The sequence below is a fragment of the Oncorhynchus gorbuscha genome, linkage group LG13 (assembly GCF_021184085.1).
Source record: "Oncorhynchus gorbuscha isolate QuinsamMale2020 ecotype Even-year linkage group LG13, OgorEven_v1.0, whole genome shotgun sequence".
Classification (NCBI taxonomy): domain Eukaryota; kingdom Metazoa; phylum Chordata; class Actinopteri; order Salmoniformes; family Salmonidae; genus Oncorhynchus; species Oncorhynchus gorbuscha.
Genome location: NC_060185.1, coordinates 102,027,841 through 102,162,247, shown reverse-complemented (window position 1 = coordinate 102,162,247; position 134,407 = coordinate 102,027,841). Strand labels below are relative to the sequence as shown.

General features: G+C 44.6%; 1 protein-coding gene across 1 annotated transcript; it reads left to right on the top strand.

The window, feature by feature from the left end:
• Positions 1-20,943: 20,943 nt before the first annotated feature.
• Positions 20,944-106,843, top strand: cysltr1 (cysteinyl leukotriene receptor 1). Its single transcript, XM_046296773.1, has 6 exons — positions 20,944-21,071; positions 21,173-21,238; positions 21,846-21,952; positions 75,672-75,762; positions 105,191-105,376; positions 105,616-106,843. The coding sequence occupies exons 4-6, from the start codon at positions 75,682-75,684 to the stop codon at positions 106,381-106,383; spliced, it is 1,035 nt and encodes a 344-aa protein (XP_046152729.1). The 5' UTR covers positions 20,944-21,071; positions 21,173-21,238; positions 21,846-21,952; positions 75,672-75,681; the 3' UTR covers positions 106,384-106,843.
• The last annotated feature ends 27,564 nt before the right edge of the window (positions 106,844-134,407 follow it).

Here is a 134,407-nt window from a genome sequence, read left to right as displayed (position 1 = left end):
CACGGACCTTTATCCATGGGGGACCCTACTACATCCGTGTACCTGGTGATTGAAAACGTACACCTGGGAACCCAAAATTACATTAGCGGTGTTCCACAAATTCATGCCCGCTATGGAGCACCCTAACGCGGACCTTTATCCATGGGGGACCCTATACATCCGTGTACCTGGTGATTGAAAACGTGCACCTGGGAACCCGAAAATTAAAATACTCTCCTAAATGCACTTTTCGGTCATTCTCATATTAATGCCCACTCTGGCAACACCCTAGCACGGCCCTCTATCCGTGGGGGCCCTCCCTGAGTGCTTTATGGACACTTTGTGACATTTCGGTGGATTAGGATCTACCTCTGTGTGCCTGGTGATTGAAAACGTGCACCTGGGAACCCGAAAATTAAAAATATGGTCCTAAATGCACCTGCCGGTGTTCCTGACATGCATGCCCGCTATAGGAGCACCCTACTACGGCCCTCTAGCCGTGGGGGCCCTCCCTGAGTGATTTATGGACACTTTGTGACAATCTCATTTCAAGTAGTCACCTCGCAAGGTGTTTGAAGGTAAGGCCTCATTTGAACTAAAATTAAAATATGGTCCTAAATGCACCTGCCGGTGTTCCACAAATTCATGCCCGCTATGGAGCACCCTAACACGGACCTTTATCCATGGGGGACCCTATACATCCGTGTACCTGGTGATTGAAAACGTGCACCTGGGAACCCGAAAATTAAAATATTCTCCTAAATGCACTTACCGGTCATTCTCATATTAATGCCCACTTTGGAGACTGATAGATGGTACAGTTGGCGACATCTAGTGAATTTTAAAAAGTAGTACAGATTCATTCTGGGAAGTAATATTACTATGATTATATGGATGAATCTAAAAGATGTTGGAAAATTTACTAAGTCCAAACTTTTCTAAAATAAATCTATGTTTTATGTGCAACTGGTGATTGAAAATAGGCACCTGGTAACCCAAAATGAAACACATTTTTAATCATTTTAATGCATAATGACACAAATACAAGGGTGAATTTCAAACAAATATGCTTTATTTAATCAGTTAATCATGGATTTATTTGACCCTCAATCAGTGTCCGGGCCCGGCTGGCATTTTGGGGCAAATTATGGTACCGGTAGTAACGTGACTGCTTTTCCAGAGAGTGACACATATGGTCAGCAACAGTTCCCCGGTCTGTAACTGAGCCTTGGTTAAAGTTCGACGTGGCAACACTGCGTCGAATTGTACCGAAGGTCACTTTCCTTCCAATGCCAAACTCTGCAAAGATTTTCCCCACATACTCACACAGATTAGCGTAGGGTTGACCACAGGATGTGAAAAAGAACAGTTCTGTGTCTGAGGTCATTCCACTCAGATGAGGCCTGATTTGATGGAATCGTTGAAGCCAAGTGTATTCCTCCTGACATAGAACAATTCGGCACTCCCCGAAGCTATAGTTAGTTTTGTGGGAAGCTACACACATCTGATAACCCCCACCTTCCGGGGTTACTTCACTGAAATCACTCACACTAAATAGTGTGACTGGGGATCGTCGAGTGCCATTAAATATTGCCAACCGGCTGGCCATGAGAGCTGCAAACCTACGCCTGTCAGAGCATGTGGCACGTTCCTCCAGCCTACTTAGAACTGAAGGAATGGCTTGATTGCTTAGCTCAACAAAGCGTTTTAACTCCGCAGCGCTGAGCACCTCGTCCCTGCAGCGTTGGCGGAATTTTGACCTATACGTTGCCTGGCTCTGCCGTGAGTCCCTGTCCATCTTCGCCAAGCAGAGTAACATCTTTCGAATTGCAGCGACCTTAGCTTGCATACCATCTGGCCGGAACTGAATAAGATAATTGAGGAAACTTCTAACATTGGCTCGGTACATTTTTAACGTGGATGGTGCCAAACCACGGCTGTCACATTAAGCATACCAATCAGACACACGTCTGTAGTTATCCAGAAAACACAGTCCTTCATCGGACTTGCCCTCCGACATAATGTGGAGGAATTGCCGTACTCGGGACATACTGGTGCGACTATTGTCAATTCGTTTAACTGAAGGTTGTACACCCACAATATAGTTTTCATACTCGTTCAAAATGGCATTACTCCAAACCTGAATTCGGGACGGCACACCGCCGTCTTCATCACTCTCGCTATCAGTGAAAGTCGCCACGACGCAGCCTTGCTCCCTCTGTTCCGAGCACAGTTCAATATCCACTTGACTGGTTGGCTGCACCGCCGTCGAAGAACCTGCCGTCTGATCACACTCGTCCACCAGCTGCTGCTCCACGGACAAACACTGCAAAATCACTGGGTCCTCCGGCCGCGGTTGAAGCACTGATTCGGCCTGCTGTCTCTCAGTAGAAATCCGGCTAAATTGCATAGCATTCGTCCAATCCATAGTACCAAACTTAAGTGCATGTACAGACTTCAAATGTCGATCTAGCCGCACTATATTCTGTTTACAACAAAGTCCACAGTCGCGTCTTGGTCTGGTACTCATAGCTTCTCTCTCCTGCCTTCCTCCGTGTCTCTTTGTTTGCTGCACCTAACCCTAACCCTAACCCCTAACCCTAACCCTAACCCTAACCCTCCGACATAATGTGGAGGAATTGCCGTACTCGGGACATACTGGTGCGACTATTGTCAATTCGTTTAACTGAAGGTTGTACACCCACAATATAGTTTTCATACTCGTTCAAAATGGCATTACTCCAAACCTGAATTCGGGACGGCACACTGCCGTCTTCATCACTCTCGCTATCAGCGAAAGTCGCCACGACGCAGCCTTGCTCCCTCGGTTCCGAGCACAGTTCAATATCCACTTGACTGGTTGGCTGCACCGCCGTCGAAGAACCTGCCGTCTGATCACACTCGTCCACCAGCTGCTGCTCCACGGACAAACACTGCAAAATCACTGGGTCCTCCGGCCGCGGTTGAAGCACTGATTCGGCCTGCTGTCTCTCAGTAGAAATCCGGCTAAATTGCATAGCATTCGTCCAATCCATAGTACCAAACTTAAGTGCATGTACAGACTTCAAATGTCGATCTAGCCGCACTATATTCTGTTTACAACAAAGTCCACAGTCGCGTCTTGGTCTGGTACTCATAGCTTCTCTCTCCTGCCTTCCTCTGTGTCTCTTTGTTTGCTGCACCTAACCCTAACCCTAACCCTAACCCTGACCCTGACCCTAACCCCTAACCCTAACCCTCTAACCCTAACCCTAAAAACCTTTCCTAAACCTAACCCTAACCCTCTAAACCTTAACCCTATCCCTAACCCTAACCCTAACCCTAACCCCTAACCCTAACCCCTAACCCTAACCCTCTAACCCTAACCCCTAACCCTAACCCTAACCCTACAGACCAGCTGGATTCGACTAGACATGGGTTGATTTGGAATTAGGATCCTGGAAGGGAATAACTCCCAATCATACACATGATTGAAAACATCCAGGACCAAAGACCAACGAACACTGAAGTGAATACATAGACAACGTGGAGCTAAAAAAGAAGGATCCGACAGAGAGTAAACTCCTAGGTTGCACTATGCTTTCCACTTCCGTCGACACAGTGGACCTTGACATCATGACCATACCACTCGACATGGACACATGGCAACCAACCGAGGACCGGAACTGCATAAGGTACGCAACTCAAGGGTTTTGCCTGATCCTAAGTTGAGATGACAGACTTATCTAAACCTAACCTTAACCATTCTGAAAAACTATACCTAACCCTAAACCTAACCCTAACCTTAACCATTTAAAAAAAAAAAAAAAAAAAAAAAAAAACCTTACCTAAACCTAACCCTAACCCTCTAAACCTTAACCCTAACCCTAACCCCAACCCTAACCCCAACCCTAACCCCAACCCTAACCCCAACCCTAACCCTAACCCTGAACAGGGCTCAATGAGCCCCAGCTGTGGGCCAATATGGGACTAATTGGACGGGGAAGGAGAATTTGACCATAAAGCTCACCTCGTGGTCTCTTTACTTGTGAAAGGTTGTGTGGCCTAATCGGTAGTGCACTTGACTCACAATCGGACGGTCAGTGTTCGAGACCCGCCTGGGTAATCAATTTTGGTTTTCACAGGGGCCTGGTAACCCAAAATAGACCCATAGGCCAGAAAGCAACTGGCCTGGCCTGGGACAAAAGCCACTGCCCTGGCCTGGTACCTACATATCCCTAGCCGGGTTACATGTCTTTATCTGGGCATCAGAGGATACAAACAGGCCTCAAGGCCTTATTTGACCTAACCGGGTTACATGACTTTATCTGGGCATGAGAGGACACATAAGGGCATAAAAGTCAAAACTCTCTCTCATGGGATGAAGGGACAGACAGGCCTAAAGGCCTTACATCCCTACCCGGGTTACATGCCACCTTCTGGGCATCAGAGGACACAAACAGGCCTCAAGGCCTTATTTGACCTAACCGGGTTACATGACTTTATCTGGGCATGAGAGGACACAAAAGGGCATAAAAGTCAAAACTCTCATGGGATGAAGGGACAGACAGGCCTAAAGGCCTTACATCCCTACCCAGGTTACATGCATCTATCTGGGCATCAGAGGACACAAACAGGTCTAAAGGGCAGGCCTCTCTCTCATGGGCAGGCCTCTCTCTCATGGGATGGCCTTATAGCCCTACCCGGGTTACATGCCTTCATATGGTTATGAGAGGACACACACAGCTTGCCCACTCTCTCTCTGGGCCTATGGACTCTGGACTTACTTAATAGCTGGGATAGAGCACCTGCCCAGGACAAGGCTCAATATCCTCCCACCACCAAGCTGGGAAACATGGATCATAAGTCAGGACAAATCGGGTGCCGAAGGGCTGGTCAAACCCACTAAATCGGTTGCCGGTGGAAAATGTCCAAAGTACCATGGTTCCGAAGGGCTCACATCCCTCAAATGTGTCAGTTACTCATTTTCTATTCGGGCTGAACAGTTTGACACCACCCCCGTCTCTCTAGGACATGGAAGTCTTCTTGTCAAAAACCAGGTTTATGATTTCGCGACGGTACCTGTCTGGTCGACCCGCCACTGAGTGTGTCACAACGGGCAGGCCAATTTTGTGACATAAGCCCGGAACCTCCAGGGCTTTTGTGTGCCCCGCAATTGAGGGTCAAATTCAGGACACCAAAACGTGAATAAATCAAAAGGTTTTTTTGCACGAAAGGGCACATATAGACGAGCATTTCCATTGAATTAAAACCGTTTTTGTATAAAACTTTTTAATAGGAAATCGTGTTTTAAGTTTTGGGAAAAAAAGTGCATGTTACAGGGAACATAAGTGTCTGTGGATGCTAAATGTTTTTTACATGCTCTACTTGTTGCCCATCACGGGAGAGGGTTTGAGACTACATTTGGGACCTCTAGCCCTTTGGGAAGTATTTTTAATCATTTTCTGAAAATTACAGAACTTGGTCGAAAAAATGACAGTGTCCACTTTTCACAGCCGTGCACCTGGTGATTGAAAATAGGCACCTGGTAACCTAAAAGTTCAAATACGGTCCTAAATGCACTTACCGGTGTTCCAGATATCCATGCCCACTCTGTGAACACCCTACTACGGCCCTCTATCCATGGGGGCCCTTCCTGAGTGATTTATGGACACTTTAAAATGTGTTGGTGGATGCAGATGAGGATATACATCCGTGCACCTAGTGATTGAAAATAGGCACCTGGGAACCCAAAAATTTAAGTATGGTTCTAAATACATTTACCAGGCATTCTAATATTAAATCCCACTTTGGAGCCCCACTACTGGGGAAAATTCACAAGAGGTAGCCAAAATGTACATCTTTTTTAGAATCCTCCATAGATTGTACCTTTGGCGACCTCTAGTGAATTGTCCCCAGTGGTGGGCTTCATTGTGGGCAGTAATATTAGGAGGATTCTATGGAGGATTCTAAAATACAGTGCCTTGCGAAAGTATTCGGCCCCCTTGAACTTTACGACCTTTTGCCACATTTCAGGCTTCAAACATAAAGATATAAAACTGTATTTTTTTGTGAAGAATCAACAACAAGTGGGACACAATCAGGAAGTGGAACGACATTTATTGGATATTTCAAACTTTTTTAACAAATCAAAAACGGAAAAATTGGGCGTGCAAAATTATTCAGCCCCCTTAAGTTAATACTTTGTAGCGATTACAGCTGTAAGTCGCTTGGGGTATGTCTCTATCAGTTTTGCACAACGAGAGACCTGCAGCGTTGGCGGAATTTTGCCCTATGCCTTGACTGGCTCTGCCGCGAGTCCCTGTCCATCTTCGCCAAGCAGAGCAACATCTTTCGAATTCCAACGACCTTAGCTTGCATAGCATTTGGCCGGAACTGAATAAGATAATTCAGGAAACCTCTAACATCGGCTCGGTACATTTTTAACGTGGATGGTGCCAAACCACAGTCATCACATTGACCATACCACTCAGACACACGTCTGTAGTTATCCAGAAAACACAGTCCTTCATCGGCCTTGCCCTCCGACATAATGCGGAGGAATTCCCGTACTCGGGACATACTGGTGCGACTATTGTCAATTTGTTTAACTGAAGGGTGTATACCCACAATATAGTATTCATATTGAGTCAAAATTGCATTACTCCAAACCTCAATTCTGGACGGCACGCCGCCGTCTTCATCACTCTCGCTCTCCGTGGAAGTCGCCACGACGCAGCCTTGCTCCCTCGGTTCCGAGCACAGTTCACTACCGACCTGACTGGTTGGCTGCACCGCCGCCGACGCACCTGCCGTCTGATCACCCTCGTCCACCAGCTGCTGCTCACCCTCGTCCACCAGCTGCTGCTCCACGGACAACTCACTTTCAAAACACTGCAAAATCACAGGGTCCTCCGGCCGCGGTTCAACACCGTTGTCAGACTGCATATACTGCCCTGATTTGGGCTGCTGTCTCTCAGTCGAAAACCGGCTGAATTGCATAGCATTCGTCCATTCCATAGTACCGGACTTAAGTGCATGTACAGACTTGAAATGTCGGTCTAGCTGCACGATATTCTGTTTACAACAAAGCCCACAGTCACATCTTATTATTATTATTATTATTATTATTATTATTACATCTTGGCCTGCTGCTCATAGCTTCTCTCTCCTGCCTTCCTCCGTGTCTCTTTGTTTGCTCCACCAAACAACCTAACCCTAACCCCTAACCCTAACCACAACCCTAACCCCAAAGCCTAACCCCAAACCCTAACCCTAACCCCCTAACCCCCTAACCCTAATCCCCCTAACCCTAACCCTGAGTGGAGTGCACTCCCTCCCTTCCCCCTCCGGTGTCCACATGTCAGAGATGGAAGTGGATCAACAGACTCAAAAGTAGAACCCTAACCCCTAACCCTAACCCCTAACCCACCTAACCCTAACTGGAGTGCACCCCCTCCCTTCCCCCCTCCGGTTTCCACGTGTCAGAGATGGAAGTGGATCAACCCACTCAGAACTAGAAACCTAACCCTAAACCTGATGTCGGCTATAGACAGTCATATCCTGATGTCGGCTGTAGACAGTCATATCCTGATGTCGGCTGTAGACAGTCATATCCTGATGTCTGCTGTAGACAGTCATATCCTGATGTCGGCTATAGACAGTCATATCCTGATGTCGGCTGTAGACAGTCATATCCTGATGTCGGCTGTAGACAGTCATATCCTGATGTCGGCTGTAGACAGTCATATCCTGATGTCGGCTGTAGACAGTCATATCCTGATGTCGGCTATAGACAGTCATATCCTGATGTCGGCTATAGACAGTCATATCCTGATGTCGGCTATAGACAGTCATATCCTGATGTCGGCTGTAGACAGTCATATCCTGATGTCAGCTGTAGACAGTCATATCCTGATGTCGGCTGTAGACAGTCATATCCTGATGTCGGCTGTAGACAGTCATATCCTGATGTCGGCTGTAGACAGTCATATCCTGATGTCGGCTGTAGACAGTCATATCCTGATGTCGGCTGTAGACAGTCATATCCTGATGTCGGCTATAGACAGTCATATCCTGATGTCGGCTATAGACAGTCATATCCTGATGTCGGCTGTAGACAGTCATATCCTGATGTCGGCTGTAGACAGTCATATCCTGATGTCGGCTGTAGACAGTCATATCCTGATGTCGGCTGTAGACAGTCATATCCTGATGTCGGCTGTAGACAGTCATATCCTGATGTCGGCTGTAGACAGTCATATCCTGATGTCGGCTGTAGACAGTCATATCCTGATGTCGGCTGTAGACAGTCATATCCTGATGTCGGCTGTAGACAGTCATATCCTGATGTCGGCTGTAGACAGTCATATCCTGATGTCGGCTGTAGACAGTCATATCCTGATGTCGGCTGTAGACAGTCATATCCTGATGTCGGCTATAGACAGTCATATCCTGATGTCGGCTATAGACAGTCATATCCTGATGTCGGCTATAGACAGTCATATCCTGCTGTCGGCTATAGACAGTCATATCCTGCTGTCGGCTATATACAGTCATATCCTGCTGTCGGCTATAGACAGTCATATCCTGCTGTTGTCTATATACGGTAAATCTTACGGTTTTCTTCTGTCGAAAGAAAGGAGGATCAAAATGCAGAGTGGTTATCTTTATACATCATTAATAAAGATGATAACTTACAATTATAAAAACAATAAACGTGAAAACTAAAACAGCCCTATCTAATTTTTTTTTATTTATAAAAAATAATTTATTATCTTCAATACCATTCATCCTTTACAACTCATAATTTTCATACATACTCAAATAATGGTATTTTAATTAAACTAATTTAAATAAACATAAACCCCAAACAAAACCTCAGGGGAGCATCTTCCCTCCCCGTCACCCTACAAAATACCTTTCCCTATCTCCCCGTCCCTCATCTATCCCCTTACAAATCTAAATGACACCCAGCCCTAAACACCGTCCCTCTCCCTACACCTCTCTCCAACCTGGCCCACCTCAATACAAAATCCCCCCTTACCAAACCTAACAACACCCGTGCCCTAGCCCATACTACCCCGGCAAAGGTACAGTCCCAAAAGACATGACGCACTGTCTCCTCCCTGCCACAAGAGGATCTTGGACAGGTGGGGGATTGCACCAAACTATACTGGTACAGGATGGAACGTACCGGCAAGCACTTATGGAGGCTCAACCAATTCAGGTCCTTGAGCCTGTTGTCCAGACCCCGCGCCTGCACTCCCTCCCAGACCACTTCCGAGATGCCCACTACAGGCGCCGGACTCCCTGCCTTTCTGACCTCCTCGTACAGGTGCATGTGATCTAAACCTACTCGGGCAACTTCAACCTCAGGGTGCGCACGCAGCCACTTGGCCGCATGACCAAAGTGCCACGGCAGCTGTTCTGCCGAGGACCCGTGTTAGACCACACCATTACGCTTCTCGCCTGATACGAGAAGAACACCCGCAGGAGGTAACCGGACGGGTGTATCACTGGATGAGCAAGCTCCGTTAACAAGAAAGAAACAAAAAAGCTTGAGGGGGAAATGTGGTACCCCCCTGCCTCCCTCCCCGATGGGACAGATCATGCGTGCCCTGGCGACCCACTCGCACCTGCCACTCCACATAAACTGAAACACAAGCCTCACTAGAGGCCTCCTCAGACAAGCAAGCAATGGGTAGATGTACGCCAAATACAAAAGAGACGGCAACACATCCACCTTTAGGACCAGGACTTTGCCCATAAAAGACAAATACCTAGCTTTCCACATTGCTAGCTTCCTCTGTACCACTGCGATACGCATGTTCCAGTTTAGCGTCGCTGAGCCGGAGGTCTCAAAATGGGGTTAGGGTTAGGGTTAGGCCCACACCTCTTCGTCCTTAACATATGGGTTGTAAATGTTGACAGTTACAACCCTACAGTTGTTCTTCGCCAGGCTTGTTATTTCATAGTGTCTCATCGGCCTCTCACCTCCCACTGCTCTTGCCCTTCTCAGGATATCATCGTGTTTCTCCTCTGTATATAGTGCCACGTCGTATGCTCCCTCCAACGAGTTGCCTTGGAAACAAAACACGTCCTTCACCGTCAGCTTTAGAATCCCCATCAATATTATCCTTCCAAAAGTTTCCCGTCCTAAAGGCTCCAACTCCTTTTCCTTCCAAGCAAACCGAATCGTGTTGGCCAGCCCAATCCCAGGGACCGACCGTGTTGATGTATTTAGCACCATCTCCGCAAGGAGAATGGCGCTCGTTCTCTTCTCTTCCAAAACAAGGAAAAAAGAAAAACCAAAGTGACTGAGCCTATCTTGTGACAACAACCACAGAGACAGGAACAATCACCCATGAAACACTCAAAGAATATGGCTGCCTAAATATGGTTCCCAATCAAAGACAACGATAAACACCTGCCTCTGATTGAGAACAACTCTAGGCAACCATAGACTTTCCTAGACAACTCCACTAACCACAATCCCATAACCTACAAAAAAACCCTAGACAAAACACACCACATAAAAACCCGTCACACTCTGGCCTGACCAAAATAATAAAGAAAACACAAAATACTAAGGCCAGGGTGTGACAGTAATATTGTGATGTTGTCTATATACAGTCATATGCTGCTGTCTATTTACAGTCATATTCTGCTGTCTATATACAGTCATATTCTGCTGTCTATATACAGTCATATTCTGCTGTTGTGTGTCTATATACAGTCATATTCTGCTGTTGACTTTAGACAGTAATGTTTTTGACTCATTAATATTCTGCTGTTATCTTTAGACTCATTAATAGAGCTCTATCCTAACAAGGAGTGATGGGGAGGACGGACCAGAGAGCTAATATAATAATAATAATATATGCCATTTAGCAGACGCTTTTATCCAAAGCGACTTACAGTCATGTGTGCATATATTCTACGTATGGGTGGTCCCGGGGATCGAACCCACTACCCTGGCGTTACAAGCGCCATGCTCTACCAACTGAGCTACAGCTCTATCCTAACATGGTGTGATTTTTAGGAGAGACCAGAGAGCTACAGCTCTATCCTAACATGGTGTGATTTTTAGGAGAGACCAGAGAGCTACAACTCTCTCCTAACAGGCAGTGATGGGGAGGAAAGACCAGAGAGCTACAGCTTTATTCATGCAAGCAGTGATGGGGAGGAGAGACCAGAAAGCTACAGCTCTATTCATGCAGGGAGTGATGGGGAGGACAGACTAGAAAGCTCCGAGATCTACTGGAATGACAACAAAGATTTTCAGGAGAATCATAATGACTTCCAGTAAACAATGCTCTTTAGTGACCAGATGGTCTGGTCTGAACATGAAGAAAAAGAGGCGTGGACTGGCATTCAATTGATAGCACAAAGACATTTTCCCTGACGTTCGTGGAGATTGCATTCACGATAAACATTGTGGAGGTCAGCTCAATCAGCTATTACCTTTTAATGTCAAGCACGCTATAACATATTGAACTAACGCAAATCATACTGAATCCTAGAAGAGGCTTGGTCATACTCAGTGGTAAAGTGGTAGATAAACAATGTCATAAAGAGATGGGGCAACACTAAACCATAGAATTGGGAGTCAAACTCATTACCACACACTTCAACCGTCTATCAGATCCCCATAACCATGGCAGATTCTTAAATGGGTTTGCTCACGTCCTCCGTCGTCCATCCTCCACTCCTTTTGAAAAAGGTCAAAGGTAACCGAGGAGAAGTAGGGAGGAGAGGAAATGTGGATGAAATTAGAATCTCCTCTCGTGCATCATCATGTTAATTACATTTACAAAGATGGCATCCCAAAATAAATGTATAAAGTCAAAAGAAATGTAGCTAGACATGAACTGTGCTAGACATGATCACCATAAAAAGATTAGCCTATTGTTTTAATAGGTAGGTACACTACCGTTCAAAAGTTTGGGGTCACTTAGAAATGTCCTTGTTTTTGAAAGAATTTAAAAAATATATTATCCATTAAAATAACATCAAATTGATCAGAAATACAGTGTAGACATTGTTAATGTTGTAAATAACTATTGTAGCTGGAAATGGCAGATGTATTATGGAATATCTATATAGACGTACAGAGGCCCATTATCAGAAACCATCACTCATCTCTTCCAATATTAGTTGTGTTAGCTAATCCAAGTTTATCATTTTAAAATGCTAACTGATCATTAGAAAACCTTTTTGCAATTATGTTAGCACAGCTGAAAACTGTTGTTCTGATTAAAGAAGCAATAAAACTGTCCTTCTTTATACTAGTTGAGTATCTGCAGCATTTGTGGGGTCGACAGGTTCAAAATGGCAAGAAACAAATAACTTTCTTCTGAAACATTAGTGTTTAGTTTGAGAAACAGATGCCTCACAAGCCCTCAACTGGCAGCATCATTAAATAATACCCAACAAAACACTAGTCTTAACGTCAAAAGCAAAGAGGCGTCTCCGGGATGCTGACCTTCTAGGCAGAGTTGTAAAGAATGAGATATGTCTGACTGGCCCAATTTTTTTTTTAGATGGACAAAAGAACACCGACACTGGGCAGAGGAACTCTGCCTAGAAGGCCAGCATACCGGAGTCGCCTCTTCACTGTTGACTTTGAGACTGGTGTTTTGAGCATACTATTTAATGAAGCTGCCAGTTGAGGACTTGTGAGGTGTCTGTTTCTGAAACTAGACACTAATGTACTTGTCCTCTTGCTCAGATGTGCACCAGGGCCTCCCATTCCTCTTTCTATTCTGGTTAAAGCCAGTTTGTGCGGTTCTGTGAAGGGAGTAGTACACAGCGTTGTACGACATCTTCACTTTCTTGGCAATTTCTCGCATGGAATAGCCTTCATTTCTCAGAACAAAAATAGACTGAGTTTTCAGCTGTGCTAACATAATTGCAAAACAGTTTCCTAATGATCAATTAGCCTTTTAAAATTATCAACTTGGATTAGCTAACACATCATGACATTGGAACATAGGAGTGATGGTTGCTGATAATGAGCATCTGTACACCTATGTAGATATTACATAGATAAAACATGTACAATAGTCATTTACAACATTAACAATATCTACACTGTATTTCTGATCAATTTGATGTTATTATTATGGACAAAAACAAGGACATTTCTACATGACCCCAAACTTTTGAACGGTAGTGTACATGCTTTTCTTTTCCAAGTACACAACAGTTGATTCAAAGGGGTTTTTCAAAAACTCTTACGTGAAGGACTCAGCTAGGATACTGATATGCTTCCTTAGCGGGAGGAGGTGAGAACACTCCTCGATTCGCCTACTAACTAATTGAATCTCTCCTCAACCATTTGACCACATTTCTGGGTCAGGTAGGAGAGAGGAGAGGACGTACTTTTGTAAAATTGAGAATCTCCCCATTGCTGCCACTAGAGATCCACTGAGACCTATAACCACACACTGTCTTCCGATGGAGTAAACCACTTATACACTAATCATGTTTGTATAATAATGCTCATTACTGTAATGTTGCTGTTGGTCCTGGGTGCCAGTCAGCCTGAGTGTTAAGGCTCTCTGTCCCTACCTCCCCCTCCCTGGGATGTATAACTGTATAACAGTTGTCTCTCTGTAAGACTGAGTTGTAACTGAATTATCACTTTCCACAACAGAAAACTGGTTTCTCATTTCCTCTGTATCTGCTACTCCATGACCTAACATCCTCTAAGTACTGTAGCCAACACACAGCAACTCATTAAGAGGAAATGTCCTTCTAACCACTTGAATCCCAGCCCAGGTCAGAAGGTTGTGTTGTACCCGGACCAGGTCAGAAGCTAAGTAGGATAAATACCGGCTGAGCAGAACACCATGTCAACAACCTTACTGTGCTGCAAAGGGCAAAAACTGCCAATCGGTTGTAATGTCCTGTTGGTATTTAGTTTCCTGACATAAAAACAAGCCAGACAATCAGAATAAAACATGTATCTTTGACTGGACAGATTTCGCAGTTAAATATTTTATGTATTTACTGCATTGCCTTTGTAGAGTAGTTAAGTTAAGTGGAGTACATACAGGGCAACATGCCAAAGACCTACTCATGAGAACACAATATGAGGTTATGTCCCATATCTGATCTGGATGTTTGAGTGTTCTCACCCCTCTGCCAAATGTGGTGCCAGTGGAGCTACCAGGAGGTAATGTGGTGCTACCAGGGGTAATGTGGCGCTACCAGGAGGTAATATGGTGCTACCAGGGGTTATGTGGTACTACCAGGGGGCAATGTGGTGCTACCAGGGTGTAACGTGGCGCTACCAGGGGGTAATGTTGTGCCAGTGGTGCTACCAAATCAAATCAAATTTTATTTGTCACATACACATGGTTAGCAGATGTTAATGCGAGTGTAGCGAAATGCTTGTGCTTCTAGTTCCGACAATGCAGTGATAACCAACAAGTAATTTAACTAACAATTCCAAAACTACTGTCTTATACACAGTGTAAGGGGATAAAGAATATGTACATAAGGATATATGAATGAGTGATGGTACAGAGCAGCATACAGTAGATGGTATCGAGTACAGTATATACATGTGAGATGAGTATGTAGACAAAGTAAACAAAGTGGCATAGTTAAGTGGCTAGTGATACATGTATTACATAAGGATGCAGTCGATGATGTAGAGTACAGTATATACGTATGCATATGAGATGAATAATGTAGGGTAAGTACATTATATAAGGTAGCATTGTTTAAAGTGGCTAGTGATATATTTACATCATTTCCCATCAATTCCCATTATTAATGTGGCTGGAGTTGGGTCAGTGTCAATGACAGTGTGTTGGCAGCAGCCACTCAATGTTAGTGGTGGCTGTTTAACAGTCTGATGGCCTTGAGATAGAAGCTGTTTTTCAGTCTCTCGGTCCCAGCTTTGATGCACCTGTACTGACCTCGCCTTCTGGATGATAGCGGGGTGAACAGGCAGTGGTTCGGGTGGTTTAGGTCCTTGATGATCTTTATGGCCTTCCTGTAACATTGGGTGGTGTAGGTGTCCTGGAGGGCAGGTAGTTTGCCCCCGGTGATGCGTTGTGCAGACCTCACTACCCTCTGGAGAGCCTTACGGTTGAGGGCGGAGCAGTTGCCGTACCAGGCGGTGATACAGCCCGCCAGGATGCTCTCGATTGTGCATCTGTAGAAGTTTGTGAGTGCTTTTGGTGACAAGCCGAATTTCTTCAGCCTCCTGAGGTTGAAGAGGCGCTGCTGCGCCTTCTTCACGACGCTGTCAGTGTGAGTGGACCAATTCAGTTTGTCTGTGATGTGTATGCCGAGGAACTTAAAACTTGCTACCCTCTCCACTACTGTTCCATCGATGTGGATAGGGGGGTGTTCCCTCTGCTGTTTCCTGAAGTCCACAATCATCTCCTTAGTTTTGTTGACGTTGAGTGTGAGGTTATTTTCCTGACACCACACTCCGAGGGCCCTCACCTCCTCTCTGTAGGCCGTCTCGTCGTTGTTGGTAATCAAGCCTACCACTGTTGTGTGGGGGTAAACTGGTGCTACCAGGGGGTAATGTTGTGCCAGTGGTGCTACCAGGAGGTAATGTGGTGTCAGTGAGGCTACCAGGAGGTAATGTAGCGCTACCAGGAGGATATATCGTGCCAGTGGCGCTACAAGGAGGTAATGTGGAGCTACTAGGAGGTAATGTGGAGCTATCAGGAGGTAATGTGGTGCCAGTGGAGCTACCAGGAGGTAATGTGGTGCTAGTGGAGCTACCAGGAGGTAATGTGGTGCCAGTGGAGCTACCAGGAGGTAATGTGGTGCTAGTGGAGCTACCAGGAGGTAATGTGGTGCCAGTGGAGCTACCAGGAGGTAATGTGGTGCCAGTGGAGCTACCAGGAGGTAATGTGGTGCCAGTGGAGCTACAAGGAGGTAATGTGGTGCTACCAGGGGTAATGTGGGGCTACCAGGAGGTAATGTGGTGCCAGTGGAGCTACCAGGAGGTAATGTGGTGCTAGTGGAGCTACCAGGAGGTAATGTGGTGCCAGTGGAGCTACCAGGAGGTAATGTGGTGCCAGTGGAGCTACCAGGAGGTAATGTGGTGCCAGTGGAGTTACCAGGGGGTAATGTGGTGCCAGTGGAGCTACCAGGAGGTAATGTGGTGCCAGTGGAGTTACCAGGGGGTAATGTGGTGCCAGTGGAGCTACCAGGAGGTAATGTGGTAGCAGGAGGTAATGTGGTGGCAGGACGTAATGTGGTGGTATGAGGTAATGTGGTGGCAGGAGATGTGGTGGAAGGAGGTAATGTGGTGGCAGGAGGTAATGTGGTGGCAGGACGTAATGTGGTGGCATGAGGTAATGTGGTGGCAGGAGATGTGGTGGAAGGAGGTAATGTGGTGGCAGGAGATGTGGTGGCAGGACGTAATGTGGTGGCAGGAGATGTGGTGGAAGGAGGTAATGTGGTGGCAGGAGGTAATGTGGTGGCATGAGGTAATGTGGTGGCAGGAGGTTTATGTGGTGGCAGGAGGTAATGTGGTGGAAGGAGGTAATGTGGTGGCAGGAGATGTGGTGGAAGGAGGTAATGTGGTGGCAGGAGGTAATGTGGTGGCATGAGGTAATGTGGTGGCAGGAGGTTTATGTGGTGGCAGGAGGTAATGTGGTGGCAGGAGATGTGGTGGAAGGAGGTAATGTGGTGGCAGGAGGTAATGTGGTGGCAGGAGATGTGGTGGCAGGAGGAGATGTGGTGCCAGTGAAGCTACCAGTGGGTAATATGATGGAAATGGAGCTACCAGGGGGTAATGTGGTGCCAGCTGAGTGACGAGGAGGTAATGTGGTGGCAGGAGGGGATGTGGTGCCTGTGGAATGGGTTAGTAATGAAGTGGCAGTTGATCTACCAGGGGAGTAATGTGGTGACATGAGGTGATATTCTGGCAGGAGGTGAAGTGGTGCCATTGGAGCTACCAAGGGGTAATGTGGTGCCAATGGAGCTACCAGGATTTAGATTGGTGCCAGTGGATCTACCAGGAGGTGATGTGGTAGCAGGAGGGGATGTGGTGGCAGGAGTTATAGTGTTGTGCCAGTGTAGCTACCAGGGGGCAATGTGGTAGCAGTTGAGCTACCATGAGGTAATGTGGTAGCAGTGGAGTTACCAGGAGGTAATGTGGTAGCAGTAGAGCTACCATGAGGTAATGTGGTAGCAGTGAAGCTACCAGGGGTAATGTGGTAGCAGTGGAGCTACCAGGGGTAATGTGGTAGCAGTGGAGCTACCAGGAGGTAATGTGGTAGCAGTGGAACTACCAGGAGGTAATGTGGTGGCAGGAGGTGATGTGGTTACAGGAGGTGTGGTGGCAGGATGTGTTGTGGAGGCAGTGTAGCTACCAGGGGTAATGTGGTGGCAGGAGGAGATGTGGTGGCAGGAGGTGATGTGGTGGCAGGAGGTAATGTGGTGGCAGGAGGTGATGTGGTGGCAGGAGGTAATGTGGTGGCAGGAGGTAATGTGGTGGCAGGAGGTAATGTGGTGGCAGGAGGTAATGTGGTGGCAGGAGGTGATGTGGTGGCAGGAGGTAATGTGGTGGCAGGAGGTAATGTGGTGGCAGGAGGTAATGTGGTGGCAGGAGGTGATGTGGTGGCAGGAGGTAATGTGGTGGCAGGAGGAGATGTGGTGGCAGGAGGTAATGTGGTGGCAGGAGGTAATGTGGTGGCAGGAGGAGATGTGGTGGCAGGAGGTAATGTGGTGGCAGGAGGAGATGTGGTGCCAGTGAAGCTACCAGTGGGTAATATGATGGAAATGGAGCTACCAGGGGGTAATGTGGTGCCAGCTGAGTGACAAGGAGGTAATGTGGTGGCAGAAGGTGAAGTGGTGCCATTGGAGCTACCAAGGGGTAATGTGGTGCCAATGGAGCTACCAGGGTTTAGATTGGTGCCAGTGGATCTACCAGGAGGTGATGTGGTGGCAGGAGGGGATGTGGTGGCAGGAGTTATAGTGCTGTGCCAGTGTAGCTACCAGGGGTAATGTGGTAGCAGTAGAGCTACCATGAGGTAATGTGGTAGCAGTGGAGTTACCAGGAGGTAATGTGGTAGCAGTAGAGCTACCATGAGGTAATGTGGTAGCAGTGAAGCTACAAGGGGGTAATGTGGTAGCAGTGGAACTACCAGGAGGTAATGTGGTGGCAGGAGGTGATGTGGTTACAGGAGGTGTGGTGGCAGGATGTGTTGTGGTGGCAGTGTAGCTACCAGGGGTAATGTGGTGGCAGGAGGTGATGTGGTGGCAGCAGGTAATGTGGTGGCAGGAGATGTGGTGGCAGGAGGAGATGTGGTGGCAGGAGATGTGGTGGCAGGAGGTAATGTGGTGGCAGGAGGTAATGTGGTGGCAGGAGGTGATGTGGTGGCAGGAGGTAATGTGGTGGCAGGAGGTGATGTGGTGGCAGGAGGTAATGTGGTGGCAGGAGGTGATGTGGTGGCAGGAGATGTGGTGGCAGGAGGTAATGTGGTGGCAGGAGGTGATGTGGTGGCAGGAGATGTGGTGGCAGGTGGTATAGTGTTGAGCCAGTGTAGCTACAAGGGGGTAATGTGGTGCCAGTAGAGTTACCAGGGGGTAATGTGGTGCCAGTAGAGTTACCAGGGGGTAATGTGGTGCCAGTGGAGTTACCAGGGGGTAATGTGGTGCCAGTAGAGTTACCAGGGGTGGGTGCCAGTGTCAGTGTCAGTAGAGTTACCAGTGGGTGGTGTGGTGCCAGTGGAGTTACCAGGGTGTACGTGGTGCCAGTAGAGTTACCAGTAGAGTTACCAGGGGGTGATGTGGTGCCAGTAGAGTTACCAGGGGGTGATGTGGTGGCAGTGGAGCTGAGAACACACCTGAGACCTGTTAAAACCAGTTAAGGATAGGCAGAATACTGCCCCCTTTGGAGGAATTGCGTGCCCATAGTAAACTGAAAAAAAATCTGTCCAGAATTGCTATTATATGCATATAATAATTATTTGATAGAAAACACTCTGAAGCTTCTAAAACCGTTTGAATTATGTCTGTAAGTATAGCAGAACTCACAGGGCAGGCAATCTCCCAAACTATTTTTGGGAACCTCAAACTTGGGGCAACTTTGATGTCATTGCTCCCACCCTCCCCAACCAGCTATGGATCTGGAGACACTTTCTATGTCTTCCACTAGAAGTCCTCATACAGTACAGCATTTAATTGTGCAAATCCCGCGTGTTTTGAGCCTTTGGTAGGCAAAAGACTGAGTGTCGTGAGAAAATTCAAGGTTACGGGAGCGCGCTTCTTGGAGACACGTTCCTTTGTTCCAGATAGCCTGCCAAGAAGCACGTTCGTCCGAGAGATTAGATAATAGTTTTGTACGTTTAGAACATCCTAAAGCTTGATTCTGCACTTAGTTTGACCAGTTTAGTCGACATATAATATGTAATTTAAGATTTGATGCGCAACTGTTCGTGACCAGAAGTAATTTTTGGTCGTATTTCAGCTGGAACTTGCAGCATATGCTAATACAAAGACACACGAATTGAAACCAAACAATGTTTTGGGTAAGTATGACTTCTTCCACTACATTATGATCGAAGACCATCAAAGGTAAGGGAATATGTATGTAGATAATTTTGTGTTTCTGTTGACTCCAACATAGCGGAGAAATATTGCTTATGTCTGAGCGCCGTCTCAGATTATTGAAAAATGAACGATTTCTGTAACGTTAAAAAGAAATGTGACAAAGCGATTGCATTAAGAAGCATTGTATCTTTCTAACTATATGTAGAACATGTATATTTAGTCAAAGTTTATGATGTGTATTGCTGTTATCTGGCGGAGTTATATATAATTTCTCCGGACATTTTTTTTTAGCATTTTCTGAACATGGCGTCAATGTAAACGGTGATTTATGGATATAAATAGCATATTATTGAAAAAAACATAAATGTACTGTGTAACATGTCCTATTACTGTCATCTGAAGGTTAGTGAATTATTTTTCTTTTAATCCTGCGTTTGTGATTGCATCTTTTGTTCGACAAAATGGCTACATATCGCCTGTGTCTTTGGTGGTGGTTTGACATAAATATGTGCTATGTTTTCGCGGTAAAACATTTTAGAAATCTGACTCGCTGGGTAGATGAACAAGGTGTTTATCTTTCATTTGAGCTATTGGACTTGTTAATGTGTGGAGGTTAAATATTTTTAAGAATATTTTTGCATTCTGTGTGCCATCTTTTGAGTTGAGCGTGGGGGAGGCCTTGGGGAACCTGGTAGCGTGAACAAGTTAACTACCATAACTAATGCTTAGGATTTTTCTGAGTGGGCAGATGCAGTTTCGAGTTTCATGGATGACGTCGGTTCAATAGACAGACAGACAGACCAGACCAGACCAGACCAGACTGAAGAAACGGGTTAATCTGGCTTAATACATATGGTGTGAAGAAACTGACTGGCTGACTGGCTGCTTAACAGACTGACTGACTTTGACTGGCTGGCTGGCTTCTTTACTGACAGACTGGCTGACTGGATAACTGGCTGCTTGAATGGCTGACTGGCTGACTGACTGGCTGCTTGACTGGTTGACAGGCTGGCAAAGGGAGGGAGGGGACATCCATAAAGATCTTTACAGTAAATTGATGATGCCCTCACACACTGGACATCTTGTCTTTTCATTCTTCTCTAGAAGTGGGTTTTGCAGGAGATTATTGACATGGGATTATCTGCTATAATAACAGATGCTGAGGTCATCATCAATTTACTGTAAAGAACTTTATTGATGTTACTGTGTGGTCTCCCTCCCTCCGACAGGCATCATCACTCAACATTATTACAACAAAAACACAGAGAGTCCGAGAAAACGTGTGAGAGCGAAAGAGTGTGTGTGTGTGAGAGAGAGAGAGAGAGAGAGAGAGAGAGAGAGAGAGAGAGAGAGAGAGAGAGAGAGAGAGAGAGAGAGAGAGAGAGAGAGAGAGAGAGAGAGAGAGAGAGAGAGAGAGACAGTGAGACAGTGAGACAGTGAGACAGTGAGACAGTGGGAGAGGGAGAGGGAGAGGGAGAGGGAGGAGTCTGAGTGTATCCCACAGCAGCAGTACTCAGAGGCTGAAGCAGAGCAGCAGGTTCTGTCATCTATCAGGCAATATTCTGCAGGTTACGGTAAGAAACTCTCTGTCTATATGAACAAACCTCTGTATACGGAATGGAATTAAATGAGTTACTTCATATTTACCATTGATTGAGCTGCCCTTCTTGAACAGGGCTCCCTTGTGGTCCTGCTGACTTCAATAGGAAACCCTTAAACACAACTTCTTCATCAGCAGCAGGTAAAGTGTCTGAGCAGCGATCAGATCATTGTAGGTCTATTCAAGGCCATAAATGTGTCAACATCTAGAGAGCAATGCTTACTGGTTCACACACAGTGTTAGTAAACAGATAGGTTTGTATAAACAGGTGTTCGTGTGGGCTACATGTGTGCGATAAGAAAGGGAAGATGTGTGAGTCTGACCTGGGACAGACAGACAGACAGACAGACAGACAGACAAGTATTGGTATCGTACATAGGTGTGAAGGGCCACAGTTCAGCATTATAGACAGACAGTAAAAGTATGTTCAACATTGTTCAACATATGATAGTAAAATGACACGTTGCCGCACTGCTGTATAACCACCAATTAGATATCAACAGGGTTATGCTCTCTGCTGTAAAACCACCAATCAGATATCATCATCTGAACACATCTTTGTTATGCGTCCGTCTGTCCGTCTGTCTTATCCTCCCTTATTCTGCTGAACCTCTCTCTCTCAGCCTCTCTTATCCTCCCTTATTCTGCTGAACCTCTCTCTTTCTCTCTTCTCTCTCTCTCTCTCTCTCTCTTTCAGCCTCTCTTATCCTCCCTTATTCTGCTGAACCTCTCTCTTTCTCTCTCTCAGCCTCCCTTATCCTGCTGGCCCTCTCAAACTGGACCTCTCTTGAGGAGGGAGAAGAACCATCTTCATTATTGTTTTGAAAATATAAATCTCTTGTACAATCGGGAAAGGTAGGTCATTGTTCAGGCCATAATGTTCCCTACATAATGATACAAAGCATGACATGTTATCCTTGAAATTGAGATAAGTTATTCACAAAAGGGAAAATACACAGGGAGAGAAGATGTGTATTGGGTACGGTCTGCCAAATGCTAGGCATTTGGAATTGGCCTGGTCTTTCATCAGCACACGTCCATACACTAGAGAGCAGAACCCTGCTGATATCTGATTGGTGGTTTTACAGCAGAGAGCAAAACTCTGTTATCAGAGAGCTGGAGCTGAACTCAGACCAATCAGCAGTTTCTGCATCCATTTTTTCCATTTTTCTGCATCCATTTTTGGACATAAAAATTAATGATACTGTATATTCCCTTTGATTCTTGAAGAATATAACTTATAAGTGCCTCATGAGCTTAGTTCTACAATCGTACCTCATCAAAACCCAAAATATTAGCTTGTTTTACTCCAATGTTTATAAACAAAAGCAAATGTAAACACATCTATATAGCCTTAAGATATTGTTAAACCTATACTGTTGATATCATGGTCAGTCCTTGCATCCATACCTGTGTCTTTGAATTTGATAGTGGTTCCATTTCTCCAGGCCCATCCCCCTGCTTTTTACTGAAACAGTGTTGGGGAGACGGCTTTGTTATTGTTTCAACTAATGATTGGCGCTTTAAGAATGTTACGGAGAATTGTTAGCTTTGCTAGTAAGGTGCTAGGGGTCAAGCAGTCAGGTCTGGAGGTCATTAATGAAGGCGCTAGGGGTCAAGCAGTCAGGTCTGGAGGTAATTTATGATAGAAAAAGCCCAAAAGGTATTGATGGAACCAAGACATTCTCTTTACCAGGAGTTGGAGCTACTCCCTGTAGAGGAACATTCCAGGCTACCAGAGCAGAAAATTAATAACATTAACATTGAAGTTAAACGACCAGGAGGACCAGTGTTCTGGAATTACAACTAACATTGTAGTTAAACTTCCAGGAGGAACAGTGTTCTGGACTACAGCTAACATTGCAGTTAAACTACCAGTGTTCTGGACTACAGCTAACATTATAGTTAAATTACCAGGAGGAACAGTGTTCTGGACTACAGCTAACATTGCAGTTAAACTACCAGTGTTTTGGCCTACAGCTAACATTATAGTTAAATTACCAGGAGGAACAGTGTTCTGGCCTACAGCTAACATTGTAGTTAAACTACCAGGAGGACCAGTGTTCTGGACTACAGCTAAAATTGTAGTTAAACTACCAGTGTTCTGGACTACAGCTAACATTGTAGTTAAACTACCGGGAGGACCAGTGTTCTGGACTACAGCTAACATTGTAGTTAAACTACCAGTAGGAACAGTGTTCTGGACTACAGCTAACATTGTAGATAAACTACAAGTAGGAACAGTGTTCTGGACTACAGCTAACATTGTAGTTAAACTACCAGGAGGACCAGTGTTCTGGACTACAGCTAACATTGTAGATACACTACCAGGAGGACCAGTGTTCTGGACTACAGCTAACATTGTAGTTAGACTACCAGTAGGAACAGTGTTCTGGACTACAGCTAACATTGTAGATAAACTACCAGTGTTCTGGACTACAGCTAACATTGTAGTTAAACTACCAGTGTTCTGGACTACAGCAAACATTGTAGTTAAACTACCAGGAGGACCAGTGTTCTGGACTACAGCTAACATTGTAGTTAAACTACCAGTGTTCTGGACTACAGCTAACATTGTAGATAAACTACAAGTAGGAACAGTGTTCTTGACTACAGCTAATATTGTAGTTAAACTTTCAGTAGGACCAGTGTTCTTGACTACAGCTAACATTGTAGTTAAACTACCAGTAGGACCAGTGTCCTGGACTACAGCTAACATTGTAGTTAATCTACCAGGAGGACCAGTGTTCTGGCCTACAGCTAACCTTGTAGTTAAACTACCAGGAGGACCAGTGGTCTGGCCTCCAGCTAACATTGTAGTTAATCTACCAGTAGGAACAGTGTTCTGGACTACAGCTAACATTGTAGTTAAACTACCAGGAGGACCAGTGTACTGGCCTACAGCTAACATTGTAGTTAAACTACCGGGAGGACCAGTGTTCTGGACTACAGCTAACATTGTAGTTAAACTACCAGTAGGAACAGTGTTCTGGACTACAGCTAACATTGTAGATAAACTACAAGTAGGAACAGTGTTCTGGACTACAGCTAACATTGTAGATAAACTACAAGTAGGAACAGTGTTCTGGACTACAGCTAACATTGTAGTTAAACTACCAGTGTTCTGGACTACAGCTAACATTGTAGTTAAACTACCAGGAGTACCAGTGTTCTGGACTACAGCTAACATAGTAGTGAAACTACCAGTGTTCTGGACTACAGCTAACATTGTAGTTAAACTACCAGGACGACCAGTGTTTTGGACTACAGCTAACATTGTAGTTAAACTACCAGGAGGACCAGTGTTCTGGACTACAGCTAACATTGTAGTTAAACTACCAGTGTTCTGGACTACAGCTAACATTGTAGTTAAACTACCAGGAGGACCAGTGTTCTGGACTACAGCTAACATTGTAGTTAAACTACCAGGAGGACCAGTGTTCTGGACTACAGCTAACATTGTAGATAAACTACCAGGAGGACCAGTGTCCTGGTCTACAGCTAACATTGTAGTTAAACTACCAGTGTTCTGGACTACAGCTAACATTGTAGTTAAACTACCAGGAGGACCAGTGTTCTGGACTACAGCTAACATTGTAGTTAAACTACCAGTAGGAACAGTGTTCTGGACTACAGCTAACATTGTAGATAAACTACAAGTAGGAACAGTGTTCTGGACTACAGCTAACATTGTAGATAAACTACCAGTAGGACCAGTGTCCTGGACTACAGCTAACATTGTAGTGAAACTACCAGTGTTCTGGACTACAGCTAACATTGTAGTTAAACTACCAGTGTTCTGGACTACAGCTAACATTGTAGTTAAACTACCAGGAGGACCAGTGTTCTGGACTACAGCTAACATTGTAGTTAAACTACCAGGAGGCCCAGTGTTCTGGACTACAGCTAACATTGTAGTTAAACTACCAGGAGGACCAGTGTTCTGGACTACAGCTAACATTGTAGTTAAACTACCAGGAGGAACAGTGTTCTGGCCTACAGCTAACATTGTAGGTAAACTACAAGTAGGAACAGTGTTCTGGACTACAGCTAACATTGTAGTTAAGCTACCAGGAGGACCAGTGTTCTGGACTACAGCTAACATTGTAGTTAAACTACCAGTGTTCTGGACTACAGCTAACATAGTAGTTAAACTACCAGTGTTCTGGACTACAGCTAACATTGTAGTTAAACTACCAGGAGGACCAGTGTTCTGGACTACAGCTAACATTGTAGTTAAACTACCAGTGTTCTGGACTACAGCTAACATTGAAGTGAAACTACCAGTGTTTTGGACTACAGCTAACATTGTAGTTAAACTACCAGGAGGACCAGTGTTCTGGACTACAGCTAACATTGTAGTTAAACTACCAGTGTTCTGGACTACAACTAACATTGTAGTTAAACTACCAGTGTTCTGGACTACAGCTAACATTGTAGTTAAACTACCAGGAGGACCATTGTTCTGGACTACAGCTAACATTGTAGTTAAACTACCAGTGTTCTGGCCTACAGCTGAACATTGTAGTTAAACTACCAGGAGGACCAGTGTTTTAACCTACAGCTAACATTGTAGTTAAACTACCAGTGTTCTGGACTACAGCTAACATTGTAGTTAAACTACCAGGAGGACCAGTGATCTGGACTACAGCTAACATTGTAGTTAAACTACAAGTGTTCTGGACTACAGCTAACATTGTAGTTAACCTACCAGTGTTCTGGACTACAGCTAACATTGTAGTTAAACTACCAGGAGGACCAGTGTTCTGGGCTACAGCTAACATTGTAGTTAAACTACCAGGAGGACCAGTGTTCTGGAGTACACCTAACATTGTAGTTAAACTTCCAGGAGGACCAGTGTTCTGGACTACAGCTAACATTGTAGATAAACTACCAGTGTCTGGACTACAGCTAACATTGTAGTTAAACTTCCAGGAGGACCAGTGTTCTGGACTACAGCTAACATTGTAGTTAAACTACCAGTGGTCTGGACTACAGCTAACATTGTACATAAACTACAAGTAGGAACAGTGTTCTGGACTACAGCTAACATTGTAGTTAAACTACCAGTAGGAACAGTGTTCTGGACTACAGCTAACATTGTAGATAAACTACAAGTAGGAACAGTGTTCTGGACTACAGCTAACATTGTAGATAAACTACCAGTAGGACCAGTGTCCTGGACTACAGCTAACATTGTAGTGAAACTACCAGTGTTCTGGACTACAGCTAACATTGTAGTTAAACTACCAGTGTTCTGGACTACAGCTAACATTGTAGTTAAACTACCAGGAGGACCAGTGTTCTGGACTACAGCTAACATTGTAGTTAAACTACCAGTGTTCTGGACTACAGCTAACATTGAAGTGAAACTACCAGTGTTCTGGACTACAGCTATCAATGTAGATAAACTACCAGGAGGACCAGTGTTCTGGACTACAGCTAACATTGTAGTTAAACTACCAGTGTTCTGGACTACGGCTAACATTGTAGTTAAACTACCAGTGTTCTGGACTACAGCCAACATTGTAGTTAACCTACCAGGAGGACCAGTGTTCTGGACTACAGCTAACATTGTAGTTAAACTACCAGGAGGACCAGTGTTCTGGACTACAGCTAACATTGTAGTTAAACTACCAGTGTTCTGGACTACAGTGAACATTGTAGTTAAACTACCAGGAGGACCAGTGTTTTAACCTACAGCTAACATTGTAGTTAAACGACCAGGAGGACCAGTGTTCTGGACTACAGCTAACATTGTAGTTAAACTACCAGTGTTCTGGACTACAGCTAACATTGTAGTTAAACTACCAGTGTTCTGGACTACATCTAACATTGTAGTTAAACTACCAGGAGGACCAATGTTCTGGACTACAGCTAACATTGTAGTTAAACTACCAGGAGGACCAGTGTTCTGGAGTACACCTAACATTGTAGTTAAAATTCCAGGAGGACCAGTGATCTGGACTACAGCTAACATTGTAGTTAAACTACCAGTGTTCTGGACTACAGCTAACATTGTAGTTAACCTACCAGTGTTCTGGACTACAGCTAACATTGTAGTTAAACTACCAGGAGGACCAGTGTTCTGGACTACAGCTAACATTGTAGTTAAACTACCAGGAGGACCAGTGTTCTGGACTACAGCTAACATTGTAGTTAAACTACCAAGAGGAACAGTGTTCTGGCCTACAGCTAACATTGTAGGTAAACTACAGGTAAGAACAGTGTTCTGGACTACAGCTAACATTGTAGTTAAACTACCAGGAGGACCAGTGTTCTGGACTACAGCTAACATTGTAGTTAAACTACCAGTGTTCTGGACTACAGCTAACATTGTAGTTAAACTACCAGTGTTTTGGACTACAGCTAACATTGTAGTTAAACTACCAGGAGGACCAGTGTTCTGGACTACAGCTAACATTGTAGTTAAACTACCAGTGTTCTGGACTACAGCTAACATTGTAGTTAAACTACCAGTGTTCTGGACTACAGCTAACATTGTAGTTAAACTACCAGTGTTCTGGACTAAAGCTAACATTTTAGTTAAACTACCAGGAGGACCAGTGTTCTGGACTACAGCTAACATTGTAGTTAAACTACCAGGAGGACCATTGTTCTGGACTACAGCTAACATTGTAGTTAAACTACCAGTGTTCTGGCCTACAGCGAACATTGTAGTTAAACTACCAGGAGGACCAGTGATCTGGACTACAGCTAACATTGTAGTTAAACTACCAGTGTTCTGGACTACAGCTAACATTGTAGTTAACCTACCAGTGTTCTGGACTACAGCTAACATTGTAGTTAAACTACCAGGAGGACCAGTGTTCTGGACTACAGCTAACATTGTAGTTAAACTACCAGGAGGACCAGTGTTCTGGAGTACACCTAACAGTTAAACTTCCAGGAGGACCAGTGTTCTGGACTACAGCTAACATTGTAGATAAACTACCAGTGTTCTGGACTACAGCTAACATTGTAGTTAAACTTCCAGGAGGACCAGTGTTCTGGACTACAGCTAACATTGTAGTTAAACTACCAGTGGTCTGGACTACAGCTAACATTGTAGTTAAACTACCAGTGTTCTGGACTACAGCTAACATTGTAGGTAAACTACCAGGAGGACCAGTGTCCTGGTCTACAGCTAACATTGTAGATAAACTACCAGTGTTCTGGACTACAGCTAACATTGTAGTTAAACTACCAGTGTTCTGGACTACAGCTAACATTGTAGTTAAACGACCAGGAGGACCAGTGTTCTGGACTACAGCTAACATTGTAGATAAACTACCAGTGTTCTGGACTACAGCTAACATTGTAGTTAAACTACCAGTGTTCTGGACTACATCTAACATTGTAGTTAAACTACCAGGAGGACCAATGTTCTGGACTACAGCTAACATTGTAGTTAAACTACCAGGAGGACCAGTGTTCTGGAGTACACCTAACATTGTAGTTAAAATTCCAGGAGGACCAGTGATCTGGACTACAGCTAACATTGTAGTTAAACTACCAGTGTTCTGGACTACAGCTAACATTGTAGTTAACCTACCAGTGTTCTGGACTACAGCTAACATTGTAGTTAAACTACCAGGAGGACCAGTGTTCTGGACTACAGCTAACATTGTAGTTAAACTACCAGGAGGACCAGTGTTCTGGACTACAGCTAACATTGTAGTTAAACTACCAGGAGGAACAGTGTTCTGGCCTACAGCTAACATTGTAGGTAAACTACAGGTAAGAACAGTGTTCTGGACTACAGCTAACATTGTAGTTAAACTACCAGGAGGACCAGTGTTCTGGACTACAGCTAACATTGTAGTTAAACTACCAGTGTTCTGGACTACACCTAACATTGTAGTTAAACTACCAGTGTTTTGGACTACAGCTAACATTGTAGTTAAACTACCAGGAGGACCAGTGTTCTGGACTACAGCTAACATTGTAGTTAAACTACCAGTGTTCTGGACTACAGCTAACATTGTAGTTAAACTACCAGTGTTCTGGACTACAGCTAACATTGTAGTTAAACTACCAGTGTTCTGGACTAAAGCTAACATTTTAGTTAAACTACCAGGAGGACCAGTGTTCTGGACTACAGCTAACATTGTAGTTAAACTACCAGGAGGACCATTGTTCTGGACTACAGCTAACATTGTAGTTAAACTACCAGTGTTCTGGCCTACAGCGAACATTGTAGTTAAACTACCAGGAGGACCAGTGTTTTAACGTACAGCTAACATTGTAGTTAAACTACCAGTGTTCTGGACTACAGCTAACATTGTAGTTAAACTACCAGGAGGACCAGTGATCTGGACTACAGCTAACATTGTAGTTAAACTACCAGTGTTCTGGACTACAGCTAACATTGTAGTTAACCTACCAGTGTTCTGGACTACAGCTAACATTGTAGTTAAACTACCAGGAGGAACAGTGTTCTGGACTACAGCTAACATTGTAGTTAAACTACCAGGAGGACCAGTGTTCTGGAGTACACCTAACATTGTAGTTAAACTTCCAGGAGGACCAGTGTTCTGGACTACAGCTAACATTGTAGATAAACTACCAGTGTTCTGGACTACAGCTAACATTGTAGTTAAACTTCCAGGAGGACCAGTGTTCTGGACTACAGCTAACATTGTAGTTAAACTACCAGTGGTCTGGACTACAGCTAACATTGTAGTTAAACTACCAGTGTTCTGGACTACAGCTAACATTGTAGGTAAACTACCAGGAGGACCAGTGTCCTGGTCTACAGCTAACATTGTAGTTAAACTACCAGTGTTCTGGACTACAGCTAACATTGTAGTTAAACTACCAGGAGGAACAGTGTTCTGGACTACAGCTAACATTGTAGTTAAACTACCAGTGTTCTGGACTACAGCTAACATTGTAGTTAAACTACCAGGAGGACCAGTGTTCTTGACTACAGCTAACATTGTAGTTAAACTACCAGGAGGACCAGTGTTCTGGCCTCCAGCTAACATTGTAGTTAAACTACCAGTGTTCTGGCCTCCAGATAACATTGTGGTTAAACTACCAGTGTTCTGGACTACAGCTAACATTGTAGGTAAACTACCAGGAGGACCAGTGTTCTGGACTACAGATAACATTGTAGATAAACTACAAGTAGGAACAGTGTTCTGGACTACAGCTAACATTGTAGTTAAACTACCAGTAGGAACAGTGTTCTGGACTACAGCTAACATTGTAGATAAACTACAAGTAGGAACAGTGTTCTGGACTACAGCTAACATTGTAGATAAACTACCAGTAGGACCAGTGTCCTGGACTACAGCTAACCTTGTAGTGAAACTACCAGTGTTCTGGACTACAGCTAACATTGTAGTTAAACTACCAGTGTTCTGGACTACAGCTAACATTGTAGTTAAACTACCAGGAGGACCAGTGTTCTGGACTACAGCTAACATTGTAGTTAAACTACCAGGAGGCCCAGTGTTCTGGACTACAGCTAACATTGTAGTTAAACTACCAGGAGGACCAGTGTTCTGGACTACAGCTAACATTGTAGTTAAACTACCAGGAGGAACAGTGTTCTGGCCTACAGCTAACATTGTAGGTAAACTACAAGTAGGAACAGTGTTCTGGACTACAGCTAACATTGTAGTTAAGCTACCAGGAGGACCAGTGTCCTGGACTACAGCTAACATTGTAGTTAAACTACCAGTGTTCTGGACTACAGCTAACATAGTAGTTAAACTACCAGTGTTCTGGACTACAGCTAACATTGTAGTTAAACTACCAGGAGGACCAGTGTTCTGGACTACAGCTAACATTGTAGTTAAACTACCAGTGTTCTGGACTACAGCTAACATTGAAGTGAAACTACCAGTGTTTTGGACTACAGCTAACATTGTAGTTAAACTACCAGGAGGACCAGTGTTCTGGACTACAGCTAACATTGTAGTTAAACTACCAGTGTTCTGGACTACAGCTAACATTGTAGTTAAACTACCAGTGTTCTGGACTACAGCTAACATTGTAGTTAAACTACCAGGAGGACCATTGTTCTGGACTACAGCTAACATTGTAGTTAAACTACCAGTGTTCTGGCCTACAGCGAACATTGTAGTTAAACTACCAGGAGGACCAGTGTTTTAACCTACAGCTAACATTGTAGTTAAACTACCAGTGTTCTGGACTACAGCTAACATTGTAGTTAAACTACCAGGAGGACCAGTGATCTGGACTACAGCTAACATTGTAGTTAAACTACAAGTGTTCTGGACTACAGCTAACATTGTAGTTAACCTACCAGTGTTCTGGACTACAGCTAACATTGTAGTTAAACTACCAGGAGGACCAGTGTTCTGGGCTACAGCTAACATTGTAGTTAAACTACCAGGAGGACCAGTGTTCTGGAGTACACCTAACATTGTAGTTAAACTTCCAGGAGGACCAGTGTTCTGGACTACAGCTAACATTGTAGATAAACTACCAGTGTCTGGACTACAGCTAACATTGTAGTTAAACTTCCAGGAGGACCAGTGTTCTGGACTACAGCTAACATTGTAGTTAAACTACCAGTGGTCTGGACTACAGCTAACATTGTACATAAACTACAAGTAGGAACAGTGTTCTGGACTACAGCTAACATTGTAGTTAAACTACCAGTAGGAACAGTGTTCTGGACTACAGCTAACATTGTAGATAAACTACAAGTAGGAACAGTGTTCTGGACTACAGCTAACATTGTAGATAAACTACCAGTAGGACCAGTGTCCTGGACTACAGCTAACATTGTAGTGAAACTACCAGTGTTCTGGACTACAGCTAACATTGTAGTTAAACTACCAGTGTTCTGGACTACAGCTAACATTGTAGTTAAACTACCAGGAGGACCAGTGTTCTGGACTACAGCTAACATTGTAGTTAAACTACCAGTGTTCTGGACTACAGCTAACATTGAAGTGAAACTACCAGTGTTCTGGACTACAGCTATCAATGTAGATAAACTACCAGGAGGACCAGTGTTCTGGACTACAGCTAACATTGTAGTTAAACTACCAGTGTTCTGGACTACGGCTAACATTGTAGTTAAACTACCAGTGTTCTGGACTACAGCCAACATTGTAGTTAACCTACCAGGAGGACCAGTGTTCTGGACTACAGCTAACATTGTAGTTAAACTACCAGGAGGACCAGTGTTCTGGACTACAGCTAACATTGTAGTTAAACTACCAGTGTTCTGGCCTACAGTGAACATTGTAGTTAAACTACCAGGAGGACCAGTGTTTTAACCTACAGCTAACATTGTAGTTAAACGACCAGGAGGACCAGTGTTCTGGACTACAGCTAACATTGTAGTTAAACTACCAGTGTTCTGGACTACAGCTAACATTGTAGTTAAACTACCAGTGTTCTGGACTACATCTAACATTGTAGTTAAACTACCAGGAGGACCAATGTTCTGGACTACAGCTAACATTGTAGTTAAACTACCAGGAGGACCAGTGTTCTGGAGTACACCTAACATTGTAGTTAAAATTCCAGGAGGACCAGTGATCTGGACTACAGCTAACATTGTAGTTAAACTACCAGTGTTCTGGACTACAGCTAACATTGTAGTTAACCTACCAGTGTTCTGGACTACAGCTAACATTGTAGTTAAACTACCAGGAGGACCAGTGTTCTGGACTACAGCTAACATTGTAGTTAAACTACCAGGAGGACCAGTGTTCTGGACTACAGCTAACATTGTAGTTAAACTACCAAGAGGAACAGTGTTCTGGCCTACAGCTAACATTGTAGGTAAACTACAGGTAAGAACAGTGTTCTGGACTACAGCTAACATTGTAGTTAAACTACCAGGAGGACCAGTGTTCTGGACTACAGCTAACATTGTAGTTAAACTACCAGTGTTCTGGACTACAGCTAACATTGTAGTTAAACTACCAGTGTTCTGGACTACAGCTAACATTGTAGTTAAACTACCAGTGTTCTGGACTAAAGCTAACATTTTAGTTAAACTACCAGGAGGACCAGTGTTCTGGACTACAGCTAACATTGTAGTTAAACTACCAGGAGGACCAGTGTTCTGGACTACAGCTAACATTGTAGTTAAACTACCAGTGTTCTGGCCTACAGCGAACATTGTAGTTAAACTACCAGGAGGACCAGTGTTTTAACGTACAGCTAACATTGTAGTTAAACTACCAGTGTTCTGGACTACAGCTAACATTGTAGTTAAACTACCAGGAGGACCAGTGATCTGGACTACAGCTAACATTGTAGTTAAACTACCAGTGTTCTGGACTACAGCTAACATTGTAGTTAACCTACCAGTGTTCTGGACTACAGCTAACATTGTAGTTAAACTACCAGGAGGACCAGTGTTCTGGACTACAGCTAACATTGTAGTTAAACTACCAGGAGGACCAGTGTTCTGGAGTACACCTAACATTGTAGTTAAACTTCCAGGAGGACCAGTGTTCTGGACTACAGCTAACATTGTAGATAAACTACCAGTGTTCTGGACTACAGCTAACATTGTAGTTAAACTTCCAGGAGGACCAGTGTTCTGGACTACAGCTAACATTGTAGTTAAACTACCAGTGGTCTGGACTACAGCTAACATTGTAGTTAAACTACCAGTGTTCTGGACTACAGCTAACATTGTAGGTAAACTACCAGGAGGACCAGTGTCCTGGTCTACAGCTAACATTGTAGATAAACTACCAGTGTTCTGGACTACAGCTAACATTGTAGTTAAACTACCAGTGTTCTGGACTACAGCTAACATTGTAGTTAAACGACCAGGAGGACCAGTGTTCTGGACTACAGCTAACATTGTAGATAAACTACCAGTGTTCTGGACTACAGCTAACATTGTAGTTAAACTACCAGTGTTCTGGACTACATCTAACATTGTAGTTAAACTACCAGGAGGACCAATGTTCTGGACTACAGCTAACATTGTAGTTAAACTACCAGGAGGACCAGTGTTCTGGAGTACACCTAACATTGTAGTTAAAATTCCAGGAGGACCAGTGATCTGGACTACAGCTAACATTGTAGTTAAACTACCAGTGTTCTGGACTACAGCTAACATTGTAGTTAACCTACCAGTGTTCTGGACTACAGCTAACATTGTAGTTAAACTACCAGGAGGACCAGTGTTCTGGACTACAGCTAACATTGTAGTTAAACTACCAGGAGGACCAGTGTTCTGGACTACAGCTAACATTGTAGTTAAACTACCAGGAGGAACAGTGTTCTGGCCTACAGCTAACATTGTAGGTAAACTACAGGTAAGAACAGTGTTCTGGACTACAGCTAACATTGTAGTTAAACTACCAGGAGGACCAGTGTTCTGGACTACAGCTAACATTGTAGTTAAACTACCAGTGTTCTGGACTACACCTAACATTGTAGTTAAACTACCAGTGTTTTGGACTACAGCTAACATTGTAGTTAAACTACCAGGAGGACCAGTGTTCTGGACTACAGCTAACATTGTAGTTAAACTACCAGTGTTCTGGACTACAGCTAACATTGTAGTTAAACTACCAGTGTTCTGGACTACAGCTAACATTGTAGTTAACCTACCAGTGTTCTGGACTACAGCTAACATTGTAGTTAAACTACCAGGAGGACCAGTGTTCTGGACTACAGCTAACATTGTAGTTAAACTACCAGGAGGACCAGTGTTCTGGAGTACACCTAACATTGTAGTTAAACTTCCAGGAGGACCAGTGTTCTGGACTACAGCTAACATTGTAGATAAACTACCAGTGTTCTGGACTACAGCTAACATTGTAGTTAAACTTCCAGGAGGACCAGTGTTCTGGACTACAGCTAACATTGTAGTTAAACTACCAGTGGTCTGGACTACAGCTAACATTGTAGTTAAACTACCAGTGTTCTGGACTACAGCTAACATTGTAGTTAAACTACCAGGAGGAACAGTGTTCCAGCCTACAGCTAACATTGTAGGTCAACTACAAGTAGGAACAGTGTTCTGGACTACAGCTAACATTGTAGTTAAACTACCAGGAGGACCAGTGTTCTGGACTACAGCTAACATTGTAGTGAAACTACCAGTGTTCTGGACTACAGCTAACATTGTAGTTAAACTACCAGTGTTCTGGACTACAGCTAACATTGTAGTTAAACTACCAGTGTTCTGGACTACAGCTAACATTGTAGGTAAACTACCAGGAGGACCAGTGTTCTGGCCTCCAGCTAACATTGTAGTTAAACTACCAGTGTTCTGGCCTCCAGATAACATTGTGGTTAAACTACCAGTGTTCTGGACTACAGCTAACATTGTAGGTAAACTACCAGGAGGACCAGTGTTCTGGACTACAGATAACATTGTAGATAAACTACAAGTAGGAACAGTGTTCTGGACTACAGCTAACATTGTAGGTAAACTACCAGGAGGACCAGTGTTCTGGACTACAGATAACATTGTAGATAAACTACAAGTAGGAACAGTGTTCTGGACTACAGCTAACATTGTAGTTAAACTACCAGTGTTCTGGACTACAGCTAACATTGTAGTTAAACTACCAGGAGGACCAGTGTTCTGGACTACAGATAACATTGTAGATAAACTACAAGTAGGAACAGTGTTCTGGACTACAGCTAACATTGTAGTTAACCTACCAGTGTTCTGGACTACAGCTAACATTGTAGTTAAACTACCAGGAGGACCAGTGTTCTGGACTACAGCTAACATTGTAGTTAAACTACCAGGAGGACCAGTGTTCTGGACTACAGCTAACATTGTAGTTAAACTACCAGGAGGAACAGTGTTCTGGCCTACAGCTAACATTGTAGGTAAACTACAAGTAGGAACAGTGTTCTGGACTACAGCTAACATTGTAGTTAAACTACCAGGAGGACCAGTGTTCTGGACTACAGCTAACATTGTAGTTAAACTACCAGTGTTCTGGACTACAGCTAACATAGTAGTTAACTACCAGTGTTCTGGACTACAGCTAACATTGTAGTTAAACTACCAGGAGGACCAGTGTTCTGGACTACAGCTAACATTGTAGTTAAACTACCAGTGTTCTGGACTACAGCTAACATTGTAGTTAAACTACCAGTGTTCTGGACTACAGCTAACATTGTAGTTAACCTACCAGTGTTCTGGACTACAGCTAACATTGTAGTTAAACTACCAGGAGGACCAGTGTTCTGGACTACAGCTAACATTGTAGTTAAACTACCAGGAGGACCAGTGTTCTGGAGTACACCTAACATTGTAGTTAAACTTCCAGGAGGACCAGTGTTCTGGACTACAGCTAACATTGTAGATAAACTACCAGTGTTCTGGACTACAGCTAACATTGTAGTTAAACTTCCAGGAGGACCAGTGTTCTGGACTACAGCTAACATTGTAGTTAAACTACCAGTGGTCTGGACTACAGCTAACATTGTAGTTAAACTACCAGTGTTCTGGACTACAGCTAACATTGTAGTTAAACTACCAGGAGGAACAGTGTTCCAGCCTACAGCTAACATTGTAGGTCAACTACAAGTAGGAACAGTGTTCTGGACTACAGCTAACATTGTAGTTAAACTACCAGGAGGACCAGTGTTCTGGACTACAGCTAACATTGTAGTGAAACTACCAGTGTTCTGGACTACAGCTAACATTGTAGTTAAACTACCAGTGTTCTGGACTACAGCTAACATTGTAGTTAAACTACCAGGAGGACCAGTGTTCTGGACTACAGCTAACATTGTAGTTAAACTACCAGTGTTCTGGACTACAGCTAACATTGTAGTTAAACTACCAGTGTTCTGGACTACAGCTAACATTGTAGTTAAACTACCAGTGTTCTGGACTACAGCCAACATTGTAGTTAAACTACCAGGAGGACCAGTGTTCTGGACTACAGCTAACATTGTAGTTAAACTACCAGGAGGACCAGTGTTCTGGACTACAGCTAACATTGTAGTTAAACTACCAGTGTTCTGGCCTACAGTGAACATTGTAGTTAAACTACCAGGAGGACCAGTGTTTTAACCTACAGCTAACATTGTAGTTAAACTACCAGGAGGACCAGTGTTCTGGACTACAGCTAACATTGTAGATAAACTACCAGTGTTCTGGACTACAGCTAACATTGTAGTTAAACTTCCAGGAGGACCAGTGTTCTGGACTACAGCTAACATTGTAGTTAAACTACCAGTGGTCTGGACTACAGCTAACATTGTAGTTAACCTACCAGTGTTCTGGACTACAGCTAACATTGTAGTTAAACTACCAGGAGGACCAGTGTTCTGGAGTACACCTAACATTGTAGTTAAAATTCCAGGAGGACCAGTGATCTGGACTACAGCTAACATTGTAGTTAAACTACCAGTGTTCTGGACTACAGCTAACATTGTAGTTAACCTACCAGTGTTCTGGACTACAGCTAACATTGTAGTTAAACTACCAGGAGGACCAGTGTTCTGGACTACAGCTAACATTGTAGTTAAACTACCAGGAGGACCAGTGTTCTGGACTACAGCTAACATTGTAGTTAAACTACCAGGAGGAACAGTGTTCTGGCCTACAGCTAACATTGTAGGTAAACTACAAGTAGGAACAGTGTTCTGGTCTACAGCTAACATTGTAGTTAAACTACCAGGAGGACCAGTGTTCTGGACTACAGCTAACATTGTAGTTAAACTACCAGTGTTCTGGACTACAGCTAACATAGTAGTTAAACTACCAGGAGGACCAGTGTTCTGGACTACAGCTAACATTGTAGTTAAACTACCAGTGTTCTGGACTACAGCTAACATTGTAGTTAAACTACCAGTGTTTTGGACTACAGCTAACATTGTAGTTAAACTACCAGGAGGACCAGTGTTCTGGACTACAGCTAACATTGTAGTTAAACTACCAGTGTTCTGGACTACAGCTAACATTGTAGTTAAACTACCAGTGTTCTGGACTACAGCTAACATTGTAGTTAAACTACCAGTGTTCTGGACTAAAGCTAACATTTTAGTTAAACTACCAGGAGGACCAGTGTTCTGGACTACAGCTAACATTGTAGTTAAACTACCAGGAGGACCATTGTTCTGGACTACAGCTAACATTGTAGTTAAACTACCAGTGTTCTGGCCTACAGCGAACATTGTAGTTAAACTACCAGGAAGACCAGTGTTTTAACCTACAGCTAACATTGTAGTTAAACTACCAGTGTTCTGGACTACAGCTAAAATTGTAGTTAAACTACCAGGAGGACCAGTGATCTGGACTACAGCTAACATTGTAGTTAAACTACCAGTGTTCTGGACTACAGCTAACATTGTAGTTAACCTACCAGTGTTCTGGACTACAGCTAACATTGTAGTTAAACTACCAGGAGGACCAGTGTTCTGGACTACAGCTAACATTGTAGTTAAACTACCAGGAGGACCAGTGTTCTGGACTACAGCTAACATTGTAGTTAAACTACCAGTGTTCTGGACTACAGCTAACATTGTAGTTAACCTACCAGTGTTCTGGACTACAGCTAACATTGTAGTTAAACTACCAGGAGGACCAGTGTTCTGGACTACAGCTAACATTGTAGTTAAACTACCAGGAGGACCAGTGTTCTGGACTACAGCTAACATTGTAGTTAAACTACCAGGAGGACCAGTGTTCTGGACTACAGCTAACATTGTAGTTAAACTACCAGTGTTCTGGCCTACAGTGAACATTGTAGTTAAACTACCAGGAGGACCAGTGTTTTAACCTACAGCTAACATTGTAGTTAAACTACCAGGAGGACCAGTGTTCTGGACTACAGCTAACATTGTAGATAAACTACCAGTGTTCTGTACTACAGCTAACATTGTAGTTAAACTTCCAGGAGGACCAGTGTTCTGGACTACAGCTAACATTGTAGTTAAACTACCAGTGGTCTGGACTACAGCTAACATTGTAGTTAACCTACCAGTGTTCTGGACTACAGCTAACATTGTAGTTAAACTACCAGTGTTCTGGACTACAGCTAACATTGTAGTTAAACTACCAGGAGGACCAGTGTTCTGGAGTACACCTAACATTGTAGTTAAAATTCCAGGAGGACCAGTGATCTGGACTACAGCTAACATTGTAGTTAAACTACCAGTGTTCTGGACTACAGCTAACATTGTAGTTAACCTACCAGTGTTCTGGACTACAGCTAACATTGTAGTTAAACTACCAGGAGGACCAGTGTTCTGGACTACAGCTAACATTGTAGTTAAACTACCAGGAGGACCAGTGTTCTGGACTACAGCTAACATTGTAGTTAAACTACCAGGAGGAACAGTGTTCTGGCCTACAGCTAACATTGTAGGTAAACTACAAGTAGGAACAGTGTTCTGGTCTACAGCTAACATTGTAGTTAAACTACCAGGAGGACCAGTGTTCTGGACTACAGCTAACATTGTAGTTAAACTACCAGTGTTCTGGACTACAGCTAACATAGTAGTTAAACTACCAGGAGGACCAGTGTTCTGGACTACAGCTAACATTGTAGTTAAACTACCAGTGTTCTGGACTACAGCTAACATTGTAGTTAAACTACCAGTGGTCTGGACTACAGCTAACATTGTAGTTAACCTACCAGTGTTCTGGACTACAGCTAACATTGTAGTTAAACTACCAGTGTTCTGGACTACAGCTAACATTGTAGTTAAACTACCAGGAGGACCAGTGTTCTGGAGTACACCTAACATTGTAGTTAAAATTCCAGGAGGACCAGTGATCTGGACTACAGCTAACATTGTAGTTAAACTACCAGTGTTCTGGACTACAGCTAACATTGTAGTTAACCTACCAGTGTTCTGGACTACAGCTAACATTGTAGTTAAACTACCAGGAGGACCAGTGTTCTGGACTACAGCTAACATTGTAGTTAAACTACCAGGAGGACCAGTGTTCTGGACTACAGCTAACATTGTAGTTAAACTACCAGGAGGAACAGTGTTCTGGCCTACAGCTAACATTGTAGGTAAACTACAAGTAGGAACAGTGTTCTGGTCTACAGCTAACATTGTAGTTAAACTACCAGGAGGACCAGTGTTCTGGACTACAGCTAACATTGTAGTTAAACTACCAGTGTTCTGGACTACAGCTAACATAGTAGTTAAACTACCAGGAGGACCAGTGTTCTGGACTACAGCTAACATTGTAGTTAAACTACCAGTGTTCTGGACTACAGCTAACATTGTAGTTAAACTACCAGTGTTTTGGACTACAGCTAACATTGTAGTTAAACTACCAGGAGGACCAGTGTTCTGGACTACAGCTAACATTGTAGTTAAACTACCACTGTTCTGGACTACAGCTAACATTGTAGTTAAACTACCAGTGTTCTGGCCTACAGTGAACATTGTAGTTAAACTACCAGGAGGACCAGTGTTTTAACCTACAGCTAACATTGTAGTTAAACTACCAGGAGGACCAGTGTTCTGGACTACAGCTAACATTGTAGATAAACTACCAGTGTTCTGTACTACAGCTAACATTGTAGTTAAACTTCCAGGAGGACCAGTGTTCTGGACTACAGCTAACATTGTAGTTAAACTACCAGTGGTCTGGACTACAGCTAACATTGTAGTTAACCTACCAGTGTTCTGGACTACAGCTAACATTGTAGTTAAACTACCAGTGTTCTGGACTACAGCTAACATTGTAGTTAAACTACCAGGAGGACCAGTGTTCTGGAGTACACCTAACATTGTAGTTAAAATTCCAGGAGGACCAGTGATCTGGACTACAGCTAACATTGTAGTTAAACTACCAGTGTTCTGGACTACAGCTAACATTGTAGTTAACCTACCAGTGTTCTGGACTACAGCTAACATTGTAGTTAAACTACCAGGAGGACCAGTGTTCTGGACTACAGCTAACATTGTAGTTAAACTACCAGGAGGACCAGTGTTCTGGACTACAGCTAACATTGTAGTTAAACTACCAGGAGGAACAGTGTTCTGGCCTACAGCTAACATTGTAGGTAAACTACAAGTAGGAACAGTGTTCTGGTCTACAGCTAACATTGTAGTTAAACTACCAGGAGGACCAGTGTTCTGGACTACAGCTAACATTGTAGTTAAACTACCAGTGTTCTGGACTACAGCTAACATAGTAGTTAAACTACCAGGAGGACCAGTGTTCTGGACTACAGCTAACATTGTAGTTAAACTACCAGTGTTCTGGACTACAGCTAACATTGTAGTTAAACTACCAGGAGGACCAGTGTTCTGGACTACAGCTAACATTGTAGTTAAACTACCAGGAGGAACAGTGTTCTGGCCTACAGCTAACATTGTAGGTAAACTACAAGTAGGAACAGTGTTCTGGTCTACAGCTAACATTGTAGTTAAACTACCAGGAGGACCAGTGTTCTGGACTACAGCTAACATTGTAGTTAAACTACCAGTGTTCTGGACTACAGCTAACATAGTAGTTAAACTACCAGGAGGACCAGTGTTCTGGACTACAGCTAACATTGTAGTTAAACTACCAGTGTTCTGGACTACAGCTAACATTGTAGTTAAACTACCAGTGTTTTGGACTACAGCTAACATTGTAGTTAAACTACCAGGAGGACCAGTGTTCTGGACTACAGCTAACATTGTAGTTAAACTACCAGTGTTCTGGACTACAGCTAACATTGTAGTTAAACTACCAGTGTTCTGGACTACAGCTAACATTGTAGTTAAACTACCAGTGTTCTGGACTAAAGCTAACATTTTAGTTAAACTACCAGGAGGACCAGTGTTCTGGACTACAGCTAACATTGTAGTTAAACTACCAGGAGGACCATTGTTCTGGACTACAGCTAACATTGTAGTTAAACTACCAGTGTTCTGGCCTACAGCGAACATTGTAGTTAAACTACCAGGAAGACCAGTGTTTTAACCTACAGCTAACATTGTAGTTAAACTACCAGTGTTCTGGACTACAGCTAAAATTGTAGTTAAACTACCAGGAGGACCAGTGATCTGGACTACAGCTAACATTGTAGTTAAACTACCAGTGTTCTGGACTACAGCTAACATTGTAGTTAAACTACCAGGAGGACCAGTGTTCTGGACTACAGCTAACATTGTAGTTAAACTACCAGGAGGACCAGTGTTCTGGACTACAGCTAACATTGTAGTTAAACTACCAGGAGGACCAGTGTTCTGGACTACAGCTAACATTGTAGTTAAACTACCAGTGTTCTGGCCTACAGTGAACATTGTAGTTAAACTACCAGGAGGACCAGTGTTTTAACCTACAGCTAACATTGTAGTTAAACTACCAGGAGGACCAGTGTTCTGGACTACAGCTAACATTGTAGATAAACTACCAGTGTTCTGTACTACAGCTAACATTGTAGTTAAACTTCCAGGAGGACCAGTGTTCTGGACTACAGCTAACATTGTAGTTAAACTACCAGTGGTCTGGACTACAGCTAACATTGTAGTTAACCTACCAGTGTTCTGGACTACAGCTAACATTGTAGTTAAACTACCAGTGTTCTGGACTACAGCTAACATTGTAGTTAAACTACCAGGAGGACCAGTGTTCTGGAGTACACCTAACATTGTAGTTAAAATTCCAGGAGGACCAGTGATCTGGACTACAGCTAACATTGTAGTTAAACTACCAGTGTTCTGGACTACAGCTAACATTGTAGTTAACCTACCAGTGTTCTGGACTACAGCTAACATTGTAGTTAAACTACCAGGAGGACCAGTGTTCTGGACTACAGCTAACATTGTAGTTAAACTACCAGGAGGACCAGTGTTCTGGACTACAGCTAACATTGTAGTTAAACTACCAGGAGGAACAGTGTTCTGGCCTACAGCTAACATTGTAGGTAAACTACAAGTAGGAACAGTGTTCTGGTCTACAGCTAACATTGTAGTTAAACTACCAGGAGGACCAGTGTTCTGGACTACAGCTAACATTGTAGTTAAACTACCAGTGTTCTGGACTACAGCTAACATAGTAGTTAAACTACCAGGAGGACCAGTGTTCTGGACTACAGCTAACATTGTAGTTAAACTACCAGTGTTCTGGACTACAGCTAACATTGTAGTTAAACTACCAGTGGTCTGGACTACAGCTAACATTGTAGTTAACCTACCAGTGTTCTGGACTACAGCTAACATTGTAGTTAAACTACCAGTGTTCTGGACTACAGCTAACATTGTAGTTAAACTACCAGGAGGACCAGTGTTCTGGAGTACACCTAACATTGTAGTTAAAATTCCAGGAGGACCAGTGATCTGGACTACAGCTAACATTGTAGTTAAACTACCAGTGTTCTGGACTACAGCTAACATTGTAGTTAACCTACCAGTGTTCTGGACTACAGCTAACATTGTAGTTAAACTACCAGGAGGACCAGTGTTCTGGACTACAGCTAACATTGTAGTTAAACTACCAGGAGGACCAGTGTTCTGGACTACAGCTAACATTGTAGTTAAACTACCAGGAGGAACAGTGTTCTGGCCTACAGCTAACATTGTAGGTAAACTACAAGTAGGAACAGTGTTCTGGTCTACAGCTAACATTGTAGTTAAACTACCAGGAGGACCAGTGTTCTGGACTACAGCTAACATTGTAGTTAAACTACCAGTGTTCTGGACTACAGCTAACATAGTAGTTAAACTACCAGGAGGACCAGTGTTCTGGACTACAGCTAACATTGTAGTTAAACTACCAGTGTTCTGGACTACAGCTAACATTGTAGTTAAACTACCAGTGTTTTGGACTACAGCTAACATTGTAGTTAAACTACCAGGAGGACCAGTGTTCTGGACTACAGCTAACATTGTAGTTAAACTACCACTGTTCTGGACTACAGCTAACATTGTAGTTAAACTACCAGTGTTCTGGACTACAGCTAACATTGTAGTTAAACTACCAGTGTTCTGGCCTACAGTGAACATTGTAGTTAAACTACCAGGAGGACCAGTGTTTTAACCTACAGCTAACATTGTAGTTAAACTACCAGGAGGACCAGTGTTCTGGACTACAGCTAACATTGTAGATAAACTACCAGTGTTCTGTACTACAGCTAACATTGTAGTTAAACTTCCAGGAGGACCAGTGTTCTGGACTACAGCTAACATTGTAGTTAAACTACCAGTGGTCTGGACTACAGCTAACATTGTAGTTAACCTACCAGTGTTCTGGACTACAGCTAACATTGTAGTTAAACTACCAGTGTTCTGGACTACAGCTAACATTGTAGTTAAACTACCAGGAGGACCAGTGTTCTGGAGTACACCTAACATTGTAGTTAAAATTCCAGGAGGACCAGTGATCTGGACTACAGCTAACATTGTAGTTAAACTACCAGTGTTCTGGACTACAGCTAACATTGTAGTTAACCTACCAGTGTTCTGGACTACAGCTAACATTGTAGTTAAACTACCAGGAGGACCAGTGTTCTGGACTACAGCTAACATTGTAGTTAAACTACCAGGAGGACCAGTGTTCTGGACTACAGCTAACATTGTAGTTAAACTACCAGGAGGAACAGTGTTCTGGCCTACAGCTAACATTGTAGGTAAACTACAAGTAGGAACAGTGTTCTGGTCTACAGCTAACATTGTAGTTAAACTACCAGGAGGACCAGTGTTCTGGACTACAGCTAACATTGTAGTTAAACTACCAGTGTTCTGGACTACAGCTAACATAGTAGTTAAACTACCAGGAGGACCAGTGTTCTGGACTACAGCTAACATTGTAGTTAAACTACCAGTGTTCTGGACTACAGCTAACATTGTAGTTAAACTACCAGTGGTCTGGACTACAGCTAACATTGTAGTTAACCTACCAGTGTTCTGGACTACAGCTAACATTGTAGTTAAACTACCAGTGTTCTGGACTACAGCTAACATTGTAGTTAAACTACCAGGAGGACCAGTGTTCTGGAGTACACCTAACATTGTAGTTAAAATTCCAGGAGGACCAGTGATCTGGACTACAGCTAACATTGTAGTTAAACTACCAGTGTTCTGGACTACAGCTAACATTGTAGTTAACCTACCAGTGTTCTGGACTACAGCTAACATTGTAGTTAAACTACCAGGAGGACCAGTGTTCTGGACTACAGCTAACATTGTAGTTAAACTACCAGGAGGACCAGTGTTCTGGACTACAGCTAACATTGTAGTTAAACTACCAGGAGGAACAGTGTTCTGGCCTACAGCTAACATTGTAGGTAAACTACAAGTAGGAACAGTGTTCTGGTCTACAGCTAACATTGTAGTTAAACTACCAGGAGGACCAGTGTTCTGGACTACAGCTAACATTGTAGTTAAACTACCAGTGTTCTGGACTACAGCTAACATAGTAGTTAAACTACCAGGAGGACCAGTGTTCTGGACTACAGCTAACATTGTAGTTAAACTACCAGTGTTCTGGACTACAGCTAACATTGTAGTTAAACTACCAGTGTTTTGGACTACAGCTAACATTGTAGTTAAACTACCACTGTTCTGGACTACAGCTAACATTGTAGTTAAACTACCACTGTTCTGGACTACAGCTAACATTGTAGTTAAACTACCAGTGTTCTGGACTACAGCTAACATTGTAGTTAAACTACCAGTGTTCTGGACTAAAGCTAACATTTTAGTTAAACTACCAGGAGGACCAGTGTTCTGGACTACAGCTAACATTGTAGTTAAACTACCAGGAGGACCATTGTTCTGGACTACAGCTAACATTGTAGTTAAACTACCAGTGTTCTGGCCTACAGCGAACATTGTAGTTAAACTACCAGGAAGACCAGTGTTTTAACCTACAGCTAACATTGTAGTTAAACTACCAGTGTTCTGGACTACAGCTAAAATTGTAGTTAAACTACCAGGAGGACCAGTGATCTGGACTACAGCTAACATTGTAGTTAAACTACCAGTGTTCTGGACTACAGCTAACATTGTAGTTAACCTACCAGTGTTCTGGACTACAGCTAACATTGTAGTTAAACTACCAGGAGGACCAGTGTTCTGGACTACAGCTAACATTGTAGTTAAACTACCAGGAGGACCAGTGTTCTGGAGTACACCTAACATTGTAGTTAAACTACAAGTAGGAACAGTGTTCTGGACTACAGCTAACATTGTAGTTAAACTTCCAGGAGGACCAGTGTTCTGGACTACAGCTAACATTGTAGATAAACTACCAGTGTTCTGGACTACAGCTAACATTGTAGTTAAACTTCCAGGAGGACCCGTGTTCTGGACTACAGCTAACATTGTAGTTAAACTACCAGTGGTCTGGACTACAGCTAACATTGTAGATAAACTACCAGTGTTCTGGACTACAGCTAACATTGTAGTTAAACTACCAGGAGGACCAGTTTTCTAGCCTACAGCTAACATTGTAGTTAAACTACCAGTGTTCTGCACTACAGCTAACATTGTAGTTAAACTACCAGGAGGACCAGTGATCTGGACTACAGCTAACATTGTAGTTAAACTACCAGTGTTCTGGACTACAGCTAACATTGTAGTTAACCTACCAGTGTTCTGGACTACAGCTAACATTGTAGTTAAACTACCAGGAGGACCAGTGTTCTGGACTACAGCTAACATTGTAGTTAAACTACCAGGAGGACCAGTGTTCTGGAGTACACCTAACATTGTAGTTAAACTTGCAGGAGGACCAGTGTTCTGGACTACAGCTAACATTGTAGATAAACTACCAGTGTTCTGGACTACAGCTAACATTGTAGTTAAACTTCCAGGAGGACCAGTGTTCTGGACTACAGCTAACATTGTAGTTAAACTACCAGTGGTCTGGACTACAGCTAACATTGTAGTTAAACTACCAGTGTTCTGGACTACAACTAACATTGTAGTTAAACTACCAGGAGGAACAGTTTTCTAGCCTACAGCTAACATTGTAGGTCAACTACAAGTAGGAACAGTGTTCTGGACTACAGCTAACATTGTAGTTAAACTACCAGGAGGACCAGTGTTCTGGACTACAGCTAACATTATAGTTAAACTACCAGTGTTCTGGACTACAGCTAACATTGTAGTTAAACTACCGGGAGGAACAGTGTTCTGAACTACAGCTAACATTGTAGATAAACTACAAGTAGGAACAGTGTTCTGGACTACAGCTAACATTGTAGATAAACTACCAGTAGGACCAGTGTCCTGGACTACAGCTAACATTGTAGTGAAACTACCAGTGTTCTGGACTACAGCTAACATTGTAGTTAAACTACCAGGAGGACCAGTGTTTTGGACTACAGCTAACATTGTAGTTAAACTACCAGGACGACCAGTGTTCTGGACTACAGCTAACATTGTAGTTAAACTACCAGGAGGACCAGTGTTCTGGACTACAGCTAACATTGTAGTTAAACTACCAGTGTTCTGGACTACAGCTAACATTGTAGTTAAACTACCAGGAGGACCAGTGTTCTGGACTACAGCTAACATTGTAGTTAAACTACCAGTGTTCTGGACTACAGCTAGCATTGTAGTTAAACTGCCAGTGTTCTGGACTACAGCTAACATTGTAGTTAAACTACCAGGAGGACCAGTGTTCTGGACTACAGCTAACATTGTAGTTAAACTACCAGTGTACTGGACTACAGCTAACATTGTAGTTAAACTACCAGGAGGAACAGTGTTCTGGCCTACAGCTAACATTGTAGATAAACTACAAGTAGGAACAGTGTTCTGGACTACAGCTAACATTGTAGTTAAACTACCAGGAGGACCAGTGTTCTGGACTACAGCTAACATTGTAGTTAAACTACCAGGAGGAACAGTGTTCTAGCCTACAGCTAACATTGTAGGTCAACTACAAGTAGGAACAGTGTTCTGGACTACAGCTAACATTGTAGATAAACTACCAGTAGGACCAGTGTCCTGGACTACAGCTAACATTGTAGTGAAACTACCAGTGTTCTGGACTACAGCTAACATTGTAGTGAAACTACCAGTGTTCTGGACTACAGCTAACATTGTAGTTAAACTACCAGGAGGACCAGTGTTTTGGACTACAGCTAACATTGTAGTTAAACTACCAGGACGACCAGTGTTCTGGACTACAGCTAACATTGTAGTTAAACTACCAGTGTTCTGGACTACAGCTAACATTGTAGTTAAACTACCAGGAGGACCAGTGTTCTGGACTACAGCTAACATTGTAGTTAAACTACCAGTGTTCTGGACTACAGCTAGCATTGTAGTTAAACTACCAGTGTTCTGGACTACAGCTAACATTGTAGTTAAACTACCAGTAGTGTCATGTTTGTCATTTATTATCATGTCTTGTCCCTGTGCTCCCCATTCTGTTCGTTTCCCTCTGCTGGTCTTATTGGGTTCTTTCCCTCTTTCTATCCCTCTCTCTCCCCCTCCCCCTCTCACTCTCTCGCTCTCTCTTCTCTCTATCGTTCCGTTCCTGCTCCCAGCTGTTCCTATTCCCCTAATCATCATTTAGTCTTCCCACACCTGTTCCCGATCCTTTCCCCTGATTAGAGTCCCTATTTATTCCTTTGTGTTCCGTTCCTGTCCCGTCGGTTCCTTGTTTAGTATTCACCGTGCTGTGATTGTGTTTCGCCCTGTCCTGTCGTGTTTTTGCCTTCATCAGATGCTGCGTGTGAGCAGGTGTCTCTGTCAACTACGGCCTGCGCCTACCCGAAGCGACCTGCAGTCTGTGGCCGCTTCTCTTGTTATTTCCCTCTACAGACTAGAGGATTTCTGTTATTCCCTGTTTGGACTTGAATAAACTCTGTTTCTGTTAAGTCGCTTTTGGGTCCTCTATCACCTGCATGACAGAAGGAACCGACCAAGGAATGGACCCAGCGACTTCAGACGCTCGTTACACTGCCGTCAAGATCCAAGGAGCCATGCTCGGCAGACACGAGCAGGAATTGTCTGCTGCTCGCCATGCCGTGGAGAACCTGGCCGCTCAGGTTTCCGACCTCTCTGGACAGTTCCAGAGTCTACGTCTCGTGCCACCTGTTACTTCCTGGCCTGCCGAGCCTCCAGAACCTAGGGTTAATAACCCACCTTGCTACTCCGGGCAGCCCACTGAGTGCCGCTCCTTTCTCACGCAGTGTGAGATTGTGTTCTCTCTCCAACCCAACACATACTCTAGAGAGAGAGCTCGGGTTGCTTACGTCATTTCACTCCTTACTGGCCGGGCTCGAGAATGGGGCACAGCTATCTGGGAGGCAAGGGCTGATTGCTCTAACAAGTTCCAGAACTTTAAAGAGGAGATGATTCGGGTTTTTGACCGTTCAGTTTTTGGTAGGGAGGCTTCTAGGGCCCTGGCTTCCATATGCTAAGGTGAACGGTCCATAACGGATTATTCTATTGAGTTTCGCACTCTTGCTGCCTCTAGTGAGTGGAACGAGCCGGCGCTGCTCGCTCGTTTTCTGGAGGGGCTCCACGCAGTGGTTAAGGATGAGATTCTCTCCCGGGAGGTTCCTTCAGATGTGGACTCTTTGATTGCTCTCGCCATCCGCATAGAACGACGGGTAGATCTTCGTCACCGGGCTCGTGGAAGAGAGCTCGCATCAACGGTGTTTCCCTGCTCCGCATCGCAACCATCTCCCTCCTCTGGCTTTGAGACTGAGCCCATGCAGCTGGGAGGGATTCGCATCTCGACTAAGGAGAGGGAACGGAGGATCACCAACCGCCTGTGCCTCTATTGCGGAGTTGCTGGACATTTTGTTAATTCATGTCCAGTAAGAGGCCAGAGCCCATCAGTAAGCGGAGGGCTACTGGTGAGCGCTACTACTCAGGTCTCTTCATCTAGATCTTGTACTACTATGTCGGTCCATCTACGCTGGACCGGTTCGGGTGCTACATGCAGTGCCTTGATTGACTCTGGGGCTGAGGGTTGTTTCATGGACGAAGCATGGGTTCGGAAACATAACATTCCTTTCAGACCGTTAGACAAGCCTACGCCCATGTTTGCCTTAGGTGGTAGTCATCTTCCCAGTATCAAATTTGAGACACTACCTTTAACTCTCACAGTATCTGGTAACCACAGTGAGACTATTTCTTTTTTGATTTTCCGTTCACCGTTTACACCTGTTGTTTTGGGTCATCCCTGGCTAGTATGTCATAATCCTTCTATTAATTGGTCTAGTAATTCTATCCTATCCTGGAACGTTTCTTGTCATGTGAAGTGTTTAATGTCTGCCATCCCTCCCGTTTCTTCTGTTCCTACTTCTCAGGAGGAACCTGGCGATTTGACAGGAGTGCCGGAGGAATATCATGATCTGCGCACGGTCTTCAGTCGGTCCCGAGCCAACTCCCTTCCTCCTCACCGGTCGTATGATTGTAGTATTGATCTCCTTCCGGGGACCACTCCTCCTCGAGGTAGACTATACTCTCTGTCGGCTCCCGAACGTAAGGCTCTCGAGGATTATTTGTCTGTGTCTCTTGACGCCGGTACCATAGTGCCTTCTTCTTCTCCGGCCGGGGCGGGGTTCTTTTTGTTAAGAAGAAGGACGGTACTCTGCGCCCCTGCGTGGATTATCGAGGGCTGAATGACATAACGGTTAAGAATCGTTATCCGCTTCCCCTTATGTCATCAGCCTTCGAGATTCTGCAGGGAGCCAGGTGCTTTACTAAGTTGGACCTTCGTAACGCTTACCATCTCGTGCGCATCAGAGAGGGGGACGAGTGGAAAACGGCGTTTAACACTCCGTTAGGGCATTTTGAGTACCGGGTTCTGCCGTTCGGTCTCGCCAATGCGCCAGCTGTTTTTCAGGCATTAGTTAATGATGTTCTGAGAGACATGCTGAACATCTTTGTTTTTGTCTATCTTGACGATATCCTGATTTTTTCTCCGTCACTCGAGATTCATGTTCAGCACGTTCGACGTGTTCTACAGCGCCTTTTAGAGAATTGTCTCTACGTAAAGGCTGAGAAGTGCTCTTTTCATGTCTCCTCCGTTACTTTTCTCGGTTCCGTTATTTCCGCTGAAGGTATTCAGATGGATTCCGCTAAGGTCCAAGCTGTCAGTGATTGGCCCGTTCCAAGGTCACGTGTCGAGTTGCAGCGCTTTTTAGGTTTCGCTAATTTCTATCGGCGTTTCATTCGTAATTTCGGTCAAGTTGCTGCCCCTCTCACAGCTCTTACTTCTGTCAAGACGTGTTTTAAGTGGTCCGGTTCCGCCCAGGGAGCTTTTGATCTTCTAAAAGAACGTTTTACGTCCGCTCCTATCCTCGTTACTCCTGACGTCACTAGACAATTCATTGTCGAGGTTGACGCTTCAGAGGTAGGCGTGGGAGCCATTCTATCCCAGCGCTTCCAGTCTGACGATAAGGTTCATCCTTGCGCTTATTTTTCTCATCGCCTGTCGCCATCTGAGCGCAACTATGATGTGGGTAACCGTGAACTGCTCGCCATCCGCTTAGCCCTAGGCGAATGGCGACAGTGGTTGGAGGGGGCGACCGTTCCTTTTGTCGTTTGGACAGACCATAAGAACCTTGAGTACATCCGTTCTGCCAAACGACTTAATGCCCGTCAAGCTCGTTGGGCGTTGTTTTTCGCTCGTTTCGAGTTTGTGATTTCTTACCGTCCGGGTAGCAGGAACACCAAGCCTGATGCCTTATCCCGTCTGTTTAGTTCTTCTGTGGCTTCTACTGATCCCGAGGGATTCTTCCTTATGGGCGTGTTGTCGGGTTAACAGTCTGGGGAATTGAAGGACAGGTTAAGCAAGCACTCACGCACACTGCGTCGCCGCGCGCTTGTCCTAGTAACCTCCTTTTCGTTCCTGTTTCCACTCGTCTGGCTGTTCTTCAGTGGGCTCACTCTGCCAAGTTAGCTGGTCATCCCGGTGTTCGAGGCACTCTTGCGTCTATTCGCCAGCGCTTTTGGTGGCCGACTCAGGAGCGTGACACGCGCCGTTTCGTGGCTGCTTGTTCGGACTGCGCGCAGACTAAGTCGGGTAACTCTCCTCCTGCCGGTCGTCTCAGACCGCTCCCCATTCCTTCTCAACCATGGTCTCACATCGCCTTAGACTTCATTACCGGTCTGCCTTTGTCTGCGGGGAAGACTGTGAGAGCCGCCAATAAACGCAGGATTAAGAGTCCAAGGTATTGTTGCGGCCAGAGAGTGTGGCTTTCCACTCGCAACCTTCCTCTTACGACAGCTTCTCGTAAGTTGACTCCGCGGTTCATTGGTCCGTTCCGTGTCTCCCAGGTCGTCAATCCTGTCGCTGTGCGACTGCTTCTTCCGCGACATCTTCGTCGCGTCCATCCTGTCTTCCATGTCTCCTGTGTTAAGCCCTTTCTTCGCACCCCCGTTCGTCTTCCCTCCCCCTCCCGTCCTTGTCGAGAGCGCACCTATTTACAAGGTACATAAGATCATGGACATGCGTTCTCGGGGACGGGGTTCACCAATACTTAGTGGATTGGGAGGGTTACGGTCCTGAGGAGAGGAGTTGGGTTCCGTCTCGGGACGTGCTGGACCGTTCACTCATCGATGATTTCCTCCGTTGCCGCCAGGATTCCTCCTCGAGTGCGCCAGGAGGCGCTCGGTGAGTGGGGGTACTGTCATGTTTGTCATTTATTATCATGTCTTGTCCCTGTGCTCCCCATTCTGTTCGTTTCCCTCTGCTGGTCTTATTGGGTTCTTTCCCTCTTTCTATCCCTCTCTCTCCCCCTCCCCTCTCACTCTCTCGCTCTCTCTTCTCTCTATCGTTCCGTTCCTGCTCCCAGCTGTTCCTATTCCCCTAATCATCATTTAGTCTTCCCACACCTGTTCCCGATCCTTTCCCCTGATTAGAGTCCCTATTTATTCCTTTGTGTTCCGTTCCTGTCCCGTCGGTTCCTTGTTTAGTATTCACCGTGCTGTGATTGTGTTTCGCCCTGTCCTGTCGTGTTTTTTGCCTTCATCAGATGCTGCGTGTGAGCAGGTGTCTCTGTCAACTACGGCCTGCGCCTACCCGAAGCGACCTGCAGTCTGTGGCCGCTTCTCTTGTTATTTCCCTCTACAGACTAGAGGATTTCTGTTATTCCCTGTTTGGACTTGAATAAACTCTGTTTCTGTTAAGTCGCTTTTGGGTCCTCTATCACCTGCATGACAAGTAGGACCAGTGTCCTGGACTACAGCTAACATTGTAGTGAAACTACCAGTAGGAACAGTGTTCTGGACTACAGCTAACATTGTAGTTAAACTACCAGTGTTCTGGACTACAGCTAACATTGTAGTTAAACTACCAGTAGGAACAGTGTTCTGGACTACAGCTAACATTGTAGATAAACTACCAGTAGGAACAGTGTTCTGGACTACAGCTAACATTGTAGATACACTACCAGGAGGAACAGTGTTCTGGACTACAGCTAACATTGTATTTAAACTACCAGTAGGAACAGTGTTCTGGACTACAGCTAACATTGTAGATAAACTACAAGTAGGAACAGTGTTCTGGACTACAGCTAACATTGTAGATACACTACCAGGAGGAACAGTGTTCTGGACTACAGCTAACATTGTAGTTAAACTACCAGTAGGAACAGTGTTCTGGACTACAGCTAACATTGTTGATAAACTACCAGTAGGACCAGTGTCCTGGACTACAGCTAACATTGTAGTGAAACTACCAGTGTTCTGGACTACAGCTAACATTGTAGTTAAACTACCAGGAGGACCAGTGTTCTGGACTACAGCTAACATTGTAGTTAAACTACCAGTGTCCTGGACTACAGCTAGCATTGTAGTTAAACTACCAGGAGGACCAGTGTTTTGGACTACAGCTAACATTGTAGTTAAACTACCAGGACGACCAGTGTTCTGGACTACAGCTAACATTGTAGTTAAACTACCAGTGTTCTGGACTACAGCTAACATTGTAGTTAAACTACCAGGAGGACCAGTGTTCTGGACTACAGCTAACATTGTAGTTAAACTACCAGGAGGACCAGTGTTCTGGAGTACACCTAACATTGTAGTTAAACTTGCAGGAGGACCAGTGTTCTGGACTACAGCTAACATTGTAGATAAACTACCAGTGTTCTGGACTACAGCTAACATTGTAGTTAAACTTCCAGGAGGACCAGTGTTCTGGACTACAGCTAACATTGTAGTTAAACTACCAGTGGTCTGGACTACAGCTAACATTGTAGTTAAACTACCAGTGTTCTGGACTACAACTAACATTGTAGTTAAACTACCAGGAGGAACAGTTTTCTAGCCTACAGCTAACATTGTAGGTCAACTACAAGTAGGAACAGTGTTCTGGACTACAGCTAACATTGTAGTTAAACTACCAGGAGGACCAGTGTTCTGGACTACAGCTAACATTATAGTTAAACTACCAGTGTTCTGGACTACAGCTAACATTGTAGTTAAACTACCGGGAGGAACAGTGTTCTGAACTACAGCTAACATTGTAGATAAACTACAAGTAGGAACAGTGTTCTGGACTACAGCTAACATTGTAGATAAACTACCAGTAGGACCAGTGTCCTGGACTACAGCTAACATTGTAGTGAAACTACCAGTGTTCTGGACTACAGCTAACATTGTAGTTAAACTACCAGGAGGACCAGTGTTTTGGACTACAGCTAACATTGTAGTTAAACTACCAGGACGACCAGTGTTCTGGACTACAGCTAACATTGTAGTTAAACTACCAGGAGGACCAGTGTTCTGGACTACAGCTAACATTGTAGTTAAACTACCAGTGTTCTGGACTACAGCTAACATTGTAGTTAAACTACCAGGAGGACCAGTGTTCTGGACTACAGCTAACATTGTAGTTAAACTACCAGTGTTCTGGACTACAGCTAGCATTGTAGTTAAACTGCCAGTGTTCTGGACTACAGCTAACATTGTAGTTAAACTACCAGGAGGACCAGTGTTCTGGACTACAGCTAACATTGTAGTTAAACTACCAGTGTACTGGACTACAGCTAACATTGTAGTTAAACTACCAGGAGGAACAGTGTTCTGGCCTACAGCTAACATTGTAGATAAACTACAAGTAGGAACAGTGTTCTGGACTACAGCTAACATTGTAGTTAAACTACCAGGAGGACCAGTGTTCTGGACTACAGCTAACATTGTAGTTAAACTACCAGTGTTCTGGACTACAGCTAACATTGTAGTTAAACTACCAGGAGGAACAGTGTTCTAGCCTACAGCTAACATTGTAGGTCAACTACAAGTAGGAACAGTGTTCTGGACTACAGCTAACATTGTAGATAAACTACCAGTAGGACCAGTGTCCTGGACTACAGCTAACATTGTAGTGAAACTACCAGTGTTCTGGACTACAGCTAACATTGTAGTGAAACTACCAGTGTTCTGGACTACAGCTAACATTGTAGTTAAACTACCAGGAGGACCAGTGTTTTGGACTACAGCTAACATTGTAGTTAAACTACCAGGACGACCAGTGTTCTGGACTACAGCTAACATTGTAGTTAAACTACCAGTGTTCTGGACTACAGCTAACATTGTAGTTAAACTACCAGGAGGACCAGTGTTCTGGACTACAGCTAACATTGTAGTTAAACTACCAGTGTTCTGGGCTACAGCTAGCATTGTAGTTAAACTACCAGTGTTCTGGACTACAGCTAACATTGTAGTTAAACTACCAGTAGGACCAGTGTCCTGGACTACAGCTAACATTGTAGTGAAACTACCAGTGTTCTGGACTACAGCTAACATTGTAGTTAAACTACCAGGAGGCCCAGTGTTTTGGACTACAGCTAACATTGTAGTTAAACTACCAGGACGACCAGTGTTCTGGACTACAGCTAACATTGTAGTTAAACTACCAGGAGGACCAGTGTTCTGGACTACAGCTAACATTGTAGTTAAACTACCAGTGTTCTGGACTACAGCTAACATTGTAGTTAAACTACCAGGAGGACCAGTGTTCTGGACTACAGCTAACATTGTAGTTAAACTACCAGTGTTCTGGACTACAGCTAGCATTGTAGTTAAACTACCAGTGTTCTGGACTACAGCTAACATTGTAGTTAAACTACCAGTGTACTGGACTACAGCTAACATTGTAGTTAAACTACCAGGAGGAACAGTGTTCTGGCCTACAGCTAACATTGTAGATAAACTACAAGTAGGAACAGTGTTCTGGACTACAGCTAACATTGTAGTTAAACTACCAGGAGGACCAGTGTTCTGGACTACAGCTAACATTGTAGTTAAACTACCAATGTTCTGGACTACAGCTAACATTGTAGTTAAACTACCAGTGTTCTGGACTACAGCTAACAGTGTAGTTAAACTACCAGTGTTCTGGACTACAGCTAACATTGTAGTTAAACTACCAGTGTTCTGGACTACAGCTAACATTGTAGTTAAACTACCAGGAGGGCCAGTGTTCTGGACTACAGCTAACATTGTAGTTAAACTACCAGTGTTCTGGACTACAGCTAACATTGTAGTTAAACTACCAGTAGGAACAGTGTTCTGGACTACAGCTAACATTGTAGATAAACTACCAGTAGGAACAGTGTTCTGGACTACAGCTAACATTGTAGATACACTACCAGGAGGAACAGTGTTCTGGACTACAGCTAACATTGTATTTAAACTACCAGTAGGAACAGTGTTCTGGACTACAGCTAACATTGTAGATAAACTACAAGTAGGAACAGTGTTCTGGACTACAGCTAACATTGTAGATACACTACCAGGAGGAACAGTGTTCTGGACTACAGCTAACATTGTAGTTAAACTACCAGTAGGAACAGTGTTCTGGACTACAGCTAACATTGTTGATAAACTACCAGTAGGACCAGTGTCCTGGACTACAGCTAACATTGTAGTGAAACTACCAGTGTTCTGGACTACAGCTAACATTGTAGTTAAACTACCAGGAGGACCAGTGTTCTGGACTACAGCTAACATTGTAGTTAAACTACCAGTGTCCTGGACTACAGCTAGCATTGTAGTTAAACTACCAGGAGGACCAGTGTTTTGGACTACAGCTAACATTGTAGTTAAACTACCAGGACGACCAGTGTTCTGGACTACAGCTAACATTGTAGTTAAACTACCAGTGTTCTGGACTACAGCTAACATTGTAGTTAAACTACCAGGAGGACCAGTGTTTTGGACTACAGCTAACATTGTAGTTAAACTACCAGTAGGACCAGTGTCCTGGACTACAGCTAACATTGTAGTGAAACTACCAGTGTTCTGGACTACAGCTAACATTGTAGTTAAACTACCAGGAGGACCAGTGTTCTGGACTACAGCTAACATTGTAGTTAAACTACCAGGAGGACCAGTGTTCTGGACTACAGCTAACATTGTAGTTAAACTACCAGTGTACTGGACTACAGCTAACATTGTAGTTAAACTACCAGGAGGAACAGTGTTCTGGCCTACAGCTAACATTGTAGATAAACTACAAGTAGGAACAGTGTTCTGGACTACAGCTAACATTGTAGTTAAACTACAAGTAGGACCAGTGTCCTGGACTACAGCTAACATTGTAGTGAAACTACCAGTGTTCTGGACTACAGCTAACATTGTAGTTAAACTACCAGGAGGACCAGTGTTCTGGACTACAGCTAACATTGTAGTTAAACTACCAGGAGGACCAGTGTTCTGGACTACAGCTAACATTGTAGTTAACCTACCAGTGTTCTGGACTACAGCTAACATTGTAGATAAACTACCAGTAGGAACAGTGTTCTGGCCTACAGCTAACATTGTAGATAAACTACCAGTAGGAACAGTGTTCTGGACTACAGCTAACATTGTAGATACACTACCAGGAGGAACAGTGTTCTGGACTACAGCTAACATTGTATTTAAACTACCAGTAGGAACAGTGTTCTGGACTACAGCTAACATTGTAGATAAACTACAAGTAGGAACAGTGTTCTGGACTACAGCTAACATTGTAGATACACTACCAGGAGGAACAGTGTTCTGGACTACAGCTAACATTGTAGTTAAACTACCAGTAGGAACAGTGTTCTGGACTACAGCTAACATTGTTGATAAACTACAAGTAGGAACAGTGTTCTGGATTACAGCTAACATTGTAGATAAACTACCAGTGGGAACAGTGTTCTGGACTACAGCTAACATTGTAGTTAAACTACCAGTAGGAACAGTGTTCTGGACTACAGCTAACATTGTTGATAAACTACCAGGAGGAACAGTGTTCTGGACTACAGCTAACATTGTAGTTAAACTACCAGTAGGAACAGTGTTCTGGACTACAGCTAACATTGTAGTTAAACTACCAGTAGGACCAGTGTCCTGGACTACAGCTAACATTGTAGTGAAACTACCAGTGTTCTGGACTACAGCTAACATTGTAGTTAAACTACCAGGAGGACCAGTGTTCTGGACTACAGCTAACATTGTAGTTAAACTACCAGTGTTCTGGACTACAGCTAACATTGTAGTTAAACTACCAGTGTTCTGGACTACAGCTAACATTGTAGTTAAACTACCAGGAGGGCCAGTGTTCTGGACTACAGCTAACATTGTAGTTAACCTACCAGTGTTCTGGACTACAGCTAACATTGTAGATAAACTACCAGTAGGAACAGTGTTCTGGACTACAGCTAACATTGTAGATAAACTACCAGTAGGAACAGTGTTCTGGACTACAGCTAACATTGTAGATACACTACCAGGAGGAACAGTGTTCTGGACTACAGCTAACATTGTATTTAAACTACCAGTAGGAACAGTGTTCTGGACTACAGCTAACATTGTAGATAAACTACAAGTAGGAACAGTGTTCTGGACTACAGCTAACATTGTAGATACACTACCAGGAGGAACAGTGTTCTGGACTACAGCTAACATTGTAGTTAAACTACCAGTAGGAACAGTGTTCTGGACTACAGCTAACATTGTTGATAAACTACAAGTAGGAACAGTGTTCTGGATTACAGCTAACATTGTAGATAAACTACCAGTGGGAACAGTGTTCTGGACTACAGCTAACATTGTAGTTAAACTACCAGTGTACTGGACTACAGCTAACATTGTAGTTAAACTACCAGGAGGAACAGTGTTCTGGCCTACAGCTAACATTGTAGATAAACTACAAGTAGGAACAGTGTTCTGGACTACAGCTAACATTGTAGTTAAACTACCAGGAGGACCAGTGTTCTGGACTACAGCTAACATTGTAGTTAAACTACCAGTGTTCTGGACTACAGCTAACATTGTAGTTAAACTACCAGGAGGAACAGTGTTCTAGCCTACAGCTAACATTGTAGGTCAACTACAAGTAGGAACAGTGTTCTGGACTACAGCTAACATTGTAGATAAACTACCAGTAGGACCAGTGTCCTGGACTACAGCTAACATTGTAGTGAAACTACCAGTGTTCTGGACTACAGCTAACATTGTAGTGAAACTACCAGTGTTCTGGACTACAGCTAACATTGTAGTTAAACTACCAGGAGGACCAGTGTTTTGGACTACAGCTAACATTGTAGTTAAACTACCAGGACGACCAGTGTTCTGGACTACAGCTAACATTGTAGTTAAACTACCAGTGTTCTGGACTACAGCTAACATTGTAGTTAAACTACCAGGAGGACCAGTGTTCTGGACTACAGCTAACATTGTAGTTAAACTACCAGTGTTCTGGGCTACAGCTAGCATTGTAGTTAAACTACCAGTGTTCTGGACTACAGCTAACATTGTAGTTAAACTACCAGTAGGACCAGTGTCCTGGACTACAGCTAACATTGTAGTGAAACTACCAGTGTTCTGGACTACAGCTAACATTGTAGTTAAACTACCAGGAGGCCCAGTGTTTTGGACTACAGCTAACATTGTAGTTAAACTACCAGGACGACCAGTGTTCTGGACTACAGCTAACATTGTAGTTAAACTACCAGGAGGACCAGTGTTCTGGACTACAGCTAACATTGTAGTTAAACTACCAGTGTTCTGGACTACAGCTAACATTGTAGTTAAACTACCAGGAGGACCAGTGTTCTGGACTACAGCTAACATTGTAGTTAAACTACCAGTGTTCTGGACTACAGCTAGCATTGTAGTTAAACTACCAGTGTTCTGGACTACAGCTAACATTGTAGTTAAACTACCAGTGTACTGGACTACAGCTAACATTGTAGTTAAACTACCAGGAGGAACAGTGTTCTGGCCTACAGCTAACATTGTAGATAAACTACAAGTAGGAACAGTGTTCTGGACTACAGCTAACATTGTAGTTAAACTACCAGGAGGACCAGTGTTCTGGACTACAGCTAACATTGTAGTTAAACTACCAATGTTCTGGACTACAGCTAACATTGTAGTTAAACTACCAGTGTTCTGGACTACAGCTAACAGTGTAGTTAAACTACCAGTGTTCTGGACTACAGCTAACATTGTAGTTAAACTACCAGTGTTCTGGACTACAGCTAACATTGTAGTTAAACTACCAGGAGGGCCAGTGTTCTGGACTACAGCTAACATTGTAGTTAAACTACCAGTGTTCTGGACTACAGCTAACATTGTAGTTAAACTACCAGTAGGAACAGTGTTCTGGACTACAGCTAACATTGTAGATAAACTACCAGTAGGAACAGTGTTCTGGACTACAGCTAACATTGTAGATACACTACCAGGAGGAACAGTGTTCTGGACTACAGCTAACATTGTATTTAAACTACCAGTAGGAACAGTGTTCTGGACTACAGCTAACATTGTAGATAAACTACAAGTAGGAACAGTGTTCTGGACTACAGCTAACATTGTAGATACACTACCAGGAGGAACAGTGTTCTGGACTACAGCTAACATTGTAGTTAAACTACCAGTAGGAACAGTGTTCTGGACTACAGCTAACATTGTTGATAAACTACCAGTAGGACCAGTGTCCTGGACTACAGCTAACATTGTAGTGAAACTACCAGTGTTCTGGACTACAGCTAACATTGTAGTTAAACTACCAGGAGGACCAGTGTTCTGGACTACAGCTAACATTGTAGTTAAACTACCAGTGTCCTGGACTACAGCTAGCATTGTAGTTAAACTACCAGGAGGACCAGTGTTTTGGACTACAGCTAACATTGTAGTTAAACTACCAGGACGACCAGTGTTCTGGACTACAGCTAACATTGTAGTTAAACTACCAGTGTTCTGGACTACAGCTAACATTGTAGTTAAACTACCAGGAGGACCAGTGTTTTGGACTACAGCTAACATTGTAGTTAAACTACCAGTAGGACCAGTGTCCTGGACTACAGCTAACATTGTAGTGAAACTACCAGTGTTCTGGACTACAGCTAACATTGTAGTTAAACTACCAGGAGGACCAGTGTTCTGGACTACAGCTAACATTGTAGTTAAACTACCAGGAGGACCAGTGTTCTGGACTACAGCTAACATTGTAGTTAAACTACCAGTGTACTGGACTACAGCTAACATTGTAGTTAAACTACCAGGAGGAACAGTGTTCTGGCCTACAGCTAACATTGTAGATAAACTACAAGTAGGAACAGTGTTCTGGACTACAGCTAACATTGTAGTTAAACTACAAGTAGGACCAGTGTCCTGGACTACAGCTAACATTGTAGTGAAACTACCAGTGTTCTGGACTACAGCTAACATTGTAGTTAAACTACCAGGAGGACCAGTGTTCTGGACTACAGCTAACATTGTAGTTAAACTACCAGGAGGACCAGTGTTCTGGACTACAGCTAACATTGTAGTTAACCTACCAGTGTTCTGGACTACAGCTAACATTGTAGATAAACTACCAGTAGGAACAGTGTTCTGGCCTACAGCTAACATTGTAGATAAACTACCAGTAGGAACAGTGTTCTGGACTACAGCTAACATTGTAGATACACTACCAGGAGGAACAGTGTTCTGGACTACAGCTAACATTGTATTTAAACTACCAGTAGGAACAGTGTTCTGGACTACAGCTAACATTGTAGATAAACTACAAGTAGGAACAGTGTTCTGGACTACAGCTAACATTGTAGATACACTACCAGGAGGAACAGTGTTCTGGACTACAGCTAACATTGTAGTTAAACTACCAGTAGGAACAGTGTTCTGGACTACAGCTAACATTGTTGATAAACTACAAGTAGGAACAGTGTTCTGGATTACAGCTAACATTGTAGATAAACTACCAGTGGGAACAGTGTTCTGGACTACAGCTAACATTGTAGTTAAACTACCAGTAGGAACAGTGTTCTGGACTACAGCTAACATTGTTGATAAACTACCAGGAGGAACAGTGTTCTGGACTACAGCTAACATTGTAGTTAAACTACCAGTAGGAACAGTGTTCTGGACTACAGCTAACATTGTAGTTAAACTACCAGTAGGACCAGTGTCCTGGACTACAGCTAACATTGTAGTGAAACTACCAGTGTTCTGGACTACAGCTAACATTGTAGTTAAACTACCAGGAGGACCAGTGTTCTGGACTACAGCTAACATTGTAGTTAAACTACCAGTGTTCTGGACTACAGCTAACATTGTAGTTAAACTACCAGTGTTCTGGACTACAGCTAACATTGTAGTTAAACTACCAGGAGGGCCAGTGTTCTGGACTACAGCTAACATTGTAGTTAACCTACCAGTGTTCTGGACTACAGCTAACATTGTAGATAAACTACCAGTAGGAACAGTGTTCTGGACTACAGCTAACATTGTAGATAAACTACCAGTAGGAACAGTGTTCTGGACTACAGCTAACATTGTAGATACACTACCAGGAGGAACAGTGTTCTGGACTACAGCTAACATTGTATTTAAACTACCAGTAGGAACAGTGTTCTGGACTACAGCTAACATTGTAGATAAACTACAAGTAGGAACAGTGTTCTGGACTACAGCTAACATTGTAGATACACTACCAGGAGGAACAGTGTTCTGGACTACAGCTAACATTGTAGTTAAACTACCAGTAGGAACAGTGTTCTGGACTACAGCTAACATTGTTGATAAACTACAAGTAGGAACAGTGTTCTGGATTACAGCTAACATTGTAGATAAACTACCAGTGGGAACAGTGTTCTGGACTACAGCTAACATTGTAGTTAAACTACCAGTAGGAACAGTGTTCTGGACTACAGCTAACATTGTTGATAAACTACCAGTAGGAACAGTGTTCTGGACTACAGCTAACATTGTTGATAAACTACAAGTAGGAACAGTGTTCTGGATTACAGCTAACATTGTAGATAAACTACCAGTGGGAACAGTGTTCTGGACTACAGCTAACATTGTAGTTAAACTACCAGTAGGAACAGTGTTCTGGACTACAGCTAACATTGTTGATAAACTACCAGGAGGAACAGTGTTCTGGACTACAGCTAACATTGTAGTTAAACTACCAGTAGGAACAGTGTTCTGGACTACAGCTAACATTGTTGATAAACTACCAGTAGGACCAGTGTCCTGGACTACAGCTAACATTGTAGTGAAACTACCAGTGTTCTGGACTACAGCTAACATTGTAGTTAAACTACCAGGAGGACCAGTGTTCTGGACTACAGCTAACATTGTAGTGAAACTACCAGTGTTCTGGACTACAGCTAGCATTGTAGTTAAACTACCAGTGTTCTGGACTACAGCTAACATTGTAGTTAAACTACCAGTAGGACCAGTGTCCTGGACTACAGCTAACATTGTAGTTAAACTACCAGGAGGACCAGTGTCCTGGACTACAGCTAACATTGTAGTGAAACTACCAGTGTTCTGGACTACAGCTAGCATTGTAGTTAAACTACCAGTGTTCTGGACTACAGCTAACATTGTAGTTAAACTACCAGTAGGACCAGTGTCCTGGACTACAGCTAACATTGTAGTTAAACTACCAGGAGGACCAGTGTTCTGGACTACAGCTAACATTGTAGTTAAACTACCAGTGTTCTGGACTACAGCTAACATTGTAGTTAAACTACCAGTGTTCTGGACTACAGCTAACATTGTAGTTAAACTACCAGTGTTCTGGACTACAGCTAACATTGTAGTTAAAGTACCAGGAGGGCCAGTGTTCTGAACTACAGCTAACATTGTAGTTAAACTACCAGGAGGGCCAGTGTTCTGGACTACAGCTATCATTGTAGTTAAACTACCAGTGTTCTGGACTACAGCTAACATTGTATTTAAACTACCAGTAGGAACAGTGTTCTGGACTACAGCTAACATTGTAGATAAACTACAAGTAGGAACAGTGTTCTGGACTACAGCTAACATTGTAGATACACTACAAGGAGGAACAGTGTTCTGGACTACAGCTAAGATTGTAGTTAAACTACCAGTAGGAACAGTGTTCTGGACTACAGCTAACATTGTTGATAAACTACAAGTAGGAACAGTGTTCTGGATTACAGCTAACATTGTAGATAAACTACCAGTAGGAACAGTGTTCTGGACTACAGCTAACATTGTAGATACACTACCAGGAGGAACAGTGTTCTGGACTACAGCTAACATTGTAGTTAAACTACCAGTAGGAACAGTGTTCTGGACTACAGCTAACATTGTAGATAAACTACAAGTAGGAACAGTGTTCTGGACTACAGCTAACATTGTAGATACACTACCAGGAGGAACAGTGTTCTGGACTACAGCTAACATTGTAGTTAAACTACCAGTAGGAACAGTGTTCTGGACTACAGCTAACATTGTTGATAAACTACAAGTAGGAATAGTGTTCTGGACTACAGCTAACATTGTAGATACACTACCAGGAGGAACAGTGTTCTGGACTACAGCTAACATTGTAGACAAACTACAAGTAGGAACAGTGTTCTGGACTAAAGCTAACATTGTAGTTAAACTTTCAGTAGGACCAGTGTTCTTGACTACAGCTAATATTGTAGTTAAACTTTCAGTAGGACCAGTGTTCTTGACTACAGCTAACATTGTAGTTAAACTACCAGTGTTCTGGACTACAGCTAACATTGTAGGTAAACTACCAGGAGGACCAGTGTTCTGGACTACAGCTAACATTGTAGTTAAATGAGAAGGAGGACCAGTGTTCTGGACTACAGCTAACATTGTAGTTAAACTACCAGTGTTCTGGACTACAGCTAACATTGTAGATAAACTACCCGGAAGATCATTGTTCTTACCTCCAGATAACATTGTAGGTAAACTACCAGGAGGACCAGTGTTCTGGCCTCCAGCTAACATTGTAGTTAAACTACCAGTGTTCTGGCCTACAGCTAACATTGTAGTTAAACTACCAGTAGGACCAGTGTCCTAGACTACAGCTAACATTGTAGTTAAACTACCAGTGTTCTGGCCTACAGCTAACATTGTAGTTAAACTACCAGTGTTCTGGACTACAGCTAACATTGTAGTTAAACTACAAGTGTTCTGGCCTACAGCTAACATTGTAGTTAAACTACCAGTAGGACCAGTGTCCTGGACTACAGCTAACATTGTAGTTAAACTACCAGTGTTCTGGCCTCCAGATAACATTGTAGGTAAACTACCAGGAGGAACAGTGTTCTGGACTACAGCTAACATTGTAGTTAAACTACCGGGAGGACCAGTGTTCTGGACTACAGGTAACATTGTAGTTAAACTACCAGTAGGAACAGTGTTCTGGACTACAGCTAACATTGTAGATAAACTACAAGTAGGAACAGTGTTCTGGACTACAGCTAACATTGTAGATATACTACCAGGAGGAACAGTGTTCTGGACTACAGCTAACATTGTAGATAAACTACACATAGGAACAGTGTTCTGGACTACAGCTAACATTGTATTTAAACTACCAGTAGGAACAGTGTTCTGGACTACAGCTAACATTGTAGATAAACTACAAGTAGGAACAGTGTTCTGGACTACAGCTAACATTGTAGATACACTACCAGGAGGAACAGTGTTCTGGACTACAGCTAACATTGTAGTTAAACTACCAGTAGGAACAGTGTTCTGGACTACAGCTATCATTGTTGATAAACTACAAGTAGGAACAGTGTTCTGGATTACAGCTAACATTGTAGATACACTACCAGTAGGAACAGTGTTCTGGACTACAGCTAACATTGTAGTTAAACTACCAGTAGGACCAGTGTTCTTGACTACAGCTAACATTGTAGTTAAACTACCAGTGTTCTGGACTACAGCTAACATTGTAGTTAAATTAGAAGGAGGACCAGTGTTCTGGACTACAGCTAACATTGTAGATAAACTACCCGGAAGATCATTGTTCTTACCTCCAGATAACATTGTAGGTAAACTACCAGGAGGACCAGTGTTCTGGCCTCCAGCTAACATTGTAGTTAAACTACCAGTGTTCTGGACTACAGCTAACATTGTAGATAAACTACCCGGAAGATCATTGTTCTTACCTCCAGATAACATTGTAGGTAAACTACCAGGAGGACCAGTGTTCTGGCCTCCAGCTAACATTGTAGTTAAACTACCAGTGTTCTGGCCTACAGCTAACATTGTAGTTAAACTACCAGTAGGACCAGTGTCCTAGACTACAGCTAACATTGTAGTTAAACTACCAGTATTCTGGCCTAAAGCTCACATTGTAGTTAAACTACCAGTGTTCTGGACTACAGCTAACATTGTAGTTAAACTACCAGTGTTCTGGACTACAGCTAACATTGTAGTTTAACTACCAGGAGGACCAGTGTTTTGGACTACAGCTAACATTGTAGTTAAACTACCAGGAGGAACAGTGTTCTGGACTACAGCTAACATTGTAGATAAACTACCAGGAGGAACAGTGTTCTGGACTACAGCTAACAGTGTAGTTAAACTACCAGGAGGACTAGTGTTCTGGACTACAGCTAACATTGTCGATAAACTACCAGTGTTCTGGACTACAGCTAACATTGTAGATAAACTACCAGGAGGACCAGTGTTCTGGACTACAGCTAACATTGTAGATAAACTACCAGTGTCCTGGAGTAACTCCTCTTAATGACTCCTCCCCTCTGGCATTTAGCCACCGTTATCTTATTGCCTTGCATTCATTTGAGTTTGGTTTCATATTAGGGCATGGAAACTGTAGAGCCACACCATTAGTTCAAAAATACAGACATGTACTCGCCTTATTGGTCCTTCTGTAGCTCAGTTGGTAGAGCATGGCGCTTGTAATGCCAGGGTAGTGGGTTCGATCCCCGGGACCACCCATACGTAGAATGTATGCACACATGACTGTAAGTCGCTTTGGATAAAAGCGTCTGCTAAATGGCATATATTATTATTATTATTAAGACAGCTTTGTGAATGTAGGACCATAGCAACAGTCCAAATTAGGCCATAACACCGTTACAGGAATAACCAGTCGTGTCCACACCCCAGACATAATGTCTAATGGTGTCTAATGACCCAGAGCACATATAGAGTGCACCCATCTTACTAGCTCTTCTGCAATTAATAATTAACATACATGGTCTGGACAATTCTCAATAAGACTGACCAGGACCAAGCCAGCAGTGGGATGTAGGGTGGTATGCTGCTGGGGATAGGGTGCAGATCTAAATACTTGAAACACTTTCACTTCTCTGACCTGCTGGATATTTGCATAATTTCACTTGGTAATCATGTTCATACACATATTAGACACACACGTATGGGCGCACACACACACAAACAGGATGCTGTTCCACTTCATGATTGTGTCCCACTTGTTGTTGATTCTTCACAAAAAAATACAGTTTTATATCTTTATGTTTGAAGCCTGAAATGTGGCAAAAGGTCGCAAAGTTCAAGGGGGCCAAATACTTTCGCAAGGCACTGTATTTCCCAGCCAGTTAGACAAGCTTAACTGTAATCTTAGAGGTGAAATCAATTGAAAAGTGATGTGATGTGTTTAACATAGCTACTAGCAGGATGTTTCAGAACAGACCTGACCCAATACCTTGTACTGTCAGAACAGTCCTGACCCAATAGCTGGTACTGTCAGAACAGTCCTGACCAATAGCTGGTACTGTCAGAACAGTCCTGACCCAATAGCTGGTACTGTCAGAACAGTCCTGACCCAATAGCTGGTACTGTCAGAACAGTCCTGACCCAATAGCTGGTACTGTCAGAACAGTCCTGACCAATAGCTGGTACTGTCAGAACAGTCCTGACTCAATAGCTGGTACTGTCAGAACAGTCCTGACCCAATAGCTGGTACTGTCAGAACAGTCCTGACCCAATAGCTGGTACGGTCAGAACAGTCCTGACCAATAGCTGGTACTGTCAGAACAGTCCTGACCCAATAGCTGGTACGGTCAGAACAGTCCTGACCAATAGCTGGTACTGTCAGAACATACAGTTCTGAACCAATAGCTGGTACTGACAGAACAGTCCTGACCCAATAGCTGGTACTGTCAGAACAGTCCTGACCAATAGCTGGTACTGTCAGAACAGTCCTGACCAATAGCTGGTACTGTCAGAACAGTCCTGACCAATAGCTGGTACTGTCAGAACAGTCCTGACCCAATAGCTGGTACTGTCAGAACAGTCCTGACCCAATAGCTGGTACTGTCAGAACAGTCCTGACCCAATAGCTGGTACGGTCAGAACAGTCCTGACCAATAGCTGGTACTGTCAGAACAGTCCTGACCCAATAGCTGGTACGGTCAGAACAGTCCTGACCAATAGCTGGTACTGTCAGAACAATCCTAACCAATAGCTGGTACTGACAGAACATACAGTTCTTACCCAAATGCTGGTACTGTGAGAACAGTCCTGACCCAATAGCTGGTATTGACAGAACATAACAATCCTGACCCAATAGCTGGTACTAACAGAACATAACAGTCCTGACCCAATAACTGGTACTGTCAGAACAGTCCTGACCCAATAGCTGGTACTGTCAGAACAGTTCTGACCCAATAACTGGTACTGTCAGAACAGTTCTGACCCAATAGCTGGTACGGTCAGAACAGTCCTGACCAATAGCTGGTACGGTCAGAACAGTCCTGACCCAATAGCTGGTACTGTCAGAACAGTCCTGACCAATAGCTGGTACTGTCAGAACAGTCCTGACCAATAACTGGTACGGTCAGAACAGTCCTGACCCAATAGCTGGTACTGTCAGAACAGTCCTGACCCAATAGCTGGTACTGTCAGAACAGTCCTGACCCAATAGCTGGTACGGTCAGAACAGTCCTGACCCAATAGCTGGTACTGTCAGAACAGTCCTGACCAATAGCTGGTACTGTCAGAACAGTCCTGACCAATAGCTGGTACGGTCAGAACAGTCCTGACCCAATAGCTGGTACTGTCAGAACAGTCCTGACCCAATAGCTGGTATTGACAGAACATAACAGTTCTGAACCAATAGCTGGTAATGACAGAATATAACAGTTCTGATCCAATAGCTGGTACTGACAGAATATAACAGTTCTGACCCAATAGCTGGTACTGACAGAACAGTCCTGACCCAATAACTGGTACTGTCAGAACAGTCCTGACCCAATAGCTGTTATCTTATTGTCTGCAGCAGGGAGGGTTAGGGTGTTATGTGGTATTCTCTGCAGCAGGGAGAGTTAAAGCCAATTTATGCTTTATCCCGGAGCGTAGGTTCAGTGGCTACGTGTGTATTGTGTGACGCAATTGCGAAGGCCCCGGAGTCATGCTGAGGCTAAATCAAGCTCCGTACCGCATCACCGAGTGCCTCTAAAATTTTGTAACAATGTGGAGGGCTCTGTTGGTGTTCTGTGGAATCTCTTCTCCTGAGAACTGACGGAACATCAACAGAAAATTATCAGATTAGTATCTGCTTCATAAACTACAAAGCTTTACGACAAACAAATCTTAGATAACACATGTTTTGTAGGTTGCCATCAAAGCAAACATAAAACTACTCTGTATTACTGTAGTACTGGAAGGCTTCCTGGTTCTGCCCTAGTACGGGATTCCTGTCATTGTTGTTGAAAACTCCTCCAAAGTTCTTTTCTTTCATGCAGAGGCGTACCTGAACTCTGTAGAAAAGTGTTTTCTTTCATGTAGTGCAGAGGCGTACCTGAACTCTGTAGAAAAGTGTTTTCTTTCATGTAGTGCAGAGTTTTCTTCTCTTTGTCATGCAGGTGAAAGAGGACCCAAAAGCGACTTAACAGAAACAGAGTTTATTTAATCCAAACAGGGAATAACAAAAATCCTCTAGTCTGTAGAGGGGAATAACTAGAGAAGCGGCCACAGACTGCAGGTCGCTTCGGGTAGGCGCAGGCCGTAGTTGATAGAGCCACCTGCTCACACGCAGCATCTGATGAAGGCAAAAAACACGACAGGACAGGGCGAAACACAATCACAGCATGGTGAATACAAAACAAGGAACCGACGGGACAGGAACGGATCACAAAGGAATAAATAGGGACTCTAATCAGGGGAAAGGATCGGGAACAGGTGTGGGAAGACTAAATGATGATTAGGGGAATAGGAACAGCTGGGAGCAGGAACGGAACGATAGAGAGAAGAGAGAGCGAGAGAGTGAGAGAGGGAGGGGGAGAGAGAGGGATAGAAGGAGGGAAAGAACCAAATAAGACCAGCAGAGGGAAACGAATAGCATGGGGAGCACAGGGACAAGACATGATAATAAATGACAAACATGACAGTACCCCCCACTCACCGAGCGCCTCCTGGCGCACTCGAGGAGGAATCCTGGCGGCAACGGAGGAAATCATCGATGAGTGAACGGTCCAGCACGTCCCGAGACGGAACCCAACTCCTCTCCTCAGGACCGTAACCCTCCCAATCCACTAGGTATTGGTGACCCCGTCCCCGAGAACGCATGTCCATGATCTTATGTACCTTGTAAATAGGTGCGCTCGACAAGGACGGGAGGGGGGAGGGAAGACGAACGGGGTGCGAAGAAAGGGCTTAACACAGGAGACATGGAAGACAGGATGGACGCGACGAAGATGTCGCGGAAGAAGCAGTCGCACAGCGACAGGATTGACGACCTGGGAGACACGGAACGGACCAATGAACCGCGGAGTCAACTTACGAGAAGCTGTCGTAAGAGGAAGGTTGCGAGTGGAAAGCCACACTCTCTGGCCGCAACAATACCTTGGACTCTTAATCCTGCGTTTATTGGCGGCTCTCACCGTCTGTGCCCTGTAACGGCAAAGTGCAGACCTCACCCTCCTCCAGGTGCGCTCACAACGTTGGACAAACGCTTGAGCGGAGGGAACGCTGGACTCGGCAAGCTGGGATGAGAACAGAGGAGGCTGGTAACCCAGACTACTCTGAAACGGAGATAACCCGGTAGCAGACGAAGGAAGCGAATTGTGAGCGTATTCTGCCCAGGGGAGCTGTTCTGCCCAAGACGCAGGGTTTCTGAAAGAAAGGCTGCGTAGTATGCGACCAATCGTCTGATTGGCCCTCTCTGCTTGACCGTTAGACTGGGGATGAAACCCGGAAGAGAGACTGACGGACGCACCAATCAAACGACAGAACTCCCTCCAAAACTGTGACGTGAATTGCGGGCCTCTGTCTGAAACGGCGTCTAACGGGAGGCCATGAATTCTGAATACATTCTCAATAATGATTTGTGCCGTCTCCTTAGCGGAAGGAAGTTTAGCGAGGGGAATGAAATGTGCCGCCTTAGAGAACCTATCGACAACCGTCAGAATCACAGTCTTCCCCGCAGACAAAGGCAGACCGGTAATGAAGTCTAAGGCAATGTGAGACCATGGTCGAGAAGGAATGGGGAGCGGTCTGAGACGACCGGCAGGAGGAGAGTTACCCGACTTAGTCTGCGCGCAGTCCGAACAAGCAGCCACGAAACGGCGCGTGTCACGCTCCTGAGTCGGCCACCAAAAGCGCTGGCGAATAGACGCAAGAGTGCCTCGAACACCGGGATGACCAGCTAACTTGGCAGAGTGAGCCCACTGAAGAACAGCCAGACGAGTGGAAACAGGAACGAAAAGGAGGTTACTAGGACAAGCGCGCGGCGACGCAGTGTGCGTGAGTGCTTGCTTAACCTGTCTTTCAATTCCCCAGACTGTTAACCCGACAACACGCCCATAAGGAAGAATCCCCTCGGGATCAGTAGAAGCCACAGAAGAACTAAACAGACGGGATAAGGCATCAGGCTTGGTGTTCTTGCTACCCGGACGGTAAGAAATCACAAACTCGAAACGAGCGAAAAACAACGCCCAACGAGCTTGACGGGCATTAAGTCGTTTGGCAGAACGGATGTACTCAAGGTTCTTATGGTCTGTCCAAACGACAAAAGGAACGGTCGCCCCCTCCAACCACTGTCGCCATTCGCCTAGGGCTAAGCGGATGGCGAGCAGTTCACGGTTACCCACATCATAGTTGCGCTCAGATGGCGACAGGCGATGAGAAAAATAAGCGCAAGGATGAACCTTATCGTCAGACTGGAAGCGCTGGGATAGAATGGCTCCCACGCCTACCTCTGAAGCGTCAACCTCGACAATGAATTGTCTAGTGACGTCAGGAGTAACGAGGATAGGAGCGGACGTAAAACGTTCTTTTAGAAGATCAAAAGCTCCCTGGGCGGAACCGGACCACTTAAAACACGTCTTGACAGAAGTAAGAGCTGTGAGAGGGGCAGCAACTTGACCGAAATTACGAATGAAACGCCGATAGAAATTAGCGAAACCTAAAAAGCGCTGCAACTCGACACGTGACCTTGGAACGGGCCAATCACTGACAGCTTGGACCTTAGCGGAATCCATCTGAATGCCTTCAGCGGAAATAACGGAACCGAGAAAAGTAACGGAGGAGACATGAAAAGAGCACTTCTCAGCCTTTACGTAGAGACAATTCTCTAAAAGGCGCTGTAGGACACGTCGAACGTGCTGAACATGAATCTCGAGTGACGGAGAAAAAATCAGGATATCGTCAAGATAGACAAAAACAAAAATGTTCAGCATGTCTCTCAGAACATCATTAACTAATGCCTGAAAAACAGCTGGCGCATTGGCGAGACCGAACGGCAGAACCCGGTACTCAAAATGCCCTAACGGAGTGTTAAACGCCGTTTTCCACTCGTCCCCCTCTCTGATGCGCACGAGATGGTAAGCGTTACGAAGGTCCAACTTAGTAAAGCACCTGGCTCCCTGCAGAATCTCGAAGGCTGATGACATAAGGGGAAGCGGATAACGATTCTTAACCGTTATGTCATTCAGCCTCGATAATCCACGCAGGGGCGCAGAGTACCGTCCTTCTTCTTAACAAAAAAGAACCCCGCCCCGGCCGGAGAAGAAGAAGGCACTATGGTACCGGCGTCAAGAGACACAGACAAATAATCCTCGAGAGCCTTACGTTCGGGAGCCGACAGAGAGTATAGTCTACCTCGAGGAGGAGTGGTCCCCGGAAGGAGATCAATACTACAATCATACGACCGGTGAGGAGGAAGGGAGTTGGCTCGGGACCGACTGAAGACCGTGCGCAGATCATGATATTCCTCCGGCACTCCTGTCAAATCGCCAGGTTCCTCCTGAGAAGTAGGGACAGAAGAAACGGGAGGGATGGCAGACATTAAACACTTCACATGACAAGAAACGTTCCAGGATAGGATAGAATTACTAGACCAATTAATAGAAGGATTATGACATACTAGCCAGGGATGACCCAAAACAACAGGTGTAAACGGTGAACGGAAAATCAAAAAAGAAATAGTCTCACTGTGGTTACCAGATACTGTGAGGGTTAAAGGTAGTGTCTCAAATCTGATACTGGGAAGATGACTACCATCTAAGGCGAACATGGGCGTAGGCTTATCTAACTCTCTGAAAGGAATGTCATGTTTCCGAACCCATGCTTCGTCCATGAAACAACCCTCAGCCCCAGAGTCTATCAAGGCACTACATGTAGCACCCGAACCGGTCCAGCGTAGGTGGACCGACAAAGTAGTACAGGACCTTGATGGAGAGACTTGAGTAGTTGCGCTCACCTGTAGCCCTCCGCTTACAGATGAGCTCTGGCTTTTACTGGACATGAATTAACAAAATGTCCAGCAACTCCGCAATAGAGGCACAGGCGGTTGGTGATCCTCCGTTCCCTCTCCTTATTCGAGATGCGAATCCCTCCCAGCTGCATGGGCTCAGTCTCAAAGCCAGAGGAGGGAGATGGTTGCGATGCGGAGCAGGGAAACACCGTTGATGCGAGCTCTCTTCCACGAGCCCGGTGACGAAGATCTACCCGTCGTTCTATGCGGATGGCGAGAGCAATCAAAGAGTCCACATCTGAAGGAACCTCCCGGGAGAGAATCTCATCCTTAACCACTGCGTGGAGTCCCTCCAGAAAACGAGCGAGCAGCGCCGGCTCGTTCCACTCACTAGAGGCAGCAAGAGTGCGAAACTCAATGGAATAATCCGTTATGGACCGTTCACCTTGGCATAAGGAAGCCAGGGCCCTAGAAGCCTCCCCACCAAAAACTGAACGGTCAAAACCCGAATCATCTCCTCTTTAAAGTTCTGGAATTTGTTAGAGCAATCAGCCCTTGCCTCCCAGATAGCTGTGCCCCATTCTCGAGCCCGGCCAGTAAGGAGTGAAATGACGTAAGCAACCCGAGCTCTCTCTCTAGAGTATGTGTTGGGTTGGAGAGAGAACACAATCTCACACTGCGTGAGAAAGGAGCGGCACTCAGTGGGCTGCCCGGAGTAGCAAGGTGGGTTATTAACCCTAGGTTCTGGAGGCTCGGCAGGCCAGGAAGTAACAGGTGGCACGAGACGTAGACTCTGGAACTGTCCAGAGAGGTCGGAAACCTGAGCGGCCAGTTTCTCCACGGCATGGCGAGCAGCAGACAATTCCTGCTCGTGTCTGCCGAGCATGGCTCCTTGGATCTCGACGGCAGTGTAACGAGCGTCTGAAGTCGCTGGGTCCATTCCTTGGTCGGTTCCTTCTGTCATGCAGGTGAAAGAGGACCCAAAAGCGACTTAACAGAAACAGAGTTTATTTAATCCAAACAGGGAATAACAAAAATCCTCTAGTCTGTAGAGGGGAATAACTAGAGAAGCGGCCACAGACTGCAGGTCGCTTCGGGTAGGCGCAGGCCGTAGTTGATAGAGCCACCTGCTCACACGCAGCATCTGATGAAGGCAAAAAACACGACAGGACAGGGCGAAACACAATCACAGCATGGTGAATACAAAACAAGGAACCGACGGGACAGGAACGGATCACAAAGGAATAAATAGGGACTCTAATCAGGGGAAAGGATCGGGAACAGGTGTGGGAAGACTAAATGATGATTAGGGGAATAGGAACAGCTGGGAGCAGGAACGGAACGATAGAGAGAAGAGAGAGCGAGAGAGTGAGAGAGGGAGGGGGAGAGAGAGGGATAGAAGGAGGGAAAGAACCAAATAAGACCAGCAGAGGGAAACGAATAGCATGGGGAGCACAGGGACAAGACATGATAATAAATGACAAACATGACACTCTTCTCATACTGTCTGTCTGTCTTCCTCTCTTTTTATACTGTCTGTCTGTTTTCCTCTCTTTTTATACTGTCTGTCTGTCTTCCTCTCTTTTTATACTGTCTGTCTGTCTTCCTCTCTTTTTATACTGTCTGTCTGTCTTCCTCTCTTTTTATACTGTCTGTCTGTTTTCCTCTCTTTTTATACTGTCTGTCTGTCTTCCTCTCTTTTTATACTGTCTGTCTGTCTTCCTCTTTTTTTATACTGTCTGTCTGTCTTCCTCTCTTTTTATACTGTCTGTCTGTCTTCCTCTCTTTTTATACTGTCTGTCTGTGTTCCAGACATGCAGACATGAATCTAGCAGAGTTTGACAACGTGACTCTGAGGGACAACACTACCAACTGTCTGTCTATCGATGACTTCCGTAACCAGGTAACCATATCTGTCTGTCTGCGTGCCTGTCTGACCCCCCGCTCCCCCTTTCATCCATGCATCACGCAAAGGGTGGATGCACACTCATTTATATACTTCTATGCTATGGGAAAGCTGTGCAATGAGAGAGATCGATTGGTTAGTGGTATCTAACAGAAGCAGTGTGTTACAGTCAAGGCACGGCATAGTACAGGGAGAGCTCTGCAGTGCTGATTTATGACATCTGAATGTGCATCAGATGGCAACAAGATCATATTGTACAGCAATTTCAACAGGTAACATGTTTGAAGTAACCCCGGATGAACCCTGGATTTTAAACAGTCATGGTCAAAACATATTGATACAACAGTAGCTAAGATGGGGAGAAGTCTGTCCATAATAAAGTACTGCTCTACCTTCTTAACAACACTATCAACAGGGCAGGTCCTACAGGCCCTAGTTTCTACCTTCTTAACAACACTATCAACAAGGCAGGTCCTACAGGCCCTAGTTTCTACCTTCTTAACAACACTATCAACAAGGCAGGTCCTACAGGCCCTAGTTTCTACCTTCTTAACAACACTATCAACCAGGCAGGTCCTACAGGCCCTAGTTTCTACCTTCTTAACAACACTATCAACAAGGCAGGTCCTACAGGCCCTAGTTTCTACCTTCTTAACAACACTATCAACAGGGCAGGTCCTACAGGCCCTAGTTTCTCCCTTCTTAACAACACTATCAACAAGGCAGGTCCTACAGGCCCTAGTTTCTACCTTCTTAACAACACTATCAACAAGGAAGGTCCTAACGGCCCTAGTTTCTACCTTCTTAACAACACTATCAACAAGTCAGGTCCTAACGGCCCTAGTTTCTACCTTCTTAACAACACTATCAACAAGGCAGGTCCTAACGGCCCTAGTTTCTACCTTCTTAACAACACTATCAACAAGGCAGGTCCTAACGGCCCTAGTTTCTACCTTCTTAACAACACTATCAACAAGGCAGGTCCTAACGGCCCTAGTTTCTACCTTCTTAACAACACTACATTACATTTACATTTAAGTCATTTAGCAGACGCTCTTATCCAGAGCGACTTACAAATTGGTGCATTCACCTTATGACATCCAGTAGAACAGTCATCTTAAAGGGGGGGAGGGGTGAGAAGGATTACTTATCCTATCCTAGGTATTCCTTAAAGAGGTGGGGTTTCAGGTGTCTCCGGAAGGTGGTGATTGACTCCGCTGTCCTGACGTCGTGAGGGAGTTTGTTCCACCATTGGGGGGCCAGAGCAGCGAACAGTTTTGACTAGGCTGAGCGGGAACTGTACTTCCTCAGTGGTAGGGAGGCGAGCAGGCCAGAGGTGGATGAACGCAGTGCCCTTGTTTGGGTGTAGGGCCTGATCAGAGCCTGGAGGTACTGAGGTGCCGTTCCCCTCACAGCTCCGTAGGCAAGCACCATGGTCTTGTAGCGGATGCAAGCTTCAACTGGAAGCCAGTGGAGAGAGCGGAGGAGCGGGGTGACGTGAGAGAACTTGGGAAGGTTGAACACCAGACGGGCTGCGGCGTTCTGGATGAGTTGTAGGGGTTTAATGGCACAGGCAGGGAGCCCAGCCAACAGCGAGTTGCAGTAATCCAGACGGGAGATGACAAGTGCCTGGATTAGGACCTGGGCCGCTTCCTGTGTGAGGCAGGGTCATACTCTGCGGATGTTCTAGAGCATGAACCTACAGGAACGGGCCACCGCCTTGATGTTAGTTGAGAACGACAGGGTGTTGTCCAGGATCACGCCAAGGTTCTTAGCGCTCTGGGAGGAGGACACAATGGAGTTGTCAACCGTGATGGCGAGATCATGGAACGGGCAGTCCTTCCCCGGGAGGAAGAGCAGCTCCGTCTTGCCGAGGTTCAGCTTGAGGTGGTGATCCGTCATCCACACTGATATGTCTGCCAGACATGCAGAGATGCGATTCGCCACCTGGTCATCAGAAGGGGGAAAGTAGAAGATTAATTGTGTGTCGTCTGCATAGCAATGATAGGAGAGACTATGTGAGGTTATGACAGAGCCAAGTGACTTGGTGTATAGCGAGAATAGGAGAGGGCCTAGAACAGAGCCCTGGGGGACACCAGTGGTGAGAGCGCGTGGTGAGGAGACAGATTCTCACCACGCCACCTGGTAGGAGCGACTTGTCAGGTAGGACGCAATCGAAGCGTGGGCCGCGCCGGAGATGCCCAACTCGGAGAGGGTGGAGAGGAGGATCTGATGGTTCACAGTATCGAAGGCAGCCGATAGGTCTAGAAGGATGAGAGCAGAGGAGAGAGAGTTAGCTTTAGCAGTGCGGAGCGCCTCCGTGATACAGAGAAGAGCAGTCTCAGTTGAATGACTAGTCTTGAAACCTGACGGATTTGGATCAAGAAGGTCATTCAGAGAGAGATAGAGGGAGAGCTGGCCAAGGACGGCACGTTCAAGAGTTTTGGAGAGAAAAGAAAGAAGGGATACTGGTCTGTAGTTGTTGACATCGGAGGGATCGAGTGTAGGTTTTTTCAGAAGGGGTGCAACTCTCGCTCTCTTGAAGACGGAAGGGACGTAGCCAGCGGTCAGGGATGAGTTGTTGAGCGAGGTGAGTTAAGGGAGAAGGTCTCCGGAAATGGTCTGGAGAAGAGAGGAGGGGATAGGGTCAAGCGGGCAGGTTGTTGGGCGGCCGGCTGTCACAAGATGCGAGATTTCATCTGGAGAGAGAAGGGAGAAAGAGGTCAGAGCACAGGGTAGGGCAGTGTGAGCAGAACCAGCGGTGCCGTTTGACTTAGCAAACGAGGATCGGATGTCGTCGACCTTCTTTTCAAAATGGTTGACGAAGTCATCTGCAGAGAGGGAGGAGGGGGGAGGGGGAGGAGGATTCAGGAGGGAGGAGAAGGTGGCAAAGAGCTTCCTAGGGTTAGAGGCAGATGCTTGGAATTTAGAGTGGTAGAAAATGGCTTTAGCAGCAGAGACAGAGGAGGAAAATGTAGAGAGGAGGGAGTGAAAGGATGCCAGGTCCGCAGGGAGGCGAGTTTTCCTCCATTTCCGCTCGGCAGCCCCGAGCCCTGTTCTGTGAGCTCGCAATGAGTCGTCGAGCCACGGGGCGGGAGGGGAGGACCGAGCCGGCCTGGAGGATAGGGGACATATCAACAAGGCAGGTCCTAACGGCCCTAGTTTCTACCTTCTTAACAACACTATCAACAAGGCAGGTCCTAACGGCCCTATTTTCTACCTTCTTAACAACACTATCAACAAGGCAGGTCCTAACGGCCCTAGTTTCTACCTTCTTAACAACACTATCAACAAGGCAGGTCCTACAGGCCCTAGTTTCTACCTTCTTAACAACACTATCAACAAGGCAGGTCCTACAGGCTCTAGTTTCTACCTTCTTAACAGCACAATCAACAGGGCATGTCCTACAGGCCCTAGTTTCTACCTTCTTAACAACACAATCAATAGGGCAGGTCCTACAGGCCCTAGTTTCTACCTTCTTAACAGCACAATCAACAGGGCAGGTCCTACAGGCCCTAGTTTCTACCTTCTTAACAGCACAATCAACAGGGCTGGTCCTACAGGCCCTAGTTTCTACCTTCTTAACAACACTATCAACAAGGTAGGTCCTACAGGCCCTAGTTTTGTCTTACCTGAACTACTGTTCAGTCGTGTGGTCAGGTGCCTCAAAGAGGGACTTAGGAAAACTGCAATTTGCTCAGAACAGGGCAGCTAGGCTGGCCCTTGGATGTACACAGAGAGCTAATATTAAGAATATGCATGTCAATCTCTCCTGGCTCAAAGTGGAGGAGAGATTGACTTCATCACTACTTGTATTTATGAGAGGTATTGACATGTTGAATGCATCAAGCTGTCTGTTTGAGCCTGCTGGCGTACAGCTTGGACACCCATGCATACCCCACAAGACATGTCACCAGAGGTCTCTTCACAGTCCACAAGTCCAGAACAGACTATGGGAGCTGCACAGTACTACCTAGAGCCATGACTACATGGAACTCTATTCCACAGTACTACATAGAGCCATGACTACATGGAACTCTATTCCACAGTACTACATAGAGCCATGACTACATGGAACTCTATTCCACAGTACTACATAGAGCCATGACTACATGGAACTCTATTCCACAGTACTACATAGAGACATGACTACATGGAACTCTATTCCACATCAAGTAACTGATGCAGCAGTAGAATCCGATTTTAAAAAACAGATACAAATACCTTCTGAACAGCAGGGACTGTGAAGAAACACAAACGTAGGCACAGACACATGTATACACACACGATAACATATGCACTATACACACATGTACACAGAGATTTTGTTGTGTAGATATGTGGTAGTGGTGGAGTAGGAGCCTGAGGACACACAGTGTGTTATGAAATCTGTGAATGTACTGTAATGTTTTGGAAAAACTACTTTCATTTTGCTGGACCCCGGAAGAGTAATGGGGATCTTATGGGGATCCATAATAAAATCAAATACAAATTAAGCCGGTGACTGATGTGGTAAACTCCTCAATGCCTTCGGATGAATCCCGGTACATATTCAAGTCTGTGCTTGCGAAACAGTGCTTGCGAAACAGTCCTGTAGCTTAGTATCTGCTTATTCTTCCTTATTGTGTGCATCACTGGAACTTCCTGTTTGAGTCTTTGGTTGTGAGCGGGAATAAGGAGTATAGAGCTATAGATAGACTTTCCAAATGCAGAGCTTTGTATGCATTTTATTTATTTTTATTTTTTAACTTCACCTTTATTTAACCAGGTAGGCTAGTTGAGAACAAGTTCTCATTTACAACTGCGACCTGGCCAAGATAAAGCATAGCAGTGTGAACAGACAACAACACAGAGTTACAGATGGAGTAAACAATAAACAAGTCAATAAATAACACAGTAGGAAAAAAAGAAAAAAAAGAGTCTATATACATTGTGTGCAAAAGGCATGAGGAGGTAGGCGAATAATTACAATTTAGCAGATTAATACTGGAGTGATAAATGATCAGATGGTCATGTGCAGGTAGAGATACTGGTGTGCAAATGAGCAGAAAAGTAAATAAATAAAAACAGTATGGGGATGAGGTAGGTAAATTGGGTGGGCTATTTACTGATGGACTATGTACAGCTGCAGCGATCGGTTAGCTGCTCAGATAGCAGATGTTTAAAGTTATATAATAATAATAACAACTATATTAGTTATAACTATATTATAACTATATTATAACTATATATTATAACTATATTATTATTATACTATATTATTATTATTATTATATTATATTATATATAAAGTTGGTGAGGGAGATAAAAGTCTCCAACTTCAGCGATTTTTGCAATTCGTTCCAGTCACAGGCAGCAGAGAGAAAGGAAGGCGGCCAAATGAGGTGTTGGCTTTGGGGATGATCAGTGAGATACACCTGCTGGAGCTCGTGCTACGGGTGGGTGTTGCCATCGTGACCAGTGAACTGAGATAAAAAACCAAGGCTGCTGAGTCTGGTGATAAGAATATGGTGATTGACAGAGTGAAAAGCCTTGGCCAGGTCGATGAAGACGGCTGCACAGTACTGTTGAGTGTGGTCTTAGTGCCAGCGTCGGTTAGTGGTGGTAAATAAATAGCTATGAAAAATATAGATAAAAACGTTCTTGCTAAATAATATGATCTACATCTTTTCATGAGGTATTCTGACTCAGGCGAGGGGATCCTTGAGACTTCTTTAATTTTAGAGATTGTGCACCAACTGTTGGTAACAAGATACGCACACCTCCCCTTGAGCCCGAGGCTTCCGTTCGGTCCAACTAGATGTATATTATCCATGTCATTGATTAGCCACGACTCCGAGAAATATATCAGTTCTTCAGGTACCGTTGATAGGAATGGATCTCATCCAGTGATTTGTACGTTCACCAATAGAAAGGAGGGTAGAGGAGGTTTATTTACTCACCGACGTACAGTACCAGTCAGAAGTTTGGACACACCTCCTCATTCAAGGATTTTTCTTTATTTTTACTATTTTCTACATTGTAGAATAATAGTGAAGACATCAAAAGTTACCTTTGCTGCAGAGGATAAGTTCATTATAGTTATTAACTGTGCCTCGGATTTCAGCCCAAATAAATGTTTCGCAGAGTTGAAGTAACAGACACATCTCAACATCACCTGTTCAGAGGAGACTGCGTGAATCAGGCCTTCATGGTCGAATTGCTGCAAAGAAACCACTGCTAAAGGACACTAACAAGAAGAAGACACAAACAATGGACATTAGACCAGTGTAAATCTGTCCTTTGGTCTGATGAGTCCAAATTTGAGATTTTTGGTTCCAACTGTCGTATCTTTGTGAGATGCAGAGTGGGTGAATGGATGATCTCAACAGGTGTGGATCCCACCATGAAGCACGGAGTAGGAGGTGTGATGGTGCTTTGCTGGTGACACTTGGTGATTTATTTAGAATTCTAGGCACACTTAATCAGCATGACTACCACAGCATTTTGCAGTGATACGCCATCCCATCTGGTTTGCGCTTAGTGGGACTGTCATTTGTTTTTCAACAGGACAATAACCCAAAACACACCTCTAGGCTCTGTAAAGTTGGAGACATTTATCTCCCTCACCAACTTTAAACATTTGCTATCTGAGCAGCTAACCGATCGCTGCAGCTGTATATAGTCCATCGGTATATAGCCCACCCAATTTACCTACCTCATCCCCAATCTGTTTTTAATTTATTTACTTTTCTGCTGTTTTGCACACCAATATCTCTACCTGCACATGACCATCTGATCATTTATCTCTCCGGTGTTAACCTCTTGAAAGTAGAGGGCACTATTTTCATTTTCGGAAAAATAATGTTCCCAAAGTAAACGGGCTATTTTGTCAGGACAAGTTGCTAGAATATGCATATAATTGACAGCTTAGGGTAGAACACACTCTAACGTTTCCAAAACTGTAAAAATATTGTCTGTGAGTATAACTGAACTGATATTGCAGGCGAAAGCCTGAGAAAAATCCAATCAGGAAGTGACTCATGTTTTGAAAGCTCTGCGTTCCAATGCGTCCCTATTGAGCAGTGAATGGGCTATCAACCAAATCAAATCAAATTAAATTTATTTCTATAGCCCTTCGTACATCAGCTGATATCTCAAAGTGCTGTACAGAAACCCAGCCTAAAACCCCAAACAGCAAGCAATGCAGGTGTAGAAGCACATTTACATTACATTACATTTAAGTCATTTAGCAGACGCTCTTATCCAGAGCGACTTACAAATTGGTGCATTCACCTTATGACATCCAGTGGAACAGTCACTTTACAATAGTGCATCTAAATCTTAAGGGGGGGGGGTGAGAGGGATTACTTATCCTATCCTAGGTATTCCTTAAAGAGGTGGGGTTTCAGGTGTCTCCGGAAGGTGGTGATTGACTCCGCTGTCCTGGCGTCGTGAGGGAGTTTGTTCCACCATTGGGGGGCCAGGGCAGCGAACAGTTTTGACTGGGCTGAGCGGGAGCTGTACTTCCTCAGTGGTAGGGAGGCGAGCAGGCCAGAGGTGGCCTGGAAAAACTCCCTAGAAAGGCCAAAACCTAGGAAGAAACCTAGAGAGGAACCAGGCTATGTGGGGTGGCCAGTCCTCTTCTGGCTGTGCCGGGTGGAGATTATAACAGAACATGGCCAAGATGTTAAAATGTTCATAAATGACCAGCATGGTCGAATAATAGTAAGGCAGAACAGTTGAAACTGGAGCAGCAGCATGGCCAGGTGGACTGGGGACAGCAAGGAGTCATCATGTCAGGTAGTCCTGGGGCATGGTCCTAGGGCTCAGGTCAGTTGAAACTGGAGCAGCAGCATGGCCAGGTGGACTGGGGACAGCAAGGAGTCATCATGTCAGGTAGTCCTGGGGCATGGTCCTAGGGCTCAGGTCAGTTGAAACTGGAGCAGCAGCATGGCCAGGTGGACTGGGGACAGCAAGGAGTCATCATGTCAGGTAGTCCTGGGGCATGGTCCTAGGGCTCAGGTCCTCCGAGAGTGAGAAAGAAAGAAGGAGAGAATTAGAGAACACACACTTAGATTCACACAGGACACCGAATAGGACAGGAGAAGTACTCCAGATATAACAAACTGACCCTAGCCCCCCGACACATAAACTACTGCAGCATAAATACTGGAGGCTGAGACAGGAGGGGTCAGGAGACACTGTGGCCCCATCCGAGGACACCCCCGGTCAGGGCCAAACAGGAAGGATATAACCCCACCCACTTTGCCAAAGCACAGCCCCCACACCACTAGAGGGCTATCTTCAACCAGATTCCTTTTTCTACGTATTCCCCAATGTGTCTACAGCATTTTGACGTAGTTTCACGCCTTTATGTTAAAGAATGAGCGTAAACGACTACATTGCATAAGAGTCCGGCTGAGGGCTCTCAGAGTAATTCTTGTGTAATAGACAGAGGTAGCTATTTTTCCTCCCGGTCTTACTGAAAATACAGCTGTCCCGGTTGATATATTATCGAATAGATATTTGAAAAATACCTTGAGGATTGATTATAAACAACGTTTGCCATGTTTCTGTCGATATTATGGAGCAAATTGGGAATCTTTTTCGACATTGTTGTGACTGCAAATTTCCAGGCGAATTCTCAGCCAAACGGAGTTATTTCGGCTACAAAAATAATCTTTATGGAACATAATTTTTTTTATTTGATTGCTTTTCTGATTTTCGTGACCAGGTTGCCTGCTGCTAGCTGGGCATAATGCTATGCTAGGCTATCAATAAACTTACACAAATGTTTGTCTTGCTTTGGCTGTAAAGCATAATTTCAAAATCTGAGATGACAGGGTGATTAACAAAAGGCTAAGCTGTGTTTCAATATATTTCACTTGTGATTTTATGAATATGAATATTTTCTAGTAATATTTTTTGTCCGTTGCGTTATGCTAATTAGTGTCAGTTGATGACAATTCTCCCGGATCCGGAGTTCCTGCTAAATTGTAATTATTCACTCCTATGGCCTATTTATTGCCTACCTCCTCATGCCTTTTGCACACAATGTATATAGATGATTTTTTTCTACTATGTTATTGACTTGTTTATTCCGCTTCCGGTTCCGGTTTGAGTGAGTGGTCGCATCTGCACGTCGCTCCAACGGGTAGTATAACTTTTTCATTATATTTCATTATATCACAACGGTTTGATTTGTCTTATCTTAGCAATTTCTTCTCAGCTAGCTACATAGCCGTCTTTGTATCAAAGATAATTGCGTAATTATCGTATTTCGCCGTCCTAACGTAGTCTTCACTAGCCAGCTAGCTAACGTCCACTGATTAGCTGCACTGGAGAAACTATTACACTCAACTGAACGACTTGATTAGTTTAGTGTTAGCTAGCTACATAGCTGTCTTTGCTGTCTTCGTATCATCGTATCATCGTATCCAAGATAATTGTGTTGTTTAGGTTTAGAGTGTGTAGTCTTAGAGTGATTATCTTAATTTACCGAGGTTAACTAGCCAGCTATTTGTCGTCCTTAACGTAGGTGACTCTGCTAGCTAGCCAACAGCTAGCCAACGCTAGCCAACGTCTTCTGTATAGAACTCAACTACCCGGTCGCATTCACAGGTTGTATCACATTTTCACTTCATTTCATTACAGTACAACGGTTTGATTTGTTTAATCGTAGCTAGCTACTTAGCTAGCTACATAGCCGTCTTTGTATCAAAGATAATTGTGTAGTCTAGAGCGATTTTCTAGGTTCGCTAGCCATCTATTGTCGTTCTTTTAACGCAACGTAACGTAAACAACACTGCTAGCTAGCCTGCTAGCCCCCGAATAGCAACACTGCAGAAACTATTACACTCAACGGAACGACTTGATTAGTGTAGTGTCAACAACGCACCCACTGCCAGCTGGCCTACTTCAGCAGTACTGTATCATTTTAATCATTTTAGTCAATAAGATTCTTGCTACGTAGCTTAACTTTCTGAACATTCGAGACGTGTAGTCCACTTGTCATTCCAATCTCCTTTGCATTAGCGTAGCCTCTTCTGTAGCCTGTCAACTATGTGTCTGTTTATCCCTGTTCTCTCCTCTCTGCACAGACCATACAAACGCTCCTCACCGCGTGGCCGCGGCCACCCTACTCTGGTGGTCCCAGCGCGCACGACCCACGTGGAGTTCCAGGTCTCCGGTAGCCTCTGGAACTGCCAATCTGCGGTCAACAAGGCAGAGTTCCTCTCAGCCTATGCCTCCCTCCAGTCCCTCGACTTCTTGGCACTGACGGAAACATGGATCACCACAGACAACACTGCTACTCCTACTGCTCTCTCTTCGTCCGCCCACGTGTTCTCGCACACCCCGAGAGCGTCTGGTCAGCGGGGTGGTGGCACCGGGATCCTCATCTCTCCCAAGTGGTCATTCTCTCTTTCTCCCCTTACCCATCTGTCTATCGCCTCCTTTGAATTCCATGCTGTCACAGTTACTAGCCCTTTCAAGCTTAACATCCTTATCATTTATCGCCCTCCAGGTTCCCTCGGAGAGTTCATCAATGAGCTTGATGCCTTGATAAGCTCCTTTCCTGAGGACGGCTCACCTCTCACAGTTCTGGGCGACTTTAACCTCCCCACGTCTACCTTTGACTCTTTCCTCTCTGCCTCCTTCTTTCCACTCCTCTCCTCTTTTGACCTCACCCTCTCACCTTCCCCCCTACTCACAAGGCAGGCAATACGCTCGACCTCATCTTTACTAGATGCTGTTCTTCCACTAACCTCATTGCAACTCCCCTCCAAGTCTCCGACCACTGCCTTGTATCCTTTTCCCTCTCGCTCTCATCCAACACCTCCCACACTGCCCCTACTCGGATGGTATCGCGCCGTCCCAACCTTCGCTCTCTCTCCCCCGCTACTCTCTCCTCTTCCATCCTATCATCTCTTCCCTCCGCTCAAACCTTCTCCCACCTATCTCCTGATTCTGCCTCCTCAACCCTCCTCTCCTCCCTCTCTGCATCCCTTGACTCTCTATGTCCCCTATCCTCCAGGCCGGCTCGGTCCTCCCCTCCCGCTCCGTGGCTCGATGACTCATTGCGAGCTCACAGAACAGGGCTCCGGGCAGCCGAGCGGAAATGGAGGAAAACTCGCCTCCCTGCGGACCTGGCATCCTTTCACTCCCTCCTCTCTACATTTTCCTCCTCTGTCTCTGCTGCTAAAGCCACTTTCTACCACGCTAAATTCCAAGCATCTGCCTCTAACCCTAGGAAGCTCTTTGCCACCTTCTCCTCCCTCCTGAATCCTCCGCCCCCTCCCCCCTCCTCCCTCTCTGCAGATGACTTCGTCAACCATTTTGAAAAGAAGGTCGACGACATCCGATCCTCGTTTGCTAAGTCAAACGACACCGCTGGTTCTGCTCACACTGCCCTATCCTGTGCTCTGACCTCTTTCTCCCCTCTCTCTCCAGATGAAATCTCGCGTCTTGTGACGGCCGGCCGCCCAACAACCTGCCCGCTTGACCCTATCCCCTCCTCTCTTCTCCAGACCATTTCCGGAGACCTTCTCCCTTACCTCACCTCGCTCATCAACTCATCCCTGACCGTTGGCTACGTCCCTTCCGTCTTCAAGAGAGCGAGAGTTGCACCCCTTCTGAAAAAACCTACACTCGATCCCTCCGATGTCAACAATTACAGACCAGTATCCCTTCTTTCTTTTCTCTCCAAAACTCTTGAACGTGCCGTCCTTGGCCAGCTCTCCCGCTATCTCTCTCTGAATGACCTTCTTGATCCAAATCAGTCAGGTTTCAAGACTAGTCATTCAACTGAGACTGCTCTCCTCTGTATCACGGAGGCGCTCCGCACTGCTAAAGCTAACTCTCTCTCCTCTGCTCTCATCCTTCTAGATCTATCGGCTGCCTTCGATACTGTGAACCATCAGATCCTCCTCTCCACCCTCTCCGAGTTGGGCATCTCCGGCGCGGCCCACGCTTGGATTGCGTCCTACCTGACAGGTCGCTCCTACCAGGTGGCGTGGCGAGAATCTGTCTCCTCACCACGCGCTCTCACCACTGGTGTCCCCCAGGGCTCTGTTCTTGGCCCTCTCCTATTCTCGCTATACACCAAGTCACTTGGCTCTGTCATAACCTCACATGGTCTCTCTTATCATTGCTATGCAGACGACACACAATTAATCTTCTCCTTTCCCCCTTCTGATGACCAGGTGGCGAATCGCATCTCTGCATGTCTGGCAGACATATCAGTGTGGATGACGGATCACCACCTCAAGCTGAACCTCGGCAAGATGGAGCTGCTCTTCCTCCCGGGGAAGGACTGCCCGTTCCATGATCTCGCCATCACGGTTGACAACTCCATTGTGTCCTCCTCCCAGAGCGCCAAGAACCTTGGCGTGATCCTGGACAACACCCTGTCGTTCTCAACTAACATCAAGGCGGTGGCCCGTTCCTGTAGGTTCATGCTCTACAACATCCGCAGAGTACGACCCTGCCTCACACAGGAAGCGGCGCAGGTCCTAATCCAGGCACTTGTCATCTCCCGTCTGGATTACTGCAACTCGCTGTTGGCTGGGCTCCCTGCCTGTGCCATTAAACCCCTTCAACTCATCCAGAACGCCGCAGCCCGTCTGGTGTTCAACCTTCCCAAGTTCTCTCACGTCACCCCGCTCCTCCGTTCTCTCCACTGGCTTCCAGTTGAAGCTCGCATCCGCTACAAGACCATGGTGCTTGCCTACGGAGCTGTGAGGGGAACGGCACCTCAGTACCTCCAGGCTCTGATCAGGCCCTACACCCAAACAAGGGCACTGCGTTCATCCACCTCTGGCCTGCTCGCCTCCCTACCACTGAGGAAGTACAGCTCCCGCTCAGCCCAGTCAAAACTGTTCGCTGCCCTGGCCCCCCCAATGGTGGAACAAACTCCCTCACGACGCCAGGACAGCGGAGTCAATCACCACCTTCCGGAGACACCTGAAACCCCACCTCTTTAAGGAATACCTAGGATAGGTTAAGTAATCCCTCTCACCCCACCCCCCCCCTAAGTTTTAGATGCACTATTGTTAAGTGACTGTCCCACTGGATGTCATAAGGTGAATGCACCAATTTGTAAGTCGCTCTGGATAAGAGCGTCTGCTAAATGACTTAAATGTAAATGTAAATGTTTATTGTTTACTCCATGTGTAACTCTGTGTTGTTGTCTGTTCACACTGCTATGCTTTATCTTGGCCAGAGCGCAGTTGCAAATGAGAACTTGTTCTCAACTAGCCTACCTGGTTAAACAAAGGTGAAATAAAAATAAAAAATAAATAAAAAGGCTATAAAACTATGAAAACACACCCTTCTCCCTCCACTATATAAAGCTTTGAGGGAAATGTAACCTCCTGTTCCGAGGATGTGAGGACGACGGTCCATATGTTAACAGGACTAACATGTCTGCTGTTCCGGGTACATTAGGATGACGATCCGATGTCAGAATTGGTGCGACTGGCTTCCGGGTTGGATGCGCGCTGTATTAAGAAGCAGTGTCGCTTGGACGCATGGCTTTCGACCTTCGTCTCTCCCGAGCCCGAACAGGAGTTGTAGCGATGAGACAAAGATAGTAATTACTAAAAATTGGATACTACAAAATTGGGGAGAAAAGGGGGTAAAATCTCAAAAATAAAAATAATGGTTCAGATAATAACTACAGAACGAAGCCAACCTCAGTGTGAGCTTTGGTTGCGAATGGTATGAACTTTGAACTCTTATTCACTACAGAAGTGATACCTCCTAGCCGTGGAGTTAGCAACAACAACTAAAAAAGTGGGCTAGGAAAGGACAGATAGAGTATCCCGTCTACCACCCAATGACGACACTACAACGTTTACCGTTCACCACCAGAAACACTCTTCAAAGGACAAAGTTCTCTGTTGGGCAACATCCATCTTCCACCAACCTATCGAAGCGCAGCTTAGAGCGCAGCTGAGAGTAAATATTTATTGCATTTTCCTTTTCCAAATAGTCGGTAATTTAGAATGCATAAGATACTGTATTTACGATAGAGTTCCTGCCTACGGCCCGATAGACACATCGCTTCTCCCTTTGTCTTCCCGCTCTTTCACTCAAACCCAACCCCCTTTTCTTTGTTTAACCAGCTGTCATATCTGTTCCGTCCGCTAGGGACGTTTTCCTTTATGACATCATTTGTAATCAGGGTATGATTCATTCTGTGTATATGTATTTCTGTGTGATTAGTTTGGTATTTAGTAAATAAATAATTAAACCCAATTTTGTATTGCTGATTCAACTTGTTAGTCAGTGTTCGTGAAGAAGAATTTATAACTTTCAGATGAGACTGAAATAAGGTGACGATTAATATTGACTGCTAATGGTGTAAAATATGACTAGGTCTTTAAGAGTTTATTTGGAAGATAACTGCTCTATAAATATTATTTCATGGTGCCCCAAATTTCTAGTTCATTACATTTACATGATTCGCTCAATCAGGTAATATTAATTACGGAGAAAAGATTTTATAGAATAGCATGTCATATCACTTAAGAAGGAGAGTGATGGAGTGCTGAATCAGATGACCTGGCCTCCACAATTACCCGACCTCAACCCAATTGAAATTGTTTGGGATGAGTTGGACCGCAGAGGGAAGGATAAGCAGCCAATAAGTGCTCAGCATGTGGAATGGTTAGACCAGATGCTGCTGGAAGTGGTCTCGGAGGGCCAGTAGTAGGTACTCTTACCTCTGGTCTAAAGAAACATATCCCAATGCCCTCCAGCAGTGATTGGGGACATTACCCTGTGTAGGGCGATGTCTTTCGGACGGGACGTTAAACAGGTGACCTCACTGTCTGTGGTCACAAAACTTCCCATGGCACTTATTGTAAAAGTAGGTGTGTTATCCCCGGTGTCCTGGCTAAATTCTCAATCTGGCCCTCATACAATCATGGCAACCTTATCATCCCCAGCTTCCAATTGACTCATTCATACCCCTCATACCCCTCTACCCAGAAGGTTGTTGCTGTAAATGAGAATGCTCTCTGTCAAATGACCTGGTAAAATAAGGGTAAAAAGGTTACCAGGTGTATTCTACATTCAGTCTGTAACCATGTGTATGTACTGTATGCGTTACCAGGTGTATTTACATGCTATCTCTCGAGTGGCACAGTGGTCTGAGTGCAGCTGTGCGACTAGAGATTCAGGGTTCGAGTACAGGCTCTGTCGCAGTCGGTCGTGCCTGGGAGACCCATGGGACGACGCACAATTGGTCCAGTGTAGTCTGGGTTAGGGAAGGTTTTGGCCGGAAGAGATGTCCTTGTCCCATCACTCACTAGCGACTCCTGTGGGTGGCAGGGCGCAGTGCATGCTGACACGGTCGCCAGGTGTACGGTGTTTCCTCTGACACATTGGTGTGGTTGGCTACCGGGTTAATTGGGCATTGTGTCAAGAAGCAGAGCGGCTTGGTTGGGTTGTAATTTCAGAGGAAACACGGCTCTCAAACGTTGTCTCTCCCGAGTCCGTACGGGACAGGTAAACAAGTAAATCTACTGTATGTGTTACCAGGTGTATTCAAATCCAAATTGTATTAGTCACATGTGCCGTATATGACAGGTAAACGCTTACAGTGAAATTATTACCTACGAGCCCCTAACCAACAATGCAGTTAAAAAAATAAGAATAAGAATAAGAAATCAAGTAATTAAAGAGCAGCAGTAAAATAACAATGTATAGGGGGGTACCGGTACATTGTCAATGTGCGGGGGCACCAGTTAGTTGAGGTAATATGTACATATGGGTGGAGTTATTAAAGTGACTATGCATAGATGATAACAACAGAGAGTAGCAGCAGTGTAAAAGAGGGGAGGCAATGCAAATAGTCTGGGTAGCCATTTGATTAGATGTTCAGGAGCCTTATTGCTCTGGGGTAGAAGCTTTTTTGAAGGCTTGTCGCTCCGGTACCGCTTGCCATGCAGTAGCAGAGAGAACAGTCTATGACTAGGGTGGCTGGAGTCTTTTACAATTTTTAGGGCCTTCCTCTGACCCCGCCTGGTGTAGAGGTCCTGGATGAGAGGAAGCTTGGCCTCAGTGATGTACTGGGCCGTACACACTACCCTCTGTTGTGCCGTGTGGTCGGAGGCCGAGCAGTTGCCATACCAGACAGTGATGCAACCAGTCAGGATGCTCTCGATGGTGCAGCTGTAGAACCTTTTGCGGATCTGAGGACCCATGCTAAATCTTTTCAGTCTCCTGAGGGTCAATAGGTTTTTTTGTGCCCTCTTCAAGACTGTCTTGGTGTGATTGGACCATGTTTTAAAAAATATATTTATTTTTAAAAAATAAGTTTTTATGTCTGCCGCTAACTGTCGGCCGCTAACTCAGGCTCTGTGTGTAGTTAACCGACCCTCTCTGCCCATTAATCCCCATTTTACCTGTTGTTGTTTTAGCTAATTAGCTGTTGTTGTCTCACCCGTTGCTGTCTTAGCTAGCTCTCCAAATCAACACCTATGGTTACTTTATGCCTCGCTGTATGTCTCTCTCATGTGTCAATATGCCTTGTATACTGTTGTTCAGGTTAGTTATCATTGTTTTAGTTTACAATGGAGCCCATTTACATTACATTTACATTACATTTAAGTCATTTAGCAGACATCCAGTGGAACAGTCACTTTACAATAGTGCATCTAAATCTTAAAGGGGGGGAGGGGTGAGAAGGATTACTTATCCTATCCTAGGTACTCCTTAAAGAGGTGGGGTTTCAGGTGTCTCCGGAAGGTGGTGATTGACTCCGCTGTCCTGGCGTCGTGAGGGAGTTTGTTCCACCATTGGGGGGCCAGAGCAGCGAACAGTTTTGACTGGGCTGAGCGGGAGCTGTACTTCCTCAGTGGTAGGGAGGCGAGCAGGCCAGAGGTAGATGAACGCAGTGCCCTTGTTTGGGTGTAGGGCCTGATCAGAGCCTGGAGGTACTGAGGTGCCGTTCCCCTCACAGCTCCGTAGGCAAGCACCATGGTCTTGTAGCGGATGCGAGCTTCAACTGGAAGCCAGTGGAGAGAACGGAGGAGGTGACGTGAGAGAACTTGGGAAGGTTGAACACCAGACAGGCTGCGGCGTTCTGGATGAGTTGAAGGGGTTTAATGGCACAGGCAGGGAGCCCAGCCAACAGCGAGTTGCAGTAATCCAGACGGGAGATGACAAGTGCCTGGATTAGGACCTGCGCCGCTTCCTGTGTGAGGCAGGGTCGTACTCTGCGGATGTTGTAGAGCATGAACCTACAGGAACGGGCCACCGCCTTGATGTTGGTTGAGAACAACAGGGTGTTGTCCAGGATCACGCCAAGGTTCTTAGCGCTCTGGGAGGAGGACACAATGGAGTTGTCAACCGTGATGGCGAGATCATGGAACGGGCAGTCCTTCCCCGGGAGGAAGAGCAGCTCCGTCTTGCCGAGGTTCAGCTTGAGGTGGTGATCCGTCATCCACACTGATATGTCTGCCAGACATGCAGAGATGCGATTCGCCACCTGGTCATCAGAAGGGGGAAAGGAGAAGATTAATTGTGTGTCGTCTGCATAGCAATGATAGGAGAGACCATGTGAGGTTATGACAGAGCCAAGTGACTTGGTGTATAGCGAGAATAGGAGAGGGCCTAGAACAGAGCCCTGGGGGACACCAGTGGTGAGAGCGCGTGGTGAGGAGACAGATTCTCGCCACACCACCTGGTAGGAGCGACCTGTCAGGTAGGACGCAATCCAAGCGTGGGCCGCGCCGGAGATGCCCAACTCGGAGAGGGTGGAGAGGAGGATCTGATGGTTCACAGTATCGAAGGCAGCCGATAGATCTAGAAGGATGAGAGCAGAGGAGAGAGAGTTAGCTTTAGCAGTGCGGAGCGCCTCCGTGATACAGAGGAGAGCAGTCTCAGTTGAATGACTAGTCTTGAAACCTGACTGATTTGGATCAAGAAGGTCATTCAGAGAGAGATAGCGGGAGAGCTGGCCAAGGACGGCACGTTCAAGAGTTTTGGAGAGAAAAGAAAGAAGGGATACTGGTCTGTAATTGTTGACATCGGAGGGATCGAGTGTAGGTTTTTTCAGATGGGGTGCAACTCTCGCTCTCTTGAAGACGGAAGGGACGTAGCCAGCGGTCAGGGATGAGTTGATGAGCGAGGTGAGGTAAGGGAGAAGGTCTCCGGAAATGGTCTGGAGAAGAGAGGAGGGGATAGGGTCAAGCGGGCAGGTTGTTGGGCGCCGGCCGTCACAAGACGCGAGATTTCATCTGGAGAGAGAGGGGAGAAAGAGGTCAGAGCACAGGGTAGGGCAGTGTGAGCAGAACCAGCGGTGTCGTTTGACTTAGCAAACGAGGATCGGATGTCGTCGACCTTCTTTTCAAAATGGTTGACGAAGTCATCTGCAGAGAGGGAGGAGGGGGGAAGGGGAGGAGGATTCAGGAGGGAGGAGAAGGTGGCAAAGAGCTTCCTATGGTTAGAGGCAGATGCTTGGAATTTAAAGTGGTAGAAAGTGGCTTTAGCAGCAGAGACAGAGGAGGAAAATGTAGAGAGGAGGGAGTGAAAGGATGCCAGGTCCGCAGGGAGGCGAGTTTTCCTCCATTTCCGCTCGGCTGCCCAGAGCCCTGTTCTGTGAGCTCGCAATGAGTCATCGAGCCACGGAGCGGGAGGGGAGGACCGAGCCGGCCTGGAGGATAGGGGACATAGAGAGTCAAAGGATGCAGTGAGGGAGGAGAGGAGGGTTGAGGAGGCAGAATCAGGAGATAGGTTGGAGAAGGTTTGAGCAGAGGGAAGAGATGATAGGATGGAAGAGGAGAGAGTAGCGGGGGAGAGAGAGCGAAGGTTGGGACGACGCGATACCATCCGAGTAGGGGCAGTGTGGGAGGTGTTGGATGAGAGCGAGAGGGAAAAGGATACAAGGTAGTGGTCGGAGACTTGGAGGGGAGTTGCAATGAGGTTAGTGGAAGAACAGCATCTAGTAAAGATGAGGTCGAGCGTATTGCCTGCCTTGTGAGTAGGGGGGGAAGGTGAGAGGGTGAGGTCAAAAGAGGAGAGGAGTGGAAAGAAGGAGGCAGAGAGGAATGAGTCAAAGGTAGACGTGGGGAGGTTAAAGTCACCCAGAACTGTGAGAGGTGAGCCGTCCTCAGGAAAGGAGCTTATCAAGGCATCAAGCTCATTGATGAACTCTCCGAGGGAACCTGGAGGGCGATAAATGATAAGGATGTTAAGCTTGAAAGGGCTGGTAACTGTGACAGCAATTACCAGCCCTTTCAAGCTAGTTCCACTCTTCATACCTCCGATACCTCCTTTGTCCCACCTCCCACACATGCGGTGACCTCACCCATTATAACCAGCTTATCCAGAGATACAATCTCTCTTATCATCACTCAGTGCCTGGGCTTACCTCCGCTGTACCCGCACCCCACCATACCCGTGTCTGCACATTATTCCCTGAATCTATTCTACCATGCCCAGAAATTCTCCCCAACGCTCTAGGCGACCAGTTTTGATAGCCTTTAGCCGTACCCTCATCCTACTCCTCCTCTGTTCCTCGGGTGATGTGGAGGTAAACCCAGGCCCTGCATGTCCCCAGGCACCCTCATTTGTTGACAAAAAAAACCTTGGTTTCATGTATGTCAACATCAGAAGCCTCCTGCCTAAGTTTGTTTTACTCACTGCTTTAGCACACTCCGCCAACCCTGATGTCCTTGCCGTGTCTGAATCCTGGCTTAGGAAGGCCAACAACAATTCTGAGATTTCCATACCCAGCTACAACATTTTCCATCAAGATAGAACAGCCAAAGGAGGAGGAGTTGCAATCTACTGCAGAGATAGCCTGCAAAGTTCTGTCATTCTTTCCAGGTCTATACCCAAACAGTTTGAAACTCTAATTTTAAAAATGAACCCCTCTCCAGAAATAAGTCTCTCACTGTTTCCGCTTGTTATAGACCCCCCTCCGCACCCAGCTGTGCCCTGGACACCATTTGTGAATTGATCACCCCCCATCTAGCTTCAGAGTTGGTTCTGTTAGGTGACCTAAACTGGGATATGCTTAACACTCCGGCAGTCCTACAATCTAAGCTAGATGCCCTCAATCTCACACAAATCATCAAGGAACCCACCAGGTACAACCCTAAATCCGTAAACATGGGCAACCTCATAGATACTATCCTGACCAACTTGCTCTCCCAATACACCTCCGCTATTTTCAATCAGGATCTCAGCGATCACTGCCTCATTGGCTGTGTCAGCTATGGGCCCGAGGTCAAACAATCACCCCTCATCACTGTCAAACACTCCCTAAAACACTTCTGCGAGCAGGCCTTTCCAATCGACCTGGTCCGGGTATCCTGGAAGGAAATTGACCTCATCCCGTCAGTCGAGGATGCCTGGTCATTCTTTAAAAGTAATTTCCTCACCATCTTAGATAAGCATGCCCCGTTCAAAAAATACAGAACCAAGAAAAGATATAGCCCTTGGTTCACTCCAGACCTGACTGCCCTTGACCAGCACAAAAACATCCTGTGGTAGACTGCAATAGCATCGAATAGTCCCCAAAATATGCAACTGTTCGGTGAAGTCATGAACCAATACACGCAGTCAGTCAGGAAAGCAAACACTAGCTTTTTCAAGCAGAAATTTGCATCCTGTGGCTCTAACTCCAAAACGTTTTGGGACACTGTAAAGTCCATGGAGAACAAGAGCAGCTCCTCCCAGCTGCCAACTGCACTGAGGCTAGGTAACACTGTCACCACTGATAAATCCATGATAATCGAACATTTCAATAAGCATTTCTCAATGGCTGGCCATGCCTTCCTCCTGGCTACTCCAACCCCGGCCAACAGCTCCGTCTCCCCTGCAGCTACTCGCTCTAGCCTCCCCAGCTTCTCCTTCACCCAAAACCAGACAGCAGATGTTCTGAAAGAGCTGCAAAACCGAGCAACAGTACAAATCAGCTGGGCTAGACAATCTGGACCCTCTTTTTCTAAAACTATCCACTGCCATTGTTGCAATCCCTAAAGATTGGAAAGCTGCTGTGGTCATCCCACTCTTCAAAGGGGGTGACACCCTAGACCCAAACTGTTACAGACCTATATCCATCCTGCCCTGCCTATCTAAAGTATTCGAAAGCCAAGTTAATAAACTGATCACTGACCATTTCGAATCCCACCGTACCTTCTCCGCTGTGCAATCCGGCTTCCGAGCCGGTCACGGGTGCACCTCGGCAACGCTCAAGGTACTAAATGATATCATAACCAACATCGATAAAAGACAGTACCATGCAGCCATCTTCATCGACCTGGCCAAGGCTTTCGACTCTGTCAATCACCATATTCTTATCACCAAACTCAATAGCCTTGGTTTTTTTAATGACTGCCTCGCCTGGTTCACCAACTACTTTGCAGACAGAGTTCAATGTGCCACATCGGAGGGTGTATTGTCCGGACCTCTGGCAGTTTCTATGGGGGTACCAACTATTTTCTCTGTATATATCAATGATGTCGCTCTTGCTGCGGGCGATTCCCTGATCCACCTCTATGCAGACGACACCATTCTGTATACTTCTGGCCCTTCCTTGGACACTGTGCTAAGTAACCTCCAAATGAGCTTCAATGCCATACAACACTCCTTCCGTGGCCTCCAACTGCTCTTAAACGCTAGTAAAACTAAATGCATGCTTTTCAACCGTTCGCTGCCCGCACCCGCCCGCCCGACTAGCATCACCACCCTGGACGGTTCCGACCTAGAATATGTGGACAACTATAAATACCTAGGTGTCTGGCTAGACTGTAAACTCTCCTTCCAGACTCATATTAAACATCCCCAATCCAAAATCAAATCTAGAATCGGCTTTCTATTTTGCAACAAAGACTCTGTCACTTACGCCGTCAAACTTACCCTAGTAAAACTGACTATCCTACCGATCCACGACTTCGGCGATGTCATCTACAAAATAGCTTCCAACACTCTACTCAGCAAACTGGATGCAGTCTATCACAGTGCCATCCGTTTTGCTACCAAATCCCCTTATACCACCCACCACTGCGACCTGCATGCTCTAGTCGGCTGGCCCTCGCTACATATTCGTCGCCAGACACACTGGCTCCAGGTCATCTATAAGTCTATGCAAAAAACTATGCCTTATCTCAGTTCACTGGTCACGATAACAACACCCATCCGTAGCACACCTTCCAGCAGGTATATCTCACTGATCATCCCCAAAGCCAACACCCCATTTGGCCGCCTTTCCTTCCAGTTCTCTGCTGCCATTGACTGGAACAAATTGCATAAATTGCTGAAGTTGGAGACTTTTGTCCCCCTCACCAACTTTAAACTTTAAACATCAACTATCTGAGCAGCTAACCGATCGCTGCAGCTGTACATAGTCCATCTGTAAATAGCCCACCCAATTTACCTACCTCATCCCTATACTGTTTTTGTTTTATTTACTTTTCTGCTCTTTTGCACACCAGTATCTCTACCTGCACTTCATCATCTGCTCATTTATCACTCCAGTGTTAATCTGCTAAATTGTAATTATTCGCTCCTATGGCCTATTTATTGCCTACCTCCTCATGCCTTTTGCACACACTGTATATAGACTTTCTTTTTTCTACTGTGTCAGTGACTTGATTATTGCGTTATTGGCTTGTTTATTGTTTACTCCATGTGTAACTCTGTGTTGTTGTCTGTGTCACACTGCTTTGCTTTATCTTGGCCAGGTCACACAACTTTTTATCAACTAGCCTACCTGGTTAAATAAAGGTTAAATTTTAAAAAATGTATTTTTTTAAAGAATGTTAGTTTGTTGGTGATGTGGACACCAAGGAACTTGAAGCTCTCAACCTGCTCCACTACAGCCCAGTCGATGAGAATGGGGGTGTGCTCAATTCTCTTTTTCCTGTAGTCCACAATCATCTCCTTCGTCTTGATCACGTTGAGGGAGAGGTTATTGTCCTGGCACCACACAGCCAGGTCTCTGACCTCCCTATAGACTGGCTCGTCGTTGTCGGTGATCAGGCCTACCACGGTTGTCTCATCATTAAACTTAATGATGTTGTTGGAGTCATGCTTGGCTGTGCAATCATGAGTAAACAGGGAGTACAGGAAGGGACACAGCATGCACCCCTGAAGGGCCCCTATGTTGAGGATCAGCGTGGCGGATGTGTTGTTACCTACCCTTACCACCTAGGGGAGGCCCATCAGGGAGTCCAGGATCCCAGTTGCAGAGGGAGGTGTTTAGTTCCAAGGTCCTTAGCTTATTGATGAGCATTGAGGGCACTATGGTGTTGAACGCTGAGCTGTAGTCAATGAATAGCCTTCTCACATAGGTGTTCCTTTTGTCCAGGTGGGAAAGGGCAGTGTTGAGTGCAATAGAGATTGCATTATCTGTGGATCTGTTTGGGCGGTATGCAAATTGGAGTGGGTCTAGGGTTTCTGGGATAATAGTGTTGATGTGATCTGTGACCAACCTTTCAAAGCACTTCATGGCTACAGACGTGAGTGCTATGGGTCGGTAGTCATTTAGGCAGGTTACCTTAGTGTTTTGGGCACAGGGACTATGGTGGTCGGCAGGGTAGACTAGTGGTTAGAGCGTTGGACTAGTAACCAAAAGGTTGCAAGTCCAAATCCCGAGCTGACAAGGTAGAAATCTTTCTGCCCCTGAACAGGCAATTAACCCACTGTTCCTAGGCAGTCATTGATAATAAGAATTTATTCTTAACTGACTTGCCTAGTTAAATAGAGGTCAAATAAAAAAATAAAACATGTTGGTATTACAGACTCGGACAGGGATAGGTTGAAAATATTAGCAAAGATTCTTGCCAGTTAGTCAGCTCATGCTCGGAGTTCACGTTCTGGTATTCCGTCTGGCCTTGTGAATGTTGATCTGTTTAAAGGTCTTACATCGGCTGCAGAGAGCACGATCACACAGTCTTCCGGAACAGCTGGTGCTCTCATGCATGTTTCAGTGTTATATGCCTCGAAGCTGTCATGTATTGTCATGTTATGTCTTGTTCCTGTTCTTTCTCTTCTCTTCGTTTCCCCCTGCTGGTCGTATTAGGTTACCTTCTCTCCCTCTATCTCTCTCTCTCTCTATGGTCCCTTTCCTTCTCCCAGCTGTCCCTCATTCTCCTCTAACGACCTCGTTTACTCTCTCACACCTGTTTCCTCTTTTCCCTCTAATTAGGTCTCTATTTCTCTCTCTGTTTCTGCTTCTGTCTTTGTCGGATTCTCGTTTGCTTCGCCCTTGTTCTGTCCTGTCGTAATCTGCCTCTTCATTAGATGCTGCGTTTGATCAGGTGCCTCTGTCCTCTACGGCCCGCGCCTACCCGGAGGGACCTGCAGTCAGTTGCCGCTAGCCCTGCTATTCTCCTCTACTGCTAGAAGGGGACTAGTCAACCGATACATCTGAAGAGGATTTATGTTTCCCCTGTGTTTGAACATTAAAAGACACTGTTTCTGTTAAACCGCTTTTGGGTCCTCACTCACCTGCATAACAGAAGAATCCGACCAAGAATGGACCCAGCGACTTCGGATCCTCTCCACTCAGCCGTCGAGATCCAGGGAGCGATGCTAGGCAGACACGACCAGGAATTGTCTGTTGCTCGACATGCCGTTGAGACCCTGGCTGCCCAAGTCTCCGACCTCTCGAAACATATTCACCATCTCCGCCTCGATCCACCGGCTACTTCCAGGGCTTCCGAGTCTCCGGAGCCCAGAATTAATAACCCGCCGTGTTACTCTGGGGAGCCCACTGAATGCCGCTCGTTTCTCACCCAGTGTGATATTGTGTTTTCTCTCCAGCCCAACACGTACTCCAGGGGCACAGCTTGTATCGCCTACGTCATATCTCTCCTTACTGGACGGGCTCGTGAGTGGGGCACGGCAATCTGGGAGGCGAGGGCTGAGTGTACTAACCAGTATCAGAACTTTAAGGAGGAGATGATACGGGTTTTTGATCTTTCTGTTTTTGGGGAAGAAGCTTCCAGGGCCCTGTCTTCCCTATGTCAAGGTAATCGATCCATAACTGATTACTCTATAGAGTTTCGCACTCTTGCTGCCTCCAGTAACTGGAAAGAGCCGGCTTTGCTCGCTCCTTTTCTGGAGGGTCTCCGCGCGGAGGTAAAGGATGAGATTCTCTCCCGGGAGGTTCCTTCCAGCGTGGGTTGATCTTCGTCACCGAGCTCGTTGAAGGGAGCTCGCGTTATCCGTTGCCCCTCTCTCCGCATCACTACCATCTTCCTCCACTGGCTCAGGTGCTGAGCCTATGCAGCTGGGGGGTATTCGCATCTCGACTAAGGAGAGGAAACGGAGAATCACCAACCGCCTCTGTCTCTATTGCGGTTCCGCTGGTCATTTTGTCATTTCATGTCCAGTAAAAGGCCAGTGCTCATCAGTAAGCGGAGGGCTACTGGTGAGCGCAACTACTCAGGTCTCTCCTTCTAGATCCTGTACTACCTTGTCGGTCCCTCTACGCTGGACCGGTTCGGCAGCTTCCTGCAGTGCCTTGATAGACTCTGGGGCGGAGGGCTGTTTTATGGACGAAGCCTGGGCTCGGGAACATGACATTCCTCTCAGACAGTTAGGGGAGCCCACGGCCTTGTTCGCCTTGGATGATAGTCCTCTCCCCAGGATTCAGCGTGAAACGCTACCTTTAACCCTCACTGTCTCTGGTAATCATAGCGAAACCATTTCTTTTTACATTTTTCGTTCACCTTTTACACCTGTTGTTTTGGGCCATCCCTGGCCAGTGTGTCATAATCCTTCTATTAATTGGTCTAGTAATTCTATCCTCTCCTGGAACGTCTCTTGTCATGTGAAGTGTTTAATGTCTGCTATCCCTCCTGTTTCCTCTGTCCCTTCTTCACAGGAGGAACCTGGTGATTTGACAGGGGTGCCGGAGGGATATCACGATCTGCGCACGGTGTTCAGTCGGTCCAGGGCCACCTCCCTTCCTCCGCACCGGTCGTATGATTGTAGTATTGATCTCCTTCCGGGTACCACTCCCCCCCCGGGGTAGACTATACTCTCTGTCGGCTCCCGAACGTAAGGCTCTCGAAGATTATTTGTCTGTAGCTCTCGACGCCGGTACCGTAGTCCCTTCCTCCTCTCCCGCCAGAGCGGGGGTTTTCTTTGTTAAGAAAAAGGACGGGACCCTGCGCCCCTGCGTGGATTATCGAGGGCTGAATGACATAACGGTTAAGAATCGTTATCCGCTTCCCCTTATGTCTTCAGCCTTCGAGATCCTGCAGGGAGCCAGGTTTTTCACTAAGTTGGACCTTCGTAACGCTTACCATCTCGTGCGCATCAGGGAGGGGGACGAGTGGAAAACGGCGTTTAACACTCCGTTAGGGCACTTTGAATACCGGGTTCTGCCGTTCGGCCTCGCTAACGCTCCAGCTGTCTTTCAGGCATTAGTGAATGATGTACTGAGAGACATGCTGAACATCTTTGTTTTCGTTTACCTTGATGATATCCTGATTTTTTCACCGTCACTCCAGATTCATGTTCAACACGTTCGACGTGTCCTCCAGCGCCTTTTAGAGAATTGTCTTTATGTGAAGGCTGAGAAGTGCGCCTTTCATGTCTCCTCCGTCACATTTCTCGGTTCTGTTATTTCCGCTGAAGGCACTAAGATGGATCCCGCTAAGGTCCAAGCTGTCAGCGATTGGCCCGTCCCTAAGTCATGTGTCGAGCTGCAGCGCTTTCTCGGCTTCGCAAATTTCTATCGTCGTTTCATCCGTAATTTCGTCAGGTGGCAGCTCCTCTCACAGCCCTTACTTCTGTCAAGTCGTGCTTTAAGTGGTCCGTTTCCGCCCAGGGAGCTTTTGATCTCCTCAAGAAGCGTTTTACTTCCGCACCTATCCTTGTTACACCTGACGTTTCTAGACAGTTCATTGTCGAGGTTGACGCGTCAGAGGTGGGCGTGGGAGCCATCCTTTCCCAGCGCTCCCATTCTGACGACAAGGTCCACCCTTGCGCGTATTTTTCTCATCGCCTGTCGCCGTCAGAACGTAACTATGATGTGGGTAACCGCGAACTGCTCGCCATCCGCTTAGCCCTAGGCGAATGGCTACAGTGGTTGGAGGGGGCGACCGTTCCTTTTGTCGTTTGGACTGACCATAGGAACCTTGAGTACATCCGTTCTGCCAAATGACTTAATGCGCGTCAGGCTCGTTGGGCGTTGTTTTTCGCTCGTTTCGAGTTTGTTATTTCTTATCGTCCGTGCTCTAAGAACACCAAGCCTGATGCTTTATCCCGTCTCTTCAGTTCTTCAGTAGCCTCCACCGACCCCGAGGGGATTTTCCCTGAGGGGCGTGTTGTCGGGTTGACTGTCTGGGGAATTGAGAGGCAGGTAAAGCAAGCACTCACTCACACTCCATCGCCGCGCGCTTGTCCTAGGAACCTTCTTTTCGTTCCCGTTCCTACTCGTCTGGCCATTCTTCAGTGGGCTCACTCTGCCAAGTTAGCCGGCCACCCCGGCGTTCGGGGTACGCTTGCTTCTATTCGCCAGCGTTTTTGGTGGCCCACTCAGGTGCGTGACACGCGTCGTTTCGTGGCTGCTTGTTCGGACTGCGCGCAGACTAAGTCCGGTAACTCTCCTCCTGCCGGCAGTCTCAGACCGCTTTCCATTCCCTCTCGACCATGGTCTCACATCGCCTTAGACTTTATTACCGGTCTGCCTTTGTCAGTGGGGAAGACTGTTATTCTAACGGTTGTCGATAGGTTCTCTAAGGCGGCTCATTTTATTCCCCTCGCTAAGCTTCCTTCTGCTAAAGAGACGGCACAAATCATCATTGAGAATGTTTTCAGAATTCATGGCCTTCCGTCAGACGCCGTTTCGGACAGGGGTCCGCAATTCACGTCTCAATTTTGGAGGGAGTTTTGCCGTTTGATTGGGGCTTCCGTCAATCTCTCTTCCGGTTTTCACCCCCAGTCTAACGGTCAAGCAGAACGGGCCAATCAGACTATTGGTCGCATCTTACGCAGTCTTTCTTTTCGTAACCCTGCGTCTTGGGCAGAACAGCTCCCCTGGGCAGAATACGCTCACAACTCGCTTCCTTCGTCTGCGACCGGGCTATCTCCTTTTCAGAGTAGCCTCGGGTACCAGCCTCCTCTGTTCTCGTCCCAGCTCGCCGAGTCCAGCGTTCCCTCCGCTCAGGCTTTTGTCCAACGTTGTGAGCGCACCTGGAAGAGGGTCAGGTCTGCACTTTGCCGTTATAGGGCGCAGACTGTGAGAGCAGCTAATAAGCGTAGGACTAAGAGTCCTAGATATTGTCGCGGTCATGACAGCTTCTCGCAAGTTGACCCCGCGGTTCATTGGTCCGTTCCGTATTTCTCAGGTCATTAATCCTGTCGCAGTGCGACTTCTTCTTCCGCAACATCTTCGTCGCGTCCACCCAGTCTTCCATGTCTCCTGTGTCAAGCCCTTTCTTCGCGCCCCCGTTCGTCTCCCCCCCCCCGTCCTTGTCGAGGGCGCACCTATCTACAGGGTCCGGAAGATTTTGGACATGCGTCCTCGGGGCCGTGGTCATCAGTACCTAGTGGATTGGGAGGGGTACGGTCCTGAGGAAAGGAGTTGGGTTCCATCTCGGGACGTGCTGGACCGTTCGCTGATCGATGATTTCCTCCGTTGCCGCCAGGTTTCCTCCTCGAGTGCGCCAGGAGGCGCTCGGTGAGTGGGGGGGTACTGTCATGTATTGTCATGTTATGTCTTGTTCCTGTTCTTTCTCTTCTCTTCATTTCCCCCTGCTGGTCGTATTAGGTTACCTTCTCTCCCTCTATCTCTCTCTCTCTCTATGGTCCCTTTCCTTCTCCCAGCTGCCCCTCATTCTCCTCTAACGACCTCGTTTACTCTCTCACACCTGTTCCCTCTTTTCCCTCTGATTAGGTCTCTATTTCTCTCTCTGTTTCTGCTTCTGGCTTTGTCGGATTCTCGTTTGCTTCGCCCTTTTTCTGTCCTGTCGTAATCTGCCTCTTCATTAGATGCTGCGTTTGATCAGGTGCCTCTGTCCTCTACGGCCCGCGCCTACCCGGAGGGACCTGCAGTCAGTTGCCGCTAGCCCTGCTATTCTCCTCTACTGCTAGAAGGGGACTAGTCAACCGATACATCTGAAGAGGATTTATGTTTCCCCTGTGTTTGAACATTAAAAGACTCTGTTTCTGTTAAACCGCTTTTGGGTCCTCACTCACCTGCATAACAGAAGCGAGCATAGAACTAGTTTAGCTTAACTGGTAGGCTTGTGTGACTGGGCAGCTCTCGCCTCTGCTTCCCTTTGTAATCTGCAATGGTTTGATCTGTCTGTAACCAGGTGTATCTACTGTATGTGTTACCAGGTGTATTCTACTTTCTGTCTGTAACCAGGTGTATCTGTGTGTTACCAGGTGTACTCTGTCTGTAACCAGGTATCTATGTTTTAACAGGTGCATTCTACTGTCTGTAACCAGGTGTTTGTCTCTCCAGGTGTACTCTACGGTGTACTCTATCATCACGGTGTTCGGCCTGGCCGGTAATGGTTTCGCCTTGTTGGTTCTGGTTAAAACGTTCCGTCAGCGTTCTGCGTTCCACATCTACATGTTGAACCTGGCCGTGTCCGACCTGCTGTGTGTCTCCACGCTACCGCTACGGGTCCTCTACTACGTTAATAAGGTAGGACTATTTCTACTTCTTGTTTTTTGGGGGGTTGTGCTCTGTAACATCGTTTTGGACGAACTCAATCAAAGGTGAGTTGTCGACAAGCGCATTTCACTTGACTTTTACAGATAATTTACTTCGGGAGAAATTGCCTTTTAAAAGGCACATTGCCGACAAAGCACCTTTGAATGAATCCAGGTCTTTGAGATGCTATTAAAATATAGATTATTGTTGTTTTTGACCATCTCCCTCAGGGTCAGTGGAACCTGGGAGACTTCCTGTGCAGGGTTTCGTCCTATGCCCTCTACGTGAACCTCTACTGCAGCGTGTTCTTCATGACCGCCATGTCCGTCACACGCTTCCTCGCCATCGTGTTTCCCGTGCAGAACCTGCGCCTGGTCTCAGAGCGTCGCGCCCGTCTGGTGTGTGTCTGTATCTGGGTGTTCATCTGCACTGTCTCCTCCCCCTTCCTCATGACTGGTCAGCACCTCGACCCAGCCACCAATAAGACCAAGTGCTTCGAGCCTCCAGAGCGCAGAACAGGGGGCGGGCTTAGCAAGCTCATCATGCTCAACTACTTCTCATTGGTCGTGGGCTTCGTGCTCCCTTTCTTGGTCATCCTGCTGTGCTATGCCGGGATTATCCGGGCTCTGCTGTCACGGCAACACACTGCGCAGCGCCAGAAGGGGGTGGGGTCTAAGGCTATCAGAATGATTGTAATAGTGATGCTAGCATTCCTGCTGTGCTTCATGCCGTACCACGTCCAACGCTCCGTCCACCTCAGCTTCCTGTCCCAGACTGCCACCTCCTGTTCGGAGCTGGTGTACATGCAGAAGAGTGTGGTGGTGACACTCTGTCTGGCTGCCTCCAACTCCTGCTTCGACCCCTTGCTCTACTTCTTCTCTGGAGAGGGCTTCAGACGACGTCTGTCAACCTTCAGGTCCACTAGAAGGACACAGAGACAACCGGCCACAGAGACAGGGGCACAGCCACCGTTAGGGAGGGGAACACGCTTTGAGTGAGTGAGTGAGTGAGTGAGTGAGTGAGTGAGTGAGTGAGTGAGTGAGTGAGTGAGTGAGTGAGAGGGGCACACGAGCCTAAGATCACGATGCACAATGTCAAGCTCTGTTTTCCATGGTTTGGGCTATGCCCCTTAGTTCTAGTAAAGGGAAATCTTAACGCTACAACATACAATGACATTCTAGACAATTCTGTAGTTCCAACTTTGTGGCAACAGTTTGGGGAAGGCCTTTTCCTGTTTCAGCATGACAATGCCCCTATGCACAATACATATGGAGTTGGTACCCCTTTGCTGCAATATTGACCTCAACTCTTCTGGGAAATCTTTCCACTAGAACATTGCTTGCTTGCTTTCATTCAGCCACAAGAGCATTAGTGAGGTTTGGCACTGATGTTGGGCTATTAGGCCTGGCTCGCTGTCGGCATTCTAATTCATCCCAAAGATGTTCGATGGGGTTGAGGTCAGGACTCTGTGCAGGCCAGTCAAGTTCTTCCACACTGATCTCGACAAACCATTTCTGTATGGGCCTAGCTTTGTGCACTGGGGCATTGTCATGCTGAAACAGGGAATGGCCTTCCCCAAACTAAGTTGGAAGCACAGAATTGTCTAGAATGTAATTGTATGCTGTAGCATTAAGATTTCCATCGCTGGAACTAAGTGGCCTAGCTCGAACCATGAAAAACAACTAATTATTCCTCCTCCCCCAAACTTTACAGTTGGCACTATGCATTGGGGCAGGTAGCGTTGTCCTGGCACCCGCCAAACCCAGATTCGTCCGTCGGACTGCCAGGTGGTGAAGCGTGTTTTTATGCGCCTACCTAGGTCAAATTCTAGATGGCGGATTAAAACAAGGCTATACCCTCCATAAAGTGACCATTGGACTTAAAAAATGGCTGATTGACTAATAGTTTTTGTTAAATTTATAATTTCAAATCGGCCTCACGTGCACATTTCTGTCCGTTAAGAAACAACGATGTGCTACCTTTTGGTAGCATTTCGGACCATGCTAAACTATTTTTTAGGTCAGTTGCTTTTAACAACACCATGCTGCCAATCATAAGAAGTGTATGGAACAAACCAAGACTATTGTATATAGATAGCTTCCATACCACCATATAGCTGAGGTTAATCAATACATTTAAAGAGATATTTTGATTAGCTAGGTAGCTAAATAGCTAATGCTACCTAGCTAACATTAGCTTGCTTGTACAAAGTCCAGCAGCTAGCCTCTGTAGCTAGCTATCACCAGTCAGCAGAAAGCTAGCTAGCAAACAAAGATGTAAATTTAGCTAGCCGATGAATGTGCTTTTGTTTTGATTAGCGAGCTAGCTAACATAATGTTATACCAGTCAAGTGAGAGCTAACATTGGCTAGGTAGTTAACCAATAAGTAGGGAACGCTAGCTAGCAAGCTATATTTTGCCAATAAGATTTTTCACATAATGCTGAAATCATCTTGTGTAAACTAGACACTTAGATGTAACCAGAGCACAAACAAAGATGCACAAATAAATTAGCTAATGTCCTTGGCTGCTATTATAGCCAATTAACTTTAGCTAGCTAAGTAACCTTAGCCAACGTAAGACTTAACATTAGCTAACGTGTATGGCCAGTTCATGCACGACAATATATCATACTTTCTTACACAAAACATTATTATTTAGTTAATGTTAGTTACGTTAAGTCTAAAACCACCAAACTTTGGGAAACTGCCATACTTATAGCCAGCAGCATACTACCCTGCATACCACTGCTGGCTTGCTTCTGAAGCGAAGCAGGGTTGGTCCTGGTCAGTCCCTGGATGGGAGACAGATGCTGCTGGAAGTGGTGTTGGAGGGCCAGTAGCAGGCACTCTTTCCTCTGGTCTAAAAATGTCTCAATTCCCGAGGGCAGTGATTGGGGACCCTGCCCTGTGTAGGGTGCTGTCTTTCGGATGGGATGTTAAAGTCAGGAGACCCGTAACTAACATTCCTAATCTGTCCATCAAACCATCACAGTCACCTAATAATCCCCAGTTTTAAATTGGCTCATTCATCCCCCTCCTCTCCCCTGTAACTATTTCCCAGGTTGTTGCTGAGAATGTGTTCTGAGTCATCTTACCTGGTAAAATAATGGATAAATAAAAATACTCATCATGTGGTCCTTCTGTAGCTCAGTTGGTAGAGCATGGCGCTTGTAACGCCAGGGTAGTGGGTTTGATCGCCGGGACCACCCATACGTAGAATGTATGCACACATGACTGTAAGTTGCTTTGGATAAAAGCGTCTGCTAAATGGCATATATTTATTATTATTATTATGTTTATTGCACTGATCAAGCTATGATCAAATGTGTCAGACAGGACTAACATTGCAGTTAGCTATGCTACATTTCCTAAGAAGACCCAAGACCACAAACCATAGCCAAGAAAACAAATGGGTTTGTTGAGATACAGTAAGTTAGCGATGTTGAACTGCATAAAATTAAGAAACCCAAATGCCCATGGAAACCGAACCTCAGTTGTGCATGCTTACCAGACTGACAGCATTGCTGTTTCAAACATTTGTCGAATAAATGACAGCTCCGGCATAAACTCCCTCTCCTGCCGTCTTGACATTTATAATCCAAATGTGTGCTGACTGATCAATTTAGGTGTCAAATTACTTTTCAGTGTGTTCACAGAAAATCTGAAATCGCTATCCGCAAGTAAAACTTAGTCAGGGGACTGCACACACTGCACCAGGTTAAAATAACAATATCAGAATCAATGCTTGGTGACTTGCTGTCTACCAGCCTGGTCTCATAGACTAGACGTAATATAGTAAATATAGTCAGGGGGCTCCACACACTGCACCAGGTTAAAACATCAGAATCATTGCTTGGTGACTTGCTGTGTACCAGCCTGGTCTCCTCCCACTGGAACATCCAACTCCTCCACTGTGTGATGTTGACCACCGTTCTCTCTGAGAACATTCTGATGACTACCTCCAAATCAGCTCTCATCTGACGCACCAGGGCTGTCCCCTTTGTGTGGCCCAAGTCATTTCCACCGAGTTTGATGAATATGACATACAGTCACATTTTGCCTTGGCGAGAAAGAATATTTCAGAACTCTTCCATTGACAGCTCATCCATATTTCTCGCTCCTGTAGTCATCCAGCCAGATACATTGTGTAATCTCTCTTGTAGTCATCCAGCCAGATACATTGTGTAATCTCTCCTGTTATCATCCAGCCAGATACATTGTGTAATCTCTCCTGTAGTCATCTAGTCAGCCACATTGTGTAATCTCTCCTGTAGTCATCTAGTCAGCCACATTGTGTAATCACATAGTAAACATTCACTTCAGTTTGTGTTTCCTTGCTCTCGCCAATTTGCTTCGAGCAATGATCAGTAGGATTATGAGCTAGGATCTTATCAATAAATCAAATTAATAAAACCCATGACATTGTGAGGAGAGCATAAGCTGTTTTATAAAGTTGTATAATAATGTTAGATAATCACCTTCCGGTGTAAAAAACATAGAAATGAAAAATGAAAAACTAAGTTAAGTGAGAATAGTCATTGGTTTGAAGCTGAAAAATAAAGGAAATTCATGAGCACCACAATGAATACTCCGCCCATGCTCATTCAACACTTCTCAAAAAGTCTATACTCTTCAGAAAAATAATGGACTTTACTATACCCTGCTATTAAAATTATGTATATCAAATCTAATTTATTTATACAGCCCTTCTGACATCAGCTGATATCACAAAGTGCTGTACAGAAACCCAGCCTAAAACCCCAAACAGCAAGCAAATACAGGTGTAGAAGCATGGTGGCTAGGAAAAACTCCCTAGAAAGGCCAAAACCTAGCAAGAAACCTAGAGAGGAACCAAGTTATGAGGGGTGGCCAGTCCTCTTCTGGCTGTGCCGTGTGGAGATTATAACTGAACATGACCAAGATGTTCAAATGTTCATAAATGACCAGCATGGTCAAATAATAATAATCACAGTAGTTGTTGAGGGTGCAGCAAGTCAGTACCTCAGGAGTAAATGTCAGTTGGCTTTTCATAGCCAATCATTCAGAGTATCTCTACCACTCCTGCTGTCTCTAGAGAGTTGAAAACAGCAGGTCTGGGACAGGCAGCACGTCCGGTGAACAGGCCAGGGTTCCATAGCCGCAGGCAGAAAAGTTGAAACTGGAGCAGCAGCACGGCCAGGGATACTGGGGACAGCAAGGAGTCATCATGCCAGGTAGTCCTGAGGCATGGTCCTAGGGCTCAGGTCCTATGAGAGAGAAAAAGAAAGAGGGAAAGAAAGAGAGAATTGGAGAGAGCATACTTAAATTCACACAAGACATCAAATAAGACAGGAGAAGTACTCCAGATATAACAAACTGACCCTAGCCCCCTAACACATAAACTACTGCAGCATAAATACTGGAGGCTGAGAGAGGAGGGGTCAAGAGACTCTGTGTCCCCATCCAATGATACCCCCGACAGGGCCAAACAGGAAGGATGTAACCCCACCCACTTTGCCAAAGCACAGTCCCCACACCACTAGATATATATATTTGTCTGTATGTATTTTTAGACATACACGTATTGTAAATATGTGTTAATGTTGCTCCACCATCTTTGTTGCAAAAATAAATACAAGTACAAACAACTTTAAGCTACATATTATTTTGACAGAGGAAATAAACTGTCCATTGTTCAAAACCGCAATTGATAAAACAGGACCATGTTTGAAACACAAGTGGTTCGGAGTTTGTCAATATTACACAGGTAATCTAATAGTTACAGAAATCAGGAATGCAGACAGGCTCTATCTATCTGAGCTACTGTGTCCAACACACTATCACCTGCTATGTTGGGCACCTACTATCCAAAAAAGGAATGTAAAAAATGTAATGACATGTTTTGCTAAAGTAAAGGTTTAAGGAAATACAGGCAGGCACCACATTACTACAAGAGAAATCAAACCTGATGGTCTTGTAAGCATAAAAGGAAAGCTTGCTTTCATTTAATACAAAAAGCATGAAAAGAGAGCATAATGGGATAATGTCATTACTGTGCTGTGTGAAGAATCCAATACTTTTTCAGGGCACACCTCAGGGCACACCTCTGACTATGAATTGGTCTGTTTGAGAATATTTTAATCCTAAGCAACCTACCTTCACATAGTTTGACGTACAATACCAACATAGCTACTGTAGTAGATCAAAGCTGTGTGCTGGAAAAACTTGGTAGAGCATGGGTGGAGTTGGCAATGTGGTGCTCATGTGAATTTCCTATCTTCTTTGGATTCATACCAATCCCTATTCTCACTTAAAACCTATTTTTTGTTTTATATTATATATATATATAGTGTATGTACATATTATTTATATTTATATATATATATATATACGACACAGCCATATACACGGCACAGCCATATATATATGTGTATATATATGTATGTGTATATATGTATGTATATGTGTATATATATGTATATATATGTATGCATATATGTATATATAATGTGTATAATGTGTATGTATATGTATGTAAATATATATATAGTGTATGTAAATATATATATATATTTACATACACCACAGTTCAAAAGTTTACGGTCACTGAGAAATGTCCTTGTTTTTTAAAGAAAAGCTATTTTTTTGTCCACTAAAATAACTTCAAATTGATCAGAAATACAGTGTAGACATTGTTAATGTTGTAAATGACTATTGTAGCTGAAAACGGCAGATTTTTTATGGAATATCTACATAGGCGTACAGAGGCCCATGATCAGCAACCATCACTCCTGTGTTCCAATGGCACATTGTGTTAGCTAATCCAAGTTTTTCATTTTAAAAGGCTAATTGATCATTAGAAAATCATTTTGCATTTATGTTAACACAGCTGAAAACTGTTGTTCTGATTAAAGAAGCAATAAAACTGGCCTTCTTTAGACTAGTTGAGTATCTTGAGCATCAGCATTTGAGGGTTCGATTACAACTCAAAATGGCAATTTGTTCCAGTCATAGGCAGCAGAGAACTGGAAAGAAAGGCGGCCAAAGAGGTGTTGGCTTTGGGGAAGACCAGTGAAATATACCTGCTGGAGCGCTCTACGGGTGGCTGTTGCTATAGTGACCAGTGAGCTGAGATAAGGCGGAGCTTTACCTAGCAAAGACTTATAGATGACCTGGAGCCAGTGGGTTTGGTGGGTTTCTCCACGCATCGCGCGGACAGAAACAAACATCTCTCTGGTAAGAAGAGTGGCGGGGGCGTATGCCTCATGACTAACGGGACATGGTGTGATGAAGGAAACATACAGGAACTCAAATCCTTCTGTTCACCTGATTTAGAATTCCTCACAATCAAATGTAGACCGCATTATCTTCCAAGAGAATTCTCTTCGATTATAATCACAGCCGTATATATCCCCCCCCAAGCAGACACATCGATGACTCTGAACAAACTTTATTTAACTCTTTGCAAACTGGAAACCATTTATCCGGAGGCTGCATTCATTGTAGCTGGGGAATTTAACAAAGCCAATCTGAAAACAAGACTCCCTAAATTTTATCAGCATATCGATTGCGCAACCAGGGGTGGTAAAACCTTGGATCATTGTTACTCTAACTTCCGCGACGCATATAAGGCCCTGCCCCGCCCCCCTTTCGGAAAAGCTGACCACGACTCCATTTTGCTGATCCCTGCCTACAGGCAGAAATTAAAACAAGAGGCTCCCACGCTGAGGTCTGTCCAACGCTGGTCAGACCAAGCTGACTCTACACTCCAAGACTGCTTCCATCACGTGGACTGGGACATGTTTCGTATTGCGTCAGATGGAAATATTGACGAATATGCTGATTCGGTGTGCGAGTTCATTAGAACGTGCGTCGAAGATGTCGTTCCCATAGCAACGATAAAAACATTCCCTAACCAGAAACCGTGGATTGATGGCAGCATTCGCGTGAAACTGAAAGCGCGAACCACTGCTTTTAATCAGGGCAAGGTGTCTGGCAACATGACTGAATACAAACAGTGCAGCTATTCCCTCCGCAAGGCTATTAAACAAGCTAAGCGTCAGTACAGAGACAAAGTGGAATCTCAATTCAATGGCTCAGACACAAGAGGCATGTGGCAGGGTCTACAGTCAATCACGGACTACAAGATGAAATCCAGCCCAGTCACGGACCAGGATGTCTTGCTCCCAGGCAGACTAAATAACTTTTTTGCCCGCTTTGAGGACAATACAGTGCCACTGACACGGCCTGCAACGGAAACATGCGGTCTCTCCTTCACTGCAGCCGAGGTGAGTAAGACATTTAAACGTGTTAACCCTCGCAAGGCTGCAGGCCCAGACGGCATCCCCAGCCGCGCCCTCAGAGCATGCGCAGACCAGCTGGCCGGTGTGTTTACGGACATATTCAATCAATCCCTATACCAGTCTGCTGTTCCCACATGCTTCAAGAGGGCCACCATTGTTCCTGTTCCCAAGAAAGCTAAGGTAACTGAGCTAAACGACTACCGCCCCGTAGCACTCACTTCCGTCATCGTGAAGTGCTTTGAGAGACTAGTCAAGGACCATATCACCTCCACCCTACCTGACACCCTAGACCCACTCCAATTTGCTTACCGCCCAAATAGGTCCACAGACGATGCAATCTCAACCACACTGCACACTGCCCTAACCCACCTGGACAAGAGGAATACCTATGTGAGAATGCTGTTCATCGACTACAGCTCGGCATTCAACACCATAGTACCCTCCAAGCTCGTCATCAAACTCGAGACCCTGGGTCTCGACCCCGCCCTGTGCAACTGGGTACTGGACTTCCTGACGGGCCGCCCCCAGGTGGTGAGGGTAGGCAACAACATCTCCTCCCCGCTGATCCTCAACACGGGGGCCCCACAAGGGTGCGTTCTGAGCCCTCTGCTGTACTCCCTGTTCACCCACGACTGCATGGCCACGCATGCCTCCAACTCAATCATCAAGTTTGCGGACGACACAACAGTGGTAGGCTTGATTACCAACAACGATGAGACGGACTACAGGGAGGAGGTGAGGGCCCTCGGAGTGTGGTGTCAGGAAAATAACCTCACACTCAACGTCAACAAAACTAAGGAGATGATTGTGGACTTCAGGAAACAGCAGAGGGAACACCCCCCTATCCACATCGATGGAACAGTAGTCGAGAGGGTAGCTAGTTTTAAGTTCCTTGGCATACACATTACAGACAAACTGAATTGGTCCACTCACACTGACAGCGTCGTGAAGAAGGCGCAGCAGCGCCTATTCAACCTCAGGAGGCTGAAGAAATTCGGCTTGTCACCAAAAGCACTCACAAACTTCTACAGATGCAACAATCGAGAGCATCCTGGCGGGCTGTATCACCGCCTGGTACGGCAACTGCTCCGCCCTCAACCGTAAGGCTCTCCAGAGGGTAGTGAGGACTGCACAACGTATCACCGGGGGCAAACTACCTGCCCTCCAGGACACCTACACCACCCGTTGTTACAGGAAAGCCATAAAGATCATCAAGGACATCAACCACCCGAACCACTGCCTGTTCACCCCGCTATCATCCAGAAGGCGAGGTCAGTACAGGTGCATCAAAGCTGGGACCGAGAGACTGAAAAACAGCTTCTATCTCAAGGCCATCAGACTGTTAAACAGCCACCACTAACATTGAGTGGCTGCTGCCAACACACTGTCATTGACACTGACCCAACTCCAGCCATTTTAATAATGGGAATTGATGGGAAATGATGTAAATATATCACTAGCCACTTTAAACAATGCTACCTTATATAATGTTACTTACCCTACATTATTCATCTCATATGCATATGTATATACTGTACTCTACATCATCGACTGCATCCTTATGTAACACATGTATCACTAGCCACTTTAACTATGCCACTTTGTTTACCTTGTCTACACACTCATCTCATATGTATATACTGTACTCGATACCATCTACTGTATGCTGCTCTGTACCATCACTCATTCATATATCCTTATGTACATGTTCCTTATCCCCTTACACTGTGTATAAGACAGTAGTTTTGGAATTGTTAGTTAGATTACTTGTTGGTTATCACTGCATTGTCGGAACTAGAGGCACAAGCATTTCGCTACACTCGCAATTAACATCTGCTAACCATGTGTATGTGACAAATAAAATTTGATTTGATTTGATTCGATTTGATTTGGTGACTAATATCTAGCGAGGACCAGCCAACGAGAGCATACAGGTCACAGTGGTGGGTAGTATATGGGGCTTTGGTGACAAAACGAATGGCACTGTGATAGACTGCATCCAATTTGCTGAGTAGGGTGTTGGAGGCTATTTTGTAAATGACATCGTTAACGCCAAGGATCGGTAAGATAGTCAGTTTTACGAGGGTATGTTTGGCAGCATGAGTGAATTAGGATTTGTTGTGAAATAGAAAGCCAATTCTATATTTAACTTTGGATTGGAGATGCTTAATTATGTAAGTCTGGAATGAGAGTTTACAGTCTAGAAAGACATCTAGGTATTTATAGTTGTCCACATATTCTAAGTCAGAAGTGTCCAGAGTAGTGATGCTAGTCAGGCGGGCGGGTGCGGGCAGCAATCGGTTTAAGAGCATGCATTTCATTTTACTAGCATTTAAGAGCAGTTGGAGGCCACGGAAGGAGTGTTGTATGGCGTTGAAGCTCATCTGGAGGTTTTTAACACAGTGTCCAAAGAAGGGCCAGATGTATACAGAATGGTGTCGTCTGCATAGAGGTGGATCAAAGAATCACCCGCAGCAAGAGCGACATTGTTGTTACATACAACGAAAACAGTCAGTCCAAGAATTGAACCCTGTGGCACACCCATAGAGACTGCCAGAGGCAGACAACAGGCCCTCCGTTTTGACACACTAAACTCTGTCTGAGAAGTAGTTAGTGAACCAGGTGAGGCAGTCATTTGAGAAACCAAGGCTGTTGAGTCTGGCGATAAGATTACGGTGGTTGACAGAGTCGAAAGCCTTGGCCAGGTCGAAGAAGACGGCTGCACAGCACTGTCTTTTATCGATGGCGGTTATGATATAATTTAGGACCTTGAGCATGGCTGAGGTGCACCCCGTGACCAGCTCGGAAACCAGATTGCATAGTGGAGAAGGTATGGTGGAATTCGAAATTGTCTGTGATCTGTTTGTTCACTTTCGAAGACTTTAGAAAGGCAGGGCATGATAGATGTAGGTCTGTAACAGTTTGGGTCTAGAGTGTCTCCCCCTTTGAAGAGGGGGATGACCGCAGCCGCTTTCTAATCTTTAGGAATCTCAGACGATACAAAAGAGAGGTTGAACAGGCTAGTAATAGGGGTTGCAACAATGGCAGCAGAGATGGTCCAGAAGAGGAAGAGGTAGAGGAAGAGATGGTCCAGATTGTCTAGCCCAGCTGATTTGTAGGGATCCAGTTTTTGTCTACACTGTATTTCTGATCAATTTGATGTTATTTTAATGGACAAAATCAAGGACATTTTTAAAGTGACCCAAAAGTTTTGAACTGTAGTGAGTGTACACACACACACACACACACACACACACACACACACACACACACACACACACACACACACACACACACACACACACACACACACACACACACACACACACACACACACACACACACACACACACACACACACACACACACACACACACACACACACACACACACACACACACACACACAAAACATGGAGCATGGGGTGGCAGGGTAGCCTAGTGGTTAGAGCATTGGGCTAGTAATCAAAAGGTTGCATGTTCAAATCCCTGAGCTGACAAGGTGCAAATCTATCCCTGAACAAGGCAGTTAACCCACTGTTCCTAGGCTGTCATTGAAAATAAGAATTTGTTCTTAACTGACTTGCCTAAAGGTAAAAAAAACTATGGAATAATGAAGTTACTAAAAAAAGTGTTAAATATATTTTTAATTCATCCTTTTCCTTGACAGCTTTGCACACTCTTGGCATTCTTTCATGGGGCGTTGGTTACTACATGAATCCATAGTTTATTTCATAGGTTTGATGTCTTCACTATTATTCTGCAATGTAGAAAACAGTAAAATATTTAAAAAAAACTTGAATGAATAGATGTGTCCAAAATGTTTGACTGGAATATATAGCGGCCAGGTTATTAGGTACACTCATCTAGTACTGGGTTGGACCTGCCTTTGCTCCAGAACAGCCTGAATTCTTCGGGGCATGGATTCTTCAAGGTGTCTCATTAAAATGTTGCTCAGTTTGTATCGAGGGACCTAACATGTGCCAGGAAAACATTTCCCACACTATTACACCACCGCCACCAGACTGTACCATTGACACCAGGCAGGAAGGAGCCATGGACTCATGCTGCTTATGCCAAATCCAGACAACAGAAACTGTGATTCGTCATATCAGGCAATGTTTTTTCACTCCTCAATTGTCCAGTTTTGATGATCGTGTGCCTACTGGAGCCTCTTCTTCTTGTTTTTAGCTGATTGGAGTGGAACCCGGTCTGGGCATCTGCATCTAGCCGTGACAAGGACTGAAGAGATGTGCTTTCCAAGGTACCGTGCTGCTTTGATGTACAGCACCATGCTGCTTTGATGTACAGCATCTACCATTGCTGTACTGCACCGTGCTGCTTTGATGTACAGCATTTGTCTTTTTGTGGCCCACCTGTTAGCTTGCACGGTTTTTGCCATTCTTCTTCAACCTCTCTCATCAACGAGCTGTTTTTGCCCACAGTATTTCCGATGACTGGATGTTATTTGTTTGTAACACTATTCTCAAAACTAGTTTGGGAGATTGCCTGCCCTGTGAGTTCTGCTATACTTACAGACATAATTCAAACGGTTTTAGAAGCTTCAGAGTGTTTTCTATCCAATAATAATTATTATATGCATATATTAGCAATTTTGGACAGATTTGTTTTTCAGTTTGCTATGGGCAATTCATCCAAAGGGGGCAGTATTCTGCCCTAGCCCTAACAGGTTAAACCCTAGACACTGTCGTATGTGAAAATCCAGGAGGCTGGCTGTTTCTGGGAAACTGGAACCGACGATCACACCATGCTCAAAGTTACTTTGGTCACTAGTTTTCCCCATTCTAATGTTCAATCAAACAGTAACTGAATGCCACATCGCCTGTCTGCCTGCTTTATATAGTAAGCCACGGCCATGTGACTAACTTTATATAGCAAGCCACGGCCATGTGACTAAATTGATCTGTGAGAATCTAATAAAGTCAAGGTACTGACACAGAACCCCTCCACTGGTTTCTTGGGTTCAGCGCAAGTGAATGACACTCAACCTGTCTTCAGCATCAGGGAGGTTTCTGAGTCAGAGGTGAGCAAGGTGATTAGCTCACTTAAGAACTCAAAAGCCAAATATGTGTTTGGGCTGGACTCTACCTTTCTTAAAAATTACAGAGTCACTCATGGGCCCCATTAGTAAGGTCACTAACACATCACATAACCCTAACCCTAACCCTAACCCACATCAGGGGGTGTTTCCAAGGGTCTAGAAGTCGGCCATAATAACTGCCATCTTTAAATCAGGTGAGCCTGCTGACGTGAGTAACTACAGGCCCTGTGGTGTCAAAGGTTTTTGAAAAGTTTGTAGCAGAACAACTGATTGCCCACCTCAACAACAGCCCCTTCACATTACACTCCATGCAGTTTGGCTTCAGACAAAACACTCCACAGGAACGGCCAACTGCTTTCTTTTGGAAAATGTGAAGTCCAAGATGGACAAAGGGGGCGTTGTTGGGGCTGTGTTTCTGGGCCTATGGAAGGCTTTTGATACTGTTAACCATGAGGTTCTCAACACAAAACTGTTCATGTTCATCTTTTCCCCAATGCCTTGAGATCGATGGAATCATAACTTGAAGACGGAATCCAGTGTGGTAGAGTGGGAAATGAGCTGTCGCCCACTCTCAGCTATGATGTGGGCGTGCCCCAAGGGTCAATACTGGGGCCCCTCCTGTTCAGCCTGTACATTAATGATCTGTGTTCTGTCTGAATTTCAAATGTATGGAAATAATACAGTGATATATGTGCATGCAAAGAGTAAACAACAAGCTGCACAATAACTCACTACTCCAGGTTACAAAGTGGCTCAGTGACTAATGTTTGCATCTCAATGTGAAATAAAACAGTCTGCATGTTCTTCACAAAGAGGGCAACAGATGCTACTGAGCCAAATGTCTATGTGTCAGGGGAGAAGCTCCAGGTGGTATCTGATGCTACTGAGCCAGATCTCTATGTGTCAGGGGAGAAGCTCCAGGTGGTATCTGATGCTACTGAGCCAGATGTCTATATGTCAGGGGAGAAGCTCCAGGTGGTATCTGATGCTACTGAGTCAGATGTCTGTGTCAGGGGAGAAGCTCCAGGTGGTATCTGATGCTACTGAGCCAGATGTCTATGTGTCAGAGGAGAAGCTCCAGGTGGTATCTGATGCTACTGAGCCAGATGTTTATGTGTCAGGGGAGAAGCTCCAGGTGGTATCTGATGCTACTGAGTCAGATGTCTGTGTCAGGGGAGAAGCTCCAGGTGGTATCTGATGCTACTGAGCCAGATGTTTATGTGTCAGGGGAGAAGCTCCAGGTGGTATCCGATTTTAAGTATTCTGGCATCATACTTGATTCCAACCGGTCTTTTAAAAAGCAGGTACAAAAGGTAACTCAAATAACCAAATTCAACCTAGCGATTCATCCGAAATTGTTTGACTACAGAGCTAACAAAACTGTACTTTAATGCTATGATACTCCCCCACTTAACATACGGCTTGACTAGTTGTACAACATTAAACCCCATTCAGTCTGCCGAAAAACAGGCTGAGAGCCTGTTGCTTGATAGGAAGCCCAATAGCCATCATAACTGTTATATCCTCAGAAAGCATGAGCTCCTGTGCAATACACCAATTCATCTCTTGTATTCCAGATCATAAATGGCCTGGCTCCCCCTCCACTTAGTATTTTTGTTAAACAGAAAACCCAAACATATGGCAGCAGATCTGCCAAGGTCTGCCATGAGAGATGACTGTATAGTTCCTTTAGTCAATCTGCTTTCTCTGTAAGAACTTCCCATGTCTGGAATACACTGCTATCAGACACACAACTGTACCACCTATCAGACCTTCACAAAAAACATGAAGTCACGGGAAAAGGCCAATCAGACAAGTAAACATAAAGACCAATCAGACGAGTGAACATAAAGAACAATCAGATTAGTGAACATAAAGACACGGCTAAAGGCCAAATCAGACTAGTGAACATAAAGACCAATCAGACTAGTGAACCTAAAGACACGGCTAAAGGCCAATCTGACAAGTTAACATAAAGGCCAATCAGACTACTGAACATAAAGACACGGCTAAAGGACAAATCAGACTAGTGAACATAAAGACAAATCAGACTAGTGAACATAAAGACCAATCAGACTAGTGAACATAAAGACATGGACAAAGACTAATCAGACTACTAAACATAAAGACATGGCTAAAGGCCAAATCAGACTAGTGAACATAAAGACCAATCAGACTAGTGAACATAAAGACATGGACAAAGACCAAGCAGACTAGTGAACATAAAGACATGGACAAAGACCAATCAGACTAGTGAACATAAAGACCAATCAGACTAGTGAACATGAAGACCAATCAGACTAGTGAACATAAAGACATGGACAAAGACCAATCAGACTAGTGAACATAAAGACCAATCAGACTAGTGAACATAAAGACCAATCAGACTAGTGAACATAAAGACATGGACAAAGACCAATCAGACTAGTGAACATAAAGACCAATCAGACAAGTGAACATAAAGACCAATCAGACTATTGAACATAAAGACATGGCTAAAGACCAATCAGACTAGTGAACATAAAGACCAATCAGACTAGTGAACATAAAGACATGGACAAAGACCAATCAGACTAGTGAACATAAAGACCAATCAGACAAGTGAACATAAAGACCAATCAGACTATTGAACATAAAGACATGGACAAAGACCAATCAGACTAGTGAACATAAAGACCAATCAGACAAGTGAACATAAAGACCAATCAGACTAGTGAACCTAAAGACATGGATAAAGACCAATCAGACTAGTGAACATAAAGACACGGATAAAGACCAATCAGACTAGTGAACATAAAGACATGGCTAAAGGCCAAATCAGACTTGTGAACATGACTTAAGACCAATCAGACTAGTGAACCTAAAGACACGGCTAAATGCCAATCCGACAAGTGAACATAAAGACCAATCAGACTAGTGAACATAAAGACATGGCTAAAGGCCAAATCAGACTAGTGAACATGACTAAAGACCAATCAGACTAGTGAACATTAAGACATGGACAAAGACCAATCAGACTAGTGAACATAAAGACATGGACAAAGACCAATCAGACTAGTGAACATAAAGACATGGACAAAGACCAATCAGACTAGTGAACATAAAGACATGGACAAAGACCAATCAGACTAGTGAACATAAAGACACGGCGGAATGCCATTCAGACTAGTGAACATGAAGACATGGATAAAGACCAATCAGACTAGTGAACATGAAGACACGGACAAAGACCAATCAGACTAGTAAACATGAAGACAAGGCTAAAGGCCAATTCAGACTAGTGAACATAAAGACACGGCGGAATGCCATTCAGACTAGTAAACATAAAGACACGGACAAAGACCAATCAGACTAGTGAACCTAAAGACATGGACAAAGACCAATCAGACTAGTGAACTTGACTAAAGACCAATCAGACTAGTGAACATAAAGACTAATCAAACTAGTGAACATAAAGACATGGACAAAGACCATTCAGACTAGTGAACATAAAGACATGGACAAAGACCATTCAGACTAGTGAACTTGACGAAAGACCAATCAGACTAGTGAACATGAAGACACGGCTAAAGGCCAATCCGACAAGTGAACATAAATACCAATCAGACTAGTGAACATAAGACATGGACAAAGTCCAATCAGACTAGTAAACATGACTAAAGACCAATCAGACTAGTGAACATAAAGTCCAATCAGACTAGTAAACATGACTAAAGACCAATCAGACTAGTGAACATAAAGTCCAATCAGACTAGTAAACATGACTAAAGACCAATCAGACTAGTAAACATAAAGTCCAATCAGCCTAGTAAACATGACTAAAGACCAATCAGACTAGTGAACATAAAGACCAATCAGACTAGTGAACATAAAGTCCAATCAGACAAGTAAACATGACTAAAGACCAATGAGACTAGTGAACATAAAGACCAATCAGACTAGTGAACATAAGACATGGACAAAGTCCAATCAGACTAGTGAACATGACTAAAGACCAATCAGACTAGTGAACATAAGACATGGACAATGTCCAATCAGACTAGTAAACATGACTAAAGACCAATCAGACTAGTGAACATAAAGACCAATCAGACTAGTGAACATAAAGTCCAATCAGACAAGTAAACATGACTAAAGACCAATCAGACTAGTGAACATAAGACATGGACAAAGTCCAATCAGACTAGTGAACATAAAGACCAATCAGACTAGTGAACATAAGACATGGACAAAGTCCAATCAGACTAGTGAACATAAAGTCAAATCAGACTAGTAAACATGACTAAAGACCAATCAGACTAGTGAACATAAAGACACGGCTAAATGCCAATCAGACTAGTGAACATGAAGACATGGACAAAAACTAATCAAACTAGTGAACATAAAGACATGGATAAAGACCAATCAGATTAGTGAACATAAAGTCAAATCAGACTAGTGAACATGACTAAAGACCAATCAGACTAGTGAACATAAAGTCAAATCAGACTAGTGAACATGACTAAAGACCAATCAGACTAGTGAACATAAAGACACGGCTAAATGCCAATCAGACTAGTGAACATGAAGACATGGACAAAAACTAATCAAACTAGTGAACATAAAGACATGGATAAAGACCAATCAGATTAGTGAACATAAAGTCAAATCAGACTAGTGAACATGACTAAAGACCAATCAGACTAGTGAACATGACTAAAGACCAATCAGACTAGTGAACATAAAGACCAATCAGACTAGTGAACATGACTAAAGACCAATCAGACTAGTGAACATGACTAAAGACCAATCAGACTAGTGAACATGACTAAAGACCAATCAGACTAGTGAACATGACTAAAGACCAATCAGACTAGTGAACATGACTAAAGACCAATCAGACTAGTGAACATGACTAAAGACCAATCAGACTAGTGAACATAAAGACCAATCAGACTAGTGAACATGACTAAAGACCAATCAGACTAGTGAACATAAAGACCAATCAGACTAGTGAACATAAAGACATGGACAAAGACCAATCAGACTAGTGAACATAAAGACATGGACAAAGACCAATCAGACTAGTGAACATAAAGACATGGACAAAGACCAATCAGACTAGTGAACATAAAGACATGGCTAAAGACCAATCAGACTAGTGAACATAAAGACCAATCAGACTACTGAACATAAAGACATGGACAAAGACCAATCAGACTAGTGAACCTAAAGACATGGATAAAGACCAATCAGACTAGTGAACATAAAGACATGGCTAAAGGCCAAATCAGACTAGTGAACATAAAGACATGGATAAAGACCAATCAGACTAGTGAACATAAAGACATGGCTAAAGGCCAAATCAGACTTGTGAACATGACTTAAGACCAATCAGACTAGTGAACCTAAAGACACGGCTAAATGCCAATCCGACAAGTGAACATAAAGACCAATCAGACTAGTGAACATAAAGACATGGCTAAAGGCCAAATCAGACTAGTGAACATGACTAAAGACCAATCAGACTAGTGAACATAAAGACATGGACAAAGACCAATCAGACTAGTGAACATAAAGACATGGACAAAGAGCAATCAGACTAGTGAACATAAAGACATGGACAAAGACCAATCAGACTAGTGAACATAAAGACATGGACAAAGACCAATCAGACTAGTGAACATAAAGACACGGCGGAATGCCATTCAGACTAGTGAACATGAAGACATGGATAAAGACCAATCAGACTAGTAAACATGAAGACAAGGCTAAAGGCCAATTCAGACTAGTGAACATGAAGACACGGACAAAGACCAATCAGACTAGTAAACATGAAGACAAGGCTAAAGGCCAATTCAGACTAGTGAACATAAAGACACGGCGGAATGCCATTCAGACTAGTAAACATGAAGACACGGACAAAGACCAATCAGACTAGTGAACCTAAAGACATGGACAAAGACCAATCAGACTAGTGAACTTGACTAAAGACCAATCAGACTAGTGAACATAAAGACATGGACAAAGACCATTCAGACTAGTGAACTTGACGAAAGACCAATCAGACTAGTGAACCTAAAGACATGGACAAAGACCATTCAGACTAGTGAACTTGACGAAAGACCAATCAGACTAGTGAACATGAAGACACGGCTAAAGGCCAATCCGACAAGTGAACATAAATACCAATCAGACTAGTGAACATAAGACATAGACAAAGTCCAATCAGACTAGTAAACATGACTAAAGACCAATCAGACTAGTGAACATAAAGTCCAATCAGACTAGTAAACATGACTAAAGACCAATCAGACTAGTGAACATAAAGTCCAATCAGACTAGTAAACATGACTAAAGACCAATCAGACTAGTAAACATAAAGTCCAATCAGACTAGTAAACATGACTAAAGACCAATCAGACTAGTGAACATAAGACATGGACAATGTCCAATCAGACTAGTAAACATGACTAAAGACCAATCAGACTAGTGAACATAAAGACCAATCAGACTAGTGAACATAAAGTCCAATCAGACAAGTAAACATGACTAAAGACCAATGAGACTAGTGAACACAAAGTCCAATCAGACTAGTGAACATAAAGTCAAATCAGACTAGTAAACATGACTAAAGACCAATCAGACTAGTGAACATAAAGACCAATCAGACTAGTGAACATGACTAAAGACCAATCAGACTAGTGAACATGACTAAAGACCAATCAGACTAGTGAACATGACTAAAGACCAATCAGACTAGTGAACATGACTAAAGACCAATCAGACTAGTGAACATGACTAAAGACCAATCAGACTAGTGAACATGACTAAAGACCAATCAGACTAGTGAACATGACTAAAGACCAATCAGACTAGTGAACATGACTAAAGACCAATCAGACTAGTGAACATGACTAAAGACCAATCAGACTAGTGAACATGACTAAAGACCAATCAGACTAGTGAACATGACTAAAGACCAATCAGACTAGTGAACAGACAATCAGTGAACATGACTAAAGACCAATCAGACTAGTGAACATGACTAAAGACCAATCAGACTAGTGAACATGACTAAAGACCAATCAGACTAGTGAACATGACTAGTGAAAGACCAATCAGACTAGTGAACATGACTAAAGACCAATCAGACTAGTGAACATGACTAAAGACCAATCAGACTAGTGAACATAAAGACCAATCAGACTAGAGAACATGACTAAAGACCAATCAGACTTGTGAACATGACTAAAGACCAATCAGACTAGTGAACATAAAGACCAATCAGACAACATGACTAAACATGACTAAAGACCAATCAGACTAGTGAACATAAAGACCAATCAGACTAGTGAACATAAAGACATGGACAAAGACCAATCAGACTAGTGAACATAAAGACATGGACAAAGTCCAATCAGACTAGTAAACATGACTAAAGACCAATCAGACTAGTGAACATAAAGTCCAATCAGACTAGTAAACATGACTAAAGACCAATCAGACTAGTGAACATAAAGACATGGACAAAGACCAATCAGACTAGTGAACATAAAGACATGGACAAAGACCAATCAGACTAGTGAACATAAAGACATGGACAAAGAGCAATCAGACTAGTGAACATAAAGACATGGACAAAGACCAATCAGACTAGTGAACATAAAGACAGATGGACAAAGACCAATCAGACTAGTGAACATAAAGACCAATCAGACTAGTGAACATGACTAAAGACCAATCAGACTAGTAAACATGACTAAAGACCAACAGAAGGAACATGACTAAAGACCAATCAGACTAGTGAACATAAAGACCAAAGACAGTGAACATGACAAAGACCAATCAGACTAGTGAACATAAAGACAAGGAACTAAAGACCAATCAGACTAGTGAACATGATAAAGACAGTGGACGGAATGCCATTCAGACTAGTGAACATAAAGACAGACTAGGACAAAGACCAATCAGACTAGTGAACATGACTAAAGACCAATCAGACTAGTGAACATGACTAAAGACAAAGATGACTAAAGACCAATCAGACTAGTGAACATGACTAAAGACCAATCAGACTAGTGAACATGACTAAAGACCAATCAGACTAGTGAACATAAAGACCAATCAGACTAGAGAACATGACTAAAGACCAATCAGACTTGTGAACATGACTAAAGACCAATCAGACTAGTGAACATAAAGACCAATCAGACTAGTGAACATGACTAAAGACCAATCAGACTAGTGAACATAAATACCAATCAGACTAGTGAACATAAGACATGGACAAAGTCCAATCAGACTAGTAAACATGACTAAAGACCAATCAGACTAGTGAACATAAAGTCCAATCAGACTAGTAAACATGACTAAAGACCAATCAGACTAGTGAACATAAAGACATGGACAAAGACCAATCAGACTAGTGAACATAAAGACATGGACAAAGACCAATCAGACTAGTGAACATAAAGACATGGACAAAGAGCAATCAGACTAGTGAACATAAAGACATGGACAAAGACCAATCAGACTAGTGAACATAAAGACATGGACAAAGACCAATCAGACTAGTGAACATAAAGACACGGCGGAATGCCATTCAGACTAGTAAACATGAAGACAAGGCTAAAGGCCAATTCAGACTAGTGAACATGAAGACACGGACAAAGACCAATCAGACTAGTAAACATGAAGACAAGGCTAAAGGCCAATTCAGACTAGTGAACATAAAGACAGAATGCCATTCAGACTAGTAAACATGAAGACACGGACAAAGACCAATCAGACTAGTGAACCTAAAGACATGGACAAAGACCAATCAGACTAGTGAACTTGACTAAAGACCAATCAGACTAGTGAACATAAAGACATGGACAAAGACCATTCAGACTAGTGAACTTGACGAAAGACCAATCAGACTAGTGAACATGAAGACACGGCTAAAGGCCAATCCGACAATGACTAAAGACCAATCAGACTAGTGAACATAAGACATGGACAAAGTCCAATCAGACTAGTAAACATGACTAAAGACCAATCAGACTAGTAAACATAAAGTCCAATCAGACTAGTAAACATGACTAAAGACCAATCAGACTAGTGAACATAAGACATGGACAATGTCCAATCAGACTAGTAAACATGACTAAAGACCAATCAGACTAGTGAACATAAAGACCAATCAGACTAGTGAACATAAAGTCCAATCAGACAAGTAAACATGACTAAAGACCAATGAGACTAGTGAACACAAAGTCCAATCAGACTAGTGAACATAAAGTCAAATCAGACTAGTGAACATGACTAAAGACCAATCAGACTAGTGAACATAAAGTCAAATCAGACTAGTAAACATGACTAAAGACCAATCAGACTAGTGAACATAAAGACCAATCAGACTAGTGAACATGACTAAAGACCAATCAGACTAGTGAACATGACTAAAGACCAATCAGACTAGTGAACATGACTAAAGACCAATCAGACTAGTGAACATGACTAAAGACCAATCAGACTAGTGAACATGACTAAAGACCAATCAGACTAGTGAACATGACTAAAGACCAATCAGACTAGTGAACATGATAAAGACCAATCAGACTAGTGAACATAAAGACCAATCAGACTAGTGAACATGACTAAAGACCAATCAGACTAGTGAACATGACTAAAGACCAATCAGACTAGTGAACATGACTAAAGACCAATCAGACTAGTGAACAGTGAACATGAACAAAGACCAATCAGACTAGTGAACATAAAGACATGGACAAATACCAATCAGACTAGTGGACAAAACATAGTAAACATGACTAAAGACCAATCAGACTAGTGAACATAAAGTCCAATCAGACTAGTAAACATGACTAAAGACCAATCAGACTAGTGAACATAAAGTCCAATCAGACTAGTAAACATGACTAAAGACCAATCAGACTAGTGAACATAAAGACCAATCAGACTAGTGAACATGACTAAAGACCAATCAGACTAGTGAACATGACTAAAGACCAATCAGACTAGTGAACATAAAGACCAATCAGACTAGTGAACATAAAGACATGGACAAAGACCAATCAGACTAGTGAACATAAAGACATGGACAAAGACCAATCAGACTAGTGAACATAAAGACATGGACAAAGACCAATCGGACTAGTGAACATAAAGACATGGACAATGTCCAATCAGACTAGTGAACATAAAGACCAATCAGACTAGTGAACATAAAGTCCAATCAGACAAGTAAACATGACTAAAGACCAATCAGACTAGTGAACATAAAGACCAATCAGACTAGTGAACATAAAGGCCAAATCAGACTAGTGAACATAAAGACATAACTTTGCATTGCAGCATTTAGCCGTGTAGCTGGTGAGGTGTGTATTGTCTCTCCATGTTGTCTGTAGCTGGTGAAGGTGTGTTTTGTTTCTCCATGTTATCTGTAGCTGGTGAGGTGTGTATTGTTTCTCCATGTTGTCTGTAGCTGGTGAGGTGTGTATTGTGTCTCCATGTTGTCTGTAGCTGGTGAGGTGTGTATTGTCTCTCCATGTTGTCTGTAGCTGGTGAGGTGTGTATTGTCTCTCCATGTTGTCTGTAGCTGGTGAGGTGTGTATTGTGTCTCCATGTTGTCTGTAGCTGGTGAGGTGTGTATTGTCTCTCCATGTTGTCTGTAGCTGGTGAGGTGTGTATTGTCTCTCCATGTTGTCTGTAGCTGGTGAGGTGTGTATTGTCTCTCCATGTTGTCTGTAGCTGGTGAGGTGTGTATTGTCTCTCCATGTTGTCTGTAGCTGGTGAGGTGTGTATTGTCTCTCCATGTTGTCTGTAGCTGGTGAGGTGTGTATTGTCTCTCCATGTTGTCTGTAGCTGGTGAGGTGTGTATTGTCTCTCCATGTTGTCTGTAGCTGGTGAGGTGTGTATTGTCTCTCCATGTTGTCTGTAGCTGGTGAGGTGTGTATTGTCTCTCCATGTTGTCTGTAGCTGGTGAGGTGTGTATTGTCTCTCCATGTTGTCTGTAGCTGGTGAGGTGTGTATTGTCTCTCCATGTTGTCTGTAGCTGGTGAGGTGTGTATTGTCTCTCCATGTTGTCTGTAGCTGGTGAGGTGTGTATTGTCTCTCCATGTTGTCTGTAGCTGGTGAGGTGTGTATTGTCTCTCCATGTTGTCTGTAGCTGGTGAGGTGTGTATTGTCTCTCCATGTTGTCTGTAGCTGGTGAGGTGTGTATTGTCTCTCCATGTTGTCTGTAGCTGGTGAGGTGTGTATTGTCTCTCCATGTTGTCTGTAGCTGGAGAGGTGTGTATTGTCTCTCCATGTTGTCTGTAGCTGGTGAGGTGTGTATTGTCTCTCCATGTTGTCTGTAGCTGGAGAGGTGTGTATTGTCTCTCCATGTTGTCTGTAGCTGGAGAGGTGTGTATTGTCTCTCCATGTTGTCTGTAGCTGGAGAGGTGTGTATTGTCTCTCCATGTTGTCTGTAGCTGGAGAGGTGTGTATTGTCTCTCCATGTTGTCTGTAGCTGGAGAGGTGTGTATTGTCTCTCCATGTTGTCTGTAGCTGGAGAGGTGTGTATTGTCTCTCCATGTTGTCTGTAGCTGGAGAGGTGTGTATTGTCTCTCCATGTTGTCTGTAGCTGGAGAGGTGTGTATTGTCTCTCCATGTTGTCTGTAGCTGGAGAGGTGTGTATTGTCTCTCCATGTTGTCTGTAGCTGGAGAGGGAGGGAAACACTTGCTTTCATGGATTTATTTTGTTGCTTTTTGTGCTATTTCTGTCTGCATGCTAAGTGTGGATTGTCCTATGTTTCTCTCTCTGTCTGCATGCTACGTGTTGCTTGTTCTATGTTGCTCTGTCTGTCTGCATGTTACGTGTTGATTGTCCTATGTTTCTCTCTCTGTCTGCATGCTACGTGTTGCTTGTTCTATGTTGCTCTGTCTATCTGCATGCTACGTGTTGCTTGTCCTATGTTGCTCTGTCTGTCTGCATGCTACATGTTGCTTGTCCTATGTTGCTCCGTCTGTCTGCATGCTAAGTGTGGCTTGTTCTATGTTGCTCTGTCTGTCTGCATGCTACGTGTTGCTTGTCCTATGTTGCTCTGTCTGTCTGCATGCTAAGTGTGGCTTGTTCTATGTTGCTCTGTCTGTCTGCATGCTACGTGTTGCTTGTCCTATGTTGCTCTGCATGTGGCCACTGCCCATTGTTTGTCTGTATTGTTATTGTAATTGTTTTTAATAACCAGCCCAGGGACTGAGGTTGACAAATAGCTAAAACCGACACTTTTACTGAAACATCAATTAATGTGCACTGTCCCTGCAAAAATCCAAATGAACTCAAACTGTTTGTAGGAGCGAATCATTATCTTGAACGGGGTGGTGTATCTAATAAACTGGCCACTGAGTGTTTAGTTATTACTAAGTGTGTATATATTGTATGTATGTGTGTGTTCTGATGTGATGTATTTATTATTGTTCATTGTCTTAAAACAGTATGTGAATAAAGGTTGACCTGAACTGTCTGGTAACTATCATATGAATGGTTGGGGACACCTAGTGGCCAGCGTATGATACTGCATGTAACAACCACTAACTCATAGTAGTTAGTCTACAGACTCGTAGTCTACAGCATACACACAGTCATTCAGCATAATGTTGTACATCTTTCCTATCATTAATATCCTAGAAGTTTTTAATTCCCTCAGTGGAAAGAGAACAAAGGTCATTGTAAGGACATCAGCACATGTCAGAGGTCATCGTGGGGACAGCAGGTTTAGATGGAAAGAGGATCTAGAGACCGCAGCAGGATTACTTGCTCAATCAGTCAAATGGATTTATAAAGCCTATTTACATCAGCAGATGTAACTATATTTTTGTTACAGAAACCCAGCCTAAAACCCCAAATAGTGCAGATGTAGAAGCACGGTGGCTAGGAAAAACTCACCTAGAAAGGTTGGAACCTTGGAAGCAACCTAGGGAGGAACCAGGCTCTGAGGGGTGGCCAGTCCTCTTCTGTGCACTGGAGTAACATTTTTTTTAAATTGTATTTTACTAGGCAAGTCAGTTAAGAACAAATTCTTATTTTCAATGACAGCCTAGGAACAGTGGGTTAACTGCCTGTTCAGGGGTAGAACAACAGATTTGTACCTTGTCAGCTCAGGGATTTGAACTTGCAACCTTTCGGTTACTAGTCCAACACTCTAACCACTAGGCTACCCTGCCGCCCTTATGATGATTTGGGAGGTTCTACTCAAGAATGAAAGTTCCAAGATGGCATAGCAGTTCAGATGACTTTTGTCCTCGTCTTGTCTTGTCCCGTATATATATATATATTTATAACTTTTTTCACATACCTTTTTATATATATATTTTTTTTTCCATAAACTCATCTTCGAAACACTCTCCTGCAACCCACCTCACCAATTTATATTTATATTAAAAAATATATATTATTTACCTCAAATCTATAATCCTCCATAGAAAGTAACCAGAAGCTAACCAGAAGCTAGCCAGAAGCTAATCCAGAAGCTAGCCAGAAGCTAATCAGAAGCTAATCAGAAGCTAGTTAGCTTCTTTACTGGCTAATCGTTAGTATTCAGCTAACGATTACGTTACGGTTTGTGGTCATCAGCTATCCTTTAGCTTGAAAATCTATCGCCAGTTTTGTACGGCGCGGCTCGGAACGGAACACACCGGACCTATTTTTCTCTCCATGTCCCTGGATTTCAACCGCTAACTCTGGACATTTATACCTGGATCTCGCAGCTAGCTAGCTGCTATCCGTGTGACTATCGGCTTTCGTCGATTCCGGAGCAAACATCAATTATTCCGTAGCTAGCCAGCTGAAGAGTTCCATCAATCACTCCTGGGCTACAATCACCTATCCGGACCCGTTTTATTGCCAACGCGGAGCCCCACCGGGCCTTCATATCTGGACTACCGACGTTATCTACCCGAGTTATCCGGCTGGCTCCTCCGTCTCGACGTTACCTGAACGCCCATCTGTGGCCCGCTAACTGTTAGCTGTCTTATAGAGACAGACAATATATATATATATATATATATATATATATATATACATATATATATATATATGTATATATATATATATATATATATTGGGCTTCTATAACTATATCTATTGTTTTTTTTGTTTTTTTTGTGTGATTTGGATTCATCCCCTCTACCACACGGAACCCCAATAATCCTACCGACTGAAACGCACGAGGTGACTAATCACAGAACTCCTATGCTAGCTTGCTACCGATGGCCCGGCTAGCTGTCTAAATCGCCGTGACCCCAACCAACCTCTCTACTCACTGGACCCTTTTGATCACTCGACTAAGCATGCCTCTCCTTAATGTCAATATGCCTTGTCCATTGCTGTTCCGGTTAGTGTTTATTGGCTTATTTCACTGTAGAGCCTCTAGTCCTGCTCACTATACCTTATCCAACCTATTAGTTCCACCACCCACACATGCGATGACATCTCCTGGTTTCAATGATGTTTCTAGAGACAATATCTCTCTCTTCATCACTCAATACCTAGGTTTACCTCCACCGTATTCACATCCTACCATACCTTTGTCTGTACATTAAACCTTGCAGCAATTTTATTGCCCCCAGAAACCTCCTTTTACTCTCTGTTCCAGACGTTCCAGACGACCAATTCTTATTGCTTTTAGCCGTACCCTTATTCTACTCCTCCTCTGTTCCTCTGGTGATGTAGAGGTGAATCCAGGCCCTGCAGTGCCTAGCTCCACTCCTATTCCCCAGGCGCTCTCTTTTGATGACTTCTGTAACCGTAATAGCCTTGGTTTCATGCATGTTAACATTAGAAGCCTCATCCCTAAGTTTGTTCTATTCACTGCTTTAGCACACTCTGCCAACCTGGATGTTCTAGCTGTGTCTGAATACTGGCTTAGGAAGACCACCAAAAATTCAGAAATTTTCATCCCAAACTACAACATTTTCAGACAAGATAGAACTGCCAAAGGGGGCGGTGTTGCAATCTACTGCAAAGATAGCCTGCAGAGTTCTGTCCTACTATCCAGGTCTGTACCCAAACAATTTGAACTTCTACTTTTAAAAATCCACCTCTCTAAAAACAAGTCTCTCACCGTTGCCGCCTGCTATAGACCACCCTCTGCCCCCAGCTGTGCTCTGGACACCATATGTGAACTGATTGCCCCCCATCTATCTTCAGAGCTCGTGCTGCTAGGCGACCTAAACTGGAACATGCTAACCCTAACCCTAACCCTAACACCCCAGCCATCCTACAATCTAAGCTTGATGCCCTCAATCTCACACAAATTATCAATCAAATCAAATCAAATTTATTTATATAGCCCTTCGTACATCAGCTGATATCTCAAAGTGCTGTACAGAAACCCAGCCTAAAACCCCAAACAGCAAACAATGCAGGTGTAAAAGCACGGTGGCTAGGAAAAACTCCCTAGAAAGGCCAAAACCTAGGAAGAAACCTAGAGAGGAACCGGGCTATGTGGGGTGGCCAGTCCTCTTCTGGCTGTGCCGGGTAGAGATTATAACAGAACATGACCAAGATGTTCAAATGTTCATAAATGACCAGCATGGTCAAATAATAATAAGGCAGAACAGTTGAAACTGGAGCAGCAGCACAGTCAGGTGGACTGGGGACAGCAAGGAGCCATCATGTCAGGTAGTCCTGGGGCACGGTCCTAGGGCTCA

Coding starts and splice junctions, on each gene's coding strand:
- cysltr1 (XM_046296773.1), top strand. CDS start 75,682: ATGAATCTAGCAGAGTTTGACAACGTGACTCTGAGGGACAACACTACC. Junction 75,763..105,190: donor TCGATGACTTCCGTAACCAG/GTAACCATATCT, acceptor TTGTCTCTCCAG/GTGTACTCTACGGTGTACTC. Junction 105,377..105,615: donor TCCTCTACTACGTTAATAAG/GTAGGACTATTT, acceptor CATCTCCCTCAG/GGTCAGTGGAACCTGGGAGA.